The 144,179-nt window shown below is 42.5% G+C and overlaps 4 protein-coding genes across 18 annotated transcripts; 1 reads left to right on the top strand and 3 right to left on the bottom strand.

The window, feature by feature from the left end:
- Positions 1-46,799: 46,799 nt before the first annotated feature.
- Positions 46,800-82,572, bottom strand: C4bpa (complement component 4 binding protein alpha). Of its 5 annotated transcripts, none has more exons than XM_038348501.1 (13): positions 82,369-82,572; positions 78,348-78,439; positions 78,018-78,200; positions 77,012-77,194; positions 75,199-75,298; positions 74,162-74,247; positions 73,810-74,004; positions 70,057-70,239; positions 64,740-64,934; positions 57,256-57,444; positions 49,709-49,870; positions 47,545-47,720; positions 46,800-47,219 (listed from the first exon to the last, which is right to left on the bottom strand). In XM_038348501.1, the coding sequence occupies exons 2-13, from the start codon at positions 78,403-78,405 to the stop codon at positions 47,061-47,063; spliced, it is 1,869 nt and encodes a 622-aa protein (XP_038204429.1). In that variant the 5' UTR covers positions 78,406-78,439; positions 82,369-82,572; the 3' UTR covers positions 46,800-47,060. The 5 variants fall into 5 exon arrangements, with proteins under 5 accessions (XP_038204429.1, XP_038204430.1, XP_038204433.1 ...); XM_038348502.1 differs by having other exon boundaries at positions 82,416-82,563; XM_038348505.1 differs by lacking the exon at positions 78,348-78,439 and having other exon boundaries at positions 78,018-78,288.
- A 10,708-nt stretch (positions 82,573-93,280) lies between these two features.
- Positions 93,281-105,092, bottom strand: C4bpb (complement component 4 binding protein beta). The gene is made up of 6 exons (XM_038348850.1): positions 104,693-105,092; positions 104,037-104,207; positions 102,457-102,633; positions 101,790-101,883; positions 94,024-94,150; positions 93,281-93,485 (listed from the first exon to the last, which is right to left on the bottom strand). The coding sequence occupies exons 1-6, from the start codon at positions 104,742-104,744 to the stop codon at positions 93,330-93,332; spliced, it is 777 nt and encodes a 258-aa protein (XP_038204778.1). The 5' UTR covers positions 104,745-105,092; the 3' UTR covers positions 93,281-93,329.
- A 168-nt stretch (positions 105,093-105,260) lies between these two features.
- Positions 105,261-134,292, bottom strand: Pfkfb2 (6-phosphofructo-2-kinase/fructose-2,6-biphosphatase 2). 9 transcript variants are annotated; one of them, XR_006020934.1, is made up of 17 exons: positions 132,671-134,291; positions 131,386-132,352; positions 124,874-124,999; positions 124,320-124,416; positions 123,876-123,942; positions 123,672-123,746; positions 123,280-123,336; positions 122,289-122,413; positions 119,185-119,392; positions 118,666-118,812; positions 117,732-117,836; positions 116,959-117,088; positions 116,188-116,250; positions 115,702-115,766; positions 114,241-115,101; positions 108,261-108,773; positions 105,261-105,789 (listed from the first exon to the last, which is right to left on the bottom strand). XR_006020934.1 is itself a non-coding variant. In XM_038348844.1 (15 exons), the coding sequence occupies exons 2-15, from the start codon at positions 131,561-131,563 to the stop codon at positions 108,708-108,710; spliced, it is 1,509 nt and encodes a 502-aa protein (XP_038204772.1). In that variant the 5' UTR covers positions 131,564-132,352; positions 132,671-134,292; the 3' UTR covers positions 106,771-108,707. The 9 variants fall into 9 exon arrangements, 1 of the variants encoding a protein (XP_038204772.1); XR_006020938.1 differs by having other exon boundaries at positions 105,321-105,456; XR_006020933.1 differs by lacking the exon at positions 105,261-105,789 and adding an exon at positions 110,056-110,198 and having other exon boundaries at positions 106,771-108,773.
- On the top strand, positions 132,910-141,022 carry Yod1 (YOD1 deubiquitinase). Of its 3 annotated transcripts, none has more exons than XM_038348849.2 (3): positions 132,910-133,076; positions 133,752-134,674; positions 135,587-141,022. In XM_038348849.2, exons 2-3 carry the CDS (start codon positions 134,347-134,349, stop codon positions 136,288-136,290), a joined length of 1,032 nt encoding a protein of 343 aa, XP_038204777.1. In that variant the 5' UTR covers positions 132,910-133,076; positions 133,752-134,346; the 3' UTR covers positions 136,291-141,022. The 3 variants fall into 3 exon arrangements, with proteins under 3 accessions (XP_038204777.1, XP_038204776.1, XP_038204775.1); XM_038348848.2 differs by having other exon boundaries at positions 132,910-133,199; XM_038348847.2 differs by having other exon boundaries at positions 132,910-134,674.
- Positions 141,023-144,179: the final 3,157 nt, after the last annotated feature.

Here is a 144,179-nt window from a genome sequence, read left to right as displayed (position 1 = left end):
TTTGATGGAACTGGACTACCAGAGGGAACAACCAGCATGATTAATGCCCTTCTGTTTCTATAATAACTGCATGGAACTGCTGCCTCATTAGAACATGGGATTTGAGGAAACCAGCATCTGTGTTCTCAGGCCATGGTCACTCATTGACAGCCCTAGAATAAACCGTCATCTGTGTTCCTTTGAGATGAGAGCTGTTTCTTTCGTTAACACCTTCCAGAAAGTGGGTTTGGGGGATCAAACTCAATTCATTATGTTTGAAGGCAAGCACATTTAGTCATCGAGCCATCTGGCTGGTACATCCTACCGGAAGAGTTTTATAACAATTACTTAATTCATATTACCAGTGGACTCAGGGCATGAAAACTATGTAATACACATGTTAAATAACAATAAAATATTACTGACAAGAATGTCTTCCTTCTAACAAAACAGGTGGGAGAAAAAAGTATAAAATTTAACGTGTGCAATTATTGCATTAAGGTAGGTTTGGGGAGTCACTGAGACGGTTCTGTGGGCTCAGGTGCTTGCTACTACGACCAAAAAGCTGAGTTCCATTTCCTAGACCCACATGACAAAAGAAAACAAGCTCCAGGAAGTTGTTCTCTCACATGTCACATGTGTACAGTGGTGTGTGTGTGTGTGTGTGTGTGTGTGTGTGTGTGTGTGTGTGTGCAACCAAATAAACACATGAAATTCAAAGTGGGCTTGCACCTATAAATGTATCCCACCCATATTCTGGATACCCTTAGTTGCAAACACTGCAGCTCCTTCACAGTCCTTACTCACTGGCTTCACAAGTGGGGACAGAAGGGTACCACTTGCTTCACAGCGGATGATGCTTGCTGCCTCTAAGAACAGAACCCTTCTTGCATCTGATCTTAATAGAGTCTTTGTAAGTACAGAACTGTGGAAATCCAGGGGCCAAGTCCCCCCTGGAATCTGTGGCTGATGACAGGATTTCTAGAGAAGCACAGGGAAAGATCTAGGTTGTGAAAGAGAAATGATAGTCGAGAGGTAGCGAGGGGGAAGGGGAGTGTTACAGTTCCCAGAAAAGTGGTTGACCCAGTTCTCACCTTAAAAGAAATGAAAGACAGTTCCTCTCTGGGGCCCAGTATGAGTGAGCATGCCCTGGGAACACAGACTCAGGCCTCCCCATACACCATGCTCCACTGTGGAAGTGGTTACAGGAGATTTTGTCACTGACAGAACAAAGAAAGTCATAAATCAATGTACTTACCAAATATGCTGGTGGGGCCACAGGTAGATGATTACAGCGGGAAAACCATACTGTGGACTTTATATAATATCTGATGGAATTCTTAAACGCTAAATTCAGGAAAGCTAGCTGTTTGCTAAGGATACTAACTTTCTGATAGTCACAAGAATGCTAAGTCAGACATAGGGTGGGCAATGGATGGCTTTCAAAGGACTAAAGGTAGCCCAAGATAATATGGCTCTGGTCTATAACATTTTAACTCAGTTCATAATATAAGTTTATGTCAGATACATGCAAGGAACATGTTTAAAAATTATATATTCTCTAGGTACCTAAAAAAGAACTGAGAGCCCATCCTGCTAGTTATTGTGATAGAGCTGATTTTCTCAATTAAAAAAAAAGTTTAGAAATATCTAAATATCGAAGCCTAGACTCCAAGTCTTCAAATCTTTCCAATATTGTGGTGTATGGTGTTGTTTCCAGAATGTCTTGGTGGGAGATCAACTGCCTATAGTGATGGCACAGGTCAGGGAGTGACAGAGCATCAGACACCTGCCCCTCACAGCAGAGGACAAACACCACCCCACATCCCAGTCCCTACCCAACCAGATCCTGTCATTTCTGCCACCTATGCCTCTCTATTTCTCTCCATACCACCTCAGGGATGCAACAGAAGCCCCTTCTCTTTTAGGTGATGGTAACAGATGTCTGTCAGCCACATTCTGTCCCACTTCCAACTGTCCCTGTCCTGCCTTCCCTTCACCTTCTGAGAGTGGGCTCTACAGAGATGCTTTGCCGATAACTTAACACAACCCCTCGTCTGACTTCGTGCCCCATGGTGGAACTAGAGCAGAACATACAGAGGTGGTAGTAAGGGAGCTATTGACACGATCAAGTACAAGGTCACCAGACTCTCGCTGGAGACTCCAGCTGCTGTTCCTGGGTCCCCTCCCCAGCTGCACATGATCTTGCAGATAGAGGATATAGGAAGTGAACGATTCATTGAAAACAGTACTGCATGATCCGGCTTCCATGAGGTCGCCATTCAGAATGGGGTGGGACTTGGTCGCAATACAGCTGTTATAAGGCCAACGGCCCTCTATGGGTAACTTCTCCCCAAGGCTCTGTAGCCACTCTGTAAGCATGCCTAGTAAGCTCATATTGGTTCCACCAAGTTGGATGTTGGTGAAGTCACATTTTGTTGTGTCCATTGGTGCCCATCTGGGGTGAACAGATGTGTGTCTGTACAACTCTGTGACACACCAGGCGTCTCCTCATCTGTTTCTTGCCAACACTTGCAGTCTCGGCTTCTGTCTGTTCTCCTTCTGCAGTGTTCTGTTGTATTTGATTGTGCAAGTTTTGCCATCGAGGCCTGAGGATCATCTAAAGAAGGCTGGTCACTATGTAAATGTGAGCTTGTGTAAGAAGTTTCCCTGGGTTAGCAATACAGTAATAGAGGTTTTGCAGAAATCTTTTTCTGTAAAATGTACAGGATTGTAATGTAGATTACTATCATATAATATATACTATTCTAATGAATGTAACATAATGGCTGAACAAATGAATTGCCTCATTATTACAATCATTACTTTATATTTAATTGCTGTCACTACCCCCATACACGTTTCTTATTCTTATAAATAAATGAGAACAGCTGAGTGTAAAATTCACCTCGGGACTTACTTTGACAGGCGGGAGGGCTTGGGCTCCAAACACCTACTGTTTTGTTGATCACAGAGCAGACTATGGTGGCATTGCCAAGGAGCGTGAAGTTGGGGTCACAGCTGTAGGTGACGGAGGAGCCAAATGTGTAAAGATCGTCATCTCGGCCGCTGTGTTTCCCATTGCTGATGTCTGGAGGGGACTCACACGTGACAACTTAGATGAGTCAGGGGAGAGAAAGGAGTGATCAGGAAAGGTATCACTGTACATCCAAAAGTCTGTCAATTGCAACTGGAGGTCAGGGAGGCCACAGAGACACAGCAGTTAGTGTATAACGTGGTGTTAGTGTCATGTTATCTTGCCAGAAAAAAAAAGTCTTTACTTACTTACACATTCTGGGAGAGGATCACTCCAGTCAACTCCTTTACCTTGGACCACACACCGACTAGTTGCTGAGCCAATCAAAAGGTATCTGAAAGACAGGTCAAAGGTTTGTCTGGAATCTTTAGTTTATTCTAGACTCAAGGTTTTGAACAAATACAATTTTAGTCGTCAGTTCTATTGCTCACTAATCACCAATAGAGCCGTCTCGAGGCTCCTCAATTTCATCATACGGAACAGGGGTTCATCTTCTCATGCTAAAACTTCTTTCACCCATTTGTAACATTGACTAAGTTTTCTAAGCGTTGTATAATGCAGCCAATGAAAAGAGCACATGTCAGTTTTGCTGCTAGAATTGTTTCTAAATGAAGTACAACTAGCTAGAAACTTAAAAAATATTTGAAAATTTCCCACACATTAGAACATAATTTGTTCTCAGAGCATAATTTGATGTGCATGTGTACAGGAGGATCTTGATTCCTTCACAGTTTCATTAAACTGTGGTGAAAGGCAGGAGGGAAATAACAAAAAGCTCCATCCATGCATCAGGAATTCAAAACTCGCCATAACTATCTTGTGACTTCTCATTTGTTCTTCCTTCCTTCCTTCCTTCCTTCCTTCCTTCCTTCCTTCCTTCCTTCCTTCTTTCCTTCTTTTATTATTTATTTCTTGTTGTGCTAAAAATGGAACTCAGGGTCTACCATATGCAAACATAAGGATCTGTCAGGGAGCCACATTATTAGCATTCTTTCCTGAAGGAAGCATAAAGATAATTGTAGCTAATTTTAAAAGATCTTTTTTTCCCACCATGGCTGCTAGACCCCCAAAGTTCAGTCAACCCACCCACAGCCTTTCACAAATACTCTCCACTGGATTAATCTAGAAGCACCTCTCCCAGTGTGATGGACTGCCAAAGTCCCCACATCCCATGAATTTCAAAATCTCAAGTATCACATCCATGCTATGGATAACAAAGTGTTACTTCCCAGAGCAGTAACAAAGGCCTATAAAGAAAAAAGTCCTGGTCAAAAAAATGGAATCTCTAGCCTGGGTAGAGGCCAACCATGGGACAGGTAAGCCACCTGGTCAATGGACCCCCTCTAGGAAAAGAGATGGGCAGAATAATTAGTCCTTTAGTGAGATACCTCTTTTGTTTCCCAGAGTTCCCATCCCTTGCACAGCCTCTTAAAGAGCACGGCCATTCTGGTTTATAAGCCCACCCACATGCCTGAATTACTCAGGAATAGATTTCCTTTCCTTTCAATCTGTGCTGCAAGCATGCCTTCACTAACATCGTGGGCTCTCCTGATATTTTAGACCTCCATACGATTTCTCCAAAGCTTCTCTACTCCACAAGTGGCTGTTTGCCTGCGATAGGTCTGACCTCCATGTAGACTTAAACAGCCTCTCCTCCATCTTCCTCCTCTGGGTTTTGCTGAGATGTATACTTGGCTGCCCTGGTATGTTTTTCCCTTAAACTCTTTTAAACTTTTATTAAAGTGTCCTTGAGTTTCCAGTTAAGTCCATTCTTAAATTCTTTTATTAATGAGGTTAAGATCTCCAAGAGTTTCCTCTAACTTCTGTATCATCTAGGGACCCCCACACGATTGTGCTAGGGGTCAAACTTGAAACAAAACAAGAAAGGTCCTCCTGTCTGTGCAGTTTCCATTATAATCATTATTATTGTTGCTGCTACTGTTTAAAATCCTGTTCTGTCATTTCAAGGGGGAAATCCTTACAGACTACCCCTTCCTTTCCAGATTTTCATCCTGCTTCCCTACCCAGATGATACCACATTGTCCGACTTCAGAAAGCCCCACAACTGCTTAGGCAAACCCTCTGGGAGGAAAGACAGGCACTATAGAAGGGAGTGTGTATGTGAGGCAGGGTGGATGCTCAGAGAATTTTATGTTTTCTTTAAGAGTAGCCTGGTTCTCACCAGGTGTCCTGTACACTGGGCTTCATGCAAGGCAGAACAGAGCAAGTGCCCTGGAGAAGGTAGGAGCAGGGGGAGGGGAGAAGGGGACTCTTTAGCAAGTTCTCTGGAGGAGGTAGGAAGGACAGTTCTTTTGTAATCAATGGTCCGGTCTCAGTATGGTCTGGGATGTGGCCAGAGGCCATTGTCCTCTTCACTCTGCCACCTTGATAAAAATGTAGTGTTCCTCTCTTGTGTGAGCCTGGCCATCAGAGGAGGTTGCAGACCCTCAAGTGCATGCTCAGGCTGTTGCCTGTTCTGTCAGATCCAGGAGCTTTCCTGAGGAGCTGTTACCCTTCCTGCAGGATCACATGTTCCTGGTGTCCCAGGGGCTCATGTAAGTGTTCGTGGGGGAAGTAGTGACCAGGCTGCCATCCAAGTTGAAGGCCAGCCTACTGATGGTATCTGTGTAGCGTGCACCTAAAATCTTAATACTTTGCTTATCATATATTTGTTTAAGAACAAGCTGCAAATCAAATGGTGTAAAATAGATGCATAGTTCAGTTATGTTTGCTAAATATTTCCTTTGGAATACATGAACAAAACATATCACTGATATAAACTATTGTGACAGTTGATTTGAATTTTCTGATTTTGAAATTTCACATACCCTTATAAACCATTTACTTTATAATTGTTATCACATCATGTTTGCTCTTGACAATTCCTACTCCTTTAAGACATTGAAAATGTCCATTTACCCTGAATATCAATGAAATTTTATGAACAAAATATTATCCACCAGCAAAGAGAAATGCTTTGAAAGAAAAGTATACTGTGACTAAATGGGTTTATTTTGAGAATAAGGCAGAGGTTTAAAAACAGGGAAGAGTAGATGTCAGTGTGGCGATTTCTGAGAAAATTAGGAAACAACCTTCCTCAAGACCCATTAATACCACTTTTGGGTATATATCCAAAGGATGCTCAACCGTGTCACAAGGACATGTGCTCAACTATGTTCATAGCAGCTTTGTTTGTCATAGCCAGAACCCAGAAACAACCTAAATGTCCCTCGATAGAAGAATGGATAAGGAAAATGTGGTACATTTACACAATGTAGTACTACACAGCAGAAAAAAAAATGACATCTTGAAATTTTCAGGAAAATGGATGGAGCTAGAAAACATTATTTTGAGTGAGGAAACCCAGGAAAAGACAATTATCACATGTACTCTCTCATAGGTGGTTTTTAAAGGAAAATCAGCATACAAACCACAATCCCAGAGAATTTAGACAACAATGAGGACACTAAGAGAGACTTACATAGATCTAATATACATGGGAAATAGAAAAAGACAAGATCTCCTGAGTAAATTGGGAGCCATGGGGACCTTGGGGGAAGGTTGAAGGGGCGAGGGGACAGGCGGGGAGGGGAGCCGGGAAAAATGTAGAGCTCAATAAAAATCAATAAAAAAAGAAACAAAGTAAGACAGAGAATTCTGTATTACAGTATCACAAACTAAATGTCCGGGCCTGTTCCTCATCGTCACATGGTGCAGGCAATTATCGGTGAGTTTGTATAAAGAAGCAATCATGATTCATGAGGATGAGAGCTTTAAACCAACAAGAGCAAGGTCTTTATAAGAAGCCAAGACAACCTGTGAAAAATCTCCAGCAACTCTAGCAATCAGGGAAATGCAAATTGAAGCTACACTAGGATTTCATCTCTTCCCAGTCAGAAGGGGTATCACCAAGAAAAGAAATAAAACCAGTGTGGATGAAGATGCCAAGTATAAAAGACCTTAATACATCAGTGGGAGCATCAGCTGCCCCAGCCACCATGACAATCAGTGTGGACAATTCCTCAAACTATCACACGACCCAGCTGTATCGGGTATTTACCCAAAAGTCTCCAAGTCAACATACAGTGATATTTTTACACCGATGTCTAGAGCATCACTATTCATACCAATTAAGTTATAGAACCAGCATGGGTATCTGAAAAGTGCAAAACAGATAAATAAGAATTATGTGTACTTAATACAAGTTTTTCAGCAATAAAGACTAGTTAGTCTTTATAGTTAGTCTTTATGATAGTGAATTAGTCTAATAAAGACTAGTTAATTTTCAGAAAATGAAATGCAACCAGAGATGATCAGATTGAATGAATTAGGTCAGGCTTAGCAAGACAAATATTACAAATTTTCTCTATATCAATTACCTATATTGTTTGGGGGTTTATGGTAACCCACTAGCCAATACTTGAAAAGAGTTAAACTATTCTGGGCTGTTTCTTTGTTAGCCTATAGTGTCTAGTAGGGGCATTGTCACCCTGTCATAGGGAAACTCCTTTTGAACTTTTTAAACATGTGTGTACATTTCAGGAAATATTCTATCCCCCTTTTTAAATTATTCTGAAACACATGCAAACACAAACAAAAAAAATTAGGCCAGAAAAATAGACGTAGCTAACTTTTGACTACAAAAAACTGAACATCACAATGTATTTATTCTTCAAAAGAAGAAAGCAACCAATTTAAAAGTTATATAGAAAAGAGAACAAGTAAATTATTTCTAAAGGAATACTGACAAATATCATGCAGTGAAACATAAAAGATGGGATACTAAAGCAAAAGACACAAAAAAGAATCTAAGGGCCAATTCCCTTGTTGGACTTAGATGAAATTTTTCTCAATAAAACATTCATAAATGAAATTGAAAACACATTCAATATCCAACATCATGGCCACATTGGTTTCATTTCAGGAATTAAAGGCTGGTTCGACATATACAAATCAATAAATGCAATTAAATACAGAAGGGAACCAAGAACAGAAATCATACAATTGTCTCAAAAGATGCTAAAAGTGTTCTTGACTTTCCTTCATAATAAAAACCTCAAAAGAAACTAAAAATATAAAGAGCATATTTCAGTGAATGAAGTCTACGTATGGGAAATCTGTAGCCAACAGCTTATTAAAAGGGAGAAAACCGAAAGCATGTCTTTTAAAACCAAAAGCAAGACAAAAGAATACCCTCTTCACTATTACTCAATGTGGTGCTTAAAGTCCTAGCTACAGCAACAACTCAAGACAAGGAAATAAAAGGGCTATAAGCCAAACAAATGAAGAAGTTTCCCTGTTTGCAGATGGCATGATCTTGTGCCACCAACTCTAACCAGAGAACTCCTAGACCTAACCACAACTTTCAGTAAGCAGCAGAATGCAAAATCAGATTACAAAACCCAGGAGGTTTCCTATAGACAAATGATAAAGTTGTCAGGGAAGAAACCCCATTCATGACATGTTTTTGTTGTTATTGTTGTTTTGTTTTGTTTTAAATCCTAGGAAAAAGCTTATCCAAGGAAATAGAAGGCCAGTGGGATGGAATTTTGAAAACGACGAAGAAATTGAGGATGAACCAACAATGTAAAGGCCTCCCATGCTCATGGGCTGGCAGAATTAATACTGTTGAAATGGTCATTTACAAGTATGTGGTGGTTTAAATGAGAATAGCACCCATAGGATCCCAAATGTTTGAACGATTGATCCCCAGTTGGGAGAACTATTTAGGAAGTATTAGGAAGTGTGGGTTTGCTGGTGAAGGAAGGGGGATGCCGTTCTCAGCTGGGTCCTTCTGCCTTGTGTTTGAAGATCAAGATGTGAGCTTTCAGTTACTGACTGCTCCAACACCATGCCTGCCTGCCTGCCTGCCTGCCTGCCTGCTGTCAACCTTCCTGACAAAGGATGGACATGGGCTCACCCTTTGAAACTGTAAGCCGTCAATGAACTCTTTCTTCTTATGTGGCCTTGGCTATGGTGTCTTATCAGAGCAATGAAAAAGCAGGATGTGATTCCCATCGAAAACCTTATTCATCACAGAAATAGACAAACAGGAAAATTCACATGGAAACACAAAATGCCAAGTAGTCATAGCCATCCTAAACAAAAAGAGAGTTTTAGGGGTGTCACAATAACTGATCTCAGAGCCAAGGTAATAAAGCAAGAATGGGGTAGTGCACACATAAACCCATACAGCTTCAGCTGCTCAATGTTTGACAGTGTTAAAAAAAGGAAAAAAGCATGCATTGGAGAAAAGACAGGTTCTTCAACAAATGGTGCTAGGGAAATTGTGTCCCCATTTACAAAAGAATGAAACTACATCCCTACTCACTCTGTATGAAATCCAAGAAGTGGAAGACGTGAAACCCTTAAACTGGTAGGGCAAACAGATAAAACACACTTCAAGATATGAGAATAGACAAAGGCTTTTTGCAAAATTATTCTAATGACTCATAAAACAATCCCACAAATTGATCAATGGGATTGCATGAAGTTAAAGAGCGCTGTACAGTGAAGGCCATAAAGTACAGACATCTGACTGAAGAGAGGATGTGAGAGAATCTCGGGCAATTGTACATTCAATAGGGGATTCAAATCCATAAATAGGCAAATAAATTCATCTTCAAAGGATGAGGTACAAATAATCAATAGCTATTAGAGCTTGTCCCATATCCTTAGCCATCGAGAAATAGCAACTAAAACTACACTAAGATTCCACCCTATCCTGGTGAGAATAACTATTATAGTGAGGAAGTATGTATGTGTTCAAATAATTGAGTTTTAATCAGTCCTAATGATTGGAATTATTTCAATGGCAGGAAATTAGATTGAAATGAAGAATGTTATATTAAGCAATATGCAAATTAAGCCTCAGAAACACAAATATCCCATATATACATATATATGTATATATACATATACATATATATATGCATGTAAGTGAAAGTAGAAGGATGAGTAAGAGGAAATGAGTGTGAAAACAAGAATTATAACTATGTTCAGAGCAGCACTATTTGTAATCGCCAGAACCTGGAAACAACCTAGGTGCCCCTCAATAGAAGAATGGATAAAGAAGGTGTGGCACAATACCCTTTAGAGTACTACTCAGCGATAAAAAACAATGACATCTTGAATTTTGCATGCAAATGGATGGAAATAGAAAACACCATCCTGAGTGAGGTAACCCAGACCCAAAAAGAGGAATATGATATGTACTCACTCATCAGTGGATTCTAGCCATAAATAAAGGACATAGAGCCTATAATTCGTGATCCTAGAGAAGCTAAATAAGAAGGTGAACCCAATGAAAAACATATTGTTATCATCCTGGATATTGGAAATTGACAAAATTGCCGGGCAGGGGTTGGGAGCACTGGGGTAGGGGTGAGGTGGGGGATAAGGAGAGTTGGGGGGAAAGAAGGGAGAAGGAGAGGATGGGGAGAGATTGAGGGAATGGGATGCTTGGGATGGAGGAGGGGTTGATGTGGGAGCAGGGAAGTATATATCTTAATTATAGGAGCCATTTTAGGGTAGGCAAGAGATTTGACTCTAGAGGGGTTCCCAGGTGTCCAAGGAGATGTCCCCAGCTTGTTCCTTGGGCAACAGAGGAATGGGTGCCTGAACTGGCCTTGTCCTATAGCCACACTGATGATTATCTTGCATATTACCATAGAACCTTCATCTGGTGATGGATGGAGATAGAGACAGAGACCCACATTGGAGCACTGGACTGAGCTCCCAAGGTCCTAATGAGGAGCAGAAGGAGGGAGAACATGAACCAGGAAGTCAGGACTGCAAGGGGTGCGTTCACCCACTGAGATGGTGAGACAGATCTAATGGGAGATCACCAAGGCCAGTTGGAATGGGACTGATGGAGTATGTGATCAAACCGGACTCTTTGGATGTGGCTGACAGTGGAGGCTGACTGAGAAGCCAAGGACAATGGCGCTGGGCTTTGATTCTACTGCATGGACGAGCTCTGTGGGAGCCTTGTCAGTTTGGATGCTCACCTTCCTGGACCTGGAGAGTGTTGGGAGGACGTTGGACTTACCATAGTGTAGGGAACCCTGACTGCTCTTTAGTCTAGAGAGGGAGGGAGTAGGGATGTGGGTGGAGGGGAGGGGAGGGAAGTGGGAGGAAGGGAGGAGACGGAATTTTTTAATAAAAAATAAAATAATAAAAAATAAAAATAAAAAATAATAAAACAAGAATTATATAAATAAAAACAAGGAACTTATTGTATGAACATATAAACACACTAAAATTGTTGAATAAGAAGGTCCTGATGAGGAACAAAAGGAGGGAGATCATGAGCAAGGAAGCCAGGACCACGAGGAGTGCTTTTACCCATTGAGACGGTGGGACAGATCTAACGGGAGACCACCAAGTCCAGTCGGAATGGGACTGATGGAACAGGGGACCAAACCAGACTCTCTGAATGTGGCTGACGGTGGAGGAGGACTGAGAAACCAAGGACAATGGCAATGAGCATGAACTCTACAGCATGGACGGGCTCACTGTGAGCCTTGTCAGTTTGGTTGCTCACCTTCCTGGACTTAGGGGGAGCTGGGAGGACCTTGGACTAAACATAGTGAAGGGAACCCTGATGGCTCTTTGTCTTTGGAGAGGGGTGGACTGGGGGGTATGGGTGGAAGGGAGGGGAGGGAAGGGGGAGGAGAAGGGGAGGAGATGGAAATCTTGAATAAAAAAATGAGAAAAAAAAAGAAATAAAATGAAGTTGCACATCAAAAAAAAAAGAAGTCTCTAAGTAGACCGAGATAAATCTTAAAGTTAAGATATTGTCTTAAAAGATTTTATTTTATATTATTAAAATAAATGTTTACTTTTAGAAAACATTTTATTTATTTATTTGTGGGGAATCATGCATGTAAGTCTGGAGATAAGAGGACAACTTGCAGGAATAAGCTCTGTCCTTCTACCATGTTGGGTCTGCAGACATATTAGAAAAAGATATTGATACAAATATACAAGAAAATATTATGAAATTACTTTTGGGGAGGGTAACTTCATAAGATCAACTTCTCCTAAAATTATCACCATAAACTTAAATGTAAATTGAAAGAACAGTACTCAACTTCATTTGGAAAAGCAAAAAAATCCAGGATAGACAAAACAATCCTGTACAATAAAAGAACTTCTGGAGGCATCACCATCCCTGACTTCAAACTCTACTACAGAGCTACAGTACTGAAAACAGCCTGGTACTGGCATAAGAATAGACAGGAAGACCAATGGAACCGAATAGAAGACCCGGATATCAATCCACACATTTTCGAACACCTGATCATTGATAAAGAAGCAAAAATATCAAATGGAAAACAGAAAGCATATTTAACAAGTGGTGCTGGCATAACTGGATATCAACATGTAGAAAAATGAAAATAGACCCATATCGATCACCATGCACAAAACTAAGTCCAAATGGATCCAAGACCTCCTCAACATAAAGCCATCCACACTGAACCTTATAGAAGAGAAAGTGGGAAGTACACTTAAACGCATTGGCACAGGGAACCACTTCCTAAATATAACCCCAGCAGCACAGACACTGAGAGAAACAATTAACAAATGGGACCTCCTGAAACTGAAAAGCTTCTGTAAAGCAAAGGACGCAGTCAACAAGACAAAACAACAGCCTACAGAATGGGAAAAGATTTTCACTAACCCCACATCAGACAGAGGTCTGATCTCCAAAATATTACAAAGAACTCAAGAAATTGGACACTAAAAGATCACAAAATCCAATAAAAAAATGGAGTACAGACCTAAACAGAGAACTCTCAACAGAGGAATCTAAAATGGCTGAAAGACACTTAAGGAAAAGTTCAACATCCTTAGTCATCAGAGAAATGCAAATCAAAACAACTCTGAAATTCCATTTTACACCTAAAAGAATGGCCAAGATCAAAAACACTGATGATAACTTATGCTGGAGAGGTTGTGGGGAAAAGGGAACATTTCTACATTGCTGGTGGAAATGCAAGTTGTTACAACCCCTTTGGATGTCAGTGTGACACTTTCTCAGAAAATTAGGAAACAACCTTCCTCAAGACCCAGTAATACCACTTTTGGGTATATATCCAAAGGAAGCTCAATCCTGCCACAAGGACATGTGCTCAACTATGTTCATAGCAGCTTTGTTTGTCATAGTCAGAACCTGGAAACAACCTAAATGCCCCTCGATAGAAGAATGGACAAGAAAAATGTGGTACATTTACACAATGGAGTACTACACAGCAGAAAACAATAATGACATCTTGAATTTTGCAGGAAAATGGATGGAACTAGAAAACATTATTTGGAGTGAGATATCCCAGACACAGAAAGAAATTATTACATGTACTCACTCATAGGTGGCTTTTAAACTTAAAGCAAAGAAAGCCAGCCTACAAACCATAATCCCAGAGAACTTAGACAACAACGTGGACACTAGGAGAAACTTACATAGATCTAATCTACATGGGAAGTAGAAAGTATAAAAAGACAAGATCTCCTGAGTAAATAGGGACCTTGGGGGAGGACTGAGTGGGGAGGGGAGAGGCAGGAAGGGGAGCAGATAGAGCTCAATAAATATCAATAAAAATATTTTAAAAAATCAGAAAGCTGGCTATAGAGACTTAAAGACTCAATGCTGGCTGCTGTCCCAGAGGTCCCCAGTTTGGTTCCCAGCACCACTGCCAGGCAGCTTACGGCCAACTGTAACTCCAGGGTATCCGACACCCTCTCTGGCTTCTGTGGACACCTACTCAAGTGGCATAAACTTATATGGTGCATGCTCATATAAACAGCCACACACACATGCACACCAACACACACACACACACACACACACACACACAATAAATCTTTAAAAAAAAACAGAAAAAAGAAAAAGATATCAATACAAATATACATGAAAATATCATGAAATCTATTATTTTGGAGGAGGGTAACTCCATAACATCAACTTCTCCAAAAATTATCATCATAAAATTAATTGTAAAATATAAACCTATAGAATGTTTAGGAAAAACGAGAAACATGGAGAGCCACAAGTACACCTTTGGACTCAGAAGATAGTGGACCAAAGCTCTGTTTTGCAGCTCTGCGTGGGAGTGGAAGGCCCCTGAGTTACATGGTACTTTTTGTCCATGCGGTGCTGGAAGTATTCCTGGTTTCCTGTGCTAGGTTCTCAGTATGGCTCAAAAGACAGGCAGCCTGTGCCTTAGGACCTACTGGGTAAGGTAGATCTGAGGGAAGAATTCAAAATTGACCTCAAAATACTGTTTTATGAAAGAAACATTGCTGAACTGTAACTCATCTAAATTAAAATCCCTTTCTTTTTAAAAGATCTTGTGAAAAGGATGGGGGAAAAACCTGGTAATCTGGAAGGAAACTTCAAAATTTACATAGTAAATTCCAGAATATGCAAAGAATTCTAAGCATAAAAGGAAAGCCTCAAACAATCCCATTGGAAAATGGGAGTGAGAGATAGCCACATACTTTACTGAAATATGCCCATGGGACCGAGCAGAGGAAAACAAGACCATCACCTCCTACAGAAATGCACATTTAAAGCCCTATGACATTTGTAACAATAAAATACCATGGCACCAACAAATGCTGGTGTGGATAATAATGGTGACTTAAAACTTAAACACTATATTGTTAACCTAGTAATTGCATTCAAGAGATAGAACACCCAAGTTCAAACCAAAAATAAACAAACATATGTATGAATGGTTACAAAACTTTCTTCATTGAAGACGAGAGGGAAACAGTCAAGTGTCCATCAATGGTCGGGTAGTGATATCCCTTCTAGGCTGTGGGATACTACCTCTGCAGCAGGACGGAGGAAGTGTGTGTGCACAAAATAACCTTGGTGGGTGTCCAGAGAATTATCCTTCATACTAAAAGCAACCTCGAAAGGTTACATACTATGTGATTCTATACATAGAACAGTCTTGAAATGATGCAGTTGCAGACACGGACATCAGCAGATGGCAGAAGTGAGGAAGAGGGTGAGAAGGGAGGGTGAGTGTTGGAGACAAGGGGCTAACAATTATGACATAGCCATCCATTCCTTGATTGTGGCAAAGGTTACACAGGTGCACACATTTGTCAGAAGTTATAAGCCATGTTCTCCCAGAAACATGCATGTAAGGGAGGTGGACTCAATGTGTCCAACATATTAGATGAATGTTTATTTTCCTGTTGGGATCTGGAACTATAGCATACAAAATGCAACTTTGGGAGGCAGTGAAAACAGTATATGAAAATTTCGTACTGTCATTTCTTATAAACAAATGGTTTGAGTGAATGAGTGTTTGGCTTTATCACCTTTGGAGATAGAGACAGAGCCACACATTGGTGCACCGGACTGAGCTCCCAAGATCCAAATGAGGAGCAGAAGGAGGGAGAACATGAGCAAGGAAGTCAGGACTGTGAGGGGTGCTCCCACCCACCGAGATGGTAGGACTGATCTAATCGGAGCTCACCAAGGCTAGCTGGACTGGGACTGAAAAAGCATAGGATAAAATCAGACTCCCTGAACATGGCAGACAATGAGGGCTGCTGAGAAGCCAAGGACAATGGCACTGGATTTGGATCCTACTACACATACTGGCTTGTGGGGGGCCTAGCCTGTTTGGATGCTCACCTTCCTAGACCTGGATGGAGGGAGGGAGGAACTTGGACTTCCCACATGGCAGGGAACCCTTACTGCTCTTCGGACAGGAGAGGGAGGGGGAGTAGAGGGGGAAGGGGGAAGTAAATGGGAGGCGGGGAGGAGGCGGAAATTTTTAATAAAAAAATAAGCAAACATTATAAACTTGAATGAAATGTTCACTCTGAGAAGTGAATTGAAAGCTTGTCTTATAAATAGACATTGATTTTTGTTATAAAAATGTTAACAGTCTATGAAGAGTCACTTGCTAAGCTTTATCGAAATGTCAGTATGTCTCTTGTGTATTAACGCTGCAATGTTTAATACCGTTCCTCATGTTGTGCTGACCCTCAAACACCAAATTATTTCCTTTGCTACTTCCTAACTTTAATTTTGTTACTGTTATGAATCATAATGTAAATATCAGTGCTTTCCGATGGCCTTAGGCAATCCCTGTAAAAGGGTTTTTCTGTCCCCAAAGGGGTAACGTCCCATGGGTTAAGAACCACTGGTTTAGAACAACCATCCCATTCTGGGAGCTGTAACCTTTAGAAGTGTGTGTGGTGTGTGTGATGCCATAGCTAGAGAAAAGTGAATCTGAGAACAGTATGTAATAACATGAGATTGGAAATGCACAGACGTCTGTTTTCAGGGACCATTGAATAAATTGTGGTGAGACTTCATCTGCTACAGTATGGCTATGGGATATCTCCCAAAGACTCAGATGTTGAAGGTGTGGTCCTGAGCTGGTCGATCTACTAGGAGATATGGACAATTTAGAATCTAATTTGAGTATTCAGGCCCGTCGTGCCAGGGCTTTGAAGGATATGTGAACACCTAGTCCCTTCTCACACCATGGGGTGACCAGTTTTGCTGCACACACTTAGCACACCAAGATGATGACATCTAGAGACTAAACTGAAGCCTCTAGAGTCAATGCCAAACATCTCTTTCCTCCTTTTAAATTGTTAATCACAGCTTTTTCTATCACAATAATGGAAAACTCCAAACACATAATACAAACAGGGAATGAGCAAACAGTGGGAACAGGAGGGGCAAGTATCTCGGGTATATATTTAGCTTCATAATATGCCCTATGGCTTAATAAATATTTCATTCTCATGGTTCTGGAGGCTGGAAGCTTAGAGGCTGGGGTTGAGTTCTAGTGGCTTCCCAGGTTGCAAACAGATACAGAGGAACCCAGTTCTCACATACATCTTCTTTTAAGCAGGGAGAGGGCCTACATCCAAAGGGACTCATCTTCAGAAACCTTGCAAATGAAGATATGGATGTGGGTAAGTCAAGTCACATTCAGCACAAAGCAATGCAGTTAAGGGGGGGGGGGAACCAAAGTTCAATACAGCACGTAAAGTCAAGTAACAGTGTATAAAAGGAGACAAGACATTGGGGAAAGTATTTGTCCTCAGTTGTGTTCATATAATAAATACTGAAAATATAATCACAAACTAGCCAAAGTCATTTCTTGTCAGGAGACAGAGAAGAAAGGATAAATACCACTGAGTTGAAGCAAGAACTTTCTAGATGTATACACTTATGCCTTATAAAACTAATTAAAAACATTGCTTCCAACTTGCCTCATTCTCACTTACCCCTTTCCACAGCTGAAATCAACGGTCGAACCTAAGAAAAGATCAGTCGTGATTTCTACTTTCCCATTGGCCAACTCGCCCGGGTTTCTGCACCGTTTCTCTGGAGGAAAATTAAGCTGGTGATTAGTGGTTTGAAATACTCACAAGATATAAAATTAGGGGAAAGGGGGGGACTTATTTTGGACATCAGTGTTGGGTTTTGTCATAGAACTAGAAACAGGGTGAGCAAAGGGCTCAGCTCTGTCACTCCTAGGCATACACCCCACACACTTTTCTATCTTCCTGCAGAGATACATTCACAACTGTCTCTTTATGCACAGTAGCAAGGAAGTGGAATCAACCTTGACATCCATCAGCTGCTGAAAGGATAATGAAAGTGTGGTACATAGACATCATGGGATATTACCCAGCTGTAGAGAAAAACAAAGTTATGAGATTTGCAGTTAAACGTGTGGAACTGAGAAAAATCCTCCCGAGTGAAGTTTGCCAAGTCCCCATCCCCCAAAACAAAACATGTCTTCTCTCAAATGTATGTGCTAGCTTCAAATCTGCTCTCATGTGTGTTTAGTCCAAGTACATGTGGAAGCCAGGAAACCAGAAACAGGCCACTGAGAGATGCATTTAGGGAGGATGATAGTAGAATACAGGTGATGAAAGAAGGGGAAAATAATAGGGACAGAAAGGTCCCAGTGGCTAGTGAGTGATGGGAGTGGGGAAGTCCAAAGTGAAGAGTGCATGGAGGAATTACATGGGAAACTATGACCTTGCAACCCAAGCAAAAATATAATAAAAGAAAATAGTATAACACACAATAGGGAAAGAACAGGTATTCTGGGAGCAAATGGTTTAAGTGGAGATGGTGACCAGTGGGTGGAGGAAAGAAGAGCTATGGAGTAGGTTAATCATAACTAAGGACGTATGGAGAAGCCTTGCAAAACCCCACTAATTTGTAAGCGAACATAACTTTAAAGGATCTTAAACAGAATTACCCCAAGTGGGTGGACAATGCTGCTCAGTGAAACTTCCTGAGTTATAGAAAATTGCAGAGGTGTCCAAAACAATATAGGCCCACCATAACCATAGTAGGTAAGACCCTATTGCTGAAGATACCACACACATTGGGAACAGGCTATAAAAGAAATAAATCTCAAATAAAGCAGGAAACGTCTTCCCTGCTGGCTAGCTTTCAAGGTGCTATACAGAGAAGACATTGCTTCTCTTTCCCAGCACTGGGCCTGTAGTACTGGCCTTGCAATAGGCATGATTTGCCCACTGCTGTAATAATAGCATGACTGTTATGGGGTAACGAAAAGAAAGGGGATCTGAGGTATGCTCTCAAGAAGAGAATTCATCCCTGGTATTGTAAACTTGGTTAAAAATCCATGGCTAGGGGAGGGTTCTAGGGTAGAACCTACTTGTTTTTTGGCTAAATGGCCATGTTGTCAAATTTCTTTCTAAATGTTTATGTTTATACCATAAACCTGTGCTACTCTGAACTGTGATCAGAGGAGCTTTTTATTGAAGAGGGAAGTAGTTAGCACAGAGGCTGAAAACTGTGTGAAGTATTGAAAGTAAATGAATGTGAGTGCTCAGCTGATGTGAGATGACCCTCTGGATGCTGTGAATATGTTTTATTACCATTGGTTAATGAAGAAGCTGCTTTGGCATAAGGAAGGGCACAATAGAACTAGGTGGGAAAACTAAACTGATTGCTGGGAGAAAGAAGGCAGAGTCAGGGAGAAGCCATGTAGCTGCCAAAAGAGAAAGACACTAGAACCTTACTGGTAGGCCACAACATCATGGTGATACACAAACTAATAGAAATGGGTTAATTTAATATGTAAGAGTTAGCTAGAAATACACCTAAGCTATTGGCGAAACAGTGTTGTAATTAATATAGTTTCCATGTGATTATTTGGGTCGGGAAACAAACAAGTAGTCTCCATTTATGATAGATGGAGAATTTATATCAACCTACAAACCCACCCCTTAAAACTTAGGGGATGATCAGGTAGTAGTGGCACACACCTTTAATCACAGCACTCGGGAGGCAGAAGCAGGTGGATCTCTGAAAGTTCAAGACCATCCTGGTCTACAAGAGCTCATTCCAAGATGGGCTCCAACTCCAAAGCTACAGAGAAACCCTGTCTTGAAAAAGACTTAAGGGACATTAGTAAAGAAACGTCAGAAAGAATGTAAGAGCTGGAGGACAGGGAAGAAGACTGTGAAAGTCTATCTTCTGGACACAATAGCTATTGGACACATGAACTCATAGTAGCTATGGTGACCTGCACAAGATTAAGCCAGTTGCCAGGTGGTGGTGGCGCATGCCTTTAATCCCAGCATTTGGGAGGCAGAGGCAGGATCTCTGGGAGTTTGAGGCCAGGCTGGTCTGCAAGAGCTAGTTTCCAGGACTGGCTTACTGGCTTTAAAGCTACAGAGAAATCTTGTCTTGAAAAACCAAAAAAAAAAAAAAAAAGATTAAAAGCCAGTTAAAAAATTCCAGTATGGAGTTTGGGAGGGGCTCTCTATGCTTCACCCTGACTGAGGCAGTTGATGGCTAGTGAGGCAAGGAGAACCATTTTACTCTGGGTGGTGTCCATTGGTAAGTTCTCATACATCAGTCCACGCCTCACACATGTGCACATACAGATAACTGGGCTCCATGGGTTGTAGAAAAGATGACATGAAGATGAGGGAGATGTGGGAGGGAAATGGGAACTCTAGAGAGGAACTGGGGTGGATGGGACCAAGATACAGGGTAGCCATATACAAAACTTAGAGAATAAAATAAATGTAGAAGGCCACTTAATTAATTTCAACTCCTGTTTTCAGATAGCGCTGATGGTATATTCCAATGCTTGTTTCTTTCCCTGACTCATTGAATTGTTATTTTGAGAAAAAATAAAAACAAATATATTGCCAATTGTTATGAAACACATTGAAAAGAAAAAAATTGTACTAGTTTAATTTGCTTTATTAAACCACTAATGTAATATAGAATGTAACACATTTGGTGGGTTTTATACCTGAATATATACGTAAAATGTTTACCCTTATTCACAGTCAGAAGAAAATGGAAAATAGAATTTTAAATTCTTAGTGTTTTACAAATAGGAAATGGAACACTCCCAACTTCCTTTTACCAAATAATATAGTTAATGTTTATCTTTAAAAGTATTTATTTCAATCATTTCAGTAGTGTTTGTGTATGCGTGTATGTGTGTGTGCACGCACATGTGTGCATGGTGTACACAACAATGCACGTTGAGGCTAAGAGAAGATGGTGGAGTGTCCTGGGAATTAGAGTTAGAGGTATTAACTGGGCACCAGGCTTGTTACACCAGTGCTGGGATCTGATGGAGGACTCTCATTGGTTAATAAAGAAACTGCCTTGGCTTTTTGATAGGGCAGGATTGAGATAGGTGGAGTAGACAGAACAGAATGCTGGGAAGAAGGGAAGTTAGTCAGACGCTTCAGGCAGTCGCCATGACTCTCCTCAGTGAGCCAGATGCCATGAAGCCAGCCACCAGGTCAGACATGCTGAATCTTTCCCGGTAAGCAACCACCTTCTGGTGCTACACATATTAGTAAATATGGGTTAATGCAAGAGAGAGTTAGCCAGTAAGAGGCTGAAACTAACTGGCCAGGCAGTGTTTAAAAGAATACAATTTGTGTGCTGTTATTTCAGGGCATAAGCTAGCCAGGTGGCCGAGAGCTGGGCGGGATGGAAAGCAGGCCTGCCCGCAGCTCATCACTACAGGGATCCACCCCTGATCCTTTTGAAGGCTGTGCCATCTCTCCAGCCCCAGGCAATATTAATTTTTAATATAATTTTGTTCAAATGTTTTTTTTCTGACTTGAGGGATTTATTACATTTCTACAAGCACTTTCTGAGAAGAGTAAGTACAGGTGAGGATCCAGGTGGATACTCACTGGCACAGAAGACAGCGTAGACCCACGAACCATTTTCATCACAAGTAAGATGGCTGGAATTGATTTTCCTGAAGCCATGACGGCAGGCATATTTCAGAATAGTTCCAGGGGAGAAGGTTGTCCCATACAACTGGTTGACTGGAGCAGCAAATGGTAAATTTGGTGGAGGTCCACAATCACCTGGACCAAAATACAAGGGACACCACAAGCTGCATCTTGGGAGACAGACCCTCAGCATTTGAGTAGTAATGTTTACAAAGCAATTTCATCTTGACTCTCACTACCCCAAATCTCAAGGAACATAATAGATAATCACTGACATGTGCTTTCCAACAACAATAATGATAATGAAGAAGGCATAGAAATTTCGCTCACTCTTTCCTATCTTTTCTGTATTTTCAGTAGTATAAGTAAACTTATTATTTTTTCATTGTTTACATCTGCCTATTCAAAATATAGTCATCTATGTCATGGCAAATAATATTTCTTGCTGACTTTGTAAGAATATATTTCATTATGCAAGATAAGCTGTCTCAGGAAGCAGAGACGAGAAGGAAGTGTTTCATTTCTGTTCTCTTGGAGCTTTTGAATTTTGTATGAATTGTCTGCTTCAAAAATGCATTTCTAAATCATCACAATGTGAAGACTACATTAAACCCTTAGGTAAAAAATAGTCTTAATCCTACTTCCCTCATAAGAATTATTAAATAAAATACTAAATACCTTTTACATGGCCCAGTGCAATTATCTGTATTTATTTTATATAAATAGTCAAACAGTGGGGAACTTTTGTGGTCAGACTGGCAGATAATATATATTTATTTCTGGTCATAGTTGCTTTAAATTTAGATTATTTGTAGATCTAAATAAATATCAAGAGCACCTATGAAACCATCTTTAATCAGGATTATAGCAAATTTTCCCAAACCTCAAGACATCTAATATACCCTACAATGTAAAAAATGTGTTTCCACTAGACATTGCTTAAGGCAGGGATGTGATGGATTCATGGTGTAGTGACATCTGGCTTGTCCCCCCGTCCCCACCCTTATCCATTGCTTACCAAGAACAGGAGTCATCAGAACTGTGGCCAAGGCCAGTTGGAAGAGAATTGAATGAGAGGTTCTCCACAGCTCCAGGAAGGACCAAGCTGTCCTTATTCCCTTTCTGTAGAGGGTGGAGCTCTTGGTGAGTGGATGCAAAGCTCTTGGAGAGCACATGATCTGATGCCTTTTCAGTATGCTTCTACCAGGAAAACTCATAGTCATTGGTCTGACGCTTGTCATCAAGCACTGAAAATAACATAGGAACTGTCTTCAAAGGGATTGGAACCGAGTCTACAAGAAAACGTATTGAATAAAAATATTTACAACACACAGCAGCTTCTATTGGCATAAAATACCCCAGGAACTTACTCAGAAGACCAGTTAATTCTATATGGAGAGATAAGTGTAGGGCTTCTGGAAGTGGATCCCTATGTGGTAAGTGTTGCTCTCAAGTCTAAAGTGGTGGGTCCAGAATACTTTATTTTAAAATGGAAACCAAGTGTAGACATAGTAGTAACAGAGAGAAATTGGAGGCATATCTAGGACAATGTGGCCATCACTTTGATAAGTTACAAGGTAGGAATTTTAATAGGAAGGTGTTGGTTGTTTGTTGAAAACAGGGAGAGACAGATTAGAAGTAGATTTGCCTGGGTTATCAGTTCCGAGATTTGGAGTTTGTCCTCAGTGAACAGACAAACCTTTCTGTTGTTTTTGAGTGACTGTTCTTTCCTGACATCACGATGGCATGTGTTTACAAGGTAGCATCAAAGGGAGAGAAGTGAGTGACAGGAGGTTTACTTCAAACATGTGTGCACTGAACATCAACACACCCGTCTTATTAATAAATAATAATCAACATCTTATTAATAAATTATTAATAAAATAAGAACTGCCTAATACCCAGGTACAGATAAGCCTCACACAATGTTAGTGGGCCAGTTAATACCATTCTCACTAATGAACCATGGAGAAACATCAGAGCTAAATGACACTGTAGGTAACAGAGATTTAATGGGCATCTATAAAACATGCCACTACCAGCCACAGGACACACATTGTTCTCAGAAGCCCGTAAAATACTCTCTAATAAGCCCGGCGGTGGTGGCACCACCTTTAATCCCAGCACATGAGAGGCAAAGGCAGGCGGATCTCTGTGAGATCAAGGCTAGGCTAGCCAGTCTACAAGAGCTAGTTCCAGGACAGCTAGGGCTGTTACATAGAGAAGCCCAGTTTCAAAAAACTATCTATCTATCTATCTATCTATCTATCTATCTATCTATCTATCTATCTCTATACAAGAAGGAAATGGATATCTAAAATTGCCTACATAAAAGCCAGAGATTATACATAAATGACATGATGATATGCCCACACATATTAATAAAAAACACACAAAACCTCAAATTAATACATGAAAAAAGTAATAAAGATAAGGGCAAAGTTAAGAAACTAGAAATAAAAAGAACAATACAAAGATCAGAGTGACATGGGGGTGGCCAACCAGCTATAGACAAGGAGGAAAGAGGAAGATTGAGAGAGACGTAAACACAAAGAGGAAGAGAGGAAAAACCCAAATTAACAACATTAGAGATGAAAAAGCCAACATTACCAATGTGAAATTCAGAGGTTAATTGGACACACTTTGAAAACTTTAAAATACTGAAGAAGACGCTACACTATGGAAAGATCTCACCTCTCATAGGTCAGCAGAATCAATATTGTGAAAATGGTAGATGATCAACAAATTGGAAAAATCTACAAAATATAGGTACATTTCTAGACATATCAGACCTACTGAATGATGAGACTATAAGTAACACAAGCAGACCTTTATTAATCAATAAGAGTAAAACTAATAAGAAGTCTCCCAACTGAAAAGAAGCATGGGCCTGCATGGTTTCTACCTTTATCCTTAAAGAAGCATTGGCACCAGTGATCCTCAAATTATACCATAACATATAAATGGAAAGGAAACTACAGAATTCATTTTACAGATCCAGTATTACACTGAAACTAAAACCTGATGAAGAGATGTAGGGACACAGGGTAAAATTATAGCTCAATCTCCCTGAAGAATGTGAAGGAATAAATTCTCAATAAAATACTTAGAAACTCAATTCAGCAATATAACAATGATAACTTACAATGGTCAATTTGTCTTTATTCCAAGGATACAAGGATAGTTCAACATACACGATTCAATAAATGTAAGGCAGAACACAAATTGACTTAAGTACAGAAATCACACAACTGTCTCACAAGTACAGGAATAAAAAGCCTGCAATGAGTTCAACACACCTTCATGATAAAAGCCCCAAAGGAACTGAGAACAGAAAGAATATATCTCGACATATTAAAGGCTGTGTACAACAAACATGTAGCCACATTTTACAACTGAGACCTTCCCCTGTGACTCTGGACAAGACCAGGGCACCCACTTTCTCCACTAATATTCTTTAGAGCACTTGAAGAAATAAGAAAGAATAATATATTGCCAAAGCAATAAGATAAGAAAAAGAAATTCAAATAATAGAAGTCATCTTATCCCTCATTGTAGATGAGATGAGCCTATAAATAAGAGGCTTTAGTTCTCCACCCAAAAGTTCTTAAACCTGATAAGCATGGCAGAAATGTAATAGGATACAGAATCAACATACAACATCAGCATGTTTTTGAATATCAAGAATGAATACGCCAAGAGAATCAGGAAAACAATCCATTCACTACAGTTTCAAAAGTACTTAGGGAAAAAATCCTCACCATGTAGGCAAAAATACTCTACAATGAAAATTTTAGAACAGTAGAAAAATGAAAAAAAAATAGAAAATTGAAATACTTTCAATACTCATGTACCAACAGAGTAGGAATCCTTATCAAAATTCCAAAGACATTCCTCACAGAACAAAAATAATGAAAACAAAACCCTAAAATTCATATGGAAGCACAAAAGGCCCCAGATAGTAAACAAGCAATTGAGCAAAAAGAGCAATACAAGATGCATCATAATATCTGACTTCAAATTATACCAGAGAGCCACAGTAACAGAAACAGCATGGTGCTGGCACAAAAGCAGACTTGCAAACCAAGGAAGCAGAATCAAAGACCCAGAACCAATCCTCCTTACATACACTTACCAGATTCTCAACAAAAGACAAACAAACAAACAAATACGCTGAAGAAAAGACTACCTCTTCAACAAACAGTGCCAGGAAAACCAGACACCCACGTGTTAGAGGAACAAAACTAGGTTCCTCTGTCTCAGGCGACACAAAAGTCATTTCAAAATGAATTAAAGATTTTATTTTAAGGCAGGAAACTGACACCGCAAGAAGAAAGGTAATACAAAAGGCCTCAGGGTATGGACGTGTTGCTCAGATGTCTCACAGCCTTAAAAAATTAAAATTTTTAAAATGTCTTTTTGCAATATTAAGAATAAAGTACTTTTTTGGTCCCACCCTCGACAGCATATGCACAGCCTGTCTTTAGATCTTAGCCTGTGTTATCTTACTGTAGCCGTACTTTTGGTGACTATTACCTGGCACTGGCATTTTTAAAAATTTATCTTAATCTAAACTATCTTGGAGATTCGTTAGGCCCATTCTACATGGTCACCTTTAATCAAGATGGCGATGAAGTCATGTGGCATTTATTTTTTAACTCTAGTAAAATGGTAATCCAAAATTTAAAATGGAATTATGCTTATGGTTTTTTAAATTACCCACGCATAGATTTTAAGTACATAAAACATGGATCTATCAAAGGGAGATCCATAATACAATTTTAGAGACAGCTTTTTAATAATAAAAAAGCATATAGCAGTTTTAACATTATCTATACCAAAAAGTCATCTGGATTTATGTTAACCCAAATTTAGTAACCAGAGCTTAAAAGTCTCAGCTCCATGCTTGCAAGAAAACTTACATAGACAAACTTTTTAAAAGCACATTTAGTATTTGTATGTATGAGAAACCATAGCAAACATAGTTTACATCTCTTTTTTCCTTGGTTTTTAGACGATATACCAAAATCTCTCTTGCTTATTAGACAACATAAAAACTTACCAAAAGTCTTTCTTGTGGTCTTTTTCAGTGGTGTATGGTGTATGGCTGCAATATTTTAAACAAGAACAGAAACATGCATATCCTGTACCAGTATGAAACATTTGAGACCTACACTAGTTTTTATATATACATTAACCAAATGAACTACCAACCCGGACAACATGTGGGCTGGTGAGCAGACAGCTGTCAAAAGATGAAGCACAAATAACAGATGGAGAGATGAAAACTTGTAGACCATCCTCAACCATTGGGGAAATGCAATTCCAAACTACACGAAGAGGCCATCTCTTCTTGGTGGAAAGGCTATCATTAAGAAAACACATAGAGGACTGGGCAGTGGTGGTGCACGCTTTTAATCCCAGCACTCTGGAGGCAGAGGCAGGCAGAGCTCTGTGAGTTTGAGGCCAGCCTGGTCTACAAAGTGAGTTCCAGGACAGGTTCCAAAGCTACATAGAAACCCTGTCTTGAAAATAAATAAATAAATAAAAATTAAAAAAACAAATAAAAATCAAAACAAATAGCAGGACTGGAGAGATGGTGCAGCGGTTAAGAGCACGGGCTGTGCTTCCAGGGGACCTGAGTTCAATTCCCAGCACCCATGTGGTGGCTCACAACCACCTGTAAATCTGCAATGAGATTTGGTGCCCTCTTCTGGCATACAAAGAAAACACAGTAACAGATAAGACACTATGGGGGAAGTGTCGCCTTAGACACTGCTGGTGGTCACAAAAATCAGCTCAGCCACTATGGACCAAAGTGCAGAAATCACTAAAGAAAGCTAAAACTGGAGTTGCCATGTGCCCTGGCGGTGATGCTCCTGAGAGAGCAGATGCTGGTACACCACAGACCTGCTCGCACATGTTTGTGTGTCAGTACCCACAATGCCTGAGTCGGGGGAAGGCTAAGACTGTTTTGTATGTGTATAGTGGAGTCTTACTAGCCCCAAAGAAGAATGAAATTATGTCCTTTCCAGGAAACAGACGGAACTGAAGATCATTATGTGAAGACAAATACCATCCGTTCTCTCACGTGTACATCCTGACTTTATACACTATTATAGCGATACCATGAAAGCAAAAGGGAGAATGTTTGGGAGAGGGAGGGAGTAGTGCCAGGTCAGAGGAGAAAGCCCAACAGACATAGGGGTTGAATGTGTCGGGGTCTATGATGCGCTTCAGTGAATGTGTCTTTTTGAAGTTCATCATTATGTACAACAAAAAAACATTAGATCAGTGTCTCAGCCGGGCACCATTTCAGAAGCTTCCTCTTGCTGTCTCTGAGAACAAACACAGAGACCCGCAGCTGGACGACTTGTCAAGTGAGAGACCTTGAAACCGTCCTAAATGAAATTCTTCACCAAACCTCCCCTCAAGAAGCGACACAGAAGAGGAGACAGATTGTAAGAGACAAGGGGGGTTGGAAGACACCATGAAAACCCTTCTAGATCCAGCAGGACGGATACACATATGAACTAACTCGCAGAGAGTGTGGGAGCAGGCACAGAGCCTGCACGAGGTCAAGGTAGACAGGGACCCAGAGCTGAGGGGAAGTAGGCATCATTTTCTGTATCCAATTGGCAATCACTTGCAAAGGAAAAGTTAGTTTTCTCCAATGGCAACTCCCTGAGTATATAAGCCACACTTCAGGGAGGCTCCATGCCCAAGGGCCGATGGCAACCAATGAACTCAATGTTGTTTGTGTAGATTTATTTTTTTCACATCCTGCTTTGTTTGGGCATTAGTTTTTTCAGTCTTACTGGTCTTTGGCTTGTGATTTCGTGTTTTTGTTTTGGGGTGTGTGTGTGTGTGTGTGTGTGTGTGTGTGTGTATACATGTATGTTTCTTGTGCTTTTTATTTCTTTTTTAAATTACGGTTTGTTTGTTTTCTAAAGAGAGAGTAAAAGAAAGCATGAAATTGGATGGGAGGAGAGGTAGGGATAATCTGGGAAGAGACGACGGAAGGGGGAATCGTGATCAAACTATATGAAAAAATTAGTTTTAATATAAAAAACCACAAGAGCTGGCAATACACTTAGAAGGTAAAGGTGCTTGCTGCCAAGCCTGATGACCTGGATTTGATTCTCTGAACCATACAGTGGAATGAGAGAACTGACCTCCATATATGCGCACCACACCCCATGCTCCCCACACGCACACACAAAATCACATACCAAATGTGTATTAAAAAAAAACAAAAAACAAAAACAAACAAAAAAAAACCAGTCTTTCATATTCTCACACTAGGGAAGCTAAAATAGGAGGATCACAGTCTGAGACAGCCTGGTAACCAACTGAGAGGTTTTGCCTGTGTTAAAGGTAGGCAGGCCTGGAAGAAACTGACCTCTATGAGGCGTCGTCGAATGGAGGGTGGGAGAGCAGGGTGAAGATTGGTGCTCTCGACACCACTCCGCTCATGGGAGCTGACTTACGTCCTGATGGCAGACAGCTGCCAGGCACATTTGCTTAGGGACAAAGAAGCCGTTTCACGTCCTGCATTTGCCATGGCCTCGCCCTGAGGTCACATTTCTAGTGCTGGGATTACAGAGCACGCTGTGCCCTCAGAGGCTTTTCTCCTTTATAAAGTTAGAAGGTTGGTTTTGTGTATGTCTGTTAGGACTGTTGAGTGGGTTTAACACTAATAGCCTCTGGAAAGGAGTTGGCACAATGCTTGCAGCATGGAAATACGTTCTTCTGTTAGAAAAGACTTGGGAAGCTAGTCCCAGAATTGAGATTAGGATGGGACTCTGCCAAAACCAGAATTCTTAGAAATTAAAACATCACTATAGTGATTTAAAAGATAATAACGAGTGATTGCATCACTGGGGCACTTTAATTATGTGTGCTCAGTGCAAAGAAACACCCAATAGCATTGGTACCAGAGGCCCTTGGTGTCCAGTGGCCTCTGTAAGAACCAGTTTATGTGCAGAGCAGACAGGGCTGTCATGCAGTCCTCTCTCTCTCCTTCCGCTGTCTCCTAGGAGAAATTCCTGCAGTCCATAACCTTGTCTGCATATGTAAATTGCTCACAGACCACAGGGTTCTATTGGTAATAATCTTATTTGGTCATATTCCTCCCCGCGTGACTATCGAGGATAGCGTGTCCACTTAAAGCATTCAGCTCTGTGAGGTTTCATATTTCATTAAACTTCAGGGCATCTTTATCACTTCCTCCAAAGTCACACTCTCATTAGTAAGCATTTCCTTTCTCTCTTCCCCAAACCGAGCAGCCACCAGCTAAATTCTGTGTCTCCAGATCTCCCTGTCCGAGATAGTGCTACGATGTGTGGCCCACAGCAATTGTTCAGCTTCAACGGATGGGCATGTGGGTTGTTGATGTATTAAACTAAAGATGCTCCCTAGTGTCTCACTGTCCCACTGAAAACCGTTATCATAAACAAAAAGTGCATTTTCTCTCTCTGACCTGCCACGTCGGTTTCCTTTCCCTGCTGCTGTGATAATATGCCCTAACGGCAGCAACGTCAGTGAGAAAGCCTTTGTTTTAGAGAGCAGTCTGTCAGGTGGGAGGTGCTAGCCGCAAGAGTTTAGGGAGAGCAACCAAGTTGTATCTGTGTTTAGGAAAGAGAGAGCAATGAATACTTGCGCACTGATAACTCTCTCCTTTTTCTTTAGCACAGGACCCTAGCCCAACAAATGATCTTCTCACCTGAATTAACCTAATCTGTATCATCTCTCATGAGTGTGGCCAGAGGCTAGTCTAATGGAGGTGACCCTCACAGGCATGGCCAGAGGCTAGTCTAATGGAGGTGACCCTCACAGGCATGGCCAGAGGCTAGTCTAATCTAGGTGACCCTCACAGGCATGGCCAGAGGCTAATCTAATCTAGGTGACCCTCACAGGCATGGCCAGAAGTTAGTCTAATCTAGGTGAGCCTCACAGGCATGGCCAGAGGCTAGTCTAATCTAGGTGACTCTCACAGGCATGGCCAGAGGCTTTTATCCTAAGACATCCCAGATCCTGTCAAGTTGACACATCAGTATTAATCCTCATACCCACCACACAGCATGCCTTAAACTAATCTACATTAAACATACTTAGAACACTAAGACAAAGTCATCGAATACAAAGCCTACCTTGTAATAAAGTGCTGAAAAGCTCATGTACACCAACAGGGGGCATTCCGTAGACATTATGGGATCAAAACCATAAAACACAACAACCGGAATGCCCCTGGTAGCATAGCCATCACAGACTATCACTCATCCGCCTCCCACTCCCATGATTGAGTGGGAGCTGCTGGGTCTCATCGGTGTTCAGCGTGGCCAGAGCACACTGCACTGTGTATATTGCCAGCCCAGGAAAACACCAGACTTCAAAACTCAAACTATTGTTTCTGTGGCATGCATATCTGACAAAAATAAGCTCTGAGAGTTATAGGAAAATCTGTCACGCTAGAGATCATTTATATTACAAACAATGCTGCAATGAACATTTGTGTACATTTTTTCTGTGTGAACATTTTCTTTTTTCCATTTTTTTCTAGGGCATCTATAGCGTGGCAAGAGACTCCTGGATTAGACAGTGACACTGCCAGCTTTCTTAGCAATAATAAACTGGTTTCCAAAGTTACTCCATTATTTTTACAGTCAAGAAGATTCTGCTTTTTGACATTTTCCCTCAGAGCTTGTGGTTACTGTTTTTCGGTTTTGTTTTCGTTTTTGGTTTGTTTGAGATATACTAGCCCTGTCTACTGTGAGCATGGTGTCTCCCTGTGAGTTTGATTTAAATTCTTTTTATTCATCATCTACCCATCAGTGGTCCTGATGATATTTTCATACACTTTTATGCAGTTTGTGTAAGTCTGTTCTTTGGAGAAATGTGCATTCAAATAATTCTGCCTTTAATTCAATCCACCACCTTTTGTTGATAGTCTGTGAAAGTTTTTTTTATTCTTTATGGAGAAAAGCTGTCCCTTTGAAGTTCTGGTAGGCCAAACTAGCCTTAAACTTCCTGTCTCCTATCCTCTACTTCCCAAGTGCTTGAATTACAAGAGTCTGCCAACAGGCCCAGTTTCCCATTCATCCTTGAGAGTATCTAAACACAGGGCTTATTATTATTATTATTATTATTATTATTATTATTATTATTGTTTTAATGTAGTCCAACTTTTCTCTTTTTGTTGTTGCTTGTGTTTTTAGTGTCGTATATAAGAAATTGGTGTCTAGCCAAAAAGTAAAGATTCACACTGGTGTCTTCTGGTGAGAATTTCATGGTATGGCTTTTTTGTTTGCGTTGTTTTTTTTGTTTTTTGAGGCAGGGTTTCTCTGTGTAACATCCCTCTGGTTGTCCTGTAACTTACTCTGTAGACCAGGATGGCCTCAAACTCACAGAGCTCTGCCTGCCTCTGTCTCCCGAATGCTGAAGTTAAAGTCATGTACTACCACAGCACGACTGGTCTGGCTTTTAAGTTTAGGCTTAAGGTCTTTTTATTCTTAAAAGCAGGGAACAATGCTAATTCTGGAAAAGGAACAGGAGGAGACACAAGGAAGACTAAACTCTCCTGAGAGATGGCACAGAGGGTGAGCGGCTTCCTCTTAACAGCGAGCTTATTCTCCCGTTTGTGGCCAGATGAAGAGAGAGACCTGGCAATGGTACCAGCTCCCGTCCCTCCTGTACTGAGTGAAAGCTCTGTGTGTCCCTTTCCAGCCCTTTCACTTCCCTGGGTAGCCAATAACATTGCCATTCCTACTCCCATGTGCAGGGACTAGACAAACCAAACAACACATTTGTGTTTCATAACCAGAAAAATGGTGCTGTCCATTTCTAAGATACTATGCAACTTGTTTCCTTGTTGGGCGTTACTATTTCCCCAGATCTGTACTCCTCGAGGTGATAAAACTCTAGCCTTTCCCCCCAGACACTCTGGGTGTTTAGTAAATGACTGACCTGAAGGTATCTGAGAAAGACCGAAAAAGACTCTATCGTTGCCGTGCTTTTTCTCCCTCTCAGAATGAGGCATCTTTGGCCACTGGCATTCCTTGCCCCTCCCTGGAACAGAATCACCGTAACATTCTTTCCTTTCAGGCAAACATTCTGCTCAAAATCAGAAGTTCCAGTGGTGTGGTTACTGGTCAGGTGGGGACATGCTCAAGTAGATACAGAGTTGGTCATTATTCTTGGAGATGCTTAATTACAGATTAAAACACTCCTTCCTCTAAGCTAATCGTCAAATGTGATGAAATATATTTGTGTTTGGTTTTGTCTTTCCTGCCCATGAGAGGCAACTGGGAGAATGGTTCTACAGAAGTGCCCACAGGACAGTCTGCCGATGGTAGATTGTGTAAGTAGGAACACCGTGGTTGGAGCTGTACTGAGCATGTGCAAGCTTTAGTTGATTATTCTCTAAACAATATCATATAAAGAGTTTCCATAGCTCTTACATCCTGTGCTGTTACGAGTAATATAGAAAAGATATAGAATGCACACAGAGGATGTATGAGAGTCACCCATAGACGCTGTTGCATGAGGAAAACAAAGCACCAGAAACTCAGCTCTCACTTCAAAGGCAGTAAGAGATCATGTATCCTGGAGCCAAATAATAGCAGCCATGGCCCAGGAGCGTGGTTTCCCCAACTCCATGTTTCTGTGTGGCCTTGCTTTCATGGAAATTGTATAGTCATAGAGCCAAGAAAGTTGAAAATCAACACTTTCCAAATGTATTGGTAGAAACCTCAGTGAGTTACTATAAAGTAGGCACCTCTGTTCTCGGTCTTGGATATTGTCTGTGGATATTCTCGTCTCCTGGGCTGATGCAATCCAGTCACCTCTTAAGTTAATGTACCCCAAAAGGTTTCATACAATAATTGCAAGAACATTAAGTGAAAGACAAAAGTGGGCAAGGAATAGCTACTAAGGGGGCTAAAGATACTCCTCCCAAATTGTAACCAGGCTCTGGACCTACAGTACCCCAAACTCTGCACAATCACTGCACTTCTCACCGGCCTTCTTAGAACGTTTAATGTCTTTCAGGGCACGTTAGTCCCATGATCCATTAGTATCTAATGAATCCTAACCAAATTCCAATCTACTGTGACACAGAAGAAAAGCTTCTGGTAGTGGAGAATGCAGCCAGATTAACCAGGCATACACGGTTTCCTGTTCTGTGGTTGACACCTTTTTGTTGAAGAATGAGAACTGTATCTGTCAGCTCTAGCTCAGAACACACAAAACTGGTTAGTTCTTACAATCTGAAGATAGCAATGCCTACATTAAATCAGGTCTCACAAGCAGTGATCCGGGCTGTGAACTCTAGTTCTGCAATATTGGAGAATAATAACTATTTTACCATGCCATTTAGCGTTCGTACGTGAAGACCCACGGGTGCGGGCTTTGTCTAGCAAGCCTCCAGATTTCAGAAGTTGGATTGCAGTATACATTCTCTTTTGTGAAACCTATAACTATGCTAAAATTAATTTTGAGGGGTCTGGAGCCTCGGCTCAGCTGTTAAAACCATTGACCGCTTTTTCAGAAGACCTGGATGCAACTCCCAGCACCCTATGGTGCCTCACAACAGTCTGCAACTCCAGTCCCAAGGGATCCAGAGCATTTTCTGACCTTCTCAGACACCAGGCATGAACATGGGTACATAGACAGATAGTGCACACAAAACATTAACATACATGAAATGATTAAATACATCTAAAAATTAAACATTACAAACACTGGTTCAATTAAAGCAAAAAAAATGTTTTGGGACAGTTTATGTTTTAAAGATGGAGAAATAGTAACCAAAAGTTATCCTTAGATACTGAGGACTGTTTCTAGACATTCTTGCTCATAGTTTCTCTATTATGTCAGGCACTGGGCCTTGTCTCCATGTATTTGATGTGTGCAGGATTAGCTTGCTTGCTGTCCTAGAAGTTGTCTTAATTCTCACCATTTTCTCAGAAAGGAAATTAAGCAACAAATAACTTTTTAAATACAGCTCTTATATAGCAGAGTCAAGATGAAAATCTAGGTTTGAAAATGTATCTATGAAAACTGAGTTTGCACATGTTACAGTCAGCAAGTCCACCAGTATCCATAGCTGTGTGATAACCAAGGAACTGTAACAAGCTCTAAATTCCTTCCCTAAAGAAAAAGATAAAGAAATCACAGTATGTCTATATGAGGAAATAATAGACTAAAACACAGCAAGACGAACGAAGCTGTGTATGACGTGAATAACCTCACAACCTAAAGAAGTCTAATACATTGCAGAATACGCAGTGTGACCCCGTCATAAAAACAACCTTCTTATCCTTACCTTCCAGGTCCTTCCTCTCTCACAGGTCTGACTCTGGCCAGTCTCCTGGGAGTAGCTTCCACCTGCTGATTTCCTATTTTTAAGTACATCCTTGGGAGCACTATACATTTTTGTAAAGAAGCACATGGGTTTTGATTTTGTTTTTTGGTTTTTTTGTTTTGTTTTGTTTTGTTTTTGTTTTTTAAGGTAATGCCTTTCAGTGTACATCAAGGAAATAATTAAAGGAGAAGACAAGAGCTGGTAGAGAGGGCTCAGCTTGGAAAAGTGCTTACTGCCAAGCCTGATGATCTCAGTTCAGGCCCTGGGTCCCTCTGTGTCAAAAGGAGAGAGCTGCCTCCCACAGGTTGTCCTCTGGCCTCCATACGTGTGCTGTGACATGCATGCATCCTCCATGACACATTAAAAAAAACAACGTTGGCTGGATAGTGATGACACACGCCTTTAATCCCAGCCCTTGGAAAGCAGATCTCTGTAAGTTTGAGGCCAGCCTGGTCTACAGAATGAGTTCCAGGACAGCCAGGGCTACACAGAGAAACTCTATTTCAAAAAACCAAAAAAACAAATACAAAACAAAAAAATGCTAAGGAGGGGAGAATAATGTTCAATTTTAAGAATTGTGGAAATAAAAATATAAGAATTATAATACATATAACTAAGTTTTATGCCTAAAATATAAAAAGCTTCTTTGGAAATTATTCAAAATTAGAAACATTAAGTAAAACAATGAGCAAATAAGTAGATAGAAAGAGAAGAAAAGAAAATGCTCATTTCTAGGAAATATTGCGTGAGTTGGGTTCTCTGGACAACAGTTGAGATGGTTTGTCTGTGGCTTGCTTATCTGAGGCTACCATGAGGAACAGTATCCATATGGGAGGACCAGGGCTGAGCAGAAATCAACCCAGCTGGAAGTCCATAGCATCAAACACTCCATATATTCTAAACCAAAGTCTCAATTTGTGAGTTATGACCCTCTTTGAAATAAAAGATCCCAGAAGCCAAAGAAAATTGAGTGGCTAGCATCCTCATGGCAGAGGATCCTTAACTGTGTGGCACAAGACAGTTGTGGGAGTTTAGAAACAGTTCTGGCCTTGAAGACATAGTACATGGATCTGGAATCTGTGCTTTTAGTAAGCACAAGGCCTGTCTCATTTAAGGTGGCCTTCTCATCTTCTGGTTGATGCAAGGTTGCAAGGGTTCAGTTTAATGCACTGGGGACACCGTATAGAGACAGTTTAAACCAGTGGTTCTCAACTTTGCTAATGCTGTGACCCTTTAATACAGTTCCTCATATTATGGTGACCCCCAACTATAAAAATATTTTCATTGCTACTTCATAACTGCAATTTTCCTATTGTTATGAATCTCAATGTAAATAGTTGTGTTTTCTGATAGTCTTAGGCGACCTCTGTCAAAAAACCATTTGGCCTATAGATTTTAAAGTATGTTTTAGTAAGTCAACAGTACATGTAGACAGGTGATGTATTTCTTTGAAGGCCAGATTTGGGGTTGTTTGCTATTGACATTGTCCCCATATGTTTCCCTTCTTCTCACAGAATAGACGATGATTTCTTAACTTTCAATTTTATTTTTCTTATGTACCAGAAAGAAACATATAATCATTGCAGTTCCCATTTTTCCTTGCTTCAAGGAATAAAAAGATAAAAGAGAAAAATGTGTTTTCTGAAATATGACTATAAATTCAGATGAAATGTGATAAAAACTAAAACTGGTTCTGCAGGGGGAAGAAAATAGAAATTTTAGTGGAGCCAGGAAGAAATAATTTATTTAAAGGTGGATATAGTTCAAGTTGTTTTTAAATGTTAGTCTGTTAAGTCAAGAACTAGGTGTGTTTGTATTCTGGTGCACAATTGATTGGATTACTTACAGAAGTGAAAATGTAAACACAAAGTGTACATTTAAAATGCAAGGATAGAAAAAAGGAAATCTCATAGATATTAGCTATTTCTGCCCACCTTTATTCTACTACTAATATTTATTATTTTAGATATGCTGTACTTATTTTAGATAATTTTTGAGTTAATTAAATAAAAGTCTGTATTTTTAAATGGAGACTAACTCCAGCAGTGTGCAAACAACTCTGCAGTGGGCGTGTGCACCCGTGAAGAAGGAGAGGGCAGTGGGCATGCGCACTCGTGAAGAAGGAGAGGGCAGTGGGCATGCGCACTCGTGAAGAAGGAGAGGGCAGTGGGCATGGGCACTTGTGAAGAAGGAGAGGGCAGTGGGCATGCGCACTCGTGAAGAAGGAGAGGGCAGTGGGCATGCGCACTCGTGAAGAAGGAGAGGGCAGTGGGCATGCGCACTCGTGAAGAAGGAGAGGGCAGTGGGCATGCGCACTCGTGAAGAAGGAGAGGGCAGAGGGCTTACGCGCCCGTGAAGGTGGTGAGGAAAGAAAAAGACCAGGAACCAAAGGCTTCACGCATTTCTTCTCTTCCTCAAAGACTACAGCTGGCTACATAACACTTTTGAGTACATTGATAGCAGGAAGGCAGAAGTGTGCTCAGCTGTCTATTCTAAGACAATAGTAAGAAAGTGTGGGAGGTGGTGTTTCAGAGAGGGCAATTTTAATTTCACTTACAAAATTGTGGAATTAATTTTGGGAGTGGAGAAAACACTATTTCCTATTTAATTTCACTTTTTGAACCACTTTATAGTTATTAAGCTAAAAATAACCAGCAAGGATTTATACATATTGTGCATTTAATATGTCAATTAGCTTCCCGATACTCCAGGAACTTATTAATAATTTAAATGCAATATGAAATGATACTGTATATTGCACAAACTAATTATAATCATAATATATTCTGGACTATTGGATAAATGTAATAAAATGTAGCACAAGTAATAAATGACAATAAAACTTTAAAATATTAGTATTCAACTAACACAGAACTAAAAAACCAAATCTCATGTTTTTAAAATAATTATCGCTCTCCCTGTCCCTTCCCAGCTTGCACCCAGAATCCTCCCCCCCTCCCCCTTCCTCATCCTCCCGTCTTTGGGGCCACAAAATCCCACAGCTCAGCCTGTTTGGGCTCTGGGGACCTGGAATTGAGTGCACCCAGGCCGGTGGGAGGTCCCCTCCTTCATTTGACTGCCCGGAGCAAGGTAGGCCTTTGTCTGAGAGCTGCTTGGCCTGCAAGGGGACCTGAAAGTCTGCAGGAGGATCCATCGTTCTTTGGGGTGAGTGAGGAGTGAGTGCCCGAACCGCGGCAGCTGCCCGGTGAGGGACCACCGACTCTCCACAACTCCCCCTGCCACCAGCACACTTCCTGCTCTTCCTGCAGGGGTTATTCTCCCCGGATACTGCCTCTCTCTTCCTGTCCCTTCCCAGCTCGCACCCAGAATCCTCCCCCCCTCCCCCTGCCTCATCCTCCCGTCTTTGGGGCCACAAAATCCCACAGCTCAGCCTGTTTGGGCTCTGGGGACCTGGAATTGAGTGCACCCAGGCCGGTGGTAGGTCCCCTCCTTCATTTGACTGCCCGGAGCAAGGTAGGCCTTTGTCTGAGAGCTGCTTGGCCTGCAAGGGGACCTGAAAATCTGCAGGAGGATCCATCGTTCTTTGGGGTGAGTGAGGAGTGAGTGCCCGAACCGCGGCAGCTGCCCGGTGAGGGACCACCGACTCTCCACAACCCCCCCTGCCACCAGCACACTTCCTGCTCTTCCTGCAGGGGTTATTCTCCCCGGATACTGCCTCTCTCTCCCTGTCCCTTCCCAGCTTGCACCCAGAATCCTTCCCCCCCTCCCCCTTCCTCATCCTCCCGTCTTTGGGGCCACAAAATCCCACAGCTCAGCCTGTTTGGGCTCTGGGGACCTGGAATTGAGTGCACCCAGGCCGGTGGGAGGTCCCCTCCTGCATTTGACTGCCCGGAGCAAGGTAGGCCTTTGTCTGAGAGCTGCTTGGCCTGCAAGGGGACCTGACAGTCTGCAGGAGGATCCATCATTCTTTGGGGAGGATCCATCATTCTTTGGGGACACCAAACACCTCCGCGCTCCTTTTGAAGGAAGAGATGGGCAGGCGCCAATGCAGGAGCTCCTCCAACAACATGAAAGGCAACATGACATCACCACAAGCCAGACATCCCGAAACAACAAGAATTGAACACCCTACCCCAGAAGATATAGAAGAAACCGACATTAAACAGTACTTTATAAAAATAATAGAGGACCTTAAACAGGAGGTAAAAAACTGCCATAAAGAAATGGAGATGACAAACAAAAAGGTAGACGAAATAAATAAATCTCTCAAAGATACCCAAGAAAAACAAGAAAAACAAGAAAAAGCAATCAAACAGGTAAGGGAAACAGTACAAGACCTGATAAATGAAATGGAGGTATTGAAGAAAACACAATCTGAGGGACGACTGGAAATGGAAACTCTGAGTAAACGAACAGAAACTTCAGAGACAAGTATTTCCAACCGAATACAAGAGATGGAAGAAAGAATCTCGGACTCTGAAGATACTATAGAAGAAATAAACTCACAGATTAAAGAACTAAACAAATCTAACAAATTCTTAACACAAAACATTCAGGAAATCTGGGACACCATGAAAAGACCAAACCTAAGAATAATTGGGGTAGAAGAAGGAGAAGAATTACAACTCAAAGGCCCAGAAAACATATTCAACAAAATTATAGAAGAAAACTTCCCCAACCTAAAGAAGGATGTTCCTATGAAGGTACAAGAAGCCTACAGAACACCAAATAGACTGGATCAAAAGAAAGCATCCCCACGCCATATAATAATCAAAACACAAAACATACAGAATAAAGAACAGATATTAAGAGCTGCAAAGGAAAAAGGTCAAGTAACATATAAAGGGAAACCTATCAGAATTACACCTGATTTCTCAATGGAAACCATGAAAGCCAGAAGAGCTTGGATAGATGTGCTACAGACACTTAGGGAACATGGATGCAAGCCTAGACTATTATACCCAGCAAAGCTTGCATTCACCATTGATGGAGAAAACAAGATATTCCAGGACAAAAACAGATTTAAACAATACGCAGCCACAAATCCAGCCTTGCAGAAAGTAATAGAAGGAAAATCACAAACCAAGGAGTCCAACAACGCCGACAATAACTCAGGCATCTAGCGACCCTTCACCAGCACAACTAGAAGAAGGGAAACACACAAACTCTACTACTAAAAATGACTGAAGTTAACAACCACTGGTCATTAATATCACTTAATATCAATGGACTCAATTCACCTATAAAAAGGCACAGGCTAAGAGACTGGATACGAAAACAGAATCCAACATTTTGCTGTTTACAAGAAACACACCTCAACCACAAAGACAGGCACCTACTCAGAGTAAAGGGTTGGGAAAAGGTTTATCAAGCAAATGGCCCTAAGAAACAAGCGGGTGTGGCCATACTAATTTCCAACAAAGTTGACTTCAAACTAAAATCAATCAGAAGAGATGGAAAGGGACACTTTATACTCATAACAGGAAAAATCCTTCAGAATGAAGTCTCAATCCTGAATATCTATGCCCCTAATATAAAAGCTCCCACTTATGTAAAAGAAACACTTCTAGAACTCAAGGCAGCCATCAAACCACACACACTAATAGTTGGAGACTTCAACACTCCTCTCTCACCAATGGACAGGTCAATCAGACAGAAACCTAACAGAGAATTGAAAGACTTAATGGAGGTAATGAACCAAATGGACTTAACAGACATCTATAGAACATTCCACCCAAATAGGAAAGAATATACCTTCTTCTCTGCGGCTCATGGAACCTTTTCGAAAATTGACCATATACTTGGTAACAAAGCAAACTTCCACAGTTACAAAAAAATATTAGTAACCACCTGTGTCTTATCGGATCACCATGGATTAAAATTAGAATTCAACAACAATGCTACCCCCAGAAGGCCCACAAACTCATGGAAACTGAACAGTCAACTACTGACCCACACCTGGGTCAAGGAAGAAATAAAGAAAGAAATTAAAGTCTTTCTTGAATTTAATGAAAACAAAGACACAACATACTCAAACCTATGGGACACAATGAAAGCAGTGCTAAGAGGAAAGTTCATAGCACTAAGTGCCCACTTAAAGAAAACGGAGAAAGCACTCATTGGTGACTTAACAGCACACCTGAAAGCTCTGGAAAAAAAAGAAGCAGACTCACCTAGGAGAAGTAGAAGACTGGAAATAATCAAACTGAGGGCAGAAATCAACAAAATAGAAACACAGAAAACAATCCAAAGAATCAATGAAACAAGAAGCTGGTTCTTGGAGAAAATCAACAAGATTGACAAACCCTTAGCCAATCTAATCAAACGGCAGAGGGAGAACACGCAAATTAACAAGATCAGAAATGAAAAGGGGGACATAACCACAGACACAGAGGAAATTCAGAAAATCATTAGATCTTACTACAAAAGCCTGTATGCCACAAAATTGGAAAATGTAAAAGAAATGGACAGTTTTTTAGATAAATACCATATACCAAAGTTAAACCAGGACCAGGTAAATGCTCTAAATCGTCCTGTTAGTCGCGAAGAATTAGAAACTGTTATCAGAAACCTCCCTACCAAAAAGAGCCCAGGACCAGATGGTTTCAATGCGGAATTCTACCAGAACTTCCAAGAAGACCTAATACCTATACTCCTTAAGGTATTTCATAATATAGAAACACAAGAGTCACTGCCAAATTCCTTCTATGAAGCTACAGTTACCCTGATACCTAAACCACACAAAGACTCAACCAAGAAAGAGAATTACAGGCCAATCTCACTCATGAACATGGACGCAAAAATTCTCAATAAAATACTGGCAAACCGAATCCAAGAACACATTAGAAAAATTATCCATTACGATCAAGTAGGCTTCATCCCAGAGATGCAGGGCTGGTTCAACATACGAAAATCTATTAATGTAATCCATCATATAAACAAACTGAAGGAAAAAAACCATATGGTCATCTCATTAGATGCTGAAAAAGCATTTGACAAAATTCAGCACCCTTTTATGATAAAGGTCTTGGAGAGATTAGGGATACAAGGGTCATTCCTAAATATAATAAAAGCTATTTACAGCAAACCGACAGCTAACATCAAATTAAACGGAGAGAAACTCAAGGCTATCCCACTAAATTCAGGAACACGACAAGGCTGTCCACTCTCTCCTTATCTCTTCAATATAGTGCTTGAAGTTCTAGCAATAGCAATAAGACAACATAAGGGAATCAAGGGGATCCAATTTGGAAAGGAAGAAGTTAAACTTTCATTATTTGCAGATGATATGATAGTATACATAAGCGACCCCAAAAACTCCACCAAAGAACTCCTACAGATGATAAACTCCTTCAGTAACGTGGCAGGATACAAGATCAACTCCAAAAAATCAGTCGCCCTCCTATACACAAAGGATAAGGAAGCAGAGAGGGAAATCAGAGAAGTATCACCTTTCACAATAGCCACAAATAGCATAAGATATCTGGGAGTATCGCTAACCAAGGAAGTGAAGGATTTATATGACAAGAACTTTAAGTCTTTGAAGAAAGAAATTGAAGAGGATACCAGAAAATGGAAGGATCTCCCCTGCTCGTGGATTGGGAGGATCAACATAGTAAAAATGGCAATTCTACCAAAAGCAATCTATAGATTCAATGCAATCCCAATCAAGGTCCCATTAAAATTCTTCACAGAGATTGAGAAGACAATAATCAACTTTATATGGAAAAACAAGAAACCCAGGATAGCCAAAAAAATCTTATACAATAAAGGTACTTCTGGAGGCATTACCATCCCTGACTTCAAACTCTATTACAGAGCTACAGTATTGAAAACGGCTTGGTATTGGCATAAGAACAGAGAAGTTGACCAATGGAATCGTATAGAAGACCCGGATCTTAAACCACAAACCTATGAACACCTGATTTTTGATAAAGGAGCCAAAAGTACACAATGGAAAAAAGAGGGCATCTTCAACAAATGGTGCTGGCATAACTGGATGTCAACCTGTAGAAGAATGAAAGTAGATCCATATCTATCACCATGCACAAAACTCAAGTCCAAATGGATTAAAGACCTCAATATTAATTTGAACACATTGAGATTGATAGAGGAGAAAGTGGGAAGTACTCTACAACAAATGGGCACAGGGAACCGTTTCCTATGCATAACCCCAGCTGCACAGACTTTAAGGGCAACATTGAATAAATGGGACCTCCTGAAGTTGAGCAGCTTCTGTAAAGCAAAGGACATTGTCACTAAGACACAAAGGCAGCCTACTGACTGGGAAAAGATCTTCACCAACCCTGCAACTGACAAAGGTCTGATCTCTAAAATATATAAGGAACTCAAGAGACTAGACGGTAAAATGCCAATTAACCCAATTAAAAAATGGGGCGATGAACTGAACAGAGAATTCTCAACAGAAGAAGTTCGAATGGCCAAAAGACACTTAAGGTCATGCTCAACCTCCCTAGCTATCAGGGAAATGCAAATCAAAACAACTTTGAGATATCATCTCACACCTGTCAGATTGGCTAAAATCCAAAACACCAATAATAACCTTTGCTGGAGAGGTTGTGGGGTAAGGGGCACACTCATCCATTGCTGGTGGGAATGCAAACTTGTGCAACCACTTTGGAAAGCAGTGTGGCGGTTTCTCAGGAAATTCGGGATCAACCTACCCCAGGACCCAGCAATTCCACTATTGGGAATCTACCCAAGAGATGCCCAATCATACAACAAAAGCATATGCTCATCTATGTTCATAGCAGCATTATTTGTAATAGCCAGATCCTGGAGACAGCCTAGATGCCCTTCAGTGGAAGAATGGATGAAGAAACTGTGGAATATATACATGCTAGAATACTACTCAGCGGTAAAAAACAATGACATCTTGAATTTTGCAGGCAAATGGATGGAAATAGAAAACACTATTCTGAGTGAGGTAACCCAGACCCATAAAGATGAACATGGGATGTACTCACTCATATTCGGTTTCTAGCCATGATTATAGGACATCGAGCCTATAAGTTTGGGATCCTTGAGAAGATAATAAGAAGGTGAACTCCCAAAAAAGATATAGTAATCCTCCTGGATATTGGAAGTAGACACGATCGCCAGGCAAAATTGGGAACTTGAGGGTTGGGCAAGACTGGGCCAAGGGAAGATGGGGAGAGAAAAGTGTGAAGGGGAGACCGGGGGGAGCTCGGAGGAATGGGGTGCTTGGGATATAGGAAGGGTGGATATGAGAGCAGTGAAGCATATATCTGAATTTAAGGAGCTACCTGAGGGTTGTCAAGAGACTTGACCCTAGAGGGGTTCCCAGGTTTCCAGGGAGACGCCCCCAGTTAGTTCCTTGGGCAGCTGAGGAGAGGGAGCCTGAAAAGGCCAGTTCCTATAGCCATACTGATGAATTTCTTGCATATCACCATAGAACCTCCACCTGACGATAGATGAAGAAAATGACAGAGCCCCACCTTGGAGCACCGGACTGAGCTCCCAAGGTCCTGATGAGGAGCAGAAGGAGAGAGAACATGAGAAAGAAAGTCAGGACCGTGAGGGAACCTCCAGCTGGCGACAGATGGGGAAGGTGACTGAGCCCCACATTGGAGCACTGGACTGAGCTCCCAAGGTCCCGATGAGGAGCAGAAGGAGCGAGAACATGAGGGAGAAAGTCAGGAACGAGAGGGGTGCGTTCACTCATGGAGACGGTGGGACAGAACTAATGGGAGATCACCAACTCCAGTTGGAATGGGACTGATGGATCATGCGACCAAACCCGTCTCTCTGAGTGTGGCCAACAGCGGGGGCTGACTGAGAAGCAAAGGACAATGGCTCTGGGCTCTGATTCTTCTTCATGGACGGGCTCTGTGGGAGCCTTCTCAGCTTGGTCGATCACCTTCCTGGACCTGGGGGGAGTTGGGAGGACCTTGGTCTTAGCATAGAGTGGGGAACCCTGATGGCTCCTTGGCCTTGAGAGGGAGGGAGGGGAGGTATGGGTGGAGGGGAGGGGAGGGAAGGGGGAGAAGGAGGGGAGAGAAAGGGGAGAAGGAGGGGAGGGAGGGGGGAGGAGGAGGGAAGGAGATGGAAATTTTTAAATATAAAAAAAATAAACCATGAGAAAAAAAAAATAAAATAATTATCTAATGAATGAAGCTATTCTGCAGGGACATTTGGTGCCGAGAGGGGAGTGATGTAGTCTCAGATAGTGATGGCAAAATACAGAGGAAGAATTAGCAAAAGCAGGTGTATGAAAATAAAAAAAAACTTTCCATATAATTATTAATATTTGACCCCAAAGCCCCAGCCAGTGTGTGCTCTTTTCTCCCTAGGCACTCAAAACAGCTAAAGAGAAGAGCTGCTGGCGGGTGCAGAGAAAGTCTGTTCGGATTCCCTCTGTTTAAATCTGTCAGCCCTAACAGAAACCTGTGATGTAACCATTTATAATGTGATATATATCTACAGACCACCAGATAAGTCAATAGTAATGTTTTTCTAAATATTATTTAATATTTTGTTATCAATTATCACCCCCTGCCCCGCCTCCCTCTGGCATCAATGACGAGTGAGCAAATGGCTGAATGTGCCCTCCTTCTCTTCTTAGTTCTACCGGCAGGATTTTAAAAATCCCTTTCCTATTGCTCGTTTTCATTCTCTGAATACATATCTGTTGTGAGTCATGCAGACGAGTTGACTGTTGTCCTACATAAGGCGCCTAAACGGTGAGACGAAGAAAGGGAATACTGTTCTGAGACTCCGGAGGCACCGACAGAGCTCACGAATAACTCCCGCACCTGGAGCCAAGTGGCCCGGTGCGTTGTTGAATGATTAATAGATTAAGTTGTTTTTCAAGTGGGTTCAGCAAACGTTTGATTTGTGAGAACATAGCAGGCAGACGGAATCAGCAGGAGAGACGGCTCACTCTGAAAACTGGGAGGGAATTGTGTCAGCGGCCACAGGAGGGACAACCAGGGACCTGACAGGAACGACGACAGCTTCATAGAGAGAGAGTGGCGAGCTACGACATGTCAGCCGACATGTCTAGGTGACTCTAGAAAAAGGTCTTCTGCAATCGGTTCCTACATCCGTGTGGTCCACCCTGAAGTTCCCTGCGAACACCTCCATGAGAGTGGTCCTCTTCCCTGCAGTAAGCTTTGCAGCCTCTGGGAGTCAGTGCGGCTGGGGTGAGCAAGTGGATACAAGCCCCAGCTTCTCACCAGGAGGAGGTTAGCTCAGAGTTATGGTCCACAGGTCCTCAGAGAGCTGTCGGCCTGATTGGGTCCCTGGGAGCCACAGCAACAGCATCCTCACTAACGGTCCCTCTTTGGTTCTCTTTCTTTTCCTGTATAACCATCCCCTCCCAGCGCTTACCAGAACCACCTAAGTAAATCAGGGGTCGCATATGCTTGAATCTGAGGAAAACCAGAAAGACATTCCAAGTCGCCTCTTAGTATCGGGCAATGGCTCTTGTGAGGGCAGACAGGGAAGCCACATGTACCCCTCCAGAAGCTCAGGCACATCTGTCTCATCTAAGGCCCGGTGAAAATGTGCTATGTATTAATGGCCTCCTTGCAGGATGTTTGGAGAAAGTCAACGAAAAGACTCATGCTCTCCACAGAGTTCCATTGGGAAGAGACAACAGGAGACGCTGAGACAAGAATGAGGAAGACTTAGTGGGAGCAAGCGCTGGTGTCTGGAAATCTGTGATGCCCCAGAGAACTCCGATACAAACGACGGTGACACAGGGCTTTTCCTCCGGTGTTTGGGAAGTGGCTCCAGCCACGTTCATTCAATATCAAGGAAAATGGCGATCAAATCAGATGGAAGACTGGAGAAGATGAAGGTGGCTGATGTGGTCTTCATAGGCATCAGTTCCTTGAACTTTCTTCTCGGGGTGGAGTAAGGTGAGAGAGACTAGGTGCGTCCCCTTCAGGGAGGTTAATGACTGACATGAGGCCCGAATGAAAAGAGGCACTCTTCACGGTTTGTGGGAGGCCTTCAGTGGGTAGCCTGGACTGGGCTGGTTGGGAATGGGGGATGGGGCGTGTTGACAGTTACCCTGAACTCCAAGGACCTGGATGACTTGCACGTATGAGGCTGAGAGAAAGGCAGTCCGGGGACCCAACAGTGTGAGTGCACTGAAATGAAATTTGTAGCATGTATTTTAAATAAATGTATTGATTTTCTATAATAGCAAATGAATACAAGAGCAACATTGATTTTTTTTAATTGAAAAAGAATGTTCCTGTTATATTTAGAATAGCAGATTTATGGGCCACAGATCATTGATTATTTCATAAACTTAAAACATCATGCTTGAATGAATTATTCTAACAGATATTTATTATCATGAGCATTGGTGCCAAAGTGACAAAAGGTGCCGAATGCAAGCGGTCTGTGGGGACAGTGAAGTCAGAAAGACAATGAGGTACTTCTTCCTCCGTCCTGAGGAAGCTGGCGTCATCACTCCTGGACGGTTTGTTTTGCCTTGGTTATCTGTAGCTCTAACAGTTCAATCTCCCGAGACAGCTTGTAAATCTCCAGGGCCATTTGCACATCATTTGGATTTGACAGACATCGCATCAGCTTCTTGCCTGCGAACACATGCTCACAGTCTTTCTCCTAAAAGAGATAGAGATTTGGGGTAGCAGTGAGTGGCATCAGATGAGCATCAAGAAAGAGAGCAGCATGACATTACATGGTCTAGAAAAACAGGAGGCGGTACTCCTAGATCTGTGGAACTTCACTTTTTCGGGATTCGCTATCTCACATCCTCAAATGAAAGTAGGAAAATGTGCTGTGCCAGCTTATCAAACGTCTTCGAGGAAAAAACAGGTTCTCTGGATGACTTAGGAATGATTCACAACAGGTCATAGGTCAGCGTTGTTGGCTGGGAAAACCATTTTAGTGTTTGATGGCACAAGACTTCTTGATTTGTGTCACTTACCTGCTCACATTTGGGCATCTCTGGGTACCAGGTTCCATTCTCTAAACAAGTGATATTTGGGGACCCAAGCAAGGCAAAGCCAGAGTAACACTGGATGGCAACATTTTCAGATTCAATATACTGGTCTTTATTGGCAGACAGCATTCCATTTCTTATCTCTGGTTTCTGGCATAGAGCTATAAGGAAAGCATGTTTTAGATAACTGTGATCTGAGGAGAAAGACATAATACTCTGCAGTAAAGAGAATGAGCTGAACTTGCATGGAACTTATTCCACATTCCATTCATTTTGTTAGCCAAATATTGAGGAGCATTTTTGTTGTTGAGCATAACAGTCTATGTGTACAGTACGACTATGACTTAGGTCTCGTGATTCTCCTGCTACGTGACTCTATTATTTTCCTGTTTTAGGAAGAAGAAAACTCAGATAGGGAGAAGGTAGAAATTGTTTATAATTGTTTAAATAACATGACAGGATAGTTGCAAAAGTGTCTATGATCCCAGATCCTCTCTTGACACATTAATTCTTATTGTAAATAGTTCTGTAAGACTCTCATCATGAAGTTTTGATATTCTTCTGTGAGCAGTGGGAACAGTTATGTCAAATAAATTATGCACTACCGTGACTATAATTATACTAATATTAAAGGAACATAAAATAAGACTTAATCTTGACTCCTCTTGCTCCCTAAATGGCACTGTGTTTTCTCAACACACCACATCTACATCATGGTGGGTCATTGATGTGGGAGAGTCTTCTGTTTGAGTTGATTTCATTGGCTAATAAAGAAACTGCCTGGCCCATTTGATAGACCACCCCTTAGGTGGGTGGAGTAGACAGAACAGGAAGGAGGAAGTGAGGTAGATGGCTCAGTCAGATGCCACGCCTCACCTAAATTAGGCAGACCACCGTGCCTCTCCAGAGAGAGAAGCCAGACGCAATGAAGCTCCAGCCCAAGATGGACGTACGCTAGAATCTACCTGGTAAGGCACCACTTTGTGGTGCTACACAGATTATTAGATATGGGTTAGTCAAGATGTGAGTAAGAGGCTGAAAATAATGGGCCAGGCAGTTTCTTTATTAGCCAATGAAATCAACTCAAACAGAAGACTCTCCCACATCAGGTCATACCTTGGTAGAAGTTCTGATGGCAAAACCTGTCACCCTAATGTTTGAAATTAACCCAACAGAGACTGTACTCATGCCAGAACAAGTTTTGTTGAATTTTTTTTTACAGGCTCACAGGTATAATTATAAAATGTTTTGCTTCTATAATATGATTCCTAAACTATCCTTATATGCTCATAGATTGGTGCCTGACCCAATAGTCATCAAAAAGGCTCTTGCTGGTAACTGGTGGGGGCAGATGCAGAGACCCATAGCCAAACATTAGGTGAAGAGAGAGCCCAAATTGAAAATCTTCATTGCGTTTGTCCCCTTGTAACTCCAGGAACCCTATGGAAGAGGGGGAGAAAGAAATGTAGGAGCCAGAGGGTTCAAGGGTACCAGGAGAACATGGCCCACAGAATCTACTATGCAGGACTCATAGGTGCTCACAGAGACTGAAGAAGCAATCATGGAGCCTGAATATGTCTGCACTAGGTCCTCTGCACAGATGTGATAGCTGTTAGCTTGATATTTTTGTGGGGCCGCTAACAGTGGGAATGAAGGTATCTCTGTCTCTTGTCTGTTCTTGAGACCTTTTTCCTTTTACTGAGTTGCCATGCCCAATCTTGATATAAGGGTTTATGCCTACTCTTATCCAATCTTGTTATGCCAAGTTCGGTGGACATTCCTGGGAGGTCTGCTCTTTTCAGAAGGAAAACAGAAGAAGAATGGATGGCAGAGAGTGGAGGTAGGATGGGGGCACAGGAAGGATGGGGAGGGGAAACAGGTTGGTGTGTATTGAAACAAAAAAGAAAGAAAGAAAGAAAGAAAGAAAGAAAGAAAGAAAGAAAGAAAGAAAGAAAGAAAGAGGAAGGGAGGGAGGGAGGGATGGAGGGAGGGAGGGAGGGAGGGAGGGAGGGAGGGAGGAAGAAAATCATATAGTTACAAGAAAAAAATCAAATGTTTTATATTTCATCTGTCGGGGAATAACTTTGCTCTCATTCCTGACAATAATTCTAACCATGCAGTCGTGAGATGGGAAGGAGGAGGAAGTTACCTTTACACTGTGGAGGTTCTGGTGTCCATTGTGAAATCCAACAGTAGATGTCTGCCTCTCCAACAAGTCTGTATCCTTTATCACATTCATATGTAGCCTTAGTACGGAATCCTGGAGATTTTGTATAACGTCCATTGGCGATGTTTGGAGGAAAATTGCAATCTTCATGATAAAACATAAGAGAAAAGGTGAGCTTGCAAAATGTGTCAAACAGCACTTTCCAGGATTTGTGTGTCCTGGATACTCCATTCTATCCTCCCTTTCCCCTGCCTGTAAGATCACTGGACCAAAGCCACATGCTTGAATGACCTTCCTGGAAGAGTCGGGTTCAGGAACCTGGAAGTCTCAGAGACCCACTGATATAATTTGGATGATGAATTTCCTCGAGTGACCTATAAGTTAAAGGCTTAGCTCCTAGATGGCACTATTGGAAGGTGAGGCTCAGCTCCCAGGTGGCACTATTGGAAGGTGTTGGGAACTTTACAAGGACCCTGCCTCATGGGAGGATCTTAGGTCACTAGGAGCTTTCTCTTTATGGAGACTGTGTAACTCCAGTCCTCTTGTCTCTTTCTTTCCTCTGTTTCATGATTGGGCAAATAGTTTTGTTCCAACTTACACTCCAGCCATGACCTATCACCTTAACACAAGTCCAAAGCAATGGACTAAGCCTCTAAAACTGTAAGCAAGCCCTCATTGGCTGTTTTCTTTTATGGACGTTGCCTTGGTCGTGGTGTCTCTCCACAGCAATAGTGGATGAGTGATGAGTGATGAGTGGCTAAGGCGACAGGTTTTCTCTGTGTAACTGTCATAGTCCTGGCTCTTCTGGAACTCACTTTGTAGAACAGGATAGTTTTGAACTCACAGAGATTCACCTGCCTCTGCCTCCCAAGTGCTGGGATTAAAAGGCGTGAGCCACCACCACCCAGCGCAACACTCTTAGGTAAATATGTTGAAATAGTCATTCTCCTCATATTTCTATTAAATTTGCCAGCTTCCTGACTCTAAACTTAGGATTTTAGGGACCTCGGTCTTCTCTGAAGAACAACAGCTGAGCCCTTTCATAGCCTCTTTACCTCACATGATATATTTACTATAAAAGATTAATTCAGCCTTGAGCACATAAAATCACTGATTTAGCAAAGTTCTGTCTTTCCCATTCTTATCAGAAAAGAGGTTATGAACAGCATTTGCGTACTTGGGAAAGCCAAGAGCACACTTTCTCAGCTTGGGTCTCAGACTGTGATAATTCTCCTGTCTGTTCTAGTAGGGCAGCTGTTCTCTCCACAGAGTTCACCTAAAACCACCTGCATATCATACATTTACATTATGACTCATAGCAGTAGCAAAATTACAGCTATGTAGCAGCAACAGAAATGGTTGTATGGTTGGGGGTCACCACAGCATGAGAAACTGTATTAAGGGGTCACAGCATTAGGAAGGTTGAGAACCACTGCAGTAGAGCCGAAAGATGAGAGCCGAAAGATGTCTTAACAATCCATAGCACATTACATTGATCCAATATATTAATGGCATCATGTCAGTTCTAGTGATGAGCATGAAGTTGTTACCACGATGATACTCAATGCACAGAATATGAATAGTCCAAGACTTGCCACAGTTACAAGTTTTTTACTTTCAAGGTTCAGTAACTGTTAGGACATCCACTGAAGCCAAGGTCACATGATTGTTACTTGCTCATCCTCCTATAAGAAAGAGGCTGCTCACCAAGCTGTTCTTTTCTTTTTCTTTTTTTTTTTTTTTTTTTTTGAGTTTTTCGAGACAGGGTTTCTCTGCAGCTTAGGAGCCTATCCTGTAACTAGCTCTTGTAGACCAGACTGGCCTCAAACTCACAGAGATCTGCTTGCCTCTGCCTCCCAAGTGCTGGGATTAAAGGTGTGAGCCACAACCACCAGGCTCACCAAGTAGTTCTTTCCAGAATCTAGAGGCAGCATGATCAACACTTGGGAATATTGCCCTACCCCCTATACTAGGTGACAAAGGAGACTGCCAGGGTTGAGAGTTGCTCCTGTTTTGAGAGAAATGTTTAGAAGATCTGGATGAGCCTATAGTGAAGTCATGCTGATGCTAGTCTATAGGATTGGACTTTGTGTGTTGAAGCTGGCTATCATAGGGAAATCTTCAAATGTCGGTGGGACAGTTACATCACAGACTACTGAGATCCTAAAGGAAGGATGTGTACTGCAGATGAGAATTCCATGCTGATTGAAACACAAACCTTGGCATTTTTCCATTTTACTTAGTCCTTAGACAGAGCTCCTGACCTTGGATCAGATGACCAAATAGCCATTTGTCGTGACTGAGATCTGTCAAATGTACAGAGTTATAAAAGCCAGGCAAGTAAGATCCATTATAAAATAGAAATGGAACATCCGGGATCAAACACTTCTGAAAATGCACCCCAGAAAGTTCAGTCCCTGCTGCTATATGGGTGCCTTAGCTCACACATCTGGCTATAGGATCATGCACTCTAACTCACCAGCGGGGCTAGAAAAGGTCTCAGCATCTCTCATAGATGGGCATTTTGTTATGTGTGTGCAAGTTGAAATGAATGGAGGTTACATTAAACCCATACAGGGTCATCTCAGAAGACAATAGTAAAGGGGAGCCTTCCTAATAAGACAAGCTATAGGTGGCACACCTGAAAATAAGAGGCCTGAGAACAGACTAGATTGGGATTATTGAGATAGAATGAAAGCTTTCTCTGGTCAGATAACTATAAGGAGAAAGACTGGAACACTGGGCACAAGAGTCCTAGCAAGGAAGTAAACGAAGTAGGTAAGTAGAAACACAGAAATGGGCAGGAAGACTGAAGGTTTTGTGTGTATGTTAATAGCAATACATCCCCTATAGAAGAGGCATTAAAGGACAGAGTAGATATCTACCAGTTAAAGCTGGACATCCCTGTCACTGGTGAAATCAAATGAGTAGAATCAGGGAGTGGGAAGAATGGTTTCCGTGGTGGTTGAGTGGAACTCATGCAGTCAACAACATGGACTCCCATTCACCAAGGCCAGTCACCTGGTGTGGGAAGGCCTTCTATCTATGTGTTGCTTTTATTGATTAATGAATAAAGAAACTGCCTTGGCCTGCTGATAGGGCAGAACTTAGGTAAGCGGGGGGGGGGGGGGGGGAGGACTGGACTGAATGCTGGGAGAAGGAAGGTGGAGAGAGGGACGCCATGGAGTCGCTGCCAGAGTCAGACATGGTGAAACTTTGCCGGTAAGTCACTGCCATGTGGCAATATACAGATTAATGGAGAGGTTAAATTAAGATGTAAGAATTAGCCAATAAGAAGCTAGAGCTAATGGACCAAGCAGTGATTTAATTAATATAGTTTCTGTGTGATTATTTTAGGTCTAAGCTAGGAACCAACAAGCAGCCCTTCGTGCAACAGTCACCATTATTGACTTTCCAACATTCCATCAATAATGTCCTCCATATGACACTGGAACCAGAAGTAATCAAAAAGCCACAGTAGCAAGTTGTCTTTATCAGACCCTTTCTACCCTGGAAGACTGTGATTTATTTGGATAGACAAATACTGCAGGCATGAGTTTGTCTTCCTTCACTGCTCAGCCTCAAACTGTGCTTCCTTTAAGGATTGTAGTGTAGACTGCTTAAATAATTAGAAGATGAGAGGGTTAAGGACATGCGACCCCAAAATATGATTGCTACATTGATCATTTAGAGATGAAGGCGACTTGAGAAACTAGCTGCAGAAAGGACTATCTAAACTGCCGTTTTCCCACGTCTGGCACATCATAAAACTTCTCTTTAAGGAAGACACCGTCCTTGTGCCAGCACAGGAAAATGACAGCAGAGACTGGAGTCGGTTGCTGCTCAGTGTCCCTTTACACTAAGTTCTCGAGAATAACCCTCCTATTCTGTAATTCCAAAGCCCACGCAGACCTCCCAGTTCTGGTGAACAGACGCTTCACTTGAGCCCAAAGATGCCTACTAGATGCCTGTTCTCCTAAAGCAGAACAAAACCTGGCATCTCTGCTTTCCTTTTCAAAAGGCATCTCCTCTGTTTGAACAGCTGAGGTCACACTCCTGGTCAATTCTGCATGAGAGTCACATGCCGCCCTTTGAACACCAAGCGTCTCCCTCACAAAGTGCTGGGTTTGAAGTTCTGGCTCCTGGTAGGACAGTGTTCAAATGCCACTTTAAGAAAGCGGCTGGATCATGAGGGTTCTGGCTCCTTCAAGAGGTTAACTCATTTATCGATTCCTAATTTGATGGCATTTGGGTGAATTAACAGAAAGGCTAGAAACTAGGGCCTAGTTGTCAGAGGTGGATTCTGTGGGCAAGTCTTTCAAGTATGCGTCTTGTTCCCTTCCTCTTGTTTCTGCTTTTGGGTCACTATGAAGTGTTCAGCGCTACCCCACCATGACATTCCATTACCACTTCAGCACAGACGCAAAATAATCAAGACAGCAGTCTTAGTTTAGGGCGTCTATTGCTGTGGTGAAACACCATGACTAAAAAGCAAGTTGGGGAGGAAAGGGTTAATTTGGCTTACACTTCCACATTGCTGTTCATCACTGAAGGAAGTCAGGACAAGAACTCCAACAGGGCAGGTACTGGAGGCAGGAGCTGATGCAGAGGCGGTGGAGGGGAGCTGCTTATTGATTTGTTTCCCATGGCTTGCTCAGCCTGCTTCCTTACAGAACTCAGGACCACCAGCCCAGGGGTGGCATCACTCACAATGCACTGGGTCCTCCTGCATCAATCACTAATTGAGAAAATGCCTTAGAGCTGAGTCTCATGGAGGCATTTCCTTAACTGGGGCTCCTTCCTCTCTGATGACTTGTGTTAAGTCTGACAGCTTATGTCAAACTGACACTCTAACCCAGCCAGCTACTGAACCAGCCAAACTAAGCGCAACCTCTATTGCCGTGGCCAAAATAAATATCCCTTCTTTAAGCTGTTTCTCTCAGGTACTTTTCTAGCAATAGTTAAAATGTTAATCATTTAAGTGTTTGCCTAAACCAGGTGGTAGTGGCACAAGCCTTTAATCCCAAAACTCTGGGAGCAAAATAGAGGGGAAAATCAGCAAAATTGAGACAAACAGCAGTATAAAAAGTCAGCAACATGGAAATAAATTCAGCAAATAAGCTGAGATTTTTGTGAAAAATAGAAATAGAAATGAAAAACTCCATGAATCAAAGAAAAAAAAATACAGTGAAAGCACCACCAACTCCTGCTTGACAAGTAGAAGAAAGGGAATCAGGGAGAAAGGATGAGGTTGATGGAATATCACATACAAACATCAACAAGAAGAAAAGTAAATCACTGTGTCAACAGCATCCAAGAACTCTGGGATGTGAGCAAGGGAACAAACCTAAGACTCCATGGGAGACAGACAGTAAAGCCATAGAGAATCTATTCAATGAAGTTAAAGAAAAAAGTTCCCAGATGATGCTGGCACACACCTTTAATCCCAGCACTCAGGAGGAAGAGGCAGGCATGGATCTCTGTGAGTTCGAGGCCAGCCTGGTCTACAAGAGCTAGTTCCAGGATAGCTAGGGCTGTTATGTAGAGAAACCCTGACTCAAAATCAAACAAACAAACAAAAAGTTCCCAGATCTAGAGAAAGAATAAACATTAGAACCCAAGAGGCATTTAGAAAGAAGTAGATATTCAAACATAAGACGCAGCCCTTTCGTTACATACTACACACATGATATGAAATATCAAGCAAAGACAGAATATTAGAAGCTGGAAGAGAACAATGCCAACATACCTATAATAAAAGAAGCATCAGGAAAGTAACAGGTCTATTTGCACTCATTCAAGTCTAAGTCAGGAATCCATGGAATGTCATATTTCAAGCCCTGAAACCAGCACCTAACAACCACAATGTCTATCACCAGTAAAGCCACTATTTTAGTTATGTCTCTTGCTGCTGCGATAAAACACCCCGACAAAAGCAACTCAGGGTGGGCGTTTTAGGGTTACTATTGCTGTGAAGAGACATCATGACCACAGCAACTCTTATAAAGAAAACATTTCACTGGGGCTGGCTTCCAGTTTCAGAGGCTCAGTCCATTTATTATCATGTCAGGGAGCATGGTATCATGCAGGAGGAGTAGCTGAGAGCCAACAGGAAATGGACTGAAACGCTGGGCCGTGTCCTGAGCATAGGAAACTCAAAGCCCACCCCCACAGTGACACACTTCTTCCAATAAAGCTATACCTCCTGCTAGTGCCACTCCGTATGAGATTTATGGGAGTCAATTAATTCAAACTACCAGACTGGGACTATTTTTGCTCACCGTTCCAGTTCTGTCATTGTGCAGACTTAAGCAGCAGGAACTTGAACCTGCCAGCCACACGACGGCCATCATCAGGAAGGAGAGGGACGTTAACACACACGTGCACACTCAACTTATTCTCACCTTTCCATCAGTCCAGGGCCTCCCATCTCAATTAGTGTGATTAAAATAGTTCCACCCCCACCTCCACCCCTGACATATACACCAACAGGCTTACTTAGTCCGTGCTGAGATTCTCCTCGCAGGCAATTCTAGCTGACAATTAAAGCTGACCATAACAACTATCTTTTGAAACTAACAGAAAACTAAGGCTATTTCAAGTTAAGCACAAACTAAGCAGTTAGTAGCACCAAGCTACTACTGCAGACGACAGGCAAAGGAACACTATACAGAGGAGGAGGACATTTTCAATGACAAGAGCACAGAAAATAATAAACACCATGAGAGAATAGCTGAACACATGAGAGCTAGGAAGGAATTCATCATGTCCAGCAGAGTAAACAAACTCCTAAAACAAATCGAAGGGAAAATAAAGAGCAAACACTAACTCAACAATCCAGAAAAAGCAACAAACATTGCAGGAAATGGTAACTGTCTCTCAATAACATTTCGTGTAAATGTTCTCCAATCATCAACAGAAAGACAGACCCTGGCTGACTGATTGCAAAAATGAGATGTGACTTTCTGTGGTCTCCAAGAAACATCCACTGACTGAGAGTCAAAGACTGAAAAAAGATCTATCAAGCAAATGGAAACAAAAACTGAGGGAGAATGGCTATTCTTTTATCTGATAATGTAGACTTCAAAGCAATATTGTATCAGAAATGAAGAAACTCACAACAGTTTGGTCAAGGAAACAATGAAACAAAAAGATACAACAGCGTTTCCTATGTATCCCATTCTTGACACTATGTTGCCCAAGTTAGCCTTGAACTTGTATTTTCTCTGCACTGATATCATGATAAAACTTCTTTTTAATAATCTCCACACTATTGATATAAATAAACTCTGGGGCTGGAGAGGTGGCTCAGTGGTTAAGATCACTGACTGCTCTTCAAAAGGACCCATATTCAATTCCCAGCACCCACATGGCAGCTCACACTGTCTGTAACTCCAGTTCCAGGGGATCTGACACCCTCACACAGGCATACATGTAGGCAACACACCAATGCATATAAAATAAAAATAAATAAAATTTACAAGATAAAGAAACTCTCCCCCACCAAACATAGTTCTCTAAGTTCTTACTCTGATCACATGACGGTGTTCGGGGATTCCACTTGCCATCTGATTTGCAAGTAGCTGAAGAGATTTGATCATCTTGGCATTTGTATGACACCTTGTCATTATAGAAATAAGTACAGCCATTCTCAGGAGACAACCTCATATGTTGAATGATTTTAACATTCTTTGGGTCTGGTACTGGACAACATACCTCTAAAACACAAAAACGGAAAATAAGGGTCAACGAAATCATCATGAAGAAGTCCTTATAGTTAATGACTCAGTTTCTACAACACTGAAGAGAAGTTTGGGGTACAGAAAAGGAAACTCAAATACTTTGTCTTGTACATCCCATAGAATTTCTAAAAACAAACAAACAAAAATAAAACTCAAGTCTAGCCACTTCCTCCAAGTAAGCAACGTCTTTATTATTTGGGAATTTCAAACATGCATATAATATGCTTTATTCAATTCTAATTCTCTCTACAGCAGTTCCTGCCCTATACCCTATACCTTCTCAGTTTCTTGTTTCTTTCTTTAAATACATTGGGTGCACTTAATGCTTCCAGCATGTGCTCAGGTATAGGGTCATCTGCTGAAGCATGAGTAGCCTATCAGAGGTCTCCATTTCCTAGTAGCCATCAGTTGCTAATCGCTTTGTCTTGTGTCTCTAAGTATAAGCAGAAAGTAGGCGGTTACTCCCATAACATGTGTGCCTCTATTGCACCAGTGGGTATGTCTCGCCAGGTCAGTGTTGCAACAGTTCACAGCTGGATAATACCAATGATTACCTTGCCCCACCCCAGCCCAGTTTCCTGGTACTGTGCTTATCACCTTACAATACAGTGAGAGATAGCCACTAGGGATAACGCATCTAGGTTGATACAAACTTGATTTCTCCACGTTCTGTGACTCAAGTATGAGCAATGGCAATAACCTATCATCATTAGGGGTCTTTGGCACCCCACTGACCAACACCTATTAGAGAAGGAACCATACCTGCTACGGTGCTTTTTATTTGATAACCTATGGTGTCTGAAAGAGGCACTGTTGCCTGCACCCACACCCCCATTACAGGGTAATTCCATTTAAACTCTTTATATGTGTATGTATATGTTTTTAAGAGGATTATAAAATAATGGGTTTCCAAGTTACTTTTTACAAAAGTCTTTAGCGTTATCTCTCCCCATATTTTCTATTTTCTATTCTGCCCTTCCACGTGCCATCCCATTTAACCTTTCCTATTCCACTAAGCCCATTTCAGACAGGAAGTAAAAATGATACAATGAGAACAGGAAAATTCTGGAAAGGAGGAAGTTGATTTCTTCCAGTCCTGCGCAGACCACCGAGGAAGCAGGATGTGATCTACAGCTAAAAGAGGTACCGAGCCATATGACAAAAATAGATAAGAATAATGGTTTGATATAAGCTATAAGAGCTAATAAGTAGCCTGACCTAATGAGCCAATCAGCTTTATAACTTATAGAGATCTCTGTGTGGTTTTCTTTGGGGCTTGCCGGCTGTGGGGTACCGGGAGGGACAGAAACTCCAACAAGCAGGCCCCGTTCATGTTACGCTTCTGTGCACTGTGAAGCTGCAGTGAAGGTAAGCTATGCCACTGTGGATTAATCCTTCTGTGCACTGTGAAGTTGCATTGCTCTCACTGTTAATAAAAAGCAGATTGGCCAATAGCTAGGCAGGATTTTCAGGGCAGAGAGAATGCTGAGAAGAAAGGCAGAATCTGAGGAGGTGCAAGCTATGAAAAAAAGAAAGCAATGGGAAGTTCATATATGAGGTGAATGATCCTCAGGACAGCACATAGATTAATAGAAATGGGTTGATTTAAGTTGTAAGAGCTGGCTGGAGCCAAGCTTAAGCAATCGGCCAAGTACTTATAATTAACATTAGTCCTCTTTGTGGTTATTGGGGAGTAAGCTAATGGGACAGAAAAGTCAGCCTATAATATACAGAAAGAAAGAAAAAATAAAAAAAACTGAGGCAAAACATAGATTAAAAGAAACAGGTTAAATTCTAAGAGCTAGCAAGAAAAGAGCCTAAGCTAAGGTCAAGCATTCATAACTAATAAGTCTCTGTGTCATGATTTGGAAGATGATTGGTGGCCCAAAGAAAGCCTGGTACTTATGGTGTTCCAACATGGGGCACAAATTTACATATAGGGAAATTCCCATGGACCCAAGTAGGGGACAGGACCAGCCACCAGAGCTGCTGCTGGTGGGCCTAGCCATCAATTAGCAGTTTAAAGTTTGGCTCACACATCAGGGAACACTGCAAGTACATAGCTTCAGGCAGTCAGATGGAGAACATGTTACAGTGTGTTTAAAACGTGCATAGGCTTAAGAAAAAGGGTATAGACAATAATAGAAAATATTAAAGAGTTGAAAAATAATCAGTCTTCAAAGAAAGTAAAGTAATATGAAAGGAATAAGCCATGTAAAGATGAAAAATGCACAGGGAGTCTGGATCCTGTATGGTGTTGTGTTGAATTTGAATTTTTTGAATGTTGATGAGGAAAACAACAGTTGCTGAGAGACGTGGGATTATAAGAGGGGTGGCTGAATTAAACCAGCCTACATACTTTAGGAATGCCTTAACTTTAAAAATGGAAATCAGAAAATGTATTGTGTTAGGGAGGAGGTTATATTTTTGTTTTTTCACAAGAAACAAAATGCTGTATATTTGTTCAAGGTTAATGGAGATCAGGTTTGATCAGGGGAGACCCCCTGAAAATCCTGGCTACAGACATAAAGAAATAAACCTAGAAAAATACAAGACAAGTGATGTATATTTTGCCTGCTCAAACATGAAACAAATCACCTTTGGCTGACTTCTGTACAACACAAAGTCCACACTTGTGTTAATAGAGACATGTGTGTTACCTTTGAAAGTTTGTGTGTTTTCAGAGCAAGAGGACCAGACACCAGTGAAAACAGGTGGCCCAGGTGGTGCAGCCTCTCAGAGTGCCTCTATTGCAATTTCCTCAGAGTTCTACATACAGAAAGCTTCAAGGCTGCTGACTGAGATGGTCCATGCTTACAGACTATTCTAGCCAGAACTTCAGATAAGTCTTGCACTTTCCCATTGCACAGAGACTGGACAACAAATGTTATGGTTAGTTTTCCCAGGACTTAACCATTATCTCAATTTTCTAAGGTTCCATAAAGATGCTGTCATGATAAAAATGAATAAATTTATTTAAAGAAGTAGATATACAAAGAAGGGCTGATAAGAATCCATAATGCCCATCACAAACAACAGCAAGGGTTAATGCCAATGAAGAGAAGAAAGGAGCCAGGCAACGGTGGTGCTTGCCTTTAATCCCAGCACTTGAGAGGCAGAGATAGGCAGATCTCTGTGTGTTCAAGGCCAGTCTGGTCTACAGAGAGTGGTTCCAGGACAGGTTCCAAAGCAACAGAGAAACTCTATCTTAAACAAACAAACAAAAGGTGCCATCCCCCACAGACAGCAGGAAGCAATTCTAGAGAACACAAACCCACATTCCCAATAGCGGATTGGGTGATTTTTTTGGTCATTTGGTCAGTTATGGATGTTTGTCATCATTTAGGGTGAATATAGAAATATAAGATAAAATGATAACCATTAACTTCAAATATTTTACATTGGTATGGAATTTGGTATAGTGATACAAACTTAAAATTATTTTTGTTATACTGTATGTATGTTTCTACTATTATTTGGGGTATCGTACCTATGCAGTTCATTTAAAAATGTAATGTATAATTAAGAAATTCAGGTTAGTAGTTAGTCATCTATAGTAACCAAACATAGTCATGTTAGTTTTGTTTTCAAGGTTAAACAGATATATTTTAGATATATAGATATATATAAGAGATAGATGCTCTTCAAACACTTCAAAGACTTACAGAATATAGCATTTAAAATGTTTTGTTAACATAGGGCTTTTGACGACAGTGAGACATATCTGCTCCTGGCAGCACCAATTTACTTCAAAAAGAATGATGGGCATTAAAGAACCTCCATATGGAGTTTGCTTTCAATGTGGCAAAGTTAGACATTTGGGCAAGAAACTGACCTTGCCTCAATTGCTGACAGTATACCATCCAAACTGGACATGCACCACACAAAGGAAAACAATTGCCAAACTTTTCTAAAACAAGGCAGGGGAGTCCTTCAAAATTCCTGCTTCATAGAAAAGTCTGCCAGATATTCAAGACCTGTAGACTGGAGATTGGATATTCCAATGTTGCAAAGAACTGTGGGTGACTATTCAGGTAGCCAGATATCTCTGTTGTTTGCACTGCATGTTCTGTTTACTCAGGTCATATTATATCCTTCTGGGGTCTTAGATGGAACTGAAGATTAGATAGTTAAAGTTACAGTTTTCTTTAGTTATGCTAGGAGATCAATAAGGTACAAAGCTTTGGACTTGCCAAGATAAAATAAATAATGGAGTATTTTCTACGACCTTGCCAAATACAAATAGACTGGATACTGTAAATATAATCCTTACTTAATAATTGTTCTTGTGGTATATAGTTTTACTATGTCAAAGTTAAAACCCTTCCTTTTTATTTAGACAAAAAGAGGGAAATGTTGTGTAATATTATTTAAACTATATAATGATGTGTTATATTTAATTATGCTGGTACAGGAACCTCAGCTGAGGAATTGCCTCCATAAGATTGTCCTATGGGCATGTCTGATGTGGATTTCCCTCTTTATGCTCTGAATACCATTGGTTAATAAAGAAACTGTCTTGAGCCTGTGATAGGGTAGAATAGAGGTAGGTGGGGGAAACTAAACTGAATGCTGGGAGAAAGGAGGCGGAGCAAAAGAGAAGCCATGTAGCCCCATCGGAGACAGACACTAGAACTTTACCTGGTGCACCAAAGCCTCATGGTGATACACAGATTAATAGAAATGGGTTAAATTAATATATGAGTTAACCAGTAAGAAGCTAGAGCTAATGGGTCAAGCAGTAATTTAATTAATACAGTTTCTGTGTGGTTATTTGGGGAATCTGGGCATCCAGGAAACAAACAAGTGGCCTCTCCTACAACACATGTCTGTGGAGCATTGTCTTAATTAATGATTGATGTGGGAGGGCCCAGTCCATGATGAGCAGTGCCACCTCTGGGCAGGTAATTTTGGGTTATATAAGAAAGAAAATGGAACAAGCCATGAGGTGCAAGCTGGTAAGCTGAATTCCTCAGCGGTCACTGCTCCAGTTCCTGCCATGACTCCTTCGATGATGGATGGTGACATAGAAATATGACAAATAAATCTTCCTCTCCTCAAGTTTGCTATTGCTCATGATTGTAACATCAATAAAAAGCAAACCAGGGTGCTCGATGTTTGATTTTCTTAGTTCTTAGTATATTCGAGGCATTAGCCCTGTCAAGTAAATAGCTGATAAGGTTATTTTCCCATTCTGTAGGCTGCCTCTTGATCCAAATGATAGTGTCCTTTGCTGTACACCTTCTTGGTTTCATAAGGTCTCATTTGTCACTTGTTGGTATTGTTGCCTAAACCACTGTTCAGAAAGTCCTTTTCTGTGCATATAAGTTGAAACATATTCACTATTACACCCTTTAACAGATTCATGGTATTAGGTATGGTTGAGATCCTTGATCCATTTGGAAATAAGAAATAATGATCTAGTCGTATTCTTCTACATGTAGTTTTCCAGTTTGTCCAACCCCACTTGTTGAAGATGCTGTCTTTTTTCCAATGTGTACTTTTGGTCTCTTTGTTAAAAACTAGAAGGTTTTTGATTTCTATGAAGAATTCCAGTGGAATTTTGATAGGGATTATATTGAATCACAGGTTGGTTTTGATAAAATGGGAAATTTAATAATATTAATTATACTAATCTATGAACAAATTATGTATTTCCATTTTCAGGTGTCTTCTTGAACTTCTTTCCTGTTTTAAAGATTTTATTGTATCAGTCTTTCAATTCTTTCTTCAGATTTAGTCCAAGATAATTTTTGAGACTATCTTGAATGGGATTGTTTTTCTGGTTTCTATCTCAGTGTTTATTGCTGGGAGATAAGGCTACTGATTTTATGTGTTAGTTATGTAGCCTACAACTTTGCTGAATATATTTATCAGCTATAAGTGTTTTCACTGGAATCTTTGGTCTTTTATGTATAGGAATCATATCATCTGTAAATAAGGACACTTCTTCCTTTCCTCTCTGTAATTTCCCTTATCTCTTTCACTTGTCTTTTTGTTCTAGCTAAGAACATATATTGAACATACATGGAAACCGTAGAAAGCCTGGTCTCCTTCCAGATTTCAGTGGAAATGCTTTGAGTTCTCCTCCATTTAGCATGGTATGGACTGTGGGCATCTTATATATTACCTTTATTATATTGATATATGTTTGTGAACCTCTAGTTTCTCCAGAGTTTTTATCACAGAGAGATGTTGCGCTCCTCAAATTCAGTTTCTGTAGATACTGAGAGTACCTCATGATTTCTGTCCTTGAGTTTATTTATTGATGGATTACATTTATTGTTACATATGCACCATCTATGCATCTCTGGGATGAAACTGACTTGATCACGGTGGATTATCTATTTGACGTGATATTTAATTCAGTTTACAGTTTTAATGAGAAATTTTGCTTTTATGTTCATAATTAACCTATAATTTTACCTTTAACTGGGTTTTATCTGGTTCTACTATCAGAATAACACAGGGTTAGTAAAAACTGGAAGAGTTACTCCATTTTCTATTTTACAGAATAATTTGAAGACTGCTGTTACTACTTATTCTTTGAAGGTCTTATAGAAAGAATTCTGTGCTGAATCTATCTGGCCTTCAGTTCTTTTTTGTTTGTTTGTTTGTTTAGTTGTAAGGTTTTTAACTACTGATCCTATGTTCTTGGTTTTTAAACTATTTGCTTCATCTTGATTCAACTCTGGTTGGTGACATGCATCTAGAAATTTACCCATTTCCTTTAGACTTTGCTATTGAGTGGAATATGGGTTTTTAAAATATGCTTTTATGATCCTTTGGTTTCCTAAGTGTCTGTTATACTTCCCTTTTCATCTATGACTTTGTTAATTTGAGTCTTCTCTTTCTTTTTGTTGTTTTGGATATGGTTATCTCAATCTTGTCTCATTAAAGAATCAGCTCCTAAGTTCATTGAGTCTTTGTATTGTTGTTTGTTTGTTTGCAGTATTTTATTAATTTTGACCATGATTTTATCTTTTCCATTTTACTATTTTGTGTTGGGGTGGGGGGTGGGGCAGTGCTGGAGGAATGGCTCAGCTGCTAAAAGCTAGACTCAAAACCAAAAATATAAGTGGCCTGCAGAAATATTTACAGTCTTAGCCCCTGAAACTTTATGATCACTTTTGATACTAAATATCTTCTACTTTGGTTAAAACAAATCATTCAAGTTTTATTCTAAGTGATAAAACTACACTCACATATGGTATAAGACCCAATCACTTAGACATTTAATATGTACACATATCTGGAAAACCAGAACTCACCTTTGCATCCTTTGAATGGGCTCCAGGTGAAATCCTTCTGACAAACCAGAGTCGTCCTCTCTCTTGTAGCAGGTTCATAACCAGGATTACAGCGGTATTGTAACGTTGTCCCAACTGGATATACATCTTCCTTTTTGGGCACAATACTTTGTAGCCAGCTAGCATATGGAATGTCTGGTACATTAGCACAACCATCTGCACATAAAACAGGAGCAAGAGAGAAGGACATTGCTATAGGGCTGCCATAGCACTCAGAGAACATGTCTCATCAAAGGGTACCAAGAGGAACTAGTCTTCCATAGCTGACATTGACCACACCAAAAAATGTATAAGGACATTTGCCATGCTTGTCCCAGCTCCTGGCAGGTTCTTACCAAAGGCACCACCAAATGCACTCTGTGTGCTGTGCCAACTGCACTCGACAGTGATTCTTTCCATTGTACTTCAGCTGTTTGTTTCTAAATTGAAGCATTAGGCTTGTTAAAAAGGCATTATGGGAAAACTTTCAAGGACAACCAAAACTATGTGTGTTTTGAACAAATCATGTCCCTCATCCGGGAAAACTCAGAACAAGAGCAAACAAAACACTAATGTTTTTGAGCCTAGGCTTTGATACCTTGCCTGGTACTGCTAGTTCAAACATAACACATGTGTCTACAGGGTTGATGTTCATTACACTGTATCTCAAAATACTCACCATGAGACATAGAGTAAAGACCTTCAGAAAGTACAGATAGATAGTTTTAAAATGTTCTTAGAGTTGTGAGCTTTCCATACTATCCAATTTCAGGATATCTTTGTCATCTTTTGAAGAAACCCCATATTTTTAACATTACACCTACATTGAGCCTTTTAGATAAATAGAATCACACAAGATGTTTTCCTTTCTTTTTGTAGCTGGCTTCTTTTACTAGACACCAGGCTCTAAAATTAATTCATGCTCAGCATTTCTCAGTACTTCATTTTTATTCTGAATGCTATTCCATTGTATTGCTATCCCAATTTATCACTATATGGATGGATATGTGGGGTATTGGTGGTTAAGAACAATGCTATTTTGAACACTCATGCAAAATCTTCTGTGTGGATATCTGTGTGGATATTTCTCTCTGAGAGATACCCAGGGAAGTGACTGTGAATCAAATAATAGTCACATGTTCAAACTTCAGGGGAACTGTTGAAGTCATTTTCTAAAGTGTCTAGAATAATTTAAATTCCCACCAGTAGTATAGAGAACTCTAATTTTTCCATAAATCTTGGTAATTATGTCAGACTTTTCATAATAACCATTCTGATATTATTTATTCTTGCTAAAAGATCATCTTCCCAAGAAATGAGAGGAACGTGTTCTGCCTGAAAGCATAGAGGAAAGCATGAGCACATGAATTATCATTGTATAGATAAATAAGAAATAAGATGATGATACAATTATCTGTCATTTTTTAGTAGTGGAGATGGGTTTGCAAGACTTCCAAAAATCCCCAGTCCATAGAATCTCAAGTCTGTAGTATAAATGTTTCCACACAACCTACATATTTCCTCATCCTACATACTTAAGTCACCTCTTTTGTTGCTTATGTATCTAAGGTAATGTCAATATTAGTAAATACCTGCTTCACTAGAGTGTTTAGGAGCTATCAACAGGGAAAGATTCTGTATATATTTAGTAAGATACATTTTTTCAAATATTTTAAATTCACAGTTGATTGGATTCCCAGATGTGGAAACTAGATACAAAGAGTCAATTGATGCCCATTTCTTCTATGCAACTTATTTTAAGGAGCGTGCTATAAAAATGAAAATAATTGAATTATTAAGCGTATCTAGAAGCATTGCTTTTAATAATAATAACACAGGTTTTAGCTGCAGACAAAGATGTATTTGACAATAAAACCAGCAGATATTGGCTGGAATCTACAGGAAGAAATAAAGAGTCTATTATAGAGTGTATAACCTAGCAGTATAAGGGTTTGCCTATCATGTGTAAAGACGTGGGTTTGGTCCCCAGCACAAGAACAATTAGGAGGTAGCTGGAGAGAGAAGGGAAGCTATAAATATATAGTTACACTCTGTTTTTCTCTCCACTATCATAAATACATGAAACATAAAATTTTATAAAGTAGTAATTTTATTTGCTGTGGTGTTTCAATAATATGGGTGTGGATGTTTTGCTGGATTGCTGGTCCATGTTTTTCTTCACTTTAACAATATCTTCTCACTCACTGCCATGCAGCTGCCATCATCTCTAATGAAAATCCAGGTGTTAATTTTGTTGATGTGCTGGTTTTCTCTTGCTACTTCCTCTTGAAAACATTTTCTATTTATTTTTACCTTTCAAATTTTTCACTATGTTATCTCCAGGTCTTGAACTTTTACAATGTAACCTTCATAAGTTACAAGTGAGCTTCTTGAATGTATAGATTAAATATTTATGTCAAATTTGGAAAATATTTGATCGCTTTTTCTCTGAATAATTTTCTTTTCCTTTAACTCTCTTCTCTTTTTCATACTCTTATTAAAATCCCTCATTTAGTCTGCTCCTCTTTTCTCCCTTTTTCCTTCTATGCTACAAATCGTATAATCTCTGTTGCTTCTATCTCTAAAGGCATTGACTCTCTCTCCATCTTATTCTTGTTTATTATTGTGCTTCTCTTGCAAATTCTCCAATTACTATGTTTTTCAATTCTCAAACTTGCATTTCATCCTTAGAATAATTTATCTTTATTGGTGCTTCTGTGTGGTGAGACATAATACTTTCCTTTAATTCTTTTAAACCTGTTTATTGATGTGGAAGTCCCCTCTGTATGCTGTGAACCATTGGTTAATGAATAAAGCTGCTTTGGCCTACCAGCAGGGCAGAACAGAGTAAGGCAGGAATTCCAAGCAGATAGAGGAAGAAAGAAGACAGAGTTAGAGAGACACCATGTAGCCACCAAAGGAGAAAGATGCCTGAGGGAGCCCAGTGGAAACTTGCCAGTAGGTCACAACCTCGTGGTGATGCACAGATCAATAGAGATGGGTTAATTTAAAATATAAGAGATAGCTAGAAATACTTTTTAAGCTATTGGCCAAACAGTACTGTTAATTAATACAGTTTCTATGAAATTATTTAGGGTCTGGGTGGAATGAGCAATCTCGGCCTACAATTTATAAGTATTTTGAAAATCTTTTCTGCTTGTAGTCTTATATTTTGTATTGCCACCTTTTGCCTTCTTTGTGAGTTACTCTTTGTGATTTCTTCATATCTGAAAACTGTACATATAAAGTAATAGCAATTTGAATACGACTTCCCCTCATCAATTTCGAGATTTGTTGTTATTTTTCTTGTTTCCTTATTTGTTTGTGTCTTGATTAGAGTACTTAAGTTGAATCTATTTCACTCAAGTATGTGACACAGCCTTGCCTTCCTAACTACCTGAAACAACTAATTTTTCTCTTTAACTCTCTTGTTGCACTTTTGGCTGATATACCTCTGTAGAAGTATGTATAATGGCTAGCCTTCAATATTATCTGATTGTCCCAGTGTTTGTTTTTTTTTTAAACAAAACCCTGGGGCACATATTACTTTATAGTCAGACCCAGTTAAACTTAGGGGGGCTCTTGGGGTGTAGGATGTTCAAAGTCTCTGAAGCTTGTTCTAAATCTACTCTAGAATATTCTTTCCTATTTGACTTTTTCTATGTATGTTAACTAACCCTAGTACTGTGCTACAGAAAGGAATTTTCATACAAGTGGATAGTATATACAGTGAGCAGATCTCTTCCCAACCCCTACTTGCCTTGTCTCGTTTCTACCCCTTCTGCTAATCCCCTCTGACCTGTTTCGCTTCTGTCTTTGCAGTGCATACTCATACAGGATTTTGTGCATTAATGCATAACCTCGAAGCCAGAAAGGAAAGGAAACATACGCTGTTTGTCTTTTTGAGACTGGCTTAATTTCTACAATGTAGCTTTCTTGTGCTATAGACAGGAACTAGAAAGAATAAGTCAGTTTCTTCACCAGAACCCTTTTTGCAGTGTAGGGGCTGTGAGATGGGAAAAGGGGGTGGGTGTCAGTAAGGGGTCCTGCATCCAGCTGTACCAAGCACCACGCATGCATAGTCTACAGCCCAGAGTCAAGAGCATGACATCCATTGATATTTGCTCATTCCCAAGTCTATAAAATGAGGAAACTGGAGGTGACAGTTTGCTGGCCACCCTACTAGAACATTTCTCTTCTGAGACGGAGCTGTTCAGAAACAGGAGGATACAACTGAGCAGCTCCCTCCCCTGGCTTCTCCATCCTATGCCATGGAAGGTAGATGAACAGATCTGATGCCTGGCGGCTGACATCTGCATAATATAACCTTTTCACAGCACGGAACTTTAGAAAATGCACACTATTCAATAGCAGCCCATCTCAAGCACATCTTTCACCCAACAGCAGTTGGGAGCTTCCACTCATGAGATCACAGACACAGTTCTCAATGAGATGATGTTATTGCTAGCTCAATACAGGGGCCTCTCACTATTTCTATCCAGTATCCTTGGATTTGCTGGCAAAAAAAAAAATGCTTGTTAATTTGTTGTAACTCCTTTGAGTACTCTCCAAGACATACTGAATGGTTTCTTTACTAATTTTGGCTACTTTAATAAATGCTTCTCCAGGATAGAGATCTGCCCTACTACTTGTACCAATGTCACAGAACTCCCCAAGATAAAGACTCATAATGCCTCATGAGTATAAAACCCAGAAGGTAAGACATCAGAGGCTTCCTCCCCTTAGCAGTTGTGTGACCTTGAGAAGTCACTTACTTTCTGAAGATGTTTCCTCATCAGCCAAATTAGGGTAATAATACTGTCCACAATTGATAGATTGCTTTAACTCTCCCTAGGAACCAAGACTATTTCGAAGTTAACATTAGAATTTTTATCACTATTAAAAAAGATCCACAAGTTAATTGTTTTAGCATGTCTAGTCCGTATATTACTTCTGTACAAATTAAAAAGGGACATTTTTACCTGTCTTTCAAGCACCATTTTGTTAGACAAGTATCTATTAACTACCAAAAATTAATGATATAAGTATACTAATCTTCTATATCTACAACACCAGTGCTTATCCTTAGGACTGGAGTGTGAATAACCATGTATGACAGAAGACCTTGCAAGGAGTACTAAAGTCGTCCTTCTTTCCAACAAGAAAACAAGGTTAAAAATTATTAATCCAAATTTAAATTTTTGTGACTCAGAATCTAGACATGAAAGTCTGTTCACACAAATATACCTGAATATCCTTATGTGCCAAACAATAAAATTCCTTCATGGTCCATACTTACTGAGCTCACAAACGGGGGGAGAAGGATGCCAGTTGCCATCAGCTTCACAAGAGATTGTATTTTTGCCTCTGAGGATGGTCCCTTTCACACAGGTAAATCTCACAGAGTCTTTGTATTTATAGGTAGTTCTAAATCCAGAATCAATTACTCCATTTAAAACATATGGCTGAGGACAGTTGATCCCTGAAGAATTATGAGCAAAGACAAGTAGATTTTAAAAGTTAAAGGGTATAGGGACAACAGCTCAGTGAGTAGAGTGAACACAACAACCTAAATTCTAATCCTCAGAACCTACATACAATTCAGATATATGGTAGCATATATCTGTAATTTCAGCAGTCCTATGATGAGACAGGAGACTTCCCTAATGCTGTAAGGGCAGTTATCTTGGTGTATGCAGCATAGACGTAAAGCCAGACATGGTAGTGCACACTTTTAATCTCAGTCCTTGGGAGGCATACATGGAGTGACCCTATTTCAGGGTGGAAGGGGGGTACCTCCAGATCAAAGGTCAGTACCAACCTCCAAGTTTGTTCTCTGACCTCCACATACATACGATGGCACTCCTGTACCTGCCTTCGTGTGCACGCATGAACACACACACACACACGTCACAGATAATTTAAGATCTGGGGATATGGATTAGTGGAAGGGTGCCTGCCGAGTATGCATGAAGCCCTGGGTACCACAAAAAATGTAACTTGGAGAATTAATATAAATAGGAATTTTATTGAAGACAACTAGAGGATGCCTATGGAAAGCCCCCCTCCCACTCCCCGTGAAGAAGTCGGAATAAGAAAAATAAACTTTATTTGGAAATAGAGCAAGAGCTTTAGAAATCTGCAAAGTAATTGAAAAGGATGCCAGAAAAGAGGCAGGGGGAGACCCTTGACATATAGAAGCCACCCTAACACAGCCTCAGCTACTCAGTTCTCTTTGGAGTAGGGGAGCAGAAGGCACCCAAAAGTTAAGCCAGACAGAAAGTCAGGAAGTCTGATTCTCCAGATAAGCCTCAGGTCCGGCTGTGGATTTTGATGAGCTAGGAAGACGGGGCCAGCCATGAGGAAAAGTCCCTTTTGTCCCAGGACTTGATGGCTTTGGGGGCAGCCCAGGACTGGCACCATCTTGAAAGGTACAACTGAGTCCTGTGGACATGAAGGAAAACAAACCAGTCCCAGACTAGGGAGTCTTTGTGTAGCCTGCTCCAGTCCCAAGGGAGGAAAGGCCCAGAGCAGCAGCTGTGGGTAAGAGGAGGATGGGTGAACACCTCTTCCACCCCAGTTAACACAATGAAGGTATCTCCTACAAGCATGCCTGAGAGGCTGTCTTCCAGGTGACTCTCTACTCTGTCAAGTTGATGTGTAAGATTAATCCTCACAGACCAAGATGAAAAATCTAAGACTCCCCGGGACAGGAGAAACAAGTACAATAACCTAAAAGCATACAGAATCTACCCAGTGCAGTGAAAGCATAGCAGAAAATTTCCCAGACCTAAGAGGAAAGATTTCAAATACAAGAGGCATTTAGCCTCTTATTAAAATAGACATGACATGAGAAGGACTCCCTCCCGTACATGGCATAGTTGAGATGTCAAAAACGGCAAAGGGTAAAAGTCAATGTCTCAGTGGATAAAGACACTTACTGGTCAGGCCTGACTACCTGAGTTCAATCCCAAAGGCCCACATGATGACCAATTTCCCTGATCGAAACAGATTTAAAACCCCCTCAATAAAATTTTTAAAGCCAAATCCAAAAACATATTAAAGCATTCATATGCCATAACCAAGCTGGCATCATTCTAAAGATCCAATGTTGTTTCAGTGTAAGTAAATCGTAAAGTAATATATTCAGCATATTAAGTAGACTTAGTACAGAAATCACATGATCATCTCAACTGATACAGATAACACCTTCAACACAGCTCAGCATCTTTGCATGATAAAATTCCTGAAGAAAGCAGGAATAGAAGGAGCACACCTCAACATTACAAAGGCTATAAACAATAAATTATATGTGTGTGGAGAGGGAGTGTCTGCAAACACCACAGCCAGCAGAGTGTAAATCTATAGGAGGCAAGAAATTCGGTTCAACAGGACTCAGGGTAAGTGTTATGGCTCAATAGAAAGGCATCCTGGCAGTCTGGGGTCAAGGAACACCTGCAGCTCTGAAGGAAAAGGTATCCTGGCAACTAAGAGCCAAAGAATACCACAAAGTCACACTACGCAAAACAATTTCACACGAGAGATATATTTGGGAGGGAAAGAATTAGGATGAAGGCTGCCTCTGCTTGGGTAAGAACTGAACAAGATTTGATCGGCTTAGATGGGGTTTCTTGGGAAGGGGGTGGAGCTTTACAGGGTGGAGATTTCCAGAGTGGAGGTGGAGAGATTTCATGTCCAGACACTGGGCTTTTTACTCTATAGAATGGGGGCAGGGTCCAACAGTCAGAGCAGTTATTTTGTGGGTGGAACCGGTCAGCTAGAGGTCCTCAAGGGAGGGGCCTGACTATTCTTGTGTCTTGAGGGACTTACACGAAGTAGCTGCTATTGGTTCCAGACAGTTTATTTTAGGCATATTTAAACAAAGCACCATTTGGGCAAAAGCTTCCTCGTAGTAAATAATTCAATCCCACATGCACAACAAAGCTTAAGACATGACTATATCGAAATTCTTGTAATGTACAAGTGATACCTTCCATAAAGATGGATTCTATAGATTAACTGACCCAGCAGGCTCAAGGTAAGCAATGCTCATGACAAGGATCTAGGTGGAGATAGTACTGTAGATTGACTGGGGAAAACAAGCTAAAGATAAGAGTCTGGGGGAATCCTGGCCACACAGATAGTGCAGAGATCACCAGGCTATTAACCACGTCCATTTCCAGATTTCTGGGTGGAAAGCAGGTTATACATCTCACCCGTGGAAGAGACAGCCATGAATGTTTGACGTTTTGGTTTCCCTAGTGCATATCTGTGAACGCAAGTATCTACATGCTTCCTGTACTATATTCAACATCATACTAAATAGGAATAAAAACAAACCCACAGTATTTCCTCTAAAATCTGTAGTGAGACTCAGGTGCCTACTCTTGCTACTGTTAATCAGTTTTAGTGCTTAAAACCCTAGCTAAAGCAATAAGACAAGAATAAGAAATAAAAGGAAACAAATGGTAATAGTAAAAGAAGAAGTCAAAGCATTCCTGTTTGCAGATGGCATGTCCTATAATAATACAAAACCTTTACAGACTTCCGCAGAAAACTTTTAGTTCTGATGAATACTTCCAGTTTGAGAACAGGATATAAGAACACATACATATTTCTAATTCTAAATAAAAGGTGGCAATAAAGTCATCCCAGTCAAGGGATGAATTTATTTTTCTTTCTTCTACTAAAGAGATCACAAAAACACATACCCATGTGGAAATGCCATGAGACCAAAGAACCTGGACTGCTGAGCTCTATTCTAAGTTGTTGGCATGTCCAGGATGCTCTCCAGGGAAAGCTGTCTACATGTAGCCAACGTCTTAGAACAGACTATAGACGAACGAGAAGTTCTTAATTTCCCAAATTAATGTGATTTGTTGTTATTTGCCACTCTAATGCATTGAGTATCTCTTAGTCAACTAATAGATGCATATACACACTCATTCATTTATCTTTAAATTGTTACTTCCCACAATGAATTCACCTTTTTTTTTTCTTTTAAGCAAAACATAAGTGAAGAGTGGGGAGCAGAATTCACCCTGGGACTTACTTTCACAGGTGGGAGGGCTTGGGCTCCAAACACCCACTGTTTTATTCACCACAGTGCAGGTGATGGAGGCACTGCCAATGAGTGAGAAGTTGGGGTAACACCTGTAGGTGATGGAGGAGCCGTACGTGTAGAAATCTTCATCTCCACCACTGTGCCTCCCATTGCTGATGTCTGGAGGGGGCCTACACTTGACACCTGAGAAATTAGTAGAAGAGAAAGAAATGGTCAGGGGGGCATGTTAACCGTGATAAAATTCTTGCAAATGTATGTGGAGGGCACACGTGTCAGGCAGGACGCGCAGATTCGGTCCCTAGGAATGTTTATAACCAAGGCAAAAAGTGTCTTTACTTACTTACACATTCTGGGAGAGGATCGCTCCAGGCAACTCCTTTACTTTGGATCTCACAATAACTAGTGGAAGAGCCAATTAAGATATACCTAGGTAAGAGAAGGTCAAAGATTTTAATGGAATCCCCACTTTAAGTAAAGGAGTATAAAGGTGATTAAACAGATATTAAGATGAAGAAATGATGTTTTCTCAGCTAAGGAGTCATAGCAGAGGGTTTGGGGGAGAGAGGATGAAGTAGAACAACATATAATGATACAAACTTGAAGATGCCATAATGTGCCCACCTCCTTGTATGGTACAGATTAATGTAAAAGCCAAGAAGTATGGCGACACATAGGAACAAAAATGTCATAATGTAACCCATTACTCAGTATGCTAAATTAATTCAATTTTTTTTTAAAAAATCATCATGCATTGTAGCAGAAGACAATATTTCAAAATACATTTCAAGTGAAAGTTACAAATGATCTACACATTTAAATTAATGTACACATTAAAATTGTACATTACTCAGCAGTGAAAACTGGACCAGCTGCTCCTATAAAAAACAAGGAAGCTATGGCTCAGGGATTTTAAAACCCTTTCACATGCCCACCGAAGTTCACGGAAATCCACCTGTCTCTGCCTCCTAAGTGTCAGGGTTAAAGATCTGCGTTGTTAAATCCAGCAGGATTCGGGGATTTTTTTTACATTCATTGTTCTTGAGAATTTCACATGTATACGATGAAATATGATCATAACATCGCTATTCACCTTTCCAACTTCCCTATATAGAAAGCTTAAACATGAACTAAGCCTGTCGTCAGAAAGGGACATTTATGAGCATGTGCTAACTTCCTGGCTTGTATTAGAATGCCGGAACACTGCAAAGATACAAAAGAAACTGACAAACGTAAATTCTTTCTTAACACAGGAAGGAATAAGGTACATGGAGTGGAAGTGGTAGCTCTTAATACATATTCTTTATAGCACTTTAAAATTTGAAGGTAGTTATTTTCTAAAGTTAACTTGGAATTATTTATAAATTACCTCACACTCACCCCTCTAAGCAGCTGAATTCTATCCGTGATCCAAGAGAGAAATCTGACTTAATTTCTACTTGTCCATTTGGTAAGTCTCCTGGATTCCTGCATGATTTTTCTAGAGAAAAATCAACATGATGGTAAGTGATCTCACCATTCACAGGTGCTACCATTGGAAACTAACACTTAGGTGGACCCCACATTCAGGAAGGCCTGCATGTTTACAGTCACATTTATCTCTAAATCACACTCCTGAATTTTTGTTCTGGAGGGAAAATTCACACAAAGTTTGATCTCTTTTTATCACCCTGGTATATTTTAGCAGGAATTTTCTTGAGTATAAGAAGAAACAAAAAAGAGAAGACAGACATAGCGTGTCATTGCTGTTGGGGGACAGTACAGAATGCATTCCCTGCTCACAGTGAATTAGCTGCCCTTCCAAATCCAAGAAATATTTTGTTTTCTGCATGATTTTACTTAATTTTTAAATTAGTATAAAAATAGTGGGTTTCATTATGACACTTTCATATAGGTATAGCATTGTATTTTAAGCATATTCACAAGCCACTATGATCACCTTCCTTTCATATATAATATATGTGTGTGTATTTGTATTTGTATATATATGTGTATGTATATATGTATCTATGTATATATATATATGTATGTATATTTTTTAAAACTCTAGATTCTGCATATAAAAGCAAATGCTCCCCATGTGTTTGAGGTAAGATTGCTACTTTCTGGCCACTTAAACCCAGGATATTTTATCATTATTGTTATCATTACTATTTTTATTATTGTTGCTGTTATTGCTGCTTGGGAGTTGGTTACAGTATGCTTGTGGAGCTCAGAGGACAACTCTAAAGGGTCAAGTCTCTCCTTCCACCTTTCCAGGGATCACCTCAGGTCACCTTTACCTGATAAACCAACCTACTAGGCCTAGTTCTTTCTTTTCTTTTCTTTTCTTTTCTTTTCTTTCCTTTCCTTTTCTTTTCTTTGTTTCATTTCATGTTTTGTCCTTGAGCTATGATCTGTCACTATGTAGCCCTGGTGGCCTAGAAATTGCTATGTAGACCAGGCTGGCCTAATTCACAGAAGTCCTTGCTTGCCTCTGCTTCCCAAGTGCTGGGACTGAAGGTTTTCACTATCTCACTCCAGGCCTTAGTCCCAATATTTATTTAAAGAAGTGTCTAGTGCATTACTGATAACTTAGTTAGGGTTACTGTTACTGTGATGAAACACCATGACCAAAGTGACATTGGAGGAAAGGTTTTGTTCAGCTTACGCTTCCACATCACAGGTCACCATCAAAGGATGTCAGGGCAGGGACTCAAACAGGGCAGGAACATGGAAGCAGGAGCTGACGCAGAGGCCAAGGAGGGGGAGGGTATGGCTTACTGTCTTGCTCCTTATGGCTTAGTGAGTCTGTTTTCTTACAGAACCCAGGACAACCAGCACAGGCATGGCACCACCCACAAGGGACTGGGTCCTCCCCCATCAATCACTAATTAATGAATTGCCCTACAGGCTTGTCTACAGCCTGATCTTTTTATCAACTGAGGTTCCCTCCTCTTTGATGATTCTGGCTTGTGTCGAGTTGACATAAATCTACCCAGATAGTAAAGCGTTCTTCATTGTCTCTAGCTTATTTCTTGTCGTCTACTCGGTTTTCTTCTGATTTTCAGAAGATTCATACTTGTGTACATTCGAAATACTAGTTGATGAATTTGCTAATTCTTTAGTGACTTAAGATTCAGTAATTATAACCCGAGCCAATGTTCCAAAACTGGTAAGTGCATAAGTGAGAAAAATAAACGCCGGTACTTACTGACACAGGAGATGGTAACGGTCCATGTCCCCCCAGCTTCACAATAAATAGCCTGGCCTGAAGTTGCTCTAATGTAGCCAGGGCGGCAATTGTATTTCAGGAATTCATAGCTTTCGAACTCAGTTTTGTTTGTCTCACTTACTAGCAAGGCACCGGGTATATCGGGTGGTAGACCACATTTACCTAGACGCCAAGAGGACAGCAACAGCCAACGTTACACCCTGAGACAGAGCATCTTAGTGCTCTAGTTGTAGAGGGAGAACAGTTCTCTTCTCCTCTAAACAAAAACAAATCATAAATGTACTATCCCCCTGTGCCACAAACCCACGGGCGATGTGCAGATATGCCTGCTGATAAGTGATAATAACGATGATGACAGAGGACATACATTTGTTCTCTTCTCTACTATATAAAATAACTTTTCTAAGAAGGAGACAGTCACAAATTTCATCATCATATATTACCCATCTCTGATCAGAGAGCATCAAGAAAAAGCCAAATTTCTTGTAGATTTGCCTTAACAGAACCTTACTGCTTCATTTGAAATGATATAATAAGCCAGGCATGGTGATCTGTAAGAAAGGTTATGAATTTAAGTCCAGCCTTGGCTACCTAGAAGAGGAAGCATGGAACTCTTCAGATATAAAAGTCTTAATCTTACTTTCCCTATTAAAAATGAACAGTGATAGAGAACTACGCTGTCCTTTGCGAGCCCCAGTAGAAGTATGCTCCTCCCTTCCCCACTCCAGACCAATCTCCAGGCCATGAAATGTGTTTAGTCATTGCTAGACAATATAGGTTGATGTCAGATTCCTGCTAGGAAAGAGGTTGCTTCGGAAACTTAGGCAAGAAATTCGAGGTGAAATACCTAGAAGCCGCCCCGACTCCAGCTGACCAAAAAAATCCTTTGTTGTTGAAACTGGGTGTCCACTAGCTAAACCATCTCATTTTTAAAGTCTTGTGAGTAACTCTTGGTTGCCCATCTGTACTTTTGTCTACTACTCACCAAAAACAGCCACCCAGAGAGCAGCAATGACGGTCATTTGGAACAGAGTCGGGTCAGAGACTCTCCAGAGCCTGGAGAAGGGCCAAGTCACAGCATCTCTGTTTCTCGGAAGCCTCCCCTGTGGAGCTCTTGTGGGGCACATAGCCTGCGGCTGCTTTGCCCACATTTGTTCTGCCAGAAAACCTGAATTTAATAAGCAGCCATTTAATCTACATGGCACAAAGCATTGTGATGAATGCTGTGATATCCACCTCGTCACAGAAGAAACAGCCTGGGTGTGAAGAGGAGACGTGAGCATAGATGTGACAAGGAGAAAGAACGAGGACTCACCTCTGCTAAGGGCCCCTCGTGCGAAGAGCAATTCATTCCAAGCCAAAAAGGAAGTCATTTTGTAGAGGAGGGGATGCCTGAGCCCAGGTCAGCTGGGAGCAGGAGAGGGTTTCAATTTGGCAAATTAGGAGACCCCCCTCCTCTCTCCTGGTCCCTTACTAGATACCTAACCCTGTGGTTCAGACTGTAGACACACTGAAGACTGAAGAGCTAGCATGCTCTTCAGAGGAAATACACAATTTTGTCTTTTGGGGTCTAGCTCACGGAGCTCAGGATCATTCATTTTTCTAGCTTTATCTATTTACCTCTGAGTTTCATGAAGTTATCTTTCTTAACAGCTGAACAATATTCCATTGTGTAAACAGATCAGAATTTTATTACTCATCCATCAGTTGATGGACATCTAGGCTGTTTGCCATTTCTGGCTGTTATGAATAGAGCAGCAATGAGCACGAATGAATAAGGATCTCCGCGGTAGGATGTAGAGTCCATTGGGTGGTATAGCTGCATCTTGAGGTGGATTGATTTTCAGGGTTTTGAGGGCCCTCCACACTGACTTTCTGTAATGGCTGTATCAGTTTGCATGACCACCAACAATGAGTGACTCTTCCCCTTTCCCGGCATCCTCACTAACAGGTGTCATCATCTGCTTCATTGTTCTTGGCCATTCTGACTGGAGTAAGACAAAATCTCAAAGTTGTTTTAATTTTCATTTCCTGGTGACTAAAAATGTCGACTGTTTCTTAAGTGTTTGACTATTTGTGTGCGATCTTTTCAGAACTTTCTGCTTAGTTTTCTGCTTAGTTATGTACCCCGTTTTTAACTGGCTTATTTATTTTCTTGATGTTCAGGGCCTTTTAAATTTCTTTATATAGTCTAACTACTAGCCTTCCACCAGATGTGTAACGAGTAAAGATTCCTGAAAAAGGGTGTGTTCTTCTTCATTCTGTAGTGGTTGCTTTGCCCAAATAGTGTCCTCTGGTGTGTAGAAGCATTCTAGCTTCATGAGGCCCCATTTATTAATTGTTGGTCTAAGTGCCTGTGTAATCAGCATCCTGTTCAGAAAGTCCTTTCCTATGCCAATAAGTCCAAACTTATACAACATGGTCTTATGGATAGACAAAAGAAAAACTAGAATAGGGGGATTAAATGGGGAGGGGGCATGGGAGAGCAGAGTAAAGGAGAGAATATGGAGAGGGACAACTAATATTAAAGGCCATTTGAAAAATTATATGGAAACATGTCCTTTAGGACGCTTCTACAGTAGCATGTTTCCATATATATATATATATATATATATATATATATATATATAATATATATATATATATATATATATATGGAATTTAAATAGTCACCATATAATGGAGGAAACAATGCCCCAAGTAGACATCTAATGCCTCCAAATACCACAGGTTATTTCTAAGGCTATTGATTGTTTTCCACCTGATGGTAAGGTCCCGTTTCTGAAGACAGCAATACTTACGTCATCAAACATAGAAAAACAGAGCTGATGTCTAACTAGAGGCTCCACTTTTACCAAGTAGCATTCATGGTACTAGAAGGTACTCTGAACACTACAAGAGGAGAAAAGTGATCACCAATATCACCCAGATACAAACTCTGAGACCCACAACGGAGATCTGCCTCCAAGATACACTGGTGCAACAGTGCCACAAAGGTTATGGGAGTAAACAACCCCTCTTTTTGAAATTAGATTTAAGGCTCACTCCATGAGATGGTACCCAAACATGGCACTGCTAAAGTGGCCAAGAACCTGAGATTAGATCGGTCATGAACCTAAAAGAAAGCCTATTATCAGTATTCTGCTAAATGAACATAACAATAAAACTCCTAATTATATCATAATTATATCATAATACTCATAGATTAATGAGTATTAATACTCATAGATTAATACTCATAGATTAATACTCAGTCCTCAACAGAGAAGTGTTTTCTTGCAGTAGACTGGAATTAACACAGACACCCAAAACTCCTAATTATATCATAATTATATCATAATACTCATAGATTAATGCCTCACTCAGTCCTCAACAGAAAAGTGTTTTCTTGCAGTAGACTGGAATTAACACAGACACCCAAAACTGGACGATGTGTAGAGAGTGAGAGACTTCAGAGCACTCATTTCTAAATGAGTTTTCTTCATCAAACCCCTCCCCTCAAGACTCAGGAATCTATGAGGAAGAGGAGGTAGAAAGATTGTAAGAGACAGAGGTGGTGGATGACTCTAAGGCAATAGTGTCTTCTATTCACGACTCTAAACTTTCCACCTTAAAAAACCCATAATACACATAATTCCATGTATAGATACACAAACATAGTTTGATTTTTTTTGTTTAGTTTGGTTTGGTCTGGTTTTGTTTGGTTTGTTAGGTTTTTTTGAGACAGAGTTTCTCTGTGTAGTTCTGGCTGTCCTGGACTCACTCTGTAGACTGGGCTAACATCAAACTCAGAGATCTACCTGCCTCTGCCTCCTGAGTGCTAGGATTAAAGGCATACACCATCACCACCTAGCAAAGTGTTAATATTTTTTAGTGTTTTTTGTTTTTGTTTGTTTGCTTTTCTATTTGCTTGGGTTTTTTTTCTTGTGATATTGAGGACTGAAACCAAGGCCTTCTGCATGCCAGACAAGCACTGTGCCACTATGCCATAACTTAACTTATACAAATATAATTTTATTGACTTTTTCTTATTTGAGCTAGCTGGTGGAAAGACCCAAAGAGCACCTAACAAAAACCAACAGACATGAGAAGCCCTCTTTTGAGTTTTTGGCCAGGGCTTTCCAAGAGACTCCCAAACCATAAAACCTATTGCTGTTGCTCTTGGTTACCCCTAGAGGTGTAAGGTAAGCCCCTATTGCTGAAGACACCATGAACTTCAGAAGAAAGGTCTAGAGATCTCTGAGCTGGGACTGATTTGAATTCCCTTTCCCTGGGGAATAGTTTTTGTAGTATTAGAAGGGACCATACATGCTTTCAAAAGAAGGAAGCAAACCAACAGTCCTACTTAGCTATAATGCCTATGAACCACATCCATGACCAACATGGCACACTAACCCTAAGGATGTAGTAGTAGCACACATACCCTGCCAGTAAACAAAAGCTCTCTAATTGGACTTAAGACCCATTCAACAAGAGAAAAACCCTGTCTGGTACTGTAAACCCAGCTAACTAATTTCTCAGTGCTAGTGAAGTCATAGTTATTAACAGAGAATCTATAACCACTAATTTACCAAATCAGCATAACCTCTAACAATAATCTATAAACATTTGTCATTATACCCACAGATAAGTATAGTCTTCATCCCTCATCAAGAAAACTTAACTTTGCAACAGATGGAAACCACCACAGAAAACCATGACCAATCAAATTGTGTAGTTATAGAGTCCAGTTCCAATGGATACATCTACAAAACACTCCTGTCCCTAAGGGGAATATTGCAGAAAGAGAGGACAGAAAGGTTGTAAGAGTCAAGGGATCAAGGAGTTTACTGTGAGATTGTAATTAGTAACATCAGCTCACCAACATGACCTCCTAATCATGAGCTGAACAAGGAGGATCCCAATGAATATACAAAAGTAAGTGGGAGAAAGCTCATGGGGCCTTAATTCTACACAAAGAACTGTAGGCGACTTAGGAAAGCTGGGAGCGAGAGGGGTGGTCTTCTCCAGGGAAGAACCACAGTTAGTCGTCCATTAACAAATGCTCCACTCTGAAAACATACATACAAGTAACATCATGTGGCCTGAACAGGTTATATTTAGGAATATATGCATGCAATCAGAATTAATGAAGAAAGAGGACATGAATTTGAAAGAGAACAAGAAAGGATGCATGGGAGGATTTGGGGGGAGGAAAGGGAATAGGAAAATGTAACTAAATTATAATCTGAAAACTAAAGAATAGAACACAGAGGTACATACTCTAAAGGGCCTGATGACCAGCTTTCCCCCCCAACCCCCCAAGCCCCCACCCAAGTGATCAGCAGTCCACTGACCTGCCCTAGCAGCTGAAACGACTCTGTGAGGTTGCCTTGATCCCTACCGTACTAGTTTCTCCCAAGATGACAGTCGACCATAATATCCTAAAGGTGGCCAGTAATTACTCCACCAAAAAGTCCCTGGATTCTCCCCCACGCAGGTGGTCCTTGGATTCCACCCACACAGCTGGCCCGTCAGAGGCAGTTAAATAAAGATGGGCAGGGAGAAACTCTCCTCCGTCGCGGTGAATGATTAACAAACCGGAGCAGTGGCGTTTGCCTAATCTCCTTCCTCACCAATCCTCATTTCTTGATTATGTGTTGCAATTATTTATTTTCCTCTCTGCCAACCATTTCCCCTAAGTTAGAAGGGTGACTGGAATTTGATGCCAGAGTTTTCCTTTTCTTTTCCTAATTATAAAAGTGATGTAACTCAAAATCCAGCCAGTCTAAAAACCCTGAGGAGTTCAGACCCACTCTCAGAAGGACCTCTTCCCAGGACAGCAAGCCAGAGGCATTCAGGGACCCCCGGTCTGGGGGCATTGCTCTTCCCTTGTCCCCAGGAATCACAAGGAGGTACAACAAATACAGAATATACTTTTATTGGATTCCTGTTGTGTGAGAACATACCTGGAACATACTTGGAGCTCAAAAACTGTTAGCAGCCCACCGGCAGGCATCAAGTGGCCCCCAGAAGCTGGTCTGACACCAATGACCACTCAGCAGGATGCAGTGGAGGGGCTAGTAGTGTTAGGTACTGCAAAAATCTACAAATAAAGTTGAGCCCTGACATGGCCCATTTAATCTGCTGATCCCAAAGTTTCAGATTCAGGTGCTCCAAAGGACTGCTATTGAAAAGCAGTTCCGGACCAGTGAGAAGGCTCTGTGGGTACATGGGCATGTTCCAAGCCTAATAATGATCTGAGCATCATCCCCAGGATGAGCCAACTCTTCCAAATAGTCCTCTGACTACCACACATATGCCATGCCATGAATGCTCCCCATATAAATAAATAAAAGTAAAAAAATTAGTTCTTACCAGATGTAGTGTTACAAGCTTATGACTGTAGCATTTAGGAGGCTGAGACAGGAATATTATAAAGATCCCATCTAGGAAATCAAGGGCTGGGATGTTGCTCAATGATGGAGCACTTGTCTAACATGTACAAGGCCCTTGGGTTTGATCAGCATAGCAAAAACAACAAAACAAAACAAAACAAAACAAAATCTCTTTGTGGCATCATAATTTACTTCCTGTAATAAATACTATAAACACTACTGGTGCCACAAACTGAGCTCATCAGGGAAGTTTGAGAGGGATGTGAGATTTAGGGTGGGCCTTGAATGGTAGGCAGAAAGGATATTAGAGGTAAAGAAAGCATCCCACTTCACTGGTGTGGGAGAATTGTCTGTATTATGTCAATTATATTTTGAATAAACACTGATTGGCCAGGCAGAAAGTATAGGCTGGTTAACCAGACAGAAAGTAGAGGCAAGACGATGAGAATTCTAGGAAGGAAGAAGCCCATTACTCACTCCTGCCCAGACCACGGAAGAAGGAAGATGGGACCTACCTCACTGAAAAAGGTACCAAGCCATATGGCTAACATAGATAAGAATAATGGGCTATATAAGTTATAGGAGCTAATATGAAGCCTGAGCTAATGGGCCAATCAGGTTATAATCTTATGGAGACCTCTGCGTGATTTTCTCTGGGACTAAATGGCTGGAGGACCGGGTGGGACAGAAACCCCAATGAGCCCGGCCCTCCTGTTATACTTCACAAAGGCAAGAGACTGATTTAATTTGATAAGAATCTGAATAAAGGACAATTCTACAAAGTGAAGTTGAATTGGAGGAAACGACGTCTTTAAAATTCAGCCTTCAAAGCATCATTTTCCAATGCATTCAAGTTCTTTTCTCTGTTCTCTCTGTACCATGATGGGCACAGAGTTTTCTCTCCAAGGAGTCTGTCTTGTCTTACTTCCACGTCGTTTTGCCATCTCTTTTACTAAAACTCATTCTTTATTAGTTTTATCCATGTCATTTCTTTTCTCTCCTATCAATCCTGATTTAAAGGGCTCTTTTTCTCTTCACAGTCACGGTCTCTTGCTCTGACGTGTTCCTGCAATCTCGCCAAAACTTCAGACTCCTTTCCATTTTTGAATATGATGCTGCACTTCTAAAGAATGCAGCCTTTACCTGCACGTTCAAACGTCTTCAACCGATTTCCTAGAATTTCTCTGAAGTCTTTAGAATTGCCAAACATTTCCTTTCTGAACCACCCTTCCCCTTTGACTCCTGTAATCGAGCTGTCCACTTGGCAAAAGTTAGAGTCAACTCGAGATGGGCTTTGGGGCATATCTTGGGGGTGATCATCTTGATTATGCTAATTAAGGAAAGCCGTGGGCACCACCGGTGACACCATTCCCTAGTCAGGGGGTCCTGGGTGGAATAAAATGTGCACAGAGCAATGGCAGCACCTGCATGCATTGTCCTCTTCTGGCTGAGAACATGATACAATCAGCTACTTCAAGCTCAGGATGCCTTTAGTTCCCTGTCATGGTGGACTGCAACTGTGAGCTAACAAATAAAAAACAAAAAGCAAAAAGTTGGCTTGTGTAAGGGCATTGCATCACCGCAGAGAGGAAACTAAGACAGCTCCTGCAACTAACCCTAAACTTTCCGGGTGCATCTAAGTTCCCTTAATTTTTGATAACTCCTTTTCCTTCCTCTCATCCATAAACATAGATCCATTTTATTCCCTTCTTTTTTATTATTTTCTTGTTTAGAAAGAATTTGGGTGGCTCTGCCTGGTCTGGAACTCACTACGTAGACCAGGCTGGCCTCTCTGCCATGCCTATCTATTTTTTTTCTATTAACAAAGAAACAAAACCCTCTTCACTTTAATGAACTTCTCATCCTTTAAATATTCCCAGTAGGAGGCCCACTCCATACTCTATCCTTGTCTTTGATAACTGTCGTAAGTTCTATTCACAATACTGTTGTCTGGGAGATATATTCAGTACCTCACACACAGCATTCAGGGCTGGTTTTCAATATTTCATCTGTAGCAAAACCACCTCACAAACTGTTTTGATATAAGTTTCACAACACCCTCATTCCTACTGTTCCATTTTAATTTCTGCTGCCATGAAAATAGTTTACACCAGCATTTTCTATGTGGATGTCTCGGTCTATTTTGTGTTTCTATCGCGGAATGTCCCAGACTGGATACCTTATAAAGAACAGAGATTTACTTCTTACATCTCTGGAGTCTGTTGAGAACTGAACGGCCTGCACTGTCTCATGGTAGGAGGCGAAGGGCAAGAGGACAGGCACGGGGCAAAGAAGGAATGGAACTGAACTCAACTCTTTTATCAGCTCTCCTGTGATAACTCACATATTCGGTACCAATCCATTCTGAGGTCACTAATCCATAAACCCTAAAACCTCCTGTGCTGGATAGTTTCACGTCAGACTGACACAAGCCAAAGCAGTGTTTTCAACCTTCCTAATGCTGGGACCCTTGAATATAATTCTCATGTTGTGGTGACCCCTGACCTTAAAATTATTTTTGTTACTACTTCATAACTGTTCTCTTGCTACTGGTTATTAGTATCCAGGCACACTTCTTGGGCACAGACATCCCTCAGCTTATGGCAAGCAGTTCCACTGTACACAGTGCAAAAGTCCCTTTAAGTGGCAAGCTCTGGTCTGGCGGTGGTGATGCACACCTTTATAATCCCAGCATTCGGGAAGCAGAGGCAGATGGTGTGAGTTCGAGGCCAGCCTGATCTCGGACAGACTCCAAGCTCTGCCCACGCCCGATCTCCCTCTTCCTGCCTAAGCAAGCAGTGCTCAGGTCTCTCTCTCTCTCTCTCTTTTTCCTCTTCTCTCTTTTCTTCTTCTTCTTCTTCTTCTTCTTCTTCTTCTTCTTCTTCTTCTTCTTCTTCTTCTTCTTCTTCTTCTTCTTCTTCTTCTTCTTCTTCCTTCTTCCTCTTCCTCTTCCCCTTCCCCTTCCCCTTCCCCTTCCCCTTCCCCTTCCCCTTCCCCTTCTCCTTCTCCTTCTTCTTCTTCTTCTTCTTCCTCTTCTTCTTCCTCTTCTTCCTCCTCCTCCTCCTCCTCCTCCTCCTCCTCTTCTTCTTCTTCTTCTTCTTCCTCTTCCTCCTCCTCCTCCTCCTCCTTCTCCTCCTTCCTCCCCCCCTCTCTCTCTCCTCTCCTCTCCCTTCCCTTCCCCTACCCTCCCAAATCCTCTTCTTAAACACACTCACAGTCTCTCCATATGAATTCATCTCAGCTGTGGTTTGCTTGAAAAGCGAACTGTACTGGGCAATGACACATTTCTTGGGCTTAAAACCCTTTGGGCCCTGACCCCATGTGACCATGTAGGGGTATGGCTTGTGCCCACCCTTTCCCACAGCCCCTGAACCTTGCAAGTGATGACCCAAGGCCAGCTTGAGCCACAGTCCATACTGAACCTCTGGGAAGCTAGAGTTCATTCTTTGGGACTTTTCTTTCCTATCTCACTCAAAAAAGCTGCACTTCCTTCCCTTACCGTGTCTAAGTATGTCTGGGGCAGGATCCGCCCTTTACCAGGAAACATTCTTTTTCTCTCTCCCGTTCAAAATCAATTTCTCTCTCTCTCTCTCTCTCTCTCTCTCTCTCTCTCTCTCTCTCTCTCTCTCTCTCTCTCTCTCTCCCTCCTACCCTATCCTGTCTCTGTCACCGCTACACCATCCAGCCTGGAGGATGGGTCCCTCTTCCTGCCTGACTGTGGGCTGGCAGTTTATGCTGGGGAATTTTCCTGTCTACTTCATGTATGAAAGAATGTGTGTGACCACACAGATGTGATTTTGTTTTAAATGTATGTTTCATGCATCCTCTGAGTCTGCTGCTCAACTGCTCTAAGAAACACATAGATTCTAAGTGCCTTACAACACATGGGCAGGCACAGGGCAGGGCAGATGGGCTCACCACCATTTTTGCTATGGGTAACCAGTCATTGTTGCCATCTTGACTAATGGCAAAGAGGGCAGGTCAGATGACCTAACCTTCATATTTACTATGGGCGACCGTATGGCCACTGCTGTCTTAACTAAGGGCAAAGAGGGAGGGTCAGAAGACCTATCGCCATCTTTGCTATGGGTGACCATGTGCCCAGCCACCACTTCACCAGGTTGGGACTGGGAGGAGACACAGACTCATGTGGTTCCTCCCTAATCCAGGCAGCACCACAGTCTACCCCCACACAGGGATTCTATCTGCTTGTAACAGCTCTCTCTCACCTGTAACAAATCTGCTTTTCACTGGTAGCTTTGATTCTTCACTTTTTTCTTTGCTCCAAAGACCTGCGCACTGTCTGTCTACTCTGCTTACTTGTTACACAGTGTGAGTCAGAGATGGAGAAGCCAGCTTCCTCTTGCTCACTTTTCATTTCTTATGTGTGAATGTGAGCTAGCTTTAACTCTGTATGTGTATCTATGTGTATCCATGTATGCAACTTAAATTCAACTGTGCATCTATAAAACTCTGTGTTATTGTTTATAAACACATGGTAGGGAGGAAGACCCGTCCCACAAAGGGCAGCAGTGGGCCACCTAAGACCTCGGTGGGGCAGCGAGGACTCAGTGGTCCCCTTGGCAGGTGGGAGACCCTGGCGGGTGAGAAACAGACCAATAAATCATGTAGAGAGAGAGTTTGGGTATAGAGTTTATTTCGTGGATTATGGAGGGAAAAGGGAAGGGTAGTGTGGGACAATTCTGTATTCTGTCAATTATGTTTTAAATAAATGCTGATTGGCCAGTAGCCAGGCAGGGAGTATAGGTGGGACAACCAGACAGGAAGTAGAGGTTGAGCAATGAGAACAGGAGTATTCTGGGAAGAAGGAAGTTACTCCGCAGTCCTGTCCAGACACGGAAGAAGCAGGATGTGACCTGTCCTGCTGAAAAAGGTACTGAGCCATCTGGCTAACATAGATCAGAACAATGGGTTAATATAAGTTATAAGAGTTCACAAGAAGCCTGAGCTAATGGGCCAATCGGTTTTATAACTTATGTAGACCTTGTGTGTGATTCTTTGGGACCTAAAGACTGTGGGAACTGGGCAGGACAGAAACCCCAACAAGCAGGCCCTCATGTTACAGAAGGGGGGAAAGGAGGGGATCCACTTGCCTCAGTGGAAGGAGGGTTGGGAGTGGACGGAACTTGTCTCTTAAAGGGACAGGGTACACAGGTAACAGGGAAGGTCAGCAAAATAATAACATTTCCATCTTTTTCCTATGATAAAAATGCAGGGGTTAGGCATGGCAGGTTGAGGGAATTGGGACAGCAGATTTTGAAGACTGCTTCCTGCTTATTTGTGGGCTTCATCTTGGAGGAGAGGGGCCTGAGAGAGCTGGGTGCTGGTGGCATCCTGGGGTAGTGGTAGCTTTACTCCTGTCCAGGGTTTGTGGTGTGGAACTGTCCAGTGTCTCTTGAACCTGCAAGGATCTAAAAATGTCTTAGGGTTCAAGAAAGTGACTTAAGGTGTACAAATGCAGGTTGCTAAGGTACGCACATGCAAGACATGAAGGTCTGAGGATAAAAGGTTTAAGTCATGACAAAGGCAAGCGATTTGAGACATTTAAAAAAATAAAACATGTTTCAGATCTCCTTTTCATTATACTACTGCTATATTAGGACCCCAGGGGTCTGCAGTCTTAGCGTTAACCAATAGAATTCTGGTAAGCCATTAATCTAGCTCTGACGGAGTACTACTACTACTATACTGCAAGAGCAAGATTTTAAATTCTCTTTGGTCGTCTTCTAACTATAGACCTAAAACATACTTTTCACTGTGCCAAAAGCATTTGTCACCGTCATTTCCGACATGAGTATGATGCCATTTCTACAAAACAAATTTCAGTACAGATTATAAATGGTAAAAATGCTAATGGGTCTAAAACTTAGATTTTCACAAGCTCAAAGAATTCTTGTAAGTTCTAGGGAGCCAACTTGGAGGATTCACCTGGAACAGGTCAGATGTACCCCTCACTCAATTACCAGGCCCTAAGAGCCTAAGCCTCCTCACCCCTCCCTAGTCCTGACACCCCTCCCTCAATCACCGGAACCTAAAGATTTTTTTTCCTAAACTTAACCTTGCCCTCTCCTCTGCCAATACCCCACCAGGTCCAAGAGACACCGGACAGTTCCACAGAGCCTGGATAGCAGTGAAAACAACCAGCTACCCCAGAACATGGCAGCACCCCAGTTGTCTCAGGTGTCCCCCATGCCCCAAATCAGCAGGAAGCAGTTGTGAGAACTCCATACCCTCATCCCCATAATCTGCCATGCCTAACTCCTCACCTTTTCAATAAAAGAAGGAGGAGGAGGAGGAGGAAGAAGAGGAAGGAAGGAGGAGGAGGAGGAGCAAGAGAAGGAAAAGAAGAAGGAGAAGAAAGAAGAAGAAGAAGAAGAAGAAGAAGAAGAAGAAGAAGAAGAAGAAGAAGAAGAAGAAGAAGAAGAAGAAGAAGAAGAAGAAGAAGAAGAAGAAGAAGAAGAAGGGGGGAGTATTAGTATCCAGGAACACTTTGGCTCTGCTCCTTGGGCACAGTCGCCCATGGGCTTACAGCAAGTTCAACTGTATATACTGCAAAGGTCCCTTTAAGAGACAAGCTCTGTCTACTCCTTATGTCTCTTTTGCCCAAGCAAGCAGCTCCTGGTGTCTCCCTCCCCTTTCTGTATCTCTCCATTCCCCCTCTCCGCTCTACCCTCCCAAAACCCTCTTCTTAAATAAACTCCACACTCAAGCTCTCTCTGCATGGTGTATTTTGTCACGCCCCCCCCCCGTCCTCCCTCATTCAGTTTTAACACTGGTATCGATCATAATGTAAATATCTGATATGCAGATCATCTAAAATGCAAGCTCTGTGAAAGGCTGCTGGACTCCCAAAGGGGCTGCGACTCACAGGTTGAGAACTGCTAAGCTAAAATCACTGGAGAGGATGGAACCTCAATTAAGAAAATGCTTCCCTATGAAGGGGCTCTAGGCAAGCCTGTAGGGCATTTCTTAATTAGACTGGAGGTCCCAGTCTATTGTGGGGGGCTCCATCCTGGGCTGGTGGTCCTATAAGAAAGCAGGCTCTGCAAGCCATGAGAAGCAAGCCAGTAAGTGTAAGCGAAGGCCACTTGTTTGTTCCTGGCCACCCAGATCCAAAGTAATCACACATAAACTATATTATCTAAAACACTGCTTGGCCTATTAGCTCAGGATTCTCATTAATTAACTCTTACAATTTGAATTAACCCAATTCTGTTATCTTGTATTTTACCACAAGGCTCGTGGTTTACCAGTAAAGTTCCATCCAGCATCTGTCTGCTTTGACAGCTACATAAAGTCTCTCTGCCTCTGCTTTCTTTCCTCCTCGATCTGCTTGGAATTCCCACCTTGCTCTATTCTGTGCTGCCATAGGCCCAAACAGATTCTCTATTAACCAATGGTAATAAAACATATCCACAGCATACAGAAGGGAATCCCACATCAAGTAAGCAGTACCCCTCCACAGCCTCTGCATCAGCTCCTTCCTCCAGGTTCCAGACCTGCTTGAGTTCCTGCCCTGACTTCCTTCAGTGATAAACTGAAAGGAAGTGTAAACCAAATTAACCCTTTCCTTCCCAATTTGCTTTTGGTCATGGCGTTTCATCACAGCGAGGGAAGCCCCACTGGAGTCGTCTGGAACATGAGCTTTGGGGCCCATCCTTGAACCACTGCAGTGACCCCTTTATTGCTTCTCCATCTCAATTATTTCCACCTCCACCCATGCTACGGAGGGTTTTCCTTGCCACTGTCAGAAATCATCCTCTGTGCTGTTCTTGTTTCGCTGCTTGGAAACCATGTGTATTCTGCCTAAAACGAAGAGCAACTTCGCTGTTGGCTGGATTTAACTAACCTCCCTATCCTTCACCAATGCCATGTTCCATCCAAGCCACCCTGGGTCACGCACTGTTGCCTGAACACAGTCCATCTTTCCTGCATCTCAGCAACCCTTTCTGGAAAAAAAAAGTGAATCAAAAATCCATTTTAAAACATTAACGCACCTTAGGGAAGCCTTAGGGCTCCTGTCTCTCCTACTCTTTAAATAAGGAGAAGAAAATACACTCATGGTACTCTACCATCTCAGACCCATGGTGATGTGGGGCTGGGAGTTATCCAAAAGTCAGTAACAGTGTCACCACATAAGGTTTAGAAACCTGGCTTCATAAGCCAGGTACAATAGGAAGAGTTTGCAGCCTAATTCTATTTCTGTCTCAATGGGTCATTTTATTTATTTTGTTTTGTTGGAAACATTTTAATGTTAATTACTGCTTGAGAATTTCACACAATATATTTTTATAATGTTTTTCCATCCTTCCACTCCTCCTAACTCTCCCCCCACTCACATGACTTCATGTTCTTTCTTTCTCTTAAAAAAATAGAAGGTACCTGACAATAGTGGCTCACGCTTTTAATCTTAGCACTCATGAGGCAGAAGCATGCGGATCTGTGAATTAAGGTCAGCCTGATCTACAGAGTTCCAGGACAGTGAGCATGACACCAGAGAAACCCTGTCTTTAAAAAACCAACAAGAAAAGAAATTACTAAAACCACGGACTCTGATTTGTGCTAACTATTCCTGAACACGGGGCCTGCCCTGGAATGTGGTTGCTACACAATGTGACTCCATTGGAAATCAGTGGTTTTCCCTCTCCCAGCTGCTATTAACTGAGATCAGCTTATTAGCTAAGGGTGGGACTTGTACCTACTTCCTTTCCTCCATGCTGGATTTTGTCCTGTTTGTGTTGGCACAGGTCTCGGCATTCTGTCACCGCCTCTGTGAGTTCATAGGTGCATCTTTCCCATTGTGTCTGGAAAAGCTGTATCCTTAAAGTCACCTACCATCTCTGGCTTTTAAAGCTTTCAGCTCTCTTCTACATAACGCCTTAGGCTTGAGGGTAGTGGTGTGATAAAGATACTCGATTCAGACCCAAATATGTCCCTACTCTGCATATTGTCCAGTTGTCTGTGCAAATTATCACCTCCTCTAAGAAGCTTCTCTGCTGAGGGCTGAGTGGCGCCCTGATCTACAGGCACAGCAGTGTGTCATTAGGAGTCATTTTATTGCTATGGTCCTTTTGCAGAATATCTGTTGTACAGTTTCCCCTAGGACCTAGGACCTATCTAGTCTTAGGGTCTTGGCCACATGGTGTCAGGGATGGATTCTATCTCATGAAATAGGTCTTAAAGTCAATCAAAAAGCGGTTGGTTATTCCCCTAATGTTTGTGCAACTATTATACCAAGGGGCATATCTTGTATGTAGATGGTTATTATAGTTTGCAAGTTCATAGCTGAAGGAAATATTAATGATTACTTGTCTCCTCTGGGAGCATTATAGCACCTCTTCCAGCACTGTGAATACTACCCAGAAGGGATGAAGCTTGCAGTTAAATACCAGGTATTTTTCTCCATGTAGTATAAGTATGTGATGTCTCCAGCAACAGGGACTTACTATCAAGTTGTCAGAACAATCAATAGCACTGGCAGTCATCTTTAGTGCTTGGGGCTGTATGGGACTCAATAGGTGATTTTAAAGATGTAATTATTGTAAGTATATTTTTCCAGAACGAAAGGTTAGTTCTTGTCTCAGATTTTTTTTTTTACTTATAATTCATGTCTTATGTGAGATACACTCAAATCACATACATGATTTCTTATTCGCCACACAGCCAAAGAATTAAGCTCTGCATTCTGCACCAGCATGCTGCCAACTCTGGTCTGGAGTGGAAACCCCCGTAGCTGGCCTTTCTACATTCTAAGTCAAATTCCCATGCATGCCCCCAGAGTACACACACTGCATCGATTGCACGGTCACACGACCTTGCCATTTCCACTCAGTAAGGAACAACCCGCAAGCACCTTCTGAAGTGATTTATTCACAAGTGTGTTTCTGTTACCATTTTGCTTAGCTATGATATTTCAGTAGAAAATCTGCCTTCAACTTAATTTTCTTCATCTCCAGGGAATGCTTCAGTTCCTCCATGGCTAGTCCGCTTTCCTTTAGCTGTCTCACAAAGTCCTCTATGGCACGGCAAAGGTCCTTGCTCTCCTGAAAGGCAAGCTAGGGAAAGGAAAACTTTTAAAGTTACAAATGGGGACCTGAGATTCAGCTCTCTACTCTGAAACCAAGAAGCTGCAAACTGAGGGAGCTTCACAAGGCATCTGAGTCCTCGACATGATCAGTCCTTTACGTGTTCTGGTTTAAATGTAGTCATTAATATTTCTCCAAGAATAGATACAGGCCAAAGTTAGTCTGAAGGAAAATAAATGTGTTCGGAATGTATTCGACTCTAGACTTGGAGCAGCTTCTCACCGCGGCCAGCACTTTCAGATCTCAGGCACTGAGTACAATTCTATACCTTCTTTGCAATAAACCCCATAGGAAGGATTTGTGAGATGCTTTGATAATGGTGATGAACGGGAATGTTATCTAGAAACATGAGTTGGTATTCCATGAGGCCCCTTCCACAATCAGGCCAAGGTTAAGCCATTCGAAAGCATTACCCAGCACTGAACAGATATTCACTAAGCATATGCTAAGAGTAATGCCAGGCCCGAGACCGCAGCTAAGAACAAAATGGATAACAGCCCCTACTTACAATTGCTTTCTCGAGTGCAATCTGCTCAGCCGGTCTGGGGGCTTCCTGAATGGGCTCACAGGTAGGGTACGAACTGTTCCACTCCCCATCAATGCATTGCAGCTTCTGTGCACCCACTAAGTGGTACCTGGAGATGCCAGAACAACATAAGCCTTTGCAGCTTCTGAGGTGAGTGACGGAGATAGGCTTTCTATCGCTGTATTTCAGTCTTCCAAACTGTGATTAAATCCACTTTCCTGCCCCTGAGCCTTGGCGTATGCTTAAGTTATCTCCATCCTAACAAAACAGCCATGAAATAAAACAGTTCTCTGAAATGATGGGCAAACCCAAGGGATGAGTCAAACCAGAATAACACGAAGGAAAGTGTGAATTTCAGGGCCGGTGGGATTTTGTTTGGTTGGTTGGGTTTTTTTTTTGGGGGGGGGGGGAGGGAGGCGGCAGATGAGGGAAGAAGTGGTTGATCGATCATAACCTAAACAGGCATCTGTATTAAGGTCTAAAATGCAGGCGCAGTTGAATGGATAAATGAGAGAGGTGGTTTGTGATCAGGAAACAGAAGGGGATCCAAACCTAAGAGTGGGATTCAAAGGCTGATGAAGTTACATGACCTGGATCAAGTCAAGAGAAAGAAAGGGCAGGAAACCCATCAAGGAGAAAGTCCAGACCACCTGAGGGAGGCCCAGCCCTTGTTACAATGCTTTAAGAGTCCAAAATCTAAATCATTACATTTCTGGTTTCTTTTGTTTCTTTACAGTTTCTGCTCTTGGACTCTGTGGGAAATAGTCCATTATCTATATTTGAGACAGTCAGCAACTCCATTCCTGCAGGCGTTCTCAGACTGTAGGCACATCTGGTGATGTGGGGGAGGTGGATACCGGCCATTTCTCTCCTTTGGAGACCGGAGACAGAGAAGGAAGCCAAGGCCTGCTAGACAAGCGGATCACACCCATGAGAAGTTCGTCACTGCAGTGTTGAGTGCCGGAATCCGACTTCCCTCTCTTCCCTCTGTATACAGACGCTGCTATGCTTGTTAGTGTGGATCCTTGCTTTCTGGCCCGATGCTACCAAGGACTGCTTGATAATCAAAGATGTCCAAACTCCCATTGAGTCCTCTGATTTCCTTCTTTGGTATCTTGAAAGAGCTGTCCCCGCTAAAGCCCCTGAGGCCCTCCTTAGGAGGGTTTCCATAAAATCAGTTTTGTCACAGAATTCCAAGAGGGAACAGAGTCAGGAAATTCTGGATGCAGACATCGGTTCTGCCAGGGAAATCCTAGACTGTTCTATGCCACCTGTGTGATTTAATGTGTCCCCATTATGTGATTTACGGGAAGCACCCTGTGAGTGCACGGAGACCTCAAAAGTCCAAGAAAGATTGCTAGCCAAGTTGAAGGCAACAGACAAATTAGTTGTGGGAAAGCAAAAGGAAACCTGAGTGGCCACAGCAGCCGATGTGTGACAAGCTGGCTCAAAGAAGCTGGAGCCGACAGACGCCAAGTTCACAGTGCGATTCTGCAGCAGACTACCAAGACACAGAAGACCTACTGCGGAGACGCCCTGAAGATAAGGACTCCATCTGCCTGCCTCAGATGCCTGCATCCTGCTATACACCACTCCACTCCTCTAGTGGAACTGAGAGCCAAGCTCAAGCAGAAACAGAACGTGGGCCTCCTGCTGAGACTGTGGGACTGAGCAACAGCAACCGTCAGCCATACAGTATAACTGCGGAGTTCCTGGCAGCGCGGTTAACGACGGCCATTAGACATACTGGGTCCAAGTCCAAAGGCATTCCCACGCCAAGGGAAATAGAGACATCTACAGAGGAACTGCAGTCATGTTTGAAGGGACTTGGTATGAGACAAGCAATGTGTGTTCTGACTCTATCTGGTGCTTATAATGACTTGTAAAGCAGAGATGAGAAATGTTGTCTTGCACTGGATACCTCCAGTCAGGTATGAGCTCTGAGATCCACGCGGTTGCTGTGCTATGCTAACAATACCAAAGGGAGCTCAGACAGATTCGGTGGAGACAGAGATAATGGGGTGTGCTGTACCCCACATAAGTAAATGTGAAAGTGGTGAGAGGCTAAATGGCCACCCGTAAAAGAGGGTGGCCCGGGAAGTCTCCCAGATGCAAACAGCCCTAATTAAACTCAGAGGGAGTCCCCCAGCACAACACAGGAGTATGAGGGAAACTTGATGGAAAAAGAAATGAGATGGGAGTGGGAGACAGATGAGTGAGAGGAGGTGAAGGGGGCAAGAAAATGATGAAAATCTATTATTTACGTGTATGAAATCATAAGGGAGTAATGCACTTTTTAAAAAACAGACAAATGGCCAAATTTGGATGATAAAACTTTGGAAATCAACTCCCTCAAGAAAAGACTCCAAAACTCCTAAGACAGCGTGTACCTTTAGAACGCCAGAGCAGGCACCCATGTGTGTGCGAGGAAATAAAAGGGAAAATCTGGGCCCATCCTCCAGTTGGAAATGCCATGAGAGACAGGGTTTCCCCTGAGCCAGACAGTACAGTGAGCCTCTGGTTCTGGAGAAAACAGAGAATAGAGACTTCTTCCAAAGTTGCGCATCCCTGAAACAGACTCCTCATATAGAGTTGGTTGCATACTAGTTCCCTGTACCACAGAACGAGTCACTATGCAGATAGCTACTAGTGTCAAAAATGCACATTTCTAGAAACCCAGATATTTAACAACCATTTAACAGGAACTAAGAGCTCTGGAAGACAAATAGCACCAGTGATCACTTTGAGACTGGGTCATATACCCCCAGGTCTATACCATAATCCCTGAATATATTGTGAGAGTGGACATATTATGGGGAAAGTGTTTGCAAATTACCATGGGAAAAGGTGCCTGGCAAACAAACATGTCTTGGCCATAAAGCCAATCTCAAGAAACCATACCAGTGACCTTACTGAGTCCAAAACCATATACCAGTATTTTCTAAAGGTATGGGGGAGCACCAAGAGATCGTAGAAACAATCCATGAATTGGGGAGAGTAAACATCATTATGCTTGTATGTAACCCCTTTAATTTGTTGCCATGTCCTATCCAAAAGCCTGGTGGGACATAGTTTGGACAACTGGTTACTGGGAACATTAAGATGTATTTGGCCATACTTTTTACTTTTTTCTTTTTTTTTTTTTTTTTTTTTTTTTGGTTTTTCGAGACAGGGTTTCTCTGCAGCTTTTTTAGAGCCTGTCCTGGAACTAGCTCTTGTAGACCAGGCTGGCCTCGAACTCACAGAGATCCGCCTGCCTCTGCCTCCCGAGTGCTGGGATTAAAGGCGTGCGCCACCACCGCCCGGCTTGGCCATACTTTTTAAAATATGTTTTATTGATTTTTATTGAGCTCTACATTTTTCTCTGCTCTCCTCCCTGCCCCTCCCCTCCCCCTTTAGTCCTCCTCCAAGGTCCCCATGCTTCCAATTTACTCAGGAGATCTTGTCCTTTTCTACTTTCTACTTCCCATATAGATTAGATCTATGTAAGTCTCTCTTAGTGTCCGCATTGTTGTCTAAGTTCTCTGGGATTGTGGTTTGTAAGCTGGTTTTCTTTGCTTTATATTTAAAAACCACCTATGAGTGAGTACATGTGGTAATCGTCTTTCTGGGTCTGGGTTACCTCACTCCATCCATTTTCCTGCAAAATTCAAGATGTCGTTATTTTTTTTTTGCTGTGTAGTACTCCATTGTGTAAATGTACCACATTTTCCTTATCCATTCTTCGGTCAAGGGGCATTTAGGTTGTTTCCAGGTTCTGGCTATGACAAACAAGGCTGCTATGAACATGGTTGAACCCATGTCCTTGTGGCACGATTGATTATCCGTTGGATATATACCCAAAAATGGTATTACTGGGTCTTGAGGAAGGTTGTTTCCTAATTTTCTGAGAAATCACCACACTGACATCTAAAAAGGCTATACCAGCTTGCATTCCCACCAGCAATGCAGAAGTGTTCCCTTTCCCCCACAACCTCTCCAGCATAAGTTGTCATCAGTGGTTTTGATCTTGGCCATTCTTACAGGTGTAAGATGGAATCTCAGAGTTGTTTTGATTTATATTTCTCTGATGACTAAGGATGTTGAACATTTCCTCAAGTGTCTTTCAGTATTTGGCCATACTTAACACTGCTCTACTGTTTAAGTCTTGGAAACACAACTGGGCCATCACCACTGTGTTCTATGTACTGTGTTTGTCCAATGATTTCTTCAGCTCTCACATAGAAGCTGAAAGGCAAGGATATTTTGCCTTCATCTAGGAAAGCCATGGGTGGACTTTCACCATGTTTCTCCAGGGTTATTTACACAGTTTCACAATATGACATGGGATGGCAATATCTGACCAAGTGGGATGGACCACACCATCAACTGTTCAAATATTGCATTATGCTGAGGAGCCATTAATGCAAACAGGGTCCAAGGACCTGGATTGTTTATGAAATATTTGAGTGTCGTCTATTACGATAAAAAAGGAAGTATTGCCACAGATGTAACAGGCAAGGCACAGAGGCACAAACTTTCCTCCTTCTCGTCTGGGTTAAGCAAATCAGAAGTTTGTAGGGCTACTTGACAACTAGAGGGCTTCCCTCCCATAGCTGGCCCTGCCCACCTAAGGCCACGCTACAGTTCAAATGCCAAGCAAGAGGTATGAGGCTGTACAGAAGCTTATCCCATGGCATTTAAGGAAGCAAAACAAGATGGAGCAAGTACAGGGTGTGAAGATAGTTCACACACAATAATGCCCTGACCGTGCATATGTCTGTTGGAAAAACAATGGTGGACTACTTATGAAATCTTAATAGCTATAAAACCCAATGGCCCAGAAGCTGTTGTCAAGACACTGGAAGCTAGATACATTAGCGGTGGACCCACCCACAGTCGGGCACAGCGCTGATAACTACTTTGGTTAAGTGAAACTATCTTAGATATGTAGATAGCACATTCTCCCTCAGTAGAGAACCCCAACAGTGTTGGTACCCCATTAATTACCAATAGAAGAAGTGTAGGTGGAGTTTATCTCTGGGACCCTGATCAGCTCTGTACCACCAGCCACTCCCAAATATCCACACAGAGACTTAATATTGATTATAAATGTTCAGTCAATAGCTTAAGCTTATCTTTTTTAAAAAATAACATGTTTTTACATTTATTTTACATACTGACCACAATTTCCCCTCCCTCCTCTCCTCCAAGACCCCCACACACACTTCCCATCTACAACCCTCCCCTTCTGCTCCTCTTCCACCTCCATTCAGAAATGGGCAGTCCTCCCACAGGCTTGAGAAAAGCATGGCCCAGCAAGTTGAGGCAGAACCAAGCTCTTCCCTTCGCATCAAGGCTGGGCAAGGTAATCCAGCATAGGGAACAGGTTCCCAAGAGCCAAGTAAGTGCCACGGACAAATCCTGATCTTATTGTTAGGAGCCTTACAAAGAGACCAAGCTACATAACTGTCACACAGATGCAGAGGGCCTAGGTCGGTCCCATGGAGGCTCTCTAACTGTTGGTCCAGAGTCCATGAGCTCCCACAAGCTCAGGTCAGCTGTCTCTGTGGGTTCCCCCATCATGACCCCTCCAATTAATCCATTTCTTAATAGAAATTAATTTCTTAGTAGAAATTAACTTATGTGCTGCCCCAAGGCACATTTACCTCATCTACAAACTTCCTATGTTGCTTCATCTGGTCTGGCTCAAGACCCTCAGACCCTGCCCTTCTTCTTCCCAGTATTCTCTCTGTACTGAAAATCCTGATTAGTTACGGCCAGTCAGCTTTTTATTAACAACGACAGCAATGCATCTTTACTACAAAAGGATTATTCCACAGCAAAGGAGGCGTGACTAGGCCCAGTGCCATATTGGGCCACACTCATCAGTGAACGAAAGAGAAGCAATGATAAATTGGTGGACAGGCAAAGTGAGATCACCTTAACAGACGGCAGCAACCACTGCTGAAAGACAGAAAGCTTCTGTGCTGATTAAGATTAAGTTTATAGCGCTTCAGAGGCCAAATTCCACCACATAGCATGGATCCTAGCAATGTGATCCTAGCAGTGTGTGATCCTAGCAATCCTAGTCATAAGCACAGGGAGTTGGGCCATGTTCAGAGGCCTTCCATTTTGGCTCCCTCGCTGGCAGAGTCAGCAGTGGTCCACTAACAGACACCCACTGTGGGGACAAGAGCCATGGAGAGATATGAGGGGCAACAAAAAACCACAAACCAAAAATGTGGTAGCATGTTGCTGCTCAGCTATCCTTACAATGACCCAGAAATGGTGAGGCCGGTCAGACTGAAAAAGTCCCCACCAGGTTACACGGCTGAATGGGGCACGCAGGCCAGGAAGTTATGTAGGCCGTTGCAACACAATGGAGACCCTCAGGACAGACATTGTACCTACTTACAAAAAAATACATGGGATGTGGTGCACGCCTTTAATACCAGCACTCGGGAGGCAGAGGCAGGCGGATCTCTGTGAGTTCGAGACCAGCCCGGTCTACAAGAGCTAGCTCCAGGACAGGCTCTAAAGCTGCAGAGAAACCCTGTCTCGAAAAACCAAAAAAAATACATGGGATGTTCTCAGTGATATCCACAGCACAAGCTAAGATAGAAAACACACTACATCGGCCCTCTACCCAGCTCAGAGGAATCCCAGTTTAAGTTGACATTGCTAACACTGTTTCTAGACTTCTGCAAGCTTATCAGGAAAAGAGTCAACCAAAAGACCACGAGGTAGTAATCACTGGACTGAACTCTCCATACGGGACCCTCTAGGTAATTAAAATTGCCAAGACCACTTTATAGGTCATGAAGTGAAACAGTAGGTGAGGAGCCAAGGTCCAGTGTGGGTCTTCCCAGTAGGATCAGGACTCACCAGGAGCAGGACCCATCAAACGGTAAATAACGGAATCGGCCATTCAAGGTAGACTCCCACTTACCTCCATAAAGTACTGAGAATGCTCAACCAAAGGCCAAAACAAAGACAAAAATCCAGCAGTGATAGAGCAATAGTCACAATCACCCAACACAAGCTCCTAGCACTGAGACTACAAATTAAAGGGGCAGATTCTTTGGTCAGCATGGACACCTGACAGAAGTTCGCTCTTCTCAAACCAGACTGAGGTAACACCATTCACAGATTACCTTACGTAGCCCTAGAAGGCCCCAACCATGGCCATGTCTGTCATGCTAGGAAGATGATCTAGCGAGTATGTGCCATAATAGGAATTACTCACAAAGGGACATGTCATATAAACAAACGGCAACTCTATCTCCCTGCAGGATGCTTTTTCCTTTCTCTCCCCTGAGTCCCAGCCTGACCACTGGTTGAATAACCTGGAAAAATGAACACTTTTCCTAGTGTGGTGGTTTGGGTCAGATGTCCCCTATAGTCTCCCACACTTGAATACTCCATCCTCACTTGGTGGTGCTGTTTGGGAAGGCTTAGGAGGTATGCCCTTGTCGGAAGAATTATGTCACTAGAGGGGGCTTTAAGGGTTTAAAGACTCGTGCCATTTTGAGTTCGTGCTCTCTGCTAAGTGCCTGCAGTTGAAGACATGAGCCTCTCTGCTTGCTGCTCCAGCCACCATGCACCTGCTGTCACGCTCCCTGTGGTAACAGCAATGGACTCTTACCCTCAGGAACCACAGACCCGAACCAACCCTTCTGTCTACACGTGGCCTTGGCTGTGGTGCTTTGTCCCAGCAATAGGAAGGGAAGTGCTCCCACAAGGACATGAAGGTGCTCTGTGCTTACCTGTCTCGACAGTAATAGGTAACAACAGATCCTGAAGTAAAAGAGCCTCCTTCGAAATAGCCATGGCTCGGAATCCCAGGAGGGTCACAGTCTCCTAAGGGGAAGACAGACGGCCTGGAGTGAGATTTGTGAGAGCCGGGCAGTGCTTCCTACGCTGTGTGGGCTCTAGAGTCCACCATCTTCACACTGGTGCAAACGGGACCGGGGAGCATGTTCTCCATTCATTCCGTTCTCATGAAACCATAATCGTCTGTGGAAAAGCCCCTTTCCCCAGCTCACCCTCTGAGCTCTGGGAAAGGAACTACACACTGTAGAGCTGACAGCTGGGACGGTGCAAGAGATGGCAGATTAGGGCAGAGGGTGTGGTTCAGCTGACAGAGTGCCTGCCTAGCATGCATGAAGCCCTGAGTTCAGGCACCAGCGTCAGATAACAAGAATGGTGGCACACCTATGATCCCAGCCCTCCTGAAGTGGAGGCAGGAGCATCAGAAGTTGGGAGAGGAGAGGAGGGGAGGGAAGAGGAAGAAAGGAAAGAGGAAAATTTGGGCCACAGTGGAAGGAGAAGTAATTCACATGGTAGGAAGAGTTTACTCGGATGTAGACATTAATATGGCTGGCACCACAAGGTAATAGTCGCCCCAGAGTGGCAATACTAATCAGTACTTACTACTTCGGCATATGGGTAAGGAAGGTGCCCAGGTGTGGTCCTCTTGGCACTGGCTCCAGTTGCTTCCCTTGAGGATGTAACCATCAATGCACTTAAACATGATTTTGTCTCTTGCACTCACAGGCCCAGAATAATTGGCCATGCCATTTTCCAGTACAGGCTCGGGACAGTGGCCCACTGAAGTAGAGAACAGTCAGTGCTCTGAGAGGCTAGGAAGAGGTACAAGTCACATGTCCCCAAGCTTCAGAAAGATAATAGTAACTCAGAACATAATGGTGCCCGTGTATCTAAAAGGATAGGTATTTTCAAACCATAAAGGCCAAGGTACCATAACTGTGGAAAAAGGAGTGGACTGCGTGCAGAAATTTCCTCCAAAGCTCCTTAAGACCTACGCTTTCAAAACAAGGCTCACTAAGACTCTGGAACTTCTAAAGGGAAAGAACTTAGCAAGAAAACAGCTAAGAAGCTTTTGGAACATCCTGAACCTGACCAAATTCACAAGGTTCTTCCCTCCCTAAGGTTATATCAGCAATAAGGACTGCTGGGAGCTGCTCACGCCAGTTGACTGGCCCGAAAGAGATTTTTCAACCTGTTCAGCTGCAGGTTCCCAGCTTTTGTGAGCCGTCATAGCAGCTGGTGGGCTTTCGGTGATGCAGCTGTCTTGGAGTCATTTCTGCTCCTGTAAGTAAGCCCTCACCATACTTCTGGAAATAACCTAAGTAAACTCACTGACTCACCAAGCTGGGCTTTGGTAGTATGCTTAACTTCAGTCTGTCATTAGTTCGTATCTGGGACGGGCAGGCATGTTTCAATGTCACGCAACATGGTCATGCACAAGAATATAAGTGACACCTGAATTGCACATAATGAAGCATATGACGGGCTATGACCAGTAACGTGTTCATTATACTGCCGTGCTATTGAACACTGTTCAAACGTCTTAAGTCTGTGTTTCAAGCAGATCTTTCCTTTTCTTTCATTTAGCCAAATATATATTCTTATTCATTTCTTACTTTCTCTTTTCTTATCTGTTTTAATCGTTTCTTTCTTGTTGAAAATAAGGAGTCATTGGAGAGGGATGTAAATTTTTCCATATGAAAGAAAGTTTAAAATGTTATGTTTACATAAGATTAACACAGTTTATTAGAAAATAGCTACAACAGGAGCAATCTGGAAGAATTATGCTCTGTCATTGTGGAAGACAACATAATGAGTTTTGTCACCTGGAGAAAGCCACTTGACTCTCACTTATCAGATACATAAACTAAGGATATCGTTTTCTCCAGTTTAAAAGTAAGATGATGGACAGGCATTGGAGATGTGCCTGAAATCCCAGCACTGGTTGAGGTTGGAAGTTCCAGGTCCCTGGGGGTTACAAATCAAATTCCAAGCCAATATGATGATCTACCGTAACAAGATCCTGTCTCAGAATCACCTGGGAGAAATGCACAGTAGCATCTTAGAAATTGAAGGTTTTTTGTTTGTTTGATTTTTTTTTGTACAATTTTAGCATGGCCTCCAGGAGAAGCAGGATACACAGGATAAGGAGATGGTGATATGAACGGAAAAACCAAACTCACAGCGGCACTCAGCCGGGGAGACATCCAGTTCCTCTGAGATATTGAGGACCAAAGACTGCTTTCCCACCAAGTGGTAGCCTTTGATACAAAGGTAATCCCCCAGAATCTGTCCTTCTACTTCCTTTGCAACAAATACACTATTATTCACGGGAGGAAGTTCTGAACAGCTCTCTGTCGGAAGGAAAAAAGGAACGGAATCATTTGGCATATCACTGGCTGCAAGGACATCTCACCGCATTCCTCCCTCCGAACCTGTGCTGGACTAATCCTCTCTTCCATGGAATGTGTATCCCCATCCCCCATTCTCCAAGAATTTCTAAAGCTATGTTTGCAAACAGATCATTGGCACTGTAGTCAAATCAGCCACGAGTTATCCATTCCTGAATACGCAACCCTTTCCCAAGTTCCGTTGACATCTCAGGATATTGAAATTGTCAAGTTTGGGGGATCCCAGAATAAAAAGAGCAAGTCACCAATGACCACCCATCCCAGGGTGCAAGATCACCATTAATATAAACTAGGTCCCCGATGAGTACAGAGTATATACCTTGAGAATTTTTAATAAATACTATAAATGTAAATTTCATTAAAACCCTTCACAGAACACCTCTTAAACCACACATTGAAATGAAATATCGTAAGGAAATCACACTTACCATCTAAGGCAGAAATCAGCCACATGAGACAGCAAACAACCCAACAAAGCATTTGGTGAGCAGTTACTTGACCCAGGGTGAAATTAAACTGTAATTTCGATCAAAAGCATCCTTCTGACCACTTATGATCAGAAAAGCTTCCTTCTCGAGAAGGAGTTATAGTTTCCTTCTGGAACAAACGTGAAGAAGAAAAAAAAGACTTTCCTGTAACAGGGAAGAACAGCAGAGAGAAGACGGTGTATGCAGTGGCTTTGAAACCACAAAAGATGATTACAGAGCTGCCAATTTTAAAATTTTAAGAAATTTCCCAGTTTCTAGAAATGCAAACCCGTTGAGCAGTTCCTGAGCTGCAGGTTTAGCCTTCCCCAGCAGGCGTGGGCTAAATGGCCCTGGACAACCTTGACTTCTGCCAATATTTGTCAGTGTTTAGTCCACTGCCTACAGCGCTCTCCAGCTTTGGGGACAGAAGATGGGGCAATGACCAGTGGCACTTTCCCAGTGAAGACCACACTGAGTGTCACCTCCTCCCCGCTTGAATTCTCTTCTGTGCCAGGGATAGCGCTGACAGGCAGGTGAGATAACGCAAGCTGTGAATGAGTGCACCAAAGACATAAGACGGGGGAAGCTGAGTTTGTCAGACACTGCAGCACAGTCACAGTGGAAAGGCCTAGAGAGACAAAGTCTACCCAGAGGCAACTGAAGGAGCGGCTCTTCTCAGGTGGTAGGGGTTTCTCCACGGGCCATTGTTTCAATGCTACAGTGTTCTGGAACAAGTGAAGTGTTGTTAGAAGCAATGACAGTCTTCTGCTTGAATCAGAAATGGCTCAGCACAACCACCTATCCTGGGCTGGCATCCACGTTCTAGCTAGAGCTCGTTCTGAATAGCTCTGGTAGTGGTCTTCCTTGGAGGCAGCAGCGTGGCCCTGCTCTGAGCCAAGCCTTCACTGAGCCAAGGCAGCCTTGTTTTGAATGTCTCACTCCATCCATTCATACCAGATCAGCTTCCACGTACCAGCTACCTCAGGCCTGTCTCAGTACTGAAGACCGGAAGTTTAAGTGCTTCTGGGAAACTGAGAATTCCTTTTTGAGTTCTTAGTCTGATAAAAGAATTTTAAAACAGAGTCAGAAGGAAACTTGCGAACAGTTTTAAGTGTGAAGGAAAGAGCAGTAGAACATGCAACTGCCGAGAGGCAGGAGGCGGCTGAGAGGGAGGAAGAAGTAAGGCTGTCCTCTGCGACAGAGGTTGGGGAGGTTGGCGAGCAGCTGCTGGGGGCTGGGGGCTGGGGCCTGGGGGCGGGGCACTTTCCGAGGAAGAATGAGGAATCCCGGAGTGCCTGGGAAAACATGCTGCACTCTGGGCAGGTTGGAGGAGAGGAAGGGAAAGGTGTGTTTCCGAAAGCAGACGGCCTCCGCAGTGTTCTAAGGGAAGCAGTCTGCCTGAAGGAGGGGCTTCTGCCAGGATTTTACCTTATTCCCTGTCTACACCCGCCTCTTCCTGGGTGCTGCCTGGCTCCATTAACTATTCTTCTCTCTCCTTCACAGGGCATCAAGCAAATTAGATTTCCTAATGGGGGAGTGGGGTGGACTCCTGGCCCGGTGACTGACAGGTTCAGCTGGCTAACTCTTAAAAGACCATTGTATATAATGTTTGGAGAGCTTTAGAATGCAAGCTCTCCACCCAGGGACAGAGGGAAAACCTAGACCCTGTTACTTTGTTCAGGAAGAAGTAGCTTTACCTTAATAGACCTCAAGAATGACTTTTTATACAGTGACTTAAATCCTGTGGTGCTTGCCTTTCAATTGTTACCAAAGAAACAAGAAATGGGCTCAAAAGTCAACCAGGAGAGAAGAGCCCACCTCCAAGGCTATTAATACCAGCCCCAACTTAAAGAGGCACATTTAACCTGCTTGCCTGTGGCTTCTCAAAAATGGATTGAGTCATCAGCTGGCAATCAATAGGCAGTCATTAAATATTTGTAAATCAGTGAATAGATGTCTAGCATGGCTCTCACACCCTGTTGACTTTGAACTGCTAGAGAATCTTGACAGTCACCAACTGAAGACACTGTAACACCAGCTGGACACATAGGTACCATTTAATAACTTCAGAATCATGTCTCTAAAAACTTTCAAGTACATTTCGAAAAATACTAATATTTGTCTATCTGTAATGTAACAAATGATGCCTGTTTGTATGTGAATTGAACATTTCATTGCACCTTTTAATTAAAAATAACTTTATTTTATTACAAAAGCAGTTTACATAACTCAGACATTTCCGCATGGTTTTACTATCCAAGAGAGAATTTTTCTCCAGAGAAATACATTTCTTGGTTTGTAATAAAACCAATGAAGAAATTTAAAAATGCACTGTCATAACATAATCATCATTCTTTTCCACACATCAGTACTTGTGCTCTACAAATTTAACTTACGGTCATACTACGGACATTAGGCTTAGGAGTCAAGCCACCTACACAGCTAGCAGAACACAGAACATACATGACATTCTGATTAAATACATGCAAAATCCTCACACACAATAAATAGCTTCATAAAAATACCATCTGATCACCAGAAAGGAGTGTACTTCACTGCAGAAGGCAGCCCTTGTCCTACAACGTGCTGCAAGCAGCCAAGGGAAAACTGCCTACAGCAAGCAGAGCATGGGGCCTCCCTGCAGGTGACGCACATATAAAGCAAGCTGCAAGTTGGGAGACAGTGAACTGCCTGCAGTTCCCATCTTCTCGGGTAACCGTCTCCAGTATTGTCCACAGTATAAAAAAAAAATGTAGAAAAAGCTGCGTTTCGGGACTTTTCTTGCTATACTATTTCTCTGCCCAACAAGTGAGCATTTCAAGTGAAAAGGAAACAAACAAAAATGCCAACACGCTCGGTTCTATTTGTCAGGGACAATACACGGTGGCTTCCGCAATGCTCTTCAGGACTACATAACAGACGTGCATGTGGAGTGACAGTGTGTCTATTTGACAGTGATCTAGTTACCGCAACTGGATTCGTCTGGAAGGGGTACCCACTCACTGATGAATAGAGGACACGCTGCATTTGTCAAGTATCGTGGGGGAGACCAGCTGATCACAGTAGTGACAGCCAGAACAGAGGCACCCATCACAGAACCACTGCTCCTGCAGTCATGGCCACAGCTTTCCCAGAGACCACATCAATGAGACAGACCCGAGGACCATGTCTGCCTCTGCCTATTTTGAAATTTAAAAAAAAAAAAAAAATTCCCAGTGTAACTTATTATCAAGAAGGCATCTTCATTTCCTGGTGGGATAGAGGTGGTCCCATCTAGCCTTCACTCCCAGCCCTCGGGAGGTATGGAATCAGTCCTCTCTGGGCGTGAGAGGCACAAGCCTCAGAGAGAAAACAGTAGCTACACGAGAATGTAAAGCATGGTCCCCTTTGGGGAATCCTGGCAGCCAGATCCTGCAAAGAATATGGAGCAGGAAAAGCTTCTCTAAGTAAAAAGGGAGCCATAGATACTACTCTCCTGTCACCAGAGAAGAGGCACTTCAGAGCCGAGCTCCTGACAGCCTCTATTTACCTGGTCACCTGTCTCTTCTCTTGTGGCAAGAGGAACCGCTGGCACTCTTACTGCACGTTAGCCTGCTCGCCTCCAACACACGTTCTCCCTGAAGTTCATCCTCACCTAGAAACCAGTTCTAAAGCAGTGTATTCACAGGTCAGGTAAATCTCCAGCTAAGGATGCAGGCGGTCCTAGGTAGAATATCGAATGCCTACGTAAAACGGTATTTGCAAACTTGGGTCAACAGAGATTAGGAGCTAACGCGCTCAGGCTGCTAACGAGTTCTGAGGCACAGGCGCAGCAATGATCCTGTGACGCAGGAGGGGAAGAAACATAGTGAAGGTTTTCAGAAGCCTCAAATGAGATGCTCCCACTTAATTTCCTGTTCTAGCCTCAGTGATGCTGGCATCCCAGGCTTTTTAGCAGATCCAGTTCCTCGGAGAGGTCTGGCCTCAGCCTCACACATCAGGACAGCAGTGTGAGGGATGCCATTGAGGGGCGTCTAGGCTCAGTCAGCACATTCTGTACTTCCTAGGAGTCAGAAAGAGAAGCAGAGCCATTACACCACAGCCAAGAGACGAACAAAGAAAAGCGAGAAAAATCCATCCCCAACCCTCGTGCCCACATCCAAACGCATGTGAGGACACACTGGTGTGCCTGCACACACCTTGACCCTGGGGACTCAGGTAAACGTGAATGGCCTTGCCATGTAATGGCTTCTTTCACAGAGAAGCTGACCTTATGACAACAGTAGGGTACACGTCTGTTTCAGAACTGGACTCTAAGTTACATATCTGAGATATAAAGCAGTGGTGGATTGGATCTCTGTGGTGATGAATGCTGTATCAGCCAAGAGACCACACACACACACACACACACACACACACACACACACAGAGTAGCAATGAAGCCACAGGCTATATGGCTTCTGAGGAGGGTCACAACTGTTATGGTTACTCCAGTCCACCCTGAAATCAGCATCTAGAGTAGATCAACTTCTTCCCATGAACTGGTATTTAATGTTTACTTTGTAAGAAATCCTTTCCCTTAGAAAGCTTGTTTCTGAAATATTAAATGTGCCTATGAATTCAGTCAGCCAGGGATCTTGTTAAAATCCTGGCTTAGTAAGTTTGGAAGGAAGCCTCTGACTTTGAATTACTAGTGAGCTCTGGGTCCTTGCTAGTGCCGTGTGGGATAAGGCAGGAGAACAGTGGACACCATTGGTCTTCTGCTCCAGGAGTTAGGACCAGCTCATACCACTGGCTGAAGTCTGTTTAGAAACAGGCAGGACATATTTTAGAAACAACTGCTTGCCAAGTACTTAAAAAACTCCCAAAATTTTCTTTACAACATATAACAAAAGTTACATGTAGTATGTTCTATTATTAATTCTTGCACAAGTACAGAAGGTGCAAGGGACTTGGCAAAGTTGATGCACTGCCCACTTCTGCCCAGAAGATGGTGGAAGAGAGCCATGCCTATGACCCTGGATTCCAGGCATTCTGAGAACTTAACACTGGTTTGCTAAGTCTCAGTTTGTCCAGTATGAGACAGTTTTGGAAGACAGTAGATGAGAAGAACAACTCAAAATACAAACATCATCATCATCATAATAATAATACCAGAAGTCTTTAGATAAGGTCAAGTTATTCAACAACTTTATTAACCCATTCTATACAGGCATGCACATAAAACACATTTTAAATACAATTATATACACTTTAAATGACCCAATGCAGTATTTCATTATCAATATCACGAGAATAAATCAGAATGCTACTAAGGATTAACATCCTCACTTTTAGAGCTGTACCTAAGAAATCTGCAATAAATTCTGTTACTGGGCTTCCCAAGTTCAGCCCATTTCCATCCAAACCAGCAGTGCTCAGCCCCTCTCTGTATTACACGCCCCACTGTGATTGGTCCTTTGCTTTTGCCACAGGGAAGTCACCACATCTGAGAAAAAAAAAAAAAAAAAAAAAAAAAAAACCACACACAATTCAGATGCTTCTTTAAAAACTGGGTCACCTGACTGTTAGTCACACCCGGTGAAAGGCTTAAGGAAAGAACTACTCTGGCCCACTCTCGGGATCATTTGTGGATGCACATTTCCCTTTGTATAAGAGTAAGGCCAAACACAGCAGACTAAAAACAACAGCACTCTCTGTGAGGACACCGTGGCCCGTGACAGGGTCATCTGAGGATACATTAGGTTCAGGAACGGGTGAGAAGAGGGGAGTCCTGCCTTGAAGCAGCAGACTGGATGAAGTAACTTCAAGCAGAGTCAAAACGTAACACGCAATCTAAATCATCTTTTAAAAAATAATGAGAACTTGGCCACTGTTATATAATAATTATCTATAAAAAGTCCAGTGTATAGAACTTCTTCATAAAGGAAACATGCAAAATATTCAGTTCCTTCCTTGAAGGAATTATAGTAATGTAAATAGACTACCAATCAGGACAGAGACGTGAGAGACAGGAGGCAAACAGACCTCTCGTCTTCTGGACACTACAAAACAAAATTCTTAGCCACACTTCCAGTGAGTGTCCATCACTTCTAGGGAAAAGTCGAGATCTTGCGTGGCAGGCCTGCTACCTGGCTCAACTGTTACATAATTTTAAAATAAAAAAGCTTTAAAACACAAAACGAATACAAGGAAAACTGGGTGACTGACTGAGACTTCAACAAGTACAACGTTCTTCTGAGACTGGAAGGGCAGGGGGATGCACATGAAACCCATCACTGGAGCTGCCTCAACTGCCCATGGATCTCCCTGTTCACAGGTCACTCCAGGCTAAAGAGCGTCTCTGAAACTCAGAGAACTCACATGTGTCCCAGAAGAATCATCAGGGAGACTTATTCCTTAACAATTACACTGTTTTCTCAAATGAGGTGCCTGAGGATTAACTGTGGCCTTCAAAGAGGACTATTCAGACCCTTGCCTGAAGTTCCACCATTAGGTCTGGGAACACAAACGAGCCAGCAGGAGCGGCGAGCACACACACAATGCATGTCTAGAACGATGCGATGGCTCTTTCACCAAGAGAAAAGGCCCCGCATCCATGGCCAGTAAGTGCTAAATTCTACTCTGGAAACAAGATAGGACACAAACAGTTCTCTAAATTTAGATTCTCTGGGGTTTCATTCAGCTTTGAGCTTAAAAATAAATGAACAAATAAATGCAGAATATTCCTTTCTCTTCCATTGTACACAGGTAGAATTTACATAGGTAGATTCAAGTTTTCACCTATTCCCTCCAGAAAAAAACTGAAAGCCTCAATACAGGGTACCCACAAGTCATCTTTTCTCTGTAGGGCTTGTGACACAGACACAAGCATGGCAGGGTAATCTCCTACCTGCAAGTAACAAGGGGAACGGGAAAGATGAGAAGTGGGACTTCCCTCAACTCTGGAAAAAGAGCCCTTTCCAATGTTTTCCTGCTTCTCCCGCTCTGCTCCTCTGAAGGATCTGGCTCTAAATGCTCAAGGATGTTGAAACCCCTGCTGCTTCTCAGCTGCAGCTTCCACTCCTTGTTATCCAGGGATAACAAGACTACCCCAGCTCTTCCTGTACCAGAAGCGAACTAACACAGGGGAAACCGGAAGAGCGAGGAGCAGACAGAGTCAGAATGATCACCCAGTGAACGGCCCCTACAGACGGTACTTACAACAGGGGAGCCTAGCTCCAGGTGGTCAGCAAGTCTCCCCTTGCAACTAGATCCTTAATTCTTGGGTCAGGGTTCTCCCTCTTCCCACTCAGTAGCTCTGAATTACTCTTCCCTGGCAACAGAAGAAAGGACTGGACGCCAATTTAGACTAGAGCTGCTAATGAGTAAGCAGTAGACAAGGGAACCATGTAAAAGTGCCAGACCTACCGCCCAGCCCACATCTCATCCTCACACTGTGAGAGGACATCCCAAACCTTTGGGGTTTCACAGCCATAGAACAAGAAAACAGCCTGAAGGCAGGCTATCCTCTACCCCAAAATCAGCTCTTCTAGCCTGTTTGATTCTTTTACAAATATTAATTTATCAATTACATCTACTGTCTTTTTTATTTTTAGTATCTTATACATGAGTACTGTATTCTAGCCCTCCTACTCCCTGTCCAACTCCAAAATTTCCCCTACTCTCTTTCAAGTTCATAATCCCTCCTAGTTGTTATTCCATTCATATGCATACATACATACACACACGTGTGTATGAATGAAAACCCTCTAGATGAAGAGCCACAGGCAATCAACAGTTTCTGGGAAAGGGAGACTCAGTCTTCTCCAGAACAAGCCCCCGATAGGTTATCCAATCCCAAATGATCGGCCCTAAACACACACACACACATGCCTGGCCTCTTAAGGGTTGGCTTGTTGCTGCTGTTTTGTTTGCAAGGAAATTGAAAATGTTTGTTTTCTTTTATCTTTTTGCATGTGTTTTCCTCATTAAGGCCAGTGCCCACAAACAAAGGTCAAGAGGGGACAATGAACACTACCTAACAGGAATTGCCAGTTTCTTAGTCTTGGACGAGTTTCAGGAATCTAGGCAGTCTGAAACAGACTGAAGTGGCTGTGTGGGATGGAAGGGCAGAGGGCTCAAGGCCAGAAGTCAGTAGCCTGTGATGATGACCTCCATCAGCTCATGGCTCTATCTCCATGTACCTTCAGCTTGCATGAATTCTCAGTGTGGGTCCAAGGGTACATGTTTGTCAGTAATGTGTTGCACATCACCTGTAATGCCAAGGGGAAAGATGGGACTAGAACCTAAAATACCTTTCTAAACTGTGCTCTGCTCCAGCATCAGAACCAAGAATTCAGAATTTCCAGTCTGATACATATTTATCTAAGATAACAACATGCTGGCATTTTCTATCCAGCTTCATAAGTGGGATTTAAAAAAATATTTTGTTTAGTTTTATTTATGTCTGTGTGTGTATGAGCTGCACATATGAAAGCACCTGGGGAGCCCAGAAGAGAGCACCAGATTCCCTGGAACTGGAGCTCCAGGCTGCTGTAAGCCACTCGAATGAGTGTTGGAGTAGAAGAGAAGCACGTGCTCTTAACAGCTGAGCCATCTCCCCAACCCCTCAAGGGCCTTCTGACCCTTAGTGGGCTGACCGCTAAGGAAGTAATTTAAACACCCACATATCTAGGCTCCAATCCGGAGATTTGAGGCAGTGCTCAGCCTGACCAAGTGAACCCAGCAAGTATGTCTTTCAAAAATTCTCCAGCACAGTCTGAGGTCTGTCTCTGGATAAGAACCATGCAAAAAGCTTTTATCCCAAGACAAAATCTCATAGAAAACTGCTATTCTTCTCTCACCAGTTGGCCCCATATGACAAACTAAGAGGTAGGGAGTCACCTGTCTCTTCTGAAGAGTCTCCTGAGACGACCCTGAGAAAAGTGAACTCGAACGGACTGGTACTGAGCTCAACAGACAGGGCCCTGGGCCACTGCGAGAGAATCCCCCTTAAGCAATAGATGCATATAAACTTCCGAGAGCTAAGTAAGCCTCAGGAGACTCCTTGAACTACTGAGATAGATAGATATAAACAAAATGCCCCATAAGAGAGGTTAAATTCAAAACTTCTTATGCTCAAAAAAATAATTTTTCATGTAAAAACTTAGCTTAAGGAAATTACGCTAAAAAGTACCGGTAAATGGTGAGCAGCTTTACTGAACTTATTGACCACCCTGCCTTTTGTCTGGAGAAATATAGGGCTCAGTGTTGGATCCTGGTGCTTTTACACAGTCCCAAAGGTCATGGGCTGCATGGAAGCTACTGTAATTGTAAAGAAACTGAGAGCCACAGGACAAAAAGTCTGAACCTTGAATTTGTAAGAACTAGAGTTCAACCTACCCAGCCCCACTCCACAGCCAACAAAGGACTGTCTGGCTCTTGGAGTTAGTAACACAAACCAAAACACGTCCACATCCTTAGAGCCAGCTTCCCAGGACAGCGAGAACTCAGGGCTGTTTCTCATGAAAAGAGGCAAGAGCTCTCACCCTGTCCACTTGCAAACTCCAGGGCTTTCTGTGGATGTTCTGCAGCCTGGGCTGACCCTTGCAGGACCTGGCTGGAGAGGAAGGCAGAAGGGAAAGGAAAAGACTCTCCCAGTGCAGATCCAGACCCACTTGCAGACAGCACCAATGGGGCTCAGACTCCTATCAACCATCCCTTACTTTAAGACACCACAATGCCATGCATCACACCAGACAACCCAAAGCGAAGCTGTAAGACACGGAAGTCAAATGGAGTGTAGGGACAGATTAAAAGGACACAGGCGAAGGACACATGGGTTTTCTATCTCCCTCTATTCAGCACTCCCTCCCATCCCACCCTCTCCCCCTCAGCACACACACACACTTCACAGAGACATTAGTGGGTCAGACATGAGGAAACAGAAGAACCAAGTCCATGATTCAGGCTTGGCTCCTCTTCCTTCAGACCATCCCATCTGGGAACCTGTCCTAAAAAGACCCAACTTGCCATCTTGCCCCCGGCTGAGGTGTTTACACTAGAGAATGTCTAAGGCTGCTCTGCACACGCATGAGCTCATATTCCATGTTCAGATTAATGCTGGGACGGGAGTGGGGTAAAGTTAAACGACTTCTTGGCTGATTAGTGGCAAGGGCAAGAGGCCAAAGCTGGAGGGAAACACACAATTACACCACCGGAATGCTGACTTGGGTCTTCGGCTGGTCCGCCCCTTCTTGCATGTCCAGAGCTCGGAGAGGGCTGAGGGGCTTGAGGGGCCGGCTCCCAACACTGTAATTTCTTGGACGCCTTATTGTGTTCGAACTGGACAGAGGCGTAAAGCTGTTCCTTCTCATCCTTACAGGGGTTTGGCTCTTGGGGAAGTTGTGCTGATTGGAAATGGAGGGACACCACATACATGAAAGCCACACCAAAACCTTACCCATAGAGGTCAAATGATGCTCCTGAGCCTAACCGTTCTTCCTCCTGCTTCTCCACACACGGGACCAAGCAGGGCATAGTCTGGGCCCATGGCCTCAGAGGAATAAAAAGGTCATCACAGGAGAAGATCTCTGGGGACCACGTTGAAGAGCAGTAAGGGAGTCAACAAAGGCGTTCACTTAAGACCATATAAGTTACCAAGACCAGACCAAGGAGCTGACCTGCATCTGCTGACTATACTCAGGGACTCCCTGGACCCTGCTTTATAAATGGAGACGTCCCTGGGAGTGCAGCAAGGGAATTGATACATTTCACTTCAGCCAAATGCTTTCTATATTGAACTCAATTCCCAGGAACTAACTCTCAGGGCTAAGATTCATGAAAGAGACACTCATTTAAAGAACTAAAAATCCCTTCATCTTTCCCTCTCAGAAGTAAGGAGACCTTTACAGGCCACGAATTCTGGATTTGTTTTCTTTGTACATAAAAGAAACCCAAGTCTCTGGATACAAAGATTCAAAGACTCAAGGCAACCAGGAAATACTTACAGTTGGCTTATCACGATGTGTGTCCACAGCCTCCACATTGAGTTTAATTGTTTCCACTTTGCAACCTGAGAAAATCAGGAAAGAAAAGCTGTCAGAGCTAGGCATGGTGGCTTACTCCTGAAATTCCAGCACTTGGAGGCTGAGGAAGGTGGATTGTCATGAGTTCCACACTACCTGCAGTGCCAGGCTAGACCCAACTAGTCCCAAAAACAAAACAAAATAAACCCAAGAAATAAACAATCAACTAAAAGAGGGTAGGGGTAGAGAGGAGAAGGAAGAGAGAAAGCCATCAAAAGAAGCTCAAAGAAAACTTCAGTCCCAGCATGGTCCAGTCTAGCTGGGGGCGTATTTGTACTTCCAGAGACTCACACGTGCATGTGCTCTTTTCAAGTGGAAGCTACTAACAGAACATCCTTGCTCTACAAACAGCCATATATCCTGACGTTCCTCAGTTCCCACCTCTCACCAGCTCAAGCTCATAGTTACCATAGGCCACAGGAGTAAGTTTGAAGATGGTGTGGAGAGGACACCTCAAGTATGGTAATTCATCTGAAAGAAGAAAGACCCGGTGAACAAAGTCTTAGTATACAGAATAAGGTCATCTGAGGAAAAGAGAATCTAAGGGGCTCATGAGCTTTCTTTACCCTGACCATCCCCTGGAGCAGCACAGCCCCTCCCCTAAACTCGGCAAACTGCTGAGTGGTAAGGAAGGAAATAAGGCCAATATAGATCTGAAATGCAAGGAAAAAGGAAGGGACTCTGAAGCCAAGGCCCTTGGAAAGGACGACTATGGCCTACCTGAGCACTCAAAAGCAGTCAAAGGCTTCAAGCGGCCTGAACTTGAAGGACTGGGGAAAGCCAGGCCACAGCAGTGCTTCCTGCTGCTGTTCTAAAACAAGAGCTCTACCCCAACCTGAAGGCTCAAGACACTTCTAGTGACCAACTCGCAAGAGCTAGACAGACAAACTGCACTATTCAGCCTCCCGCCTTGATGCTGCCAGTAATGTCAGCTGGAGCTGGCCCTTAGGCACATCAGGAAGCATCAAATCAGTCATCCTCACTGCTGGCTTTGGTAGCAGCAGACTGGAGTGGCTGATCAACGGCTGCTGGGAGCTCCACACTGCAGCCTCAAGAATGTACTTTAATATGAGTGGAAGAAAAGGAGAGCCAGTGGTCAAAAATCCTGGTACCATCAAGTCCAGCCTTTTCCCTGTGTGTGCGTGTACCCCCTCCCCCATTCCTTCCCTCAGACAGCACCTGCTCCTTTATCCAAGAAGTAGGCCAGGAGGCAGCGCATGACAGCCTGGTGGGAGATGACGAGGATGTTGCCCTGACGCTCCAGCTCCATGATGACAGGCTCGAGTCGCTGCACCAAGTCCTGGTATGACTTCGGAAGAAGAAAGGAGAGCTGGTGAGAGGCCAGGTGCATGCTGGCAGCCAAGTTACTGGCCATGTTCCGGAATCAAGAGACTACTCTGGGAGGCATGGTGCCTCTGAATTGCCTAATGGCTCCAGCCCTGACTCCCTCAGACTACCCAGATCTTTCAAGAGCAATAATTAGACTCAAAATCACAGTTCAAGAATACTTCTCTTTTACTCACAGACACTAACAGGCAGTGTGCGGAGCATCAAGCTTCCTGAACCTCTGCCATCACATGTCATTTACCTTCAGCAAATGTACCCTAGGTCAGGAAGCCATTTCAGTAAGGACAGCAGCTAAAACGTGGTGAGGAAGAAACTCATGGCCCACACTTACTTGGTCACTCTGTCTGCTGTAGGAGTGGAGTAGAGGGAATAGAAGAAAAAAGGCAACATGATCATGCTCACTCTGTAACATTCTCTGTCACCCTGTCCCTTAGAGAGCTTTAAAAGCTAACAAAATGTAAAGCACTAACTGTCTAGGCTGAATTAAGCCGTGTGGCTGGCCAAAGGCAGGAGAACAAAGGACTGTCAAGTCACCCCTTCTCCTCCCCTAAAGAAAAGTGCCCAGCCAAGCACCAGGCAGCTGCTCCGAGTGAATGAAGCCTCACCTCCCCACCAGGATATCGATACAGGTACTTCTCTTGATCGCGAAGTGCAAACTCCTCTGGGTACCGTTTCTCAATCTCTGAATATGTCATCTCCTCACACACGCCCTGCAAGAGCCATACCGACTCATCAGGACATGGGCGGGCCGACATCAACACATCCCAGACGAGGACCATGACACTGAAGAACAGCAATGCCTCACTATGTGTGGACACCATGTGCTGTGGCCATGAGTCAGGGGTCACTAGGTGCCGTGGAAATAAGGCACTTCAGAGAGAGGTGGTTTCTCTAGCTTGAGCAGCCACTCTGTCCTACTATTGCAAGGGAAGCCACAGGTCAGCAAGGGTCTGCAGGACAAGAGGAGCAGGAACCAGAGGAGAGAAACTGAGGGGAAGAGAACCCTTGTGGAATGAATAAAAGAGAAGAAGAGGGAGAGAGAAGCACCTAAGCTGAGCATGGTGGTTCATGCCTGTCAGCACAATATTTCAGATGCTGAGGCAGGAAGATCATGAGTTCCAGGACAACCTGGATTAGAGTGAGTCCTGGTACCAATAAAACAGGAAGAAATATATATATATATTTGGGCTAAGCAATAAAGAATGCCAAGAAAAATTTGGGTAAGTATTTTCTCAGAACTGCTGGCTGGATGATTAAAGCAAGTATTATAGAACTGGGTAATTAGGAATTACAAAATAAGTCCTTGTTAGCTCCAGTCTCTGCAAGCACCAGAGGTTCAGTTAAAGACTGGAATGGATCTCACCTTGGGTTCAGGAACGAGAGCAATCAGGAAGCCCTGATGAGGAGTAGTTAACTCCTTTCTCGTCTAACCTCTGAAATGGCTGGATTCAGGTTCCTCAGTTTCTAGTTGATGATTCTAGTTTTCTAAGCTCCTCAAATTGTAACTTCTGGAAGTGTCGATGAGAAATCCCCACTCACAGCATCGATCTCATTCAGGATCTTCCACTGCTCGTAGGTCACCCCAAGGGACTCAGCGGTCTGAATGGTCCTCTTCAACTGGCTCGTCCATACCTTGAGGTCCTGGATCTCCTGTTCCTCTAGAAACTTCTTCAGAGCCTGAGCAAACTAGGGTTTGGAAATATAAGCTAAACAAAGAAAACCCACCACACCACACACACAGTACACACAGAGACTACTAGCCATGGTCAAACTATAAACCCAAGAGGAAATGAAATTCAGCTGGAGGACTCTGTGTCACGCCACACATAGTGCCCAGTAATTTCTGATGGCTGAATGATCACAGCAGAAAAGGTCTCAAGTGACCTGCAGTTTAATCCAGAGTTAGGTACAGTAAGCAGAGAACATCCTCAGCACTTTGTGTGAAACCACAGCCTAAGCCCAAATGGGATTTAAGCAGAAGGGGATAAAACAGATGACCTCCACCACGCCCTTCTAACACTAAGCTCAGGAAATCCAGCCTGCTGGCTAACTACTCACCTGCTTGCCTCGAAGCGAAAGGCCAGAGTCACCCCCAATCTTTCCCAAAAGATTGAAGTCACTCTCTCCATGCCGGCAAAGATAGATGGTGCGAGGCTGGACGTGGATATTCATAAGGTAGTAGACAATTTTACTCTGGATGTAGTCCTGGACTCTGTTGACCAGAAATCTCTGGCCTACATTTATCACCTTGATGAAAGACAGATCCCTGGGATAGGGTACAAAGAAGAAATTCACAGTAAGAACATCTGAAGCCAGGAGTGAGGTAAGCAGGAGAGCAAGGCTATCAGAACCTGTTGACAAATGCAGCGCTTTGGAGACTAAGGGAATGGGGCTCAAGTCTGACCCTGACTCCAAACAAATGAACAAAGTGTATGGGAAGAATGAGTTGTAGACCCCCATCAGCCCTTCCTTCTCTCCCAATCACTGCCATATTTATAAAACAACCAAATGTTAAGAGGTAGATTACATCTTTAAATTAAGACAGCATACAATTTATTGAAAATCCAACAAGCATATACTCTCTCCTCGGTGTCTATCCTGTGCCATGAAATATGTGTAAGTATGGAAAACAGAATCCAGGCTTCCCAGACCTAGACTAAGTGACTTGAAGATTTTGCTGACTTCAAATTTTGGTGAGACACACGGGCCCCCGAGGGGAGGTATGGGTGGAGGGGAGGGGAGGGAAGGGGGAGAAGGAGGGGAGAGAAAGGGGAGAAGGAGGGGAGGGAGGGGGGAGGAGGAGGGAAGGAGATGGAAATTTTTAAATATAAAAAAAAATAAACCATGAGAAAAAAAAAAAAATATCTAGACAGAACATGCACCCTGAGCCACCTAATCAACCTCTCTCAAAGACACTGCCACTATTTGCTTTGTGACCATAGGATTTTTCTTAAAATTAATGTAATGAGCGCTTATTCAAAATAATGATCAGGAGAAAAAGGCACAATACGGTAAATCACCCACTGACCTACCACCAGAGATAAAGTCTATAAACACATATACTTATAAACATAAATATCCTTCTGGAATATCTCCTGACGCCACATCTAGGGCAGTGCCACTCGGTCACTTATTGTAGAAACGCTCCTAAATATCTGTATTCTGGGAACGCCATGTGAAGAAAACGAAAAGCTCAAAAATCTAATGAGATTGCTGCAGTGATCTCACACTGTGCTACGCACACTTGAGCTGGCTGGTTTTCATAATCAACTTGACTGAGCACTAGAGACTCACCTCTGGGCATGTGTGTGAGGGTGTTTCCACAGAGACTAAATAGGGGAGGAACCCTCACCCTGACTGGACAGGTCTCGAGGGTCCTGGACTCATTCAGGAGAGAAAATGGAGTGAGGCATGAGGCCTCACACCTGTAATCCCAGTACTAGTACTGCCCTGCACTCAAGGCTAGGATACACAGTGAGATCATGACTCAAAAAATGGGGTAAGAGGGGAGACAAAGCCAGGTGAGCGCTACTTCTCTGCTTCCTGAGCCTCTGAGATGTAAGCAAGCAGCACACTTCCACTAGCACGGGTGGGAGCCAGTCCTGCTCCCATGTTTTCCCTATCATGGGGGCTGTACATGTGGACTAGCAATCCAAAACAAACTTCTCCTCCCAGAGTTTCTATGCCAAGTGTTCTGCCACCGTGATGAGAAAAGTAGTGGGTAGAATATTATTTTATTGAAATATAATCCCAGCACTATGGAGGTGGGAGAAGAAGGGTTAGGAATTCGAGGTTATACTATATGATATATAGCAAGTTAAAGGCATCATGGACCGTGTCTCAAAAACTCAAAACACACGATCTCCTAAGCCAGTGTTCTCACAGGTTTCCATATATACACTGCCTTTTTGCAAGATGGACTTAACATTTCACTATACCCCACACCAGGCAAATCAATCTGTATTCTATGCCTCGCTGCCATGAGACATTACCACAGTCATAATGGCTAGCGCTGATCAGCCATTTCTCCTTCATCCAGGCAGTGACCCTGAATTTATGTAATATATATACAATAAGCATATACATTAAAATATAAATTATGTATGATAAGCTTTAAAATTATGATGCATCTCTAAGAGATATCCTATAGCATTCTAGTTCAGATTTGCTAAATCCGGAGCAGCGCTTCTTAACTTGAGATGATTTGGGTCCCTAGGAGATATCTGCCCATATCTGAAAACATTTCAGTTGTCACAGTTTGGGGGTGTTACTGGCACCTAGTGGACAGAGGCCAAAGAGACTGCTAAACATATTAGAATACACAAAGTAGTCCCTATAACAAAGAATTCCATAGTTCAAAATGTCACTAATGCTTAGATGGAAACCCTTGCTCTCGAGCAGTGGTTCTCAACTTTCCTAACGCTGAGACCCTTTAATACAGTTCTTTATGTGACCCCCCCCCCAACAAAAAATTTTCATTGCTACTTCATAATCATAGTTTTTCTAGTTAAGAATCATAATATAAAATCTAACATGCAGGTTATCTGATATGTAACCCCTGTAAAAGGGTTGTTCTACCCACAAAGGGGTCCCAACCCACAGGTTAAGTATGGATAGGTAAAACATACAACACACATAAATATCTGTGCTGGATAGTTTTATGTCAACTTAATATAAGCTAAAGTCATCCAAGAGGAAAGAACCTCAATTAAGAAAATCCCTCCGTAAGATCAGGCTGTAGGGCATTTTCTTAATTAGTGATTGAGGGGAAAGGGTCCAGCACATTGTAGTTGGTACCATCCCTGGGGTGGTGGTACTGGGTCCCCTAAGAAAGCAGGCTGAGCAGGCCATGAGGAGCACCCCTCCGTGTCCTCCGCATCGATCAGCTCCTGCATCCAGGTTCCTGCCCTGACCTCCTTCAGTGACAGACTACAATATGGAAGTGTCAGTCTGATAAACCCTGTCCTCCCCAGCTTGTTTTTGGTCATGGTGTTTCATCACAGCAATGGTAACCTAACTAAGAGAGTATCCCAACAAAAACCTTGTTCAGTGAAATGGCATCAATATCATAGGTTTAGATTACCAGAAACAATTAGAGACCAGCAGGGAGAATGACACTTTTCCTCCTGCCTCAACCCTCAGATCATGGTGTTGAACCTTACTTATCATAGTTGTCTGGGTCAAGGGGCTGGTAAGTGACTTTGTAGCACTCGATTCTCTTCAGGAAGTCCTCCATCACATTCTCTCTGTTCCTTTCAGGGTAGTCAGGGCTTGACACCTTTACCTCCTGAAAGCACAGGAACATAAGGGCCTGGTCAGAATTCTGTTCTTAACAGCCCTCGACAAACAGCCACTGCTAAAAACGGAAGAAGTCCATAAACACAGCTTTTCACTAGAGCACTGGCATTCCCCATTCACCAGATCTCTCATCCTGTGCTGTGAGCCTGGCAACCAAGAAAGGGAGGACAACTGGGGAGTCATGTGCCTGCCTTTGGCCAAAGGACAGAGGGAGTCACACTGCTAATACTACTTCTGAGCCCTGGCCCCTTTGTGTATTTGCCTGCAAACGCAGAATGGGCTCCAATTTTCCCCTTCTGCTTCTCAGAATAGGGTATATGACCCGGTATTTGACTTAGGAATCACTGCCTCGTCCTCAAATAAAATAACTCCAGTTCCTATGATGGGAAGACACCTCTAGAAAAGCATACAAAGATGCCGACTTGGCACAGAACAAAACAGTCTATCCAGGGAGTACTGTCTGGTGCTGTGCCCCACAGGGCATAAGAGTGCAATATTCGATGCCGATCAGAACATTAGACAACTACTGAATAAATAACCTTCCTATCAGGTGACTGAACAGGAAAAAAGTCTAATCTGGCACAATATCTAGGTCTTACCATCAGGAAAGATCAAAACACAAAGTCAGAACACCCACAGTCTAAGGTGTTCCCCATTCAGCAACTCATTTTTAGTGTATTCCTCGCAGGCCCAGGTTCTTTTCCCAAAAGAAGAGTATAAAGGTACAAAATGTTCTCAGATAAAGAAGATCTGTTTGCTTCCTTCTTTCACTACCCAGAATCCACACACACACACCACACACACACACAGAGAGACTGAGACTGAGTGACTACAGGTGACAGGGATGACACTCACCAGAATATTGGCAGCAATGACGTCAGGGTCATCACAGACAGATTCCACAAAGAATACCTGGCCATGGAGCAAAGGCATGATAAACACGTCAAAATGTCAGGTTGCTAACTGAAATCACATACTCGCCTACTCCACCTGGCCACCACACCTTCAGGATTCATAAAGTGGCCTTCAAGGCCTCTTCCTTTAAAAACAGACCTTACAGGCTAAATAAAGGTCAGAGAAAGGATCCAAACAAAAACACTCGAGGCTTCGGCATATGCCCCAAGTGGACAATCAGACAGCTATCCTAATCATGTGCTCATCAGAGTCAAAGGGATCGACATTCCCATCTCTCCATCCTAGCTCCCCACCCCGCTTATGCCTTTTCTTCCAGCATAGAGTCAGCCCACCTTGAAGGCATTCTGCTCGGCAAAATTCAAAATCATGTCCCTCCTCTCCCGAGTGGTATTGGTAGCATCAAATACCTAGGCAGAAAGCATACAAAGTAAATGAACAGGAGAAAAATGAAACGGTGCCCAAGGCCGACTCGAGGTGGAGATAAGTAGCCAGGATGCTGGGAGAGCGGCAATGAAGGGGAAGCAGACGAGGCTTACCGCAATCTGCCCGCTCTCTTCAGTAAAATAGGCCTTAACATCTTCCAGTGCTACCAGAGCACACTGTCTGCCATGAGAACAAAGGAAATCAGCGAAAAGAGCTAAGATCAGACGAGGCTGGAGACAGCACACACAGTGTGGGAGCCACTTCCCACTCGACTTCTTGACGGATATGTTTTCCCCTAACTAAACCTTCCAGCTTTCCCACAGAAGTTTACACACCGTCCTACAACTTCCTCCCTGTCCAATTTATAGGCATTATACCTCTTTAGGCATCACACAAAAGCATCTTCTAGAGCTCTGCCTGCTACTCACCCAACCCAAGCTGATCTTGTAATCTAATCACATCCATTAAAATGCTCCTAAGACATTTCCGGAGGAAAAAATGGGGGCCCTAACACACTCAGTCTCACACCTTTAAAACAAAAAGAAGAAAAGACTCACTTGCGGATCTTCATAGCCTCTTCATTGTCATGACGAAAGAAGTCATAAGACTTATAGGACTTGACTGCTTCACGCCGATAGACCCCAAGATTAAACACTGCAGGAAAAATAGTACAATGGCCCCACTAAAGGAGACTTCTTGGCCTAACAGAGTAGCCCATGGGATGGAAAAAGCACCACTGTATGTCAAACAATACCAAACTAAGATAAGTTGGGTTAAAGCCCTGACTTACAAGAAGAATGTGGGCAAGTCTAAAGCTGAGCTTCTCTCTCCTCAGCTACTGTCTCAGCAGGGTACCACTACATATGCCAAGGGTTCTGAAATAGCATATTCTCATTAATCTGAACACGTGTATCAAAATTAGGATGATCTGTCTCGGCCTGGAGGAGATATGTCTGAGGAGGACAGGAAACAAATCCAGTAAATGAGGAATCTTGATTTTCATCAGAAGCATTATAGGACCTCGCTGTTAGAAAGACTAAGTATCCCAGAGGCCTGTGGGGTCCCAGAACTAATCAACCCCCTTCCCAAGGAATGAATGGCCTGCACCTACCTTTGGTGGGTACCCCAATCCAGTTGAGGTAGCGTGTTAGTTTCTTGGACACGTAAGTTTTACCCCGGGCTGGCAAACCAATCATAACAATGAGGGTTGGGGAGTTGGTCATGTAGGAAGCCCATGCTAAAAGAAAATGAAACAGGCATAGCTAAATGACTACATGTCTCATGAGCTTTATGTACTAGATGAGGAACTTCACAGTCATCATCTCAGAAATCTACAGGGTGAAGGTTCAGGAAGAATGAGATGGCAAACTGAAGCTATATTTGGCATATCCTCTTGAAACAGAGTTAAAGGTCATGCAGACTTCCATAAAGTACCCACACCCAGGCACTTTTTCCCAAGTCTTCAGAGAGTTCCCAAGATGGGAAAAAAATAATAAAGATTAGGAAGAGAGAGAATACTAATAACATTGCAGCTATGATTCTATTCACCCCAAACCAGACTGACTTTAAGAGAGTCCCAGATCCTACCTGGAGGATCCCACTAATCCCTCCAGAGCCAAGGCAAGCCTTTGATGCAAAACGAACCCTGCCTCAAGCTGTTTTGGCCACAACACTCAGGTCATGAACTCCTCCTCCACTTTAATCTCTAAACCACAGTGATATTCGGTAGCCAAAGCCTGCAGGATAAAGGTCTGAAGAGACTCCATAAAGGTTCAGATCCAGCACAAGACCGCGAGGCCTGCCTGCCTGGACAGCTCCCACGGAGGGAGACGACTGGTGGTGCCCTTTCTGTGGGACAACCTCTCTCCTTTACAAACACCAGGGCTAGACGGTGAGACTTGTACAGCACAAACACCGGAATCCAGACCTGTGCTTCCCAGACAGTTCTTCTCCCTAGCAAGAGGCCTCTTTCAGTTTGCTCACAGGACTGTCTCCTCCCTGCACACGCTGCCACAGAGCTGAGGTGGAGAAAAGACCTGCATTTGCACCTCATCAACTCCTTTCTAGAAGCCCAGCCCCAAGCTGATGTTGTCAGGGAAAGCTCAAACTGTAGGCTCTCTCCATTGAGAAAGACAAGAAAAGGGGGGAAAAACTACCTTAACCTTCTCCTTCCAGCTCCTTTTCCAAAGGGATCCTGCAATATGTGTCACCTAATGGTGACAACACCACTCTGAGGCTAGGCATCTTTGATGCTTCAGGGAGACTGGTCTCATCGTGCCAGAAACTAAGACACCAGGGCATTTTCCCACACATGTGTAACTAAGGGTCTGCATCCTCATTACAATATATGTGCATTGCTGCTGGGACACCTCCCTGTTTCCAGGGATCACGGGAAGAAATATCCTAAAAGGGAGATATGGCCCACCATGATGTGGGAGGAGAAAGGCACCCATCTAATTGATACACAGTTCAGAACCCACTGGGCTGCTCCCCGCCTTGAAGACGGCCACTTCAGTCTCCTTAGAGTCTTTACTTTGTTTAGTTTTGCTAAATAAACTTCTGCTTAAGCATTCTATTAAATGTCTCTATGAATTCTTTCCTTCAACAAGAACTAGGAGACCACTGACCAAGAGTCCAACCCCTGTAGCACGGGGGAATTGCTGACTCTGGACAGGAGCTCCAGCAACATAGGTCACAGAGCCTTCATCTCTATCTACACAAGGAGCTAAGAGGCGAGTAAACAGCACCTGTAGCCTCTGTGGGCATTAGTCCCTGAGCATGGACCCCAGCAGGCAAGAGACCTGCCTGGCATTAGGTCTGAGCAGTCTTCACGTTCTTCAGCTTAATGCATTCTCCTCTGAACATGGCTGACTCGGCTCATTAGCTGCACTTGCGGGCCTCTCTGTCCACATCTTCTAGCCCATTAGGCACTTCCCCCAGAGGTGCTGTTCCCCTCCCTGAAGACCAGAGAGAAAGCACGCTTAGGAGCTGCTCTGAGAGAAACCAGGGAGGAGCTGTTCTGTGTTCCCCATACTGGACAGAGAAAGCTAACAACAGAAGGAAACAAGGTTGGACACAGGCACTCCATATCCCTACTCTTCAGCACGGCTCCTTCTGCCTCAGCCTAGAGCAGCTACGTGTGCGTGAGCACACAGACACACACACACACACACACACACACACACACGCATGAATGTGTGCGCAACATCCCTGCTAAAACCAGGGCTTCTCATTTTCTAGGGGAAAAAAAACAAAAAACAAAGACAAAAACTCAAAGACTACTTCCCACCTCACACTGCCAGCTGGTAACCCTGAGAGCTTGTCCTGTTGAGTAGAAGCACCCCTGAGTGTGAATGGAGGGACTTCACACACTGACCTAGAGACACACGGCATCTCTTGATGTAGAGTGGAAAACTGTTCCAACCCTGAGATTCTTCTGTCTTTTTATACAAAGTTAAACTTCCTTTACCTAGCTTTACCACACTTCAGCTCATTTTCTCTTTATAAACATGCTTAGTCAAAATGAGAGCCTGAGAGTTTCTTCCACATAAATGGAAAAACTAAACCCCAGAGAACTTAAGAGCTTGGCCCATAGGACCACAGAAGAAAGCCAAGGTCAGGCTTCTTGACCACATTACTGATCTCATGACTGCCTATTCAGCCTTATCTGCTAGCTCTTGGCCATCACTTTAGCACCTGACAAAAGGTCCTGTGGAAAACATGACTATGTTCTCCAGCTTATCTGGGGAGATGTCTGGGAGGGGCCAGCAATTAGGACGGTTCCTAGTCCCCTCCTCACCAAGGGCATTTTTCCATTATCCACATTAAATAGGCCCAGTACTTTGAATTGTGCAACCCATAAAACATTATCATTACTGCTATCTTAATTTTATTCATTAAAAGTTATAAAGCCTGATTATCTACTGCTGTTTTAACTGATAAATATAAAAGAATCAAGTTCAAAGAACTGTACCCAAATACTAAGAAAAAGAAAACTGAGGTTTCTGTCAGGCAATGCAGCCTTAGTTAGGAACAGGCAACCTCCAGCAAAAGCATCTCTTGAGGCCCGAAAGCTTCAAGGAGCACATACAGCAGGGCCGAGGAACACTGGGTCTATAACGCTCCTTTTACTTCTCTGAGAGCACTGTTGGCATGAGCATGCAGAAGTATGAAGGTGGCCACTGAAGCGTTCTTTAGGACAGTGGGAAGTTCCAGTTAATTGGTTGAGATTCACTCAATGTAGAAGGAGGTCAATCTGGATTCACCAACATGAGAAAACTAACAAAGAGCAAAAAGTGTACTAACTACTTACAAAGGAAATGGCATCAGAAGAGAATAAGTATATCATGAGTCTACCTATGTTTGGTAATGGGCTACACCAGAACTAAACACCTAAGAGAAGTGAATTTAACAGAGATAAGAGAAATTGGAAGAGATTTTACTTTCCGTGTTTCCTTTTGGAATTATGTGAGTTTTCCTCAACATGTAATACTTTTGTAATTAGGGTTTATACACTTGTCTTCTCCAGATCTATTCAAAATATTTTAAAAATAAAAAAAGGAAACCAAAAGATGAGAAAGAGAAAAAAGACTTAATAAGGAATGCACACAGAACCCTCACTTCCTGCTCTCGGAGACTCCTGAAACCACTCACCTAGGTTCCTTAAAAGGACCCCAGCCAGCACACCTACAACCCCTTCCCAGGAACAACTCAAGTCCCAGGAAGGCTCCTTGGAGGTCTTGGCGCCTTATAGTCATTCTTTGGCCTTGAAGCAAAGCCCAGTCACTCCCCAGACTCAAAATTAGCAAGCAGGTATAACGAGCAGCAGAGACAGCAGCTGAGCTATAAATAAAGCGGCACGAGGCAGCTGGGGAGTCTATAACAACCTACCTTCTCTACATCATGCGGAATGGGTGAGTCCAGGTCTGTCAACTCAGGAATGATACCTACTGCTCAGTGAAGTTTAGAAAAAGAACACAGTAACAGAACAGAACAGGAGCCTATGTATCTCCTCTCGTTAGGAGGATGAGCCAGACGAGATGTTCAGACTGCTGAGTCTCTGTAGGGCAGAGAAAATAAACTAATATTCTCCCAAGGATCTCACAATCTCACAGTCCAACCATGAGATAAGAAAGGCACGGTACTAAATAACAACGCAGAGTCCTTCAGCTGGGGAGAAAGAGCAGAGACTAGAAAAGAACAGCTAGGGCCAGGAGCAGGGAGGAGTCTGGAGAACATAGAGGAGACCTGGACTTCACTTCGTAATCAGAGCGCAGGGCAGAAGAGTGATGAAGGGTTAGAGAGGCGGGCGCAGGCAGCTGGACAGCAAGGCGGAAATGTGAGCAGCTGGGATTACATCCCACTGTCTTTGGGATTACATACTCTAGTAACAGGGGTACATTCCCTTTAAGAGGGCCACCCTGGGTAAGAACATGTGAGTAAAAACACTGTCAAACAATAGAAAACATTCTTCACTGAAAAAAACACTTCTTTACTAGGCTCTTAAATGATGAGTATAATGAGTCTAATTCTACTTACATGTTTCAAGAGCAAATAGAAAAAGTAGAGTCACTTGTGAAAAATTACAGGCAGCAGCTACTTCCGGCGCTCATCTGAGTGCTGGTCTGTATGGACTTACCTAATTCTCACCTCACTCCCGGGAGAACCGTTTCAGTACTTCCACTTTATAACAGAGTAAACTAGGTTAAGAGTGGCGGTGGACACCGATAACCCTAGCACTCTGGAACTAAGGGAAGCAAATCACATGTTTAATGTTGATGTGGGCTACATAGGGGGACCCTGTTGAAGGAAGAAAAGAGGAAAGGAGAGAAGGGGGCCAAAGGGGACAGAAGGCCAAAGGGGGGGGGTAAACTGAGGGAGAGGAACATTAAGCCAATTGCTCACGGGAGCACAGCTAGGAAACAGTAAAACCACTATTCAAACCTAAGCAGTGTGACTGAAGGGGCTACAAGTAAGCACCTTGCTGCCTAGTTTACTCACAGTTTGCCCTCGGAACTGGCTTCCTGCCCTGGCACAGAAGGGAGACCCTATCCACAGAGGTATGCCAAACTCAGTACTATGACTGCATCTATCCAGGACACATCTCATGGATGGCAGAGAAAAGAGCAAGGAACAAACAAGAGCATGACACCAATGGAGCCTCTGGGGTAGCAGTCTCATGCTGACCCCACCTCCTTCCACCCACCATACACACAAGCACTCCTCCTAAAGCGAGAACTGACCAGAAGGGTTCCAAGAGAAGGTGTATGCCATAAAGAAGACCAGGAGTGCTAAGACACTTCTGAGGTTTCAGAAGTACCTGAGGACCGATGTCCCCGTCTTTTAGGGAACTCTAAAACCCTGCTTAGGAATGTAAAGTCAGGGGAACAAGAAAAGAGTCTTCATTCCCCTGCCACCATTTCCGCCATCTCTGCACTTAAGTGAAAGAATCTGCAAAATGCAAAGCTAACCCTGTAAGAATGTAAGGCATCCAAGACACTTAGAGGGCTCATTCCCCTCAGGCCCTAAGTAACAGGACCTGTAAGGGTTTACACCTGCAACGCGTTTGCTTGTTTTCTGAGACAAGGTCTCAAGTAGCCCAGGCTTACTCGGAGCTAAGCTACGTGCTTAGCTCGTAGCTGAGTACAACCTTGAACTTCTGATCCTGCCTTTATCTCACCAGGGCTTGGATTAAGGGTGTGTACCACCATGCCTGGCTTCTGCCTGCAATGTAGAGTGTCCCGGATCTAGAACACAGTCCAAGAGATAAAGGGAAACTGAGAGAGTGACAGCCCCATGTTGACCCTGTACCTTGACACTCCATCCTACGTATAACAACCTGTTCTAAGCTTCCAACATCAGGCAGGTGCTCCCATATCTGATGAAAGCAGCAAGAAACTCTGAACCACACAGCAGTCAAGCTCCAAAGACACATCTCACTAAGTTTGGGGCAGGAAATGGCCCATTGTAGACTTTGTTTTAAATCCTATGTCTGATGTGGGATTCTTCTCTGTACGATGTGAATACCATCGGTGAATAAAGAATCTGCCTTGGCCGGTTGATAGGGCAGAACTTAGGTAGGTGGGGGGGGGGGGAATCTAAACTGAATATTAGAACAGAGGCAGAGTGAGAGAGAAGCCATGTAGCTCTGCTGGAGATAGACGCCGGAACTTTACCTGGTAAGCCACAGCCTCATGGCAATACACAGATCACTAGAAATAGGTTAAATTAAGATGTAAGGGTTAGCCAATAAGAAGCTAGAGCTAATGGACCAAGCAGTGATTTAAATAATAGAGTTTCTGTGTGATTATTTCGAAGCTGAGCGGCCGAGAACCAATGAGCGCCCCGCCTCCAACATATGTCAGACTCAGTGGCACACATCCATACTCAAGAGGTTAAAAAAGGAGACTTGCGTGAGTCACCGGGCAACCTGGGTTACACAGTGAGTACCCAGCAAGCCAGGGCTCTGTAGTAAGACCCTGTCACAGAATAAATAAATGTAAGCTGTCATGCTAAAGAATTACTATTCGCTCCCACGGTGCGAGAGAGCCTAGAATACAAATGCAATTCCAGGACAAAAAGAAAAAAAAAAAATCCTAAGAGGGGCAGTCTTCCAGAACTCACAGCATTTCTTCCCCGCCTTCCGAAGGTTTGAGGTGTGAGGTTTACAGCTGCTGTTGCTGCTGCTGCTGCTGCTGCTGCTGCTGCTGCTGCTGCTGCTGCTGCTGCTGCTGCTGCTGCTACTGCTGCTGCTGTTGCTGCTGCTCCTGTGTTCTGTGGAAGATGAAGTATTCCCAGACATTGTAGTTCTTCGGGAGGCACCTGGGGAAAGAGAGAGAAGAAAATACAAGGAAGGTGTCCCTAAAAATAATACAGAGATTAGTGTGATACAAGCAAGGAGCCCCTATGGAGATTCAGGTCCAGCCTCTTCCTCCCAATTCAGACACTTGTTCTTGCATAAGTCACAAACCCTGATTGCTCGCCTATAGAGCCGCACTCCAACTTTGCATTATTTGCTGACCTTGTTCACACTTATATATCTCAGATCCTGTAAGTCTTCCAACAATCTTTTAAACAGATTTTCCTATCATGATTACTTCAATTTGTTTGACAGAACTGACAAATCAAAGATAATCGACTAAAGTTCTTCTCCAATTTTCTTGACCTCACATTCTAGTTTTAAGACTATGGAGAGAACAGAGGAGGCAACCAGAAGTGAGGTGGAGGTGGGAATAAGGGCATTGTCAGGAAAGCAATTCCAAACCAAAGGTAAAACTCAATCTTGCAGAGAAAAAAGAAAATGAGAATGGGAACAGTGGTGAGAAGAGAGGGGCATGGGCAGAAACGCGTTCCCTGAAGGATGAACTGTAACGGGGCTGGGCTATCCCTAGCAGGTTCGGTTCTCCTCCCGTGTTCTCCGTCCTTAAGTCCTCCTCCCTACCCTCTCCTATCCACCCCCTGGGATCAGCGGAAGAAAATGACTTACCTGCACAATAAGTCTTGGGTCCTAATATCAACTAAGGAGGGAGGGACCGGGGCTCAGGAATCAAACCCAGATAGATACCAAGGAGCTCACTCAAGACAAAAGGTACTATTAAAAACAAAACAAAACAAAACCAAAAAATAAATAAAATAAAGCCCTTGCACTGCTCCTCGCCTGACAGTACAGATTCTTCAGTGCTCACACCAGCTGGGGCTCAGCGTCCCTGAAGGTCTGCAAGCCCAGGAGTGCCGGGGGAGCTACACTTCCCGAATGGGCTGAGCACCATCGCTCTGCACCTTAATCGCGCCCGCGCAGCACACCATCCTTGAGTCCAGACTGCTCAACTATGGCTCACCCTATTCGACCTGCCCTATTCGCCCTCCCGGCTGTGAACCCGGTGTCGCCACCGGAGCGCCGCGAACCAACCTGGCAGACAGACTCAAGTCCCGGCTCCCGGGGTGGGGGCAAATCACGTGCTCCGCTTGGCTCCGCCCACCCGCGCGTCAGCCCTCACCTGGAGGCAGGCTGGACCAATGGAGCGTCTGCAGGGCAGGAGGCGGGCTGCTGGAGAAGCCGACCTAGCTCCGGGAGGACCTGTGATAGCCTAGGGCTGCCAGTTCCCAGACCAGCCGACTCACTGGAGCTTGGTGGCATCGTTGCTTGGGAACAGATTGGGCAGGAGGCGGGGTTAACAAAAAGCCTTACCTTTTTTTCTTATTCTCGCGAGACCTATTTGACTGACATCTTGAGTTGGGGTAACTGGTGAAAACGAAGATTAACGCCTTCACTCCTGAATCCCCTGCTAGACTTGGTGGTTCCCAAGACCGGGGAGGTAGACATTTGCTTTTAAATATGCCTTGCTGGCTACTAGGGTGCAAGCGCTAACTACAACTTACGGTCAGATCCTGGAACCTAAGCCACGCATGCTCGGAACCAGGAGTTTTCCTGGACCCAGGTGACTCCAAATCACGTTCCTTATTTCCTCCCACTACCCCGACCCAGACTATATTATCTATGGTCGTACTGAAGAACCAGGGAGGAAAAGTGCACCTGCTCCTGGTATCGGGGTGGGGAGGAAAAGGTTGGCTGTAACTGAGTCATATGGGAGGCTGTTTCAGTGGGTTTTCCACGTTCCAGAACTACTTTTCAAAGTTACCCCCAGCACACCGTTGGTGCTTGGTTCCTTGACAGCCTCGTGTGGGAGCGGGGCGGGGTGGTTACTGCTTTAGCTAAAGGGTAAAAACTGAACAAACGAAGGTGCTTCTACTCATTTCTTCTTTACCTGGGAATCAGGTCATCTTCCAGACGGCCCGAGTATGCGTTTTTACAACCCCAGCAGCGTGTTAGAGCACGCTATAAACCCCGTCATTATTTTGGCGTTTACTGCACACTTTTTGTGTGTGTGTGTTCAGTCTCTGCCTCTCGGCATACAAAGCTGGACACTGGCTAGTGTTCCAGTGTGCCTGGTATGTCTAGTGTGTCTTCTCCCCCGTCTTCTGTCTCTCAGCCACAATGAGGACTTCCTGTCGGGATCCCAGGAATCGGACTGGAATCCGAGTGACAGCAGTTCGTCCTCTTTGACACTGCCACCACCTGAGTGAGGCAATCGCCCTAGGCACAGCTGCTGACCTCATACAGTCTTTCTGAGGTGGCAGATGGACGCTTTCAAGTTCGTCTCACCGAGGAAGTCCGGTCGTGCAGTCCTCTCAGCCTCGATGAATCAGTTCGGTGCGGCCACGAGGCTCGTCAGCAGGCCCTGACTGCTTGGCAGGTCCTGTGACCTTCCTTGGCATGTGTTTACCTTCTCAGCCATGAGTCGGCTTTTCCCGGTGTTTGAAGGGCTGCTTTCATCATTTCCGACCTCCCTGCAAGGTGACATTCTGCTCGGCTAGACTCGGGAACTCCTTCCCCGCCCTCCTCCCCGGAGCATAAAGGCTGGCGGACGCCAAGGGCACCACACCGCAGCGCCCGGGAAAGCTGGCCCACCGCCAGCCTCCAGCTCCAGCCGCCCTTGCCACTTTAAGAGCCCGTGCTCCGGGAAGAGCCGAGGCCGAGCCCTTGCCAAGGTGTCGCGAGAAGCGCGACCGCGGCTACTTCTCGCGATGTTTGGCGGCGCGAAAGGCGGCCATTTTGGGGTCCCCCCCGCTGGTTGCTCCGGCGGCGTCTCCCAGGCTGCCGCTGGGACCAAAGCCGGCCCCGCTGGTGGCCGGCCGGCCGACACGATGTGGCGGCTCCGCTGCAAGGCCAAGGGTGGCACCCACGTTTTGCAGGGGCTGTCCAGCCGGACCCGCTTACGGGAACTTCAGGGCCAAATCGCCGCTATCACCGGCATCGCTCCGGGTAGTCAGCGAATCCTCGTCGGCTACCCGCCCGAGTGCCTGGATCTCAGCGACCGGGACATCACTCTTGGGGACCTGCCCATCCAGTCAGGTACGGGCACCGGCTGGGGCCGGGGGAGTCCTGGAGGACGTTGAGGGGAGTGAAGCCAGTAAGGCAAGGTGCCGGTGGGCCAGCTAGGGGCTTCGAGGACCGGAGCTCCGGCAAGGCAGGGACAAGTGTCAAGTCCTTTCCGTGTGGTTGGGAGAAAAGCCCAGAGCCTTGAAGTTCCCTGTTCCCCAAGCCTGCTTCCAGGTCAGCCTCGGGACCATCTCATTCATTTTGTTTTCTCTGTTTTTCCAAAGGACAGCAGTATAGCAGGACCCTTTTTCGCTGGTACGATGTTTTTGTTTGTTTTTGTTTTTGTTTTTTGGATTTTTACCCCCTGGTCCTGATCAGCAGGCCAGCAGTTGAGATACCGATTTTGTCTTACTGTTTTTCCCTTTTGTTAATTTGTTTTTATAGCTTGTTTGGTGTACAACTTTCTTGGACTGTATTAGCTGTAGAGTTTCGTTCCCAGAATTAAAACTTGAACATCAGTGTTGATCAAGAGCTTTTCCAGTCGGTGTCAAGGGTCCTCTAAACATCAGTTGGTATAGTCATGCTAAGTGCCAGGAGAACACCCTAGTGACCTACCGAGTCTGTGGTGAACATCTGAAAAATGCGTGTTTTTTAAATGCAGACTACAGGAGATTTTGCTTTTTAGCTTGTCTTTATACATAAGGGTTTTTGTCACTAAGTTGAGATGCAGCTTGAAGCATTTTGCTCTGTTTTCCTTTCCGAAGACACGGTGGACTAAACAACAAAGAAAACTTAAGTGTTACTGGTCTCTTGTTTACAGAGTCGGGTTCTCCTTGGTAACCCACTTTATGCTTTAACTCACTTGGCTCATAATTTACCAAGTTGGCTAATAAGCACCCAATCTGTAATTCCTCTGCAGTTCTGGATTTGCTTTATTTTTCACAGGTGACATGCTGATTGTTGAAGAAGACCAAACCAGACCAAAAGCTTCACCTACACTGTCAAAACGTGGTGCTCCTAGCTATGGCAGGGAAACTTTGCCTGTGCTTACCAGAACCGCAGTCCCGGCAGACAACTCTTGCCTCTTTACCAGTGTGTACTATGTCGTTGAAGGAGGAGTCTTGAATCCAGGTTGTGCCCCTGACATGAGACGCCTCATAGCACAAATTGTAGCCAGTAATCCAGACTTGTATAGCGAGGCAATCCTGGGAAAGACAAACGAAGAGTATTGTGAATGGATCAAAAGGGATGACACTTGGGGGGGAGCGATTGAGATCTCCATTCTGTCTAAGTTCTACCAATGTGAAATATGTGTAGTAGATACACAGACAGTCAGAATTGATCGTTTTGGGGAAGATGCGGGCTATACCAAAAGGGTTCTGCTCATCTATGATGGCATCCACTATGATCCACTTCAGCGTAACTTCCCTGATCCAGACACTCCTCCCCTGACCATTTTCTCCTCAAATGATGATATTGTTCTTGTTCAAGCACTGGAATTAGCTGATGAAGCTAGAAGAAAGAGACAGTTTACTGATGTAAACCGCTTCACCCTGAGATGCATGATATGTCAGAAGGGGTTGACTGGACAAGCGGAAGCAAGGGACCATGCCAGGGAGACAGGCCACACCAACTTTGGAGAGGTGTGATCTGTTCATGGTTAGAGTTGGAGCCTACTACCTCACAGATCCAGAAGGCTCTGGGTTCTCCAATAAGCTATTCATAACCCTACAGAATAGAAGAACACATGCTTGGACCATCCTTTTGACTTAAACCAGTAAGACTGAAGCTGAAATTCCTTGTTAAGATTAAAATTAGTGTGCAAGTTTACAGATGTGTGGCTACGCTAGCGGCATGCCCTCTTTCTACTAGGGTGATAGAATAGGTGGCTTGGGCCACCTGAAGACTGGAGTCTGTTATAAACCAGCACCCAACGGCTTTAACTCACAGAAGAAAACATCTTATTTTAGGTAATGTGAAAGCCTTGCGGAGGGTCACTGGACATACACCACAGTGTCTCCAGTAATTGGTTCCTTTTAATAACTTGGAATGAGTTGGTAGTTTCTAAATTCTGAATTGATTCATCAAATGAAGATACTCAGAATTGTCAAAACTTTTTATATTGCAATTTGGTAGGCTTTGTAGTGTATCTAACAACTTCTGAGTGCATAAAAAGCTATTTTACAGGGATGCGTGTGTTTCTTGAGAACGTTGTCTAAAACAGGAATGGGGTCCTGTTTGAGATTTCTGGCATATAAAAAGTAGAATGTATAAGGGGGAAAGGTGCCTGAAGCAGCTTACTGAAGCTTTAAAAGACTGTTGGCCTCTTGTTTTAATGCAATTCATGTGTTGCTGTTTGTCACATTAGATAATTTTTTCTTTTAAATGAGCAGGGTATGCCTTTTTAATTGTCGATTTAGTTTAAAATTCAAGAAGTATCTTGAAATTTGAGTGATGGCTTTTTTGTTTTCTTTTGCTGTGTTACATATCAATTTGTCTGGAGGGATTTCATTTCCTCGGCCTTTCTGCTCAAAGCCCTTCCTCCAAACAGGTCTTCCTCTAAAGTGTTAGTGCTGTGCAGGCTTTGATAACTTTATAACAATCTTTTTCATAGATAGCAGTGTTCCTAGCTCCACTTTGTTCTTTTGGATATTCCGCATTTCTGCAAGTTAGTACTTCACCTGTGATCTTTGACTTTCAGTTTTTAAATAACTGATTGGGTTTGTTTCGCTTCCAAAATATGAAAAGTTTTAAAATCCTTGCCTTATACAGCTCTCTGAGAATCCTGCTACCTAGATCAGATATGTAGCCATTTGCTTGATGGATTGATCCTCAAGGCACACCCACTCAAAACTTAGCTTCTCTCTATAGAATCTTCCAGGTAAAATCTTCTACCTCTTAATTCTTGTAAAGATCAGGGATCTTTAAGTTACAATGTGTTGTGCATTCTGTCATACAATGTAAAGAGGCATACTGTTGTCAAGTTTTCTTATTTCCATCCCGTATTTATTAAGTAGCTCAGACAACCATTGGTGTACTTTAGACACATCTTTTTCCATGTATCTTAGCAAATGTTTTTAAATTAAGGTCAACCCTTAGTCATTTACTTGGTAATGGTAACCATGTAAAATTAAGGAATGTTAAAGTCAACACTTTAGAAAAAGTTTCTTTAAGGAACAGTTGAACAAGTCACAAAGTACGCTTCAGTCATCAGGTGACCGTCCTTCTTGATTTGAGACAGCGTCTCCCCATGTGTTTCTAGCTGGCCTGGAATTTGCTATATAGTACAGGCTCCTCAAACTTGAAGTAATCCTTCTGCCTCAGCCTCCTGAGATTACAAGCAGGGACCAACCACACCTGTCCATATGACTTTTCTTGAATACCCTTTGTGCACAGAGCCAGTCAGGCAATGACAGTTACTATATAAATTGAAAATATTTAATTTTGTTTTTTTTTTTTCACTGAGCCTTAAAGATAGCACCAATGAGCTTAGAACACTGAACATTTGGCATTTATGATATTTAATTTAATTTAATAAGATATTTAATTTAAAACTGTACATTAAAAATATAGCACTGGGTAACATCCATCAAATAGAGTTTTTTGCTTCATATTTTAAAAGTTTGCCTTCCTGTACCACTTGAGCATCCAAATTCAATGTTTCTAAAATTTTGGATCCAGACCTTTGTTCATGCAACAAGTATTTATTGAATAACTTATAATGTGTCAGGCATGTTCTATTTTTTGAAAATAAATTCCTGTCACTTTAAATTTGAGTCTATGTCATCTACAGAGGATTAGTTTATAAATGTAAAGAAATAGAATAAGCACTGGTGTCTTAAAAATCAAACCTTTTGTTCTAAGTGTTTTTTATACATCTTATTTAGTATTTATTTAGGGACAATTTCTTATCCTATTTAATCTTTTGCCTGGTTTTTCCAGTTGCCAGGTGGGCACTGATAGTCAAATGGCTTTCAAAAAGGCGTTTTAATTATTTGACATGAGAACTGGTGTTAGAGTAGTGTTCTGATTGTAGAACATTCAAAGTGAAGCATTATATGCAAATTATTTAATTATTAATTTATGTTCATTCTAGTTACAGGCTAGTAAGTCTCAATATAAAGGGTTTGTTGTTTTGTATTTTTTCTTGTGCTTATTAAGCTCTTGAAATATTTATTAATGTGAGTAAACTCATTTTTGAGAATTTTGGAGAATCTATGAATTTAGTTGCACCATAACTAAAAGAAACTTTGTCCTACTGAAACCCTTGTTTGTTCAGTTGTTGTCTGCCCTGCAAGAATTTCTTTTTTAATTAAAATGACACAACTTATATTAATGTGATAGAATACTAGTGATAGAATAAAAATTATACTCTTGTCCCTACTACCCCATCCTTCCCACACTCTTCTTTGGATTAAAGATTCAGTGTGTTTTTATGAAGATACTCTTCCCTGGTCATGGTATTGGCCCGAATTAATGTCCATGGAAATTTTGTGATGTGGCAGCCATATGAAGACTTCGGGTGTTACCACATCTTTAGCTAGTGATTCATGGCTGATTTCTTAATTGTTCTCCGTGAATGAGAAGTGGGCATAATGAAATGGCTACTGGCCAACCTAACCCTGTTTTTAGAAACTAATACCATTATGCCATTTGAGTATTCTGTCGAGTTCCAGTCCCAGAAAACAAGAATCCAAAAGTTGCATTACTTACTACCTATATATTCCCCTCACTGCTCATGCCCAACTTGCTTGTCTGTCTAGCTTCCTCCCTTCAATCTGCCCTAGCTGAATTTTCTGTCCTTTTGGAAAATATACAGTAGGATATATGTGAATTAAGTAACAGTGATCCGTAGACACAAATTATATAACACGTTATATATTAAAAATCAGGTGGCCTTCTTAAATTTACGTATACTAAGAATTACATTTTTCATGTGTTGAATTTTTTTTTTTTTTTTTTTTTTTGCAGCACTTTAAATTAGAGAATAGATAGGAGTTTACATAGTCTTCTAGAGATGCCGAGGACAGGAAAGATCCAACCTTGAGCTGCCAGCCATCAGCTCTTCATCAGTTATTACCATCAGTATTTGCTGTAGCTTATGAGAAAGTCTAATTTCAGTCACTGTTAGGAGCGTGGTCCGCGCCCTCACTTAAGAAATGCTACTTCTGTAATGAGATTGTTATCACTTGTTTTACAGTATTCAAAATTTGTTTACAGCACAGTTTTTCATCAAATTCATCAAACCTTTTTTAGATTCATCACAGAGCTCATTTTAAAGTAAGCATATTTTCGGGAGATTGTTTTTTGAGTAGGATATGCAAGCAGTATTTTTAAGGAACACTTGACTTGAATAAGCTAGTTTGTTTCTCCTAGTGGTAGGCATCAAACCAGAGCTTTGTGCTTGCTAGGGTAAGTAAATGCTCGCTGATCAGCATCCCTAGCCCCAGGATGTATTCTTAATAACCACTCTAATACGTCAGCACATCCAACTCAGTGAATGGAAGAGGTCCTTGATTGTAATAAAGGATTTTTTGTCAAAAATTAGCATTTTGTTTATAGTGCTTTGAATATTTTATTAGGAAAACAAAGTATGTTGATAGTGAATTATGGATATATGTCTTAATAGAAAAAGTACTACTAGAAAGGAAATGTATAAGGCAATGAATGTAAGTAAGCATTTTTGCATGGCACACTTTTTACTTTTGTTTTTAAACACATTAGCCTGTATGTAGGAATTTAAGTATAGTGAAGGTATTATTTGGTTAAGTTATAGGTCAAGAGGTTGAGAATTTCTACCGAGATGATGTGGCTTGCCACCAGAACTGGTATAGAATGTTTAGTTTAGTGTAATCCCAAGTTATTTAAAGGACAAGGGTTTCCATTTCACATTTGTGCCATTCAGGACTCAAGGTGTCACAAGAAATATATTTATACCAAATTCATTTTTCCTTTAAGAATGCCTAAAAGTACATATAGCATGTTAAAATGATAAGGAATGAAAAATAGTCTGTAGTGCTTGTATTAACACAGAAGAGGCAGAGCTCCTTAAATAAGAAAATAATCTTAAAGCCTGAAATACAGAGCTCTAGAACATAATTGCAAAGGGGCCAGACAACCAGAGTTGTTTTCTTGACATAAGAAAATGTGTTCTTAGTGAAGATGGACAGTATTGCTTTCAAAATGTTCCCTTGTCTGTTTGCCAGCAAGTTTTCAAAGTTCATGCACTGCTGCTGCCTGGAAGATGTCTAATTTCATTTTATACAACTCATGATTTTGCCTTTGTTATTAAGATGCATTCATTTTATTTATGACATGTGATTTTTCAATATCTAAATGTCTGAAGTGACTTGTTTTAAAGGAATAAATTAAGTAAAAACATTGTTGTATGAGCATGTTTTGGGGTTGGGGCAAAGGGCCAGCAAAGAATGCTACGCTCAAGTTACATATTACCAACCCAGACCACAGCTTGGATTTGTGTACCTGATTCCCACGCCCTTTGAGTAGTTAAGTGTTTCTCTTTCTCATGCCGAAAAGTCACTCACAATTTCTCTTCACTGACTATAAAGTTTAAATTCAGTCCCCTTTGCTGATGGGTTGTTTAAATGGAAAGGTTGAGTGTGCCTGTTTTATGCTAGACTAGGATCTGGATTGCTTCCACCTAGTTGAAAATGATTACGTGTCTATAATTTTTAAGTGTCAGCAATTAAATACTAGAAACCCTGGAGTTGTTAGGGTTGGCAAGAGCTTAGGTTTTCTAACTTGATCTAAGTCCACAAATGCACACAGCACACAAAGCAACAATAGAAAGAAATGGATGCCTTAATATTTTTTAAAGACTCAAATACTGTGAAGTTTTCTGCATTATAGATACTAGAAGTCGGTCTGTACCATCTTGGAAAATATTTTAATATTTGCTATAAAATAATTACAAAAGAACCTCTTCCTCATTTCAAATGGTATTACAATATTATACACATGCAAATCAGGGTTTTTCTTCTCCTTATCCTGATAAAGTTGGGGAAAGAGTGTCCTGGCTGTGGTAGAGGTGCAAAGTAGGCCTTCCGTTTGTGGTAGATGCATACTTTCTGAAATGATACAGATCTTACATCTCCAAACCTGAAATAAGGCAATCAAGAACAGAAGGTTCACAAACATACTTTGTTTTGAAATTTTGTTCTGATCTGGATGTCTTTGTCTCTCTTGCAATGGCACTAAGTGCCAGGTTACAGAGTAACTTTATGTGACAATAACCCTATAGGTCAAACAAGTTCCTAGTCAGTTCAGGGTGTAGCACACAGGAGTTTAAACTACACTGGGTATATAATCCTTGTGCCCCTTGCTCTGTTCAACTGCCACAAGTACCATTCAACCTTTCAGCGCAGCAGCTACCCAGTCTGGAATAGACATATCTCCAGAAGAAACCTGGCTACCCCAAGTATTAGGCATATCATACCATACCTACCTTTTCCCCGTCCCAGGCCTAGTGATCTACCAAATTCATTATTGCCTTTTTGGTTCTTCATTGCTGAATGTAGCAGAAGGCTCATCTGGATTACTTGGTTCAACCTTTCTAGAATTGGATGCCTGTAACATTACCTTGTGGTTATCAACAGACCACCATCAAGAAACTTAAGCTGGGGATGAGTTATAACTTGGAAATGGCAGATAGAGGAGGAGAAGGAGAAAAGAGTACAATTTGCCAATTTGGAATGTAGAGTTGTCTAGAAGGAAAATTACTTAGCAAGTAACATGAACATATCTATCACAGTTCACATTCATCCTTGTGGCTGTTGTATTGAAATAGTCATCCAAATTGTAGACAAATTCGAATACTAGAATTCCACAGTCCTTTTCTGAGTGAAACTGCTTCCTATTGGGGGTAGGAAATCAGTGTTCCCTATGGTCTTTATGAATTCCTTCTCCCACAGCATGACTATTACAGGAGACACCAATCAGGTTCTTAAACCTCCAGAGTATGATATAGACAGAATTAGGACCTTTTGCATAAGTGCCCTCCCTCTAGGTTCATTTAATAGCCAAACATCCCATTTGTGGTTTTGTTTGTGTGTTTGCGGGCTCACACTTGAGAACCTCATTGACTTTGTCCTTGTTTTTCCTAAAGGAGTGCCAAGAATAGGCATGCACTACCATGCCTATCTCCAGTTTTGTCTTTATTAATATAAAGATGAAAACTGAGAAGATGATTTTTGTCTAAGAGAGCTAAGTTATTTCAGGTAAGCTGTTAAATCCTTCCTAAATTCTACTTGTGGGGCACAGTGTCACATTTCTCAGGATTACCAAAAATAAGCAAAAATGCAGATTCATTCAGTGCGCATTCTTGAATGGCACTATTGTGTCAGAAACTTCCCTGGATGCTAGATGCACTGGAAGGAAAAATAGACACAATGCTGTAAGGAAATTAGAACGTGGGTTCCATGAAGAAAACAGTGGGCTGGGAAGAGCAAATTAAAATCGGTGAGTCTGGGAGAACCTTTTAGAAACTGTAGTATCAGGGATGAATGCTAAACTCCACGTCGTAATTAGTCCTTTAAAGAGTAGGAGGAACATCGAACTGGGAAGTGGCAGCATCTGTAAACTCAGTACTGTGAGAGGGACCCATGTATTTCCCTAATTTCTGCCCATAGTACAAGTGAGGGCAGAGAAAAATAGGCACTTTTAGATGTGGGCAAGGACCCAGATTTGTGCTATCTTTCGCTGTCTTAAGCCCTTATTCCAGGCACTTGTGTCCGCACGGGTGTGTACATGTGCATTTGTCTTCAGTTTGCTCCATGTGAGCAGACCAACTTCTGTCTTCTAGTAAAATATATATATATATATATATATATATATATGAGAATATATGTATATATATGAGAATATATATATATATACAGTCTGTTACGCATACATATGTTTGAATGAATGAATATGGATAAATGAAATCAGGGTCAGGAAATAGACACCGGCCTTGATGTTTGTCGTGGAGCGATTAAAAGGGCGTGAAGGCGTTCCGGCGAATCGTCAGAACTTTGTCTCAAAGGAATCTTATTAGCTCTTGCTGGGAAGTCCAAGAGCTTTTGATATGGCTAGAACTAGAGCTTCAAATAAAGTCTTTGACTCTTAAAAACATCTCATCATCATTTCTAAGTACTAGAAACAGAAAAGGGCCTAAAATTTAGAGGCAAATACTTTGGGGGCTTTTCAAAAACAATGCTGGAAGCTAGCAGACATTAACACTGTGTACGCAGCCACCCAATCAAGTAGAGATAAAGTTATTTCAGACATACAGGATTTTAAGCATTTGTCCTTAAGAAACTAATAGAAACTGCTGTGCCAAAAGGAGGGCTAAGAAGGAAGAAAGTCTGCACTCCAGATAACTCAAGAGAAAAAGGCTTTCTCCCAGTTATTGATGAAGATGACAAAATGACAGCATTGGCCAGCTTACACAACAGTCTTCCCCAAACTGATACAGATGTGAAGTCTGAAGGAGATTTTTCTTCAGGGTGAGATTGATAGAAAGTAATGTATATGTGAG

This window comes from Arvicola amphibius, chromosome 12 (genome assembly GCF_903992535.2).
Source record: "Arvicola amphibius chromosome 12, mArvAmp1.2, whole genome shotgun sequence".
In the NCBI taxonomy this organism is placed as follows: domain Eukaryota; kingdom Metazoa; phylum Chordata; class Mammalia; order Rodentia; family Cricetidae; genus Arvicola; species Arvicola amphibius.
This window is presented reverse-complemented; position numbering and strand designations above follow the sequence as displayed.

Bases quoted from the DNA above. Each gene is read 5' to 3' on its own strand.
- Pfkfb2 (XM_038348844.1), bottom strand. From the start codon at position 131,563: ATGTCTGGGAATACTTCATCTTCCACAGAACACAGGAGCAGCAGCAAC. The intron at 123,747-123,875 runs GTAAGCCTCGTC...CTTTCTGCCTAG, and splicing joins AAGAGAGCGGGCAGATTGCG to GTATTTGATGCTACCAATAC. The intron at 123,337-123,671 runs GTGGGCTGACTC...CTCCATGGCCAG, and splicing joins CCGAGCAGAATGCCTTCAAG to GTATTCTTTGTGGAATCTGT.
- C4bpa (XM_038348501.1), bottom strand. From the start codon at position 78,405: ATGACTTCCTTTTTGGCTTGGAATGAATTGCTCTTCGCACGAGGGGCC. The intron at 70,240-73,809 runs GTAAGTCCCAGG...ATAATTCTTCAG, and splicing joins AAGCCCTCCCACCTGTGAAA to GGATCAACTGTCCTCAGCCA. The intron at 57,445-64,739 runs GTGAGTTCTGGT...TTTGTGTTTTAG, and splicing joins CCCATTCAAAGGATGCAAAG to AGGTATGTTGTCCAGTACCA.
- C4bpb (XM_038348850.1), bottom strand. From the start codon at position 104,744: ATGCTTTGTTGGGTTGTTTGCTGTCTCATGTGGCTGATTTCTGCCTTA. The intron at 104,208-104,692 runs GTAAGTGTGATT...TCCTTCCGACAG, and splicing joins GCTGATTTCTGCCTTAGATG to AGAGCTGTTCAGAACTTCCT. The intron at 93,486-94,023 runs GTAAGTAGGGGC...TCCTTTCCCTAG, and splicing joins TTGCACTCGAGAAAGCAATT to CTTGCCTTTCAGGAGAGCAA.
- Yod1 (XM_038348849.2), top strand. From the start codon at position 134,347: ATGTTTGGCGGCGCGAAAGGCGGCCATTTTGGGGTCCCCCCCGCTGGT. The intron at 134,675-135,586 runs GTACGGGCACCG...TATTTTTCACAG, and splicing joins GGACCTGCCCATCCAGTCAG to GTGACATGCTGATTGTTGAA.